The 144,179-nt window shown below is 38.3% G+C and overlaps 1 pseudogene; it reads left to right on the top strand.

The window, feature by feature from the left end:
• Positions 1-30,095: 30,095 nt before the first annotated feature.
• On the top strand, positions 30,096-117,099 carry LOC141421716 (vomeronasal type-1 receptor 48-like; annotated as a pseudogene).
• The last annotated feature ends 27,080 nt before the right edge of the window (positions 117,100-144,179 follow it).

Genomic DNA, 144,179 nt, shown 5'->3' with positions numbered 1-144,179 from the left:
AGATTGCCTTTTTTTCTATTAGATGGACTTTTTTTCTTAGTTTGTGGGAGCTCTTTGTTCACAAAATTAGCTTTGATTGTTATGTAAGTGGCAAATATTTCCCTTTATTTGTATTTGACCTTTCCTGTTATTTTCTTTTCTAGGCAATTATGCTTTTTGAGGGCCATGTATAAAATGGTATCAGTATTTTATTTCATTGCAATATGGACTTCTTTTAATGTAAAGGTTAAAAATTTGAGAAAAAGGACCTGTGCAAAATACACATTAAATTCATGGATTTTCTCCTGCTCTAATGTGTGATGTATTTTCCCCAAAGAAATTGATTTCTGCACAGTGTGTTTCTTGAAACTGCCAAGAAGGTTAATGCCCTAGGCCCTGGTTACAAAGTAGGATTTAAGCCTGTGGAGTTATATAGCTGAGGAATATTTATCATGGACTTTTGGAAGGTGCCCCCTCTCCCTGGGAGCCATTCTGCATTCTGGCTAAGCTATCAGCCAAATGTTCATTTTGGGAAGCAAGAGATGAAGGAGGAAAAAAAAATAGCTTTGAGAGGAATCTTCCAGCAGAAATTGAATCTTATCTTTTTCAACAAAAACCTTCATGAGTGGTTTCAAGTAGAATGGCTTCATTTTTTGAAAATCCAGGATTCATATCCAAATAATAATAATTGTAAAATTCTTTAAAATGTAATCCTTACAACTTTATGAAATAGGTTATCACTAGAATCTCATTCTGTAGACAATGTGAGGCTTGCAGATATTAAATAACTTACTCAAGATCACATTGCTAGTGAGGGACAATGTTGAGAGTCAAACTCACATCTCTTCTGATTCCTAGGACCAGGATCTTAATACAATGATAGCTATCTCTCCAATTGTGAAGGTGCTAACTTAATTTTGCAAAACCCAGTTGCCTCAAACAGATAATGTAGCTTTCAGGGGGAAGCATTAGTATTTCTGCATCCACAAGTGATGTTGAAATTTCTTGAGCTTTTGCTTCATTGGTTTTCGAATAGTAATAAAAGCATTGCTATGCAAGCATCATACCGAAATCTGAGTCACCACTGTGTGCTGCTGGAGAACAAGCCACGCCATTACTCATTTCTGCGTCCCTATGTACCGAGTGTGATGCCTGGCATATACAGTGCTCCACATCCTCAAGCTCTCACCTGCGGATTCAACCAGATGGAAAATACACATAAAGAATTGTTTTGTACTGAATAAGTACAGACTTTCTTTTTATTTTATTCCCTGGGTGATACAATATAACGACTATTTATATAACCTTTATATTGTATCAAGTATTTATTGCAAGTAATCTAGAAGTGATTGAAAGTACAGGAGGATGTGCACAGATTATATGAAAACACTACATTGTTTTACATAGCGGAACTTGGGCGTCCCTGGGTCTCGGTTGACATGGGATCCTGGAAGTAATGCTCAGTGGGTTACAGAGGCACCTGTGTAGCCAAGTAGGCCCGCTATAAATGAGATCTTGCTCATTATCTTCTGACTTAAGTAACTTACAGGGTTTTAAATTTAAGTTTTTTGATTAGGTAATACATTTACACAGTTTAACACTCAAGATAAAAGAGGGAATGGCATAAAAAGCAACTCTCTCCCCACCCCAAAAAGAAAAAAGTCACTCCTATTGTCCATTTATCTAGCTCCCCTCTCCATAGCAGTCGTATCATTGGTTTCTTACTTACCCTACATAAATTTAAAGCATAGTTAGATGAAAATCAATATCTATCCCCATAAAGACTATCTAGTTATTAAAAGCACATATACTCACTATAAAGGTGTAAATGCTTATTAATAAAAAATTGAACTCTGCAGAAAAATAGAAAGGGGAAAAAGCTCTCATATTGAAATAATTCATTAGACATATTTTGGGGTGTTTTCTTCCATCTGAAGGGACTATGAAGCAGACTTTAATTACATTTTTCACTTTGCTTTTTCTTTCCTCTAAGTCTAACACACATTTTAACAATGAATAGTTAAACAGAGCAGCCTGGCAGGTTTCAACAGGACTACTTCTTTTTTTTTTTTTTTTTTTTTTATTCATATGTCCATACAAGGCTTGGGTCATTTCTCCCCCCTGCCCCCACCCCCTCCCTTACCACCCACTCCGCCCCCTCCCTCTCCCCCCAACCACCTCAATACCCAGCAGAAACTATTTTGCCCTTATTTCTAATTTTGTTATAGAGAGAGTATAAGCCATAATAGGAAGTAACAAGGGTTTTTGCTGGTTGAGATAAGGATAGCTATACAGGAAGTTGACTCACATTAATTTCCTGTGCATGTGTGTTACCTTCTAGTTAATTCTTTTTGATCTAACCTTTTCTCTAGTTCCTGGTCCCCTTTTCCTATTGGCCTCAGCTGCTTTTAAGGTATCTGCTTTAGTTTCTCTGTGTTAAGGGCAACAAATGCTAACTAATTTTTTAGGTGTCTTACCTATCCTCACCCCTCCCTTGTGTGCTCTCGCTTTATCATGTGCTCAAAGTCCAATCCCATCAACAGGACTACTTCTAACTTGGCCACTCTAGTATAAGGGCCACCCTATGGTGGGACACACAGCCGGCTATAAAATGGCGACTTCCAGTGTCTGCAGATTCTCATTTCCTAATAAAAACTATGACAAGATGAGGACACAGATGACAGTGTTCAGTATTTATTTTTATTTTTAAATTTATCTTCTTAAGTATTTATCATTTCAAAGCCCTATCTTTTGAAATGTATAGTACATTATTATTATCCATAGTCACTCTACTGTGCCATAGCACACAGGAACTTCTTGCTTCTATTCAACTGTAACTTGATATCCATTGACCCACTATTCCCATCCCTCTCTCCCCCCGCTACTATCCCCAGTCACTCTCCTTTCAACTTATCTGATGTCAATGTTTTTAGATTCCACATATAAGTGAGATCATGTGGCACCTGTCTTTCTGTGCCTGGCTTATTTCACTTAACATAATGATCTCCAGTTCCACCCATGTTGTTGCAAATAACAGAATTTCATTCTTTTCTTAATGCCTGAATATTATTCCCTTGTGTATATATGTGACATTTTCTTTATCCATTTACCAATTAATAGACACATAGGCTGTTTGCATTTCTTGGTTATTGTGAATAGCAGTGCAATGAACATTGGAGTGCACATGTCTCTTAAACATTCTGATTTCACTTCCTTTGAATGTGTACTTAGTGGTGGGATTGCTGGATCGTGTAGTAGTTCTACATTTAATTTTTTAAGGAAACTTCATACTGTTTTCCATATAGCTGGGCTAATTTACATTTCTCCCTTTTCTCCACATCATCACCAGCACTTCCCATCTTTATACTCTTTTTTGTTTCATTTTGAAGTCAGCCATATCATTTTAAATTTATTAAATATTAGTTGTACAAATTAATGGGTTTCATTATGAGATTTCCATGTATGCAATATCTTGCTTTGATTATATCCATCCTCTCTCCTCCCTTCTCTTATGCCTCTCTTCCTTCCCTCCCCCTTGCAATATTTGTCTTTCTGTGTCTAGCTTATTATTACAGTTAACATGATGTCCTTTATTTCTATCTATATTGCAAATAACTGTATTGGTTTTTGACACATAAAAGTATTTTGGAAAAACTTTTTTGCTAATCAATTTTTGTTATTACTTATTGATTTATTTCCCTTAAGTTTTTTATGGTATCTCTAAAGAAAAGGTCAATAAGGGAGCTACATCTATGTTGGTCAGGTTTAATGTAAAGCCAGAGGATAAATAATTCAAAGTATCTTAAAATTCTGTGTTTCAAGAATCAAGAGGCATGATAATACCATAAAAATGATATTTATAATTATTAAAATCTTATTTTACTTCCTGTTGATAGTTTGGGACTATCAATTATGGCATCATTATTTTAGGATTGCATTCAATGTATGAAATAAAAATATGCCAGATTAACTTGCCAAATAAGGATTTATTTTCTCAGCAAGCTTACCAGAGACAGGCAGATGTCATACTCTTTTAGACTTCCTTCTTCAATATCCTAAAGGTGTGGTTTAGTCATTTTTTTTTCTTTATAAAATCCTGGTTTTATTGCTTCCTGAATTTTTTTCTTTTTAAGGGAGAAATACAAATAATCTGTTATAAGGATCTTAGTTTGACAGCTTAACTGAGGACATGCTAGGATTTGGTTATTGCTGGGCATGATATAAAAGCCAGTGCGATGGTCTGACAAGGGTCTCTTGGCAACAAAGATCAAGAAAGCCCTTGGAATGATCTTATCATAAGGAAGAAACAGTTGTTTGGGAACAATGGGCCAAGTTTGTGGGTCTGGTGTGAATTTTTTTTTTATTCGTATGTGCATACAATGTTTGGGTCATTTCTCCCCCCTTACCCAAACCCCTTCCCTCTACCCCCCACCCTCTTGATACCCAGCAGAAACTATTTTGCCCTTATCTCTAATTTTGTGGAAGAGAGCGTATAAGCAATAATAGGAAGGAACAAGGGTTTTTGCTAGTTGAGATAAGGATAGCTATACAGGGAGTTGACCTGCATTGATTTCCTGTGCATGTGTGTTACCGTCTAGGTTAATTCTTCTTGATCTAACTTTTTCTCTAGTTCCTGGTCCCCTTCTTCTATTGGACTCAGTTGCTTTAAGGTATCTGCTTTAGTTTCTCTGTGTTGAGGGCAACAAATGCTAATTAGTTTTTAGGTGTCTTACCTATCCTCATACCTCCCTTGTGTGCTCTTGCTTTATCATGTGATCAAAGTCCAATCCCCTTGTTGTGTTTGCCCTTGATCTAATTTCCGCATATGAGGGAGAACATATGATTTTTGGTCTTTTGGGCCAGGCTAACCTCACTCAGTATGATGTTCTCCAATTCCATCCACTTGCCAGTGAATGATAACATTTCGTTCTTCTTCATGGCTGCATAAAATTCTATTGTGTATAAATACCACATTTTCTTGAACCATTTGTCAGTAGTAAGGCATCTTGCCATAGCCAAGGCATCTTGGCTATTGTGAATAGTGCCACAATAAACATGGGTGTGCAGGTGCCTCTGGAGTAACCTGTGTCACAGTCTTTTGGGTATATCCCCAAGAGTGGTATTGCTGGATCACATGGTAGATCAATGTTTAGCTTTTTAAGTAGCCTCCACATTTTTTCCAGAGTGGTTACACTAGTTTACATTCCCACCAACAGTGTAAGAGGGTTTCTTTTTCCCTGCATCCTTGCCAACACCTGTTGTTGGTGGTGTTGCTAATGATGGCTATTCTAACAGGGGTGAGGTGGAATCTTAGTGTGGTTTTAATTTGCATTTCCTTTATTGCTAGAGATGGTGAGCATTTTTTCATGTGTTTTTTGGCCATTTGAATTTCTTCTTTTGAGAAAGTTCTGTTGAGTTCACTTGCCCATTTCTTTATTGGTTCATTAATTTTGGGAGAATTTAGTTTTTTAAGTTCCCTATATATTCTGGTTATCAGTCCTTTGTCTGATGTGTAGCTGGCAAATATTTTCTCCCACTCTGTGGGTGTTCTCTTCAGTTTAGAGACCATTTCTTTTGTTGAGCAGAAGCTTTTTAATTTTATGAAGTCCCATTTATCTATGCTATCTCTTAGTTGCTGAGCTGGTGGGGTTCCATTGAGAAAATTCTTACCTATACCTACTAATTCCAGAGTATTTCCTACTCTTTCCTGTACCAACTTTACAGTTTGGGGTCTGATATTAAGATCCATGATCCATTTTGAGTTAATATTGGTATAGGGTGATGTACATGGATCTAGTTTCAGTTTTTTGCAGACTGCTAACCAGTTTTCCCAGCAGTTTTTGTTGAACAGGTATTTTTTCACCATCGTTTATTTTTAGTACTTTTGTCAAAGACAAGTTGGTTATAGTTGTGCAGCTTCATATCTGGGTCCTCTATTCTGTTCCACTGGTCTTCAGGTCTGTTTTTGTGCCAGTACCATGCTGTTTTTTTTGCTATTGCTTTGTAATATAGTTTGAAGTCAGGTATCGTGATACCTCCTGCATTGTTCTTTTGACTGAGTATTGCCTTGGCTATTCGTGGCTTCCTGTGTTTCCATATAAATTTAACAGTAGATTTTTCAATGTCTTTAATGAATGTCATTGGAATTTTGATGGGAATTGCATTAAACATGTAGATTACTTTTGGCAATATAGACACTTTTACTATGTTGATTCTACCAATCCATGAGCATGGGAGATCTCTCCACTTTCTATGGTCTTCCTCAATCTCTTTCTTCAGAAGTGTATAGTTTTCCTTGTAGAGGTCTTTCACATCCTTTGTTAGGTTTACACCTAGGTATTTGATTTTTTTTGAAGCTATTATAAATGGAATTGTTTTCATATTTTCTTTCTCAGTTTGTTCATTATTAGTGTATAGAAATGCTAATGATTTTTCTATGTTGATTTTATATCCTGCTACCTTGCTGTAGCTATTGATGGTGTCTAGGAGTTTTTGAGTAGAGGTTTTTGGGTCTTTAAGGTATAGGATCATGTCATCTGCAAATAGGGATATTTTGACAGTTTCTTTACCTATTTGTATTCCTTTGATTCCTTCTTCTTGCCTAATTGCTCTGGCTAGGAATTCCAGTACTATGTTGAATAGGAGTGGAGGTAGCGGGCATCCTTGTCTGATTCCTGATTTTAGAGGGAATGGTTTCAATTTTTCTCCATTAAGTATAATGCTGGCTGTAGGTTTGTCATATATAGCTTTTATAATATTGAGGTACTTTCCTTCTATTCCTAGTTTTCTTAGAGCTTTTATCATGAAATGGTGTTGGATCTTATCAAAGCCTTTTTCTGCATCTATTGAGATGATCAAGTGGTTTTTGCCTTTGCTTCTGTTAATGTGGTTTATTACATTTATTGATTTTTGTATTTTGAACCACCCCTGCATTCCTGGGATGAAGCCTACTTGGTCGTGGTGAATGATCTATTTGATGTGTTGTTGAATTCGGTTTGCCATTATTTTGTTGAGGATTTTTGCGTCAATGTTCATTAAGGAGATTGGCCTATAGTTCTCCTTTTTTGGAGGTGTCTTTGCCTGGTTTTGGGATAAGTGTAATACTGGCTTCATAAAATATGTTAGGCAGTTTTCCTTCCCTTTCTATTTAGTGGAACAGCTTAAGGAGGGTTTGTATCAGTTCTTCTTTAAAGGTCTGATAGAATTCAGCAGAGAATTCATCAGGTCCTGGACTTTCTTTTTGGGGAGACTCCTGATTGCTGCTTCAATTTCATTTTGTGTTATAGATCTATTCAGGTGATTAATTTCCTCTTGGTTCAGTTTTGGATGATCATATGTATCTAGAAATCTATCCATTTCTTTAAGATTTTTTAAATATTTGAATATAGGTTCTCAAAGTAGTCTCTGATGATTTCCTGGACTTCCATGGTGTTTGTTGTTATTTCCCCTTTTGCATTCCTGATTCTACTAATTTGAGTTTTTTCTCTCCTCATTTTAGTCAGGTTTGCCAGAGGTTTGTTGATCTTGTTTATTTTTTCAAAGAACCAAGTTTTTGTTTCATTAATTCTTTGTATGGTTTTTTAGGTTTCTATTTCGTTGATTTCAGCTCTTATTTTTATTATTTCTCTCCTTCTATTTGTTTTGGGATTTGCTTGTTCTTGTTTTTCTAGGAGTTTGAGATGTATCATTAGATCATTGATTTGGGATCTTTCAGTCTTTTTCATATGTGCACTCATGGCTATGAAATTTCATCTCAGGGCTGCCTTTGCTGTGTCCCATAGGTTCTGGTATATTGTTTTTCATTTTCATTGACTTCCTGAAACTTTTTAATTTCCCCTTTTATTTCATCAGTGACCCATTGTTCATTAAGCAACAAGGCATTCAGCTTCCAGCTGCTTGCATGTTTTTTGTCTTTACTTTTGTTGTTGAGTTCTAGTTTTATTGCATTGTGATCAGATAGAATGCATGGTATAATTTCTATTTTCTTATATTTGCTGAGGCTTACTTTGTGCCCTAGGATATGATCTATTTTGGAGAGGGTTCCATGGGCTGCTGAGAAGAATGTATATTGTGTAGAATTTGGATGAAATGTTCTGTAGACATCAAGTAGGTCCATTTGATCGATTGTATATTTTAGATCTTGAATTTCTTTATTGATTTTTTTGTTTGGATGACCTATATTTGATGGTAATGGGGTGTTAAAGTCTCCCATGACCACTATGTTGGAGTTAATATCTGCTTTTAGGTCCTTCAGGATATGTTTGATGAAACTGGGTGCATTGACATTGGGTGCATATAGGTTGATAATTGTTATTTCCTTTTGGTCTATTTCCCCTTTTATTAGTATGGAATGTCCTTCTTTATCTCATTTGATCAATGTAGGTTTGAAGTCTACTTTGTCAGAAATAAGTATTTCTACTCCTGCCGGTTTTTGGGGGTCATTGGCTTGGTAAATCTTCCAGTCTTTCATCCTAAGGCTATGCTTATTTCTATAGTGAGATGGGTCTCCTTTAAGCAACAAATTGTTGGATCTTCCATTTTAATCCAGTTTTTCAATCAGTGCCTTTTGATGGGTGAATTAAGTCCGTTAACATTAAATTAGTACTGATAGGTGTGTGGTGATTCTTGTCATTTAGTTGCCTTAGTTGTTTGAAGGTTTGATTGTGTGAACCTAAATTGAGGTTACTCTCTACTTTCTTGTTGTTTCTTTTCCTGTAGTTTGGTGCTTCCTGTCCTTTCATGGTTATGTTGGGTTTCACTTTCTGTGTGCAGAGTCCCTTGAAGAATCTTTTGTAGTATGGCATTGTGGTCATGTATTGTTTTAGTTTCTGCTTATCATGGAAGCCTTTTATTGCTCCATCTATTTTGAATCATAGTTTTGCTGGGTAGAGCATCCTAGGGTTGAAGTTATTTTCATTCAGTGCCCGGAAGAGCTCACCCCAAGCTCTTCTTGCTTTTAATGTTCTGTGAATATCTATCTGGGGCTGTGGCTCATCTGCCCACTGCTGTCAGCCAGCTGTTGCTGTAGGCTTTTTGATTGCAGATCTCAGGAGTGAGCTTAACACTTACCTAGACCCTCAGGCTTTGTTTACTTAGAGTTCTCCTGGGCATGATCACCACTGCCTCAAGCTTTCCCCTTTCCAAGCACACTGGGGGAGGTGGCGCTACACCCACCTTCTCTGGCCAGCATGTTTATTTAAAGCTCACATGGGAAGTGTCCCTTCCCCCCCCTCTCCTGTGGAGCTTTCCTCCCACCACCACTTTTGTAAGCTTTCCTGCTCCTGGTTGCTGGGCGTGTGCTGCCTCTCCTGCCTTCTCCAGCCAGCTTGTTTATTTACAGTTCCATGAGGGATTTCCCCTCTCCCCCTTTGGTGCTCAGGGTGCCCTGCCCTTTTTGCTACATGTCTTTGTTGTTGTTGTTGTTTATTCAGTTATCTCTCTTTTTTTCCCTGGGGTGGGGGGCGGTCTGACCAGGGGGCTATGCTGATCTGGCCCAGGGTTGTCTGTGGGAGTACCACGTGCCATTTAGCTCATCTTGTGGTCTGTGTCTTCCCAAGTCATCTGGGCGCTGCCGTTTGCCAGTGGCATGGGAGCCCTCCTGGTTTCTCTGTTTAACGTGAAGTGGGGATGCTATGCATGGGCTGGGGGTGTGGAGGAGTCAAAGTTTTGCCTCTTCTCGGTGGTTTTTCCTGTAAGGTGTATCTCCAGCGTCTCTCCAAGATTTTACTTTAGGAAGCATGTTTTCTGCTTTCTCCCTCTAGTCATCATCTTGGAATCTCTCTATAGCTATAATTTTAAATTTTTTTAGTGTTCATAATACAGATATGAATGGCTTATACACCATTCTTATAATACTAGAACATTTTGAATTGTCTGTATAATTTCTCTTTTGGTGACTCTTATAGTCTCCCATGCTTTCTTCTTACTCATTAACATCCTTTTCTTTTAGTTTGAAGAACTTCCTTCAGGATTTTTCATAGAACAAATTTGGTAGAGATTGCTTCTGTCAGCTTTTGTTTGTATGGGAATGTCTCTCCTACTTTTCTAATAGATAGCTTTCCTGGGTATTGTATTCTCAGCTCAGTTTTTTTCCCTTTGGTACTGTGAAAGTTTCATGCCATTTTCTTCTGGTCTAAATAGCTTCTGCTGACCAGTCTGCTTGCTGTCAGGTGGGTTGGGGCATCCCTATATTATTTGTTTCTTTTCCCTTGCTGCCTTGAGAATAAGAGCCAGGCTCTTACATCAATCTGTGTCCACCAATGTCAACAAACTCCATCACACCCTCAGTCCACAGCCTGCCAAGACCAGCACCTTCAGAAACGCCTTCAAAATCTTGATCTACTTATGTACAAAAATGGAAAAATGTGACCTGTTGAAATTATTCTAAGAATGGGAGGGGGGATAAAAGAGAATGATGGAGGGAGTGAATTTAACAATGATATATTGTAAGAATTTTTGTAAATGTGACAATGTACCCCCTGTACAACAAGAATATAATAATAAAAAAACTTGATTATAAGATGTCTCGGGGTGGACTTAGTTGAGATACATTTGACTAATGACCTTTGACCTTTTTGTAATTTGATATTTGCGTCCTTCTCTAGGTTTGGGAAGTTTTCTTTGAATAATCTTTCATTTTTTTGAATAATCTTTCTATCCTTTTGGCATTCTCTAGCCCTTCTCAGAACCCTGTAACACAAATACTTGCTATTAATTAACCTCTATAATATTCAAATATTTGCTGTTAATACTATCCAAATAAGCTCTCTTTATTCCTCTTTATTCTTTTCCCTCTTCCAACTATATATTTTAAATAGTCTGCCTTTGAGACCACCAATTCTTTCCTCTGCTTGATTTATCCTGGTACTGATTCCTTCTGCTGTGGTTTAAATTTTGATAAGTGAATTTTCAGCTTGAGGATTTTTTTTATTGCTTTTCTCTTTGTTAAGTTTCTCTATTAGAGTATTGAAAACTTTCTCTTTTTTTTTCCAGCCAATTGAATTTCCTTAACATAGTTTTAAAAAATTCTTTGTCTGAGAGTTCTTCCATACTGATTACTGCTTGGTCAGTTTCTGGCACCAGATGAGGTCATGATTTTTTGGAAACTCCTGATGCTTGGTGTATGATACTGTCTGGGCATTAAAGGGTTAAGTTTTTTTTACAGTTTTTCTAATATGGGTCTGCTTATACTTGTCTTTTCAGAAACTCTAAGCAGGCTTCTTGTTTTCACTGAAACTTTGGTTAATTTTACTGTTTCAGCACTAGATGAATTTGCTGGGAGTCTACTGTTGGAATGATATCACTGTTTCAGTTGTAGAGGGCAATCCAAGCACAGGTTTGTCTCAAATACATTGTTGAAGTCTTGTTTAGAACAGCCAAGATAGTACCTGGAGGGAGTAGTCTGTCTCACAAGTCTGTCCCTGGTGCCAGAGAAGGCCCAGATGCCTCATCAGAAATTACTAGTGTGTGATCAGGCACTGAGGGATTGTTCCCAGGTCTGGCAGAGTCACCATAGATGCACTAGCTCCAGGATTTTATGTCACATTTATGGCCACCAATACCACCAAGCTGGGTGCTCAGAGCTCTGGGCTGGCAACCCATAGCTGCTGAGACCAGCACAACACCTGAACAAGACCAAGAATACAACTATGTGCTATCTGTTGCTGAGGTAGACTTGTGACTGAAGACCACTGCAACCAGTCTCAGGTGATGCTAGCTGAAATAGAAGTTCAATAGGCTGGGGTTGCCTATCTTCCCTGGTACTGGAGCTGTTCTAGAAGCTCTGACTGCAGGCAGGCCTGGGGATGGGGGCTGTTAGGGTCTGCCTAGTGTTAGGTCTCACTAGCCCAGCACTAAGTTCCAGGGCAAAGTCTTGTGTTTACTGCTCTGTCCTATTCACAGAGAATGGGGTATTTTAATGCTATCTGAGGTTGGGGTTGTGTTGTTGAAGGTGGTGTCTTGGCCATCTAGGCTGATGCCAAGATGGGTTGCAGCTGAGTCTCATAGCTGCAGGACCTGTATGGTCTCAGGGTTTACTGAGGCCCACAATGCAACTGGCAGTGATGTAGCTAAAACCTGAGTTTGTCTCCATGGGACTCAAGTCTCCATATGGTTCTGGGGAAGTTGTAGAGCTCTTTCTGTGAGCATTCACTTTCTGTGGCCTAGTGAGTTTTGCTGCCTGTAATTAGAGATGGGTGATAGAAATGGTCCCTTGGCTACCAAGATTGACACTAAAACTGGGTCATACCTGAATCTCATAGCTGCAAAGGTGTGCATAGACTTGGAAGACCAGGACCACTTTAAGGCTGGAAATGATGCAGGCTGAAACTCAAGTCTGTCCCATGGGCACACCAGTCTCTGCCTGATGCTGGGTTTGCCTAGAGACTCCATGTGTGAACTCTGGGTGGTGGGTGGGGCCTTTGGTTTCTACCAGGCTCTGGCTCTCACCACAGCAGTCCTGCTATTGGGCTCTGAACTAGAACTAGAACTCTTGTTCTAGGTTCCCTGCCCTGCTCCCCAGAAGGTGGAGTCTTTCTCTTTGCTCTGCAACTTGAGTTTGGAAGAAGGATGTTGGATGCCTGGACTAATGCAATTTTAGTGGTTCAGTCTGAGGGTAATGGCCTGGCAAAAGGGGTTATGGGGCTCTGCTCAGCAACCGAATTTTATTATGGTGGGCCGGTTCTGGCTTTCAGTTTGAAGGTCTGGACTTAATTCTATCTCTCTCTCCCCAAGAGAAAGCTATTTCTCTCTATTCTGTGTTGCACTGTTGGGGGAAGGCTGACATTGTGAATGTAGTTGGGTGTGTGAATAGCTGTTGAACTGGGTGTGTCTATGAGGAGATAATCACCATAGGATCTTATTCAGCCACCAGCTTGCTCAACCTTCAGCCTGTTAGTGTTTTTTTTTGTGTTTGCTTTTTGTTTGTGGTATGAAAGATCAAACCCGGGGATTAATGTATGCTAGGCAAACCACTGTATCACTGAGGTACCCTCCCCCCCAGCTCAGCTGGTCAGGTTTGACAAAAGAAATCCCAAGACTAGGTGGAACAGCATGTATCAGGAGGGTGACATGGTGGTGTGGAGTGGAGAAGTGGACCAGTAGTGAATTTTGCATAATGACAGAAACAGAGAATGGTGACCTAAGTGGCATCCTTAGCCTTTTTTTGTAAACTGAGGGCTGTACTCTAATCAGAGAATGGTTATTTACTCTTTGCCCCTGTGTAAATGTGTAAGGATATTGTATGCATTTACTGTGTGTGTGTGTGTGTATGTGTGTGTGTGTGTTTGTGTGTGTATAGACTTTGAGAATATGTGTGTCTCTGTATATATTTATACCCACACATTTTTGGTACATTTAATATTTCACATTACAAATTAGGGTACAATCAATTCTTAATCCATCATTGTTTTTGTTTAAGATTGAGATTAAAAGCCATTCATGTATGGTTCAGAAAAATGTCTGGATCATGGGAATTTAAGCATAATTATGATAACATAGGCCCAGAGTAGGTAGACTAGTTAAGCAGCAGTCCACATAAATCAGTGTCTGAGGCCAGTAGAGTCCTGTTTGGGCATGCCACAGACAACCCAGACACTCCCCAAGGTCTCCTCTGGTAAGTCTTCTCTCTTAACTTTCAGCTTCAATGAATTGAGACAAATATGTTCAGCATAGAGGAAGTCAAAGTGTGGAAAATACCCATGCAGTAAATTCACAAGAAGAATGGTACAAAGTAATTGCTTTCAATTTTGTAGCCATTTCTCCCACTCTCCTTGGCACATTGTGGTTGTTATTTATTCTCTGTCTGCCACACTAGCCTGTTAGCAGTATGAGGAAGGCTGGAATCCCAAGGTCTTACAAGTGCCTGCACACAGTAAGTGCTCACTAAATATTTGTTGAATGCATTTGCATGTTTTAAAGAAACAAGGCAGTGAAGATGAAGAACAACTATCTCTCCAGGGATGATGGCCATTCTAGTCCATTGTCACAACTCTTTATTACCTGCCCTTTGGTGCTTTGAAATGAGATCCTTTGGGGCTTCTGGATTACTGTCTTGAATTAATTCAAACTGTTCTAATTACCTCTGGCAGGTTAAAATTTCCAAGGGGCAGGTTTAACCACACTACCACCCGTGGCATTCAAGACTCTGCAATATGGCTGGCCACCGTCTCTGTTTTCCCATGGTGACAATTCCCATTGACCCATGGTTTCATTTTCTACAGCTTTAGTTACCCATGGCCAACTGTGGTCTGACAATGTTAATTAGAAAAATTCTAGAAATAATTGTTGTAAATAACTTTTATTACAGTATATTGCTGTCATTTCTCTATTTTATTATTTTTTATTCATCTCTCACTATGCTAGTTTATATATTAAACTTTTACAGAGATATACATGTATAGGAGAAGTATAGTTCATGTAGGGATCAGCGCTTTGTGTCATTTCAGACATCCACTGGGGTCTATGTCAAAATTGTTTTGTGTTGTCAAATTAGACTGGACATATCTGCATTTCCCAAGCCAATATCACACTTTCCTACATCTAGCTCTGTTGCTGCCTGTACACGCCTACTGAAATCCCATGGTTTCTGCCATGGGATGTGAACTCCATTAACCCATGTGTGATTTTCCTCACAGCTCCCCTTCACCCCTATCATGTGTGATGCTTTCTCCTCTGCTCATCATCACATGCTTGTCTCATTCTAATCACTCTGAAGTTACTGGACTGCAGGGCCAAGCCTGGCTCATCTCTCTATATTCTCCAAGTTTCCTGGAGAGAAAAATAATGTGGGCCCTTATTACCTGGAAATTCTGATTTAACAAGTTTAGAATGGGCCTCAAGAATTTATTTTTGAACAAGTGCTCTGGGAGGTTCTTAACATCATAGAAATTTGGAAAACCTCTACAGCACTGGGCAGAGTACCTTATTTATGTGAGTGCTGAAAAAATACCTGCTAAGCAAATTCAATTCAAGTGTAAAAATCAGTAGGTGGGCAGAGGAACCAGTAGTGCCATATGTATGAGAAAATATAGTCAGGTTTATACCTGATTTTGAACACACAATTATGTTGTGTTTTAATGAGTGGTTTAATGAGACTCTCAAGAAAGATGATAATTTGAATGTGGGCACAATGATTCAATTTTAGATAAACATCCTTTTAATTGTGTGTAGCATAAGGCACTGTGTAAGAAAAGTAGGTAAGTACAGTGCATCTTAGTTTTAATTTTAGCCATCTAGAAATTCTCAAGGAAAGTTGTGGTCTTTCCTTGTATGATTAACCATAGCAATGCAAACAACCAAACTATTCATTTCTAAAAGAATTTTTTCCAATGTTTTACACATATTTTAATTTTTCATGCCTCCTCTGGGGAACCAGAAATGAAAGAGAATTACTCATTCTTCTCTAAATACATAGCATGTACTTATATAAGGACAAAATTAAAGTGTAAAATTACAGAAATAAAATAGTAACCATCTCACAAGACATTTCAGATGAATGCTATGAAGATTAATCTTGTCATTATTAGTAATCTTGTCTCACTTGCACTTGACCTCATTTTTATATTTATCACATGTTAATCACACACAGAACTACTATTATCTTGTTATATGCATATATTATTTGTAGCTGCACACATCTCTATTTTGTTATTTACCTCTTTTATTGGCTCAGGCTGTTTAAACACCTCACTTTGTTTTTTTTTTTTTTTTTTACTTATCTTAGGGATTGTTCTAGGACAGCACAAATAGAGCTGCCATATTGTTTTTCTTTTTCTTTTCTTTCTTTCTTTCTTTTTTTTTTTCAGATTCATGTTTTATTTAATGAATGTTCTTCACAAGTTGTTTTTGGTAGGAATGCCCTAGACAAACATTTTCTTCTGTATTTTCCATTAATTCTGGAATATCTTATCGTGCCATATTGTTTTTCAATAACTGTGGAATGTTTGTCACATTGCTTAGATAGGTCATCGCTTACTTAATCAGGCTTTTATTGTTGGATATTTTGATTGTACAACGTTTTGCCATCCTAGCATTAGTTAATTTTGTATCCTTGCACACAAATCTTTGGGCATGTGTGTGAGTTTATAGAATCAGTTTTCAGAAATAGGATTCCTTGAGTAAATGACATATACATTTTAATATTATAGGATTTGCCAAATTGCCCTCCTAATGAGGATTTATTCAGTTACACCTCCTTAGAAATGTATAAGAACACACACCCTGACATCTTTTTCCCTGTCTTCTCTCTTTCTAAGCCATATATGGCTTTTTTCTCCTGTTTTTATTAGCATATATTAATTGCACAAAATAATGAGTTTCATTGTGACATTTTCATGCATGTTTATAATGTACTTTGATCATATTTCACCCTCTCCCTCACCTTTCTCCTTCCTCTTCTCAAATAGTCCTAAAGGGACTTTTTGAGCTGTCATCATTTATCTGGTATCTCTAAATATTTCAGTTCCTTACAATATGTAACTTAAAAGGCATAAGCAATTAATCACCCAGAATCACACTTCACGACTGGTGGGAAGGAAATGAAGACAAGCTAGAGAGAAGACCCACTGAATGCACAGCGATTTAGTTTTGATCCACTGACTTTACTCACCCTTTGCTTATCCACCTAACTGATTCTTTTCTTTGGATATCTTTTCCTTACAACAGGAGTCTGCACATTGATTCTGTTCTTGTGCAGTTTTAAAAAATTATTTATTTTATTATTGTACCAGCAGTACATTGTGACTTACAAAAGTTCTTGCAGTATTTCATAGTTGAATTCTTTGCCCCTACCAACTGTCAGATTTTCACTGTATAAATTAATGCAAACAATTGAAAGAGGGTCTCTGACTACTTTGTCTAACCTATAGTTTCTTTTCTTCTTTTTTTATTAATGGAGAATTTTCATACTATTCACCTTTCTTGAATGTGAAGAAATTTTAGACTATTTTCCCTGTATGCAGTGTTTTTGGTCCAAACATCTTTTTGTTTTATTTATTTTTATTTTTATTGTGCTGGGTGGGGGTACATTGTACCATTTACAAAGGTTCTTACAATGTATCAAATATATCATACTTAAATTCACCCCCTCCACTGCTCTCTTTCATCTCCCCTCCCCTGATTCATGGAAGTTTCAACAGGTATCATTTTTGCATTTACATACATGTGTATACATTATTTGCCTCTATTCATCCTCCTACCCTTCTCCCCTCCCACCTCCCCCCTCCCACCAGTGCCACCCCCCACTTTTCAGAACCTGTTCTGCCCTTCTATTCTCCGATTTTGTAGAAGAAAAAAACATATATGATAACTAAGAGAAACATGACATTTTTGTTAGTTTGAGATAAAGATACCTACACAGGGAGATTTCTTGTGTTGTTTCCATACATACATCTGTTATAACCCCAATTGGTCCATCGCTACCAGTCCTCTTTCTTCCTCCCTAGTCCTCTTCCCATGGTAGCCTCAGCCAGTTTAATATTTCTATATTCATTCTTGTACCATGAGCACATTAACCTCATTCAAGTTTTGGTTTCCTTCCCTTGCCCAATTCCTCCCATGTGCAGCCTCACCTTAGTGTGACCCCTGTCCCATAATACTGCTGCATTTGGGTTAGGTCTATAATTCCCATATGAGGGAAAACATGTGGCCTTTGGCTTTCTGAGCCTGACTAACTTAAGATGATGTTCTCCAGTTCCATCCATTTACCTGTGAATGACAAAATTTCATTATTTTTTGTGGCTGAGTAAAATTCCATTGTTTATACATACCACATTTTCTTAATCCATCCATCACTAGTGGGGCATCTTGGCTGTTTCAATAGCTTGGCTATTGTGAATAGTGCTGCAATAAACATGAGTGTGCAGGTGCCTCTGCTGTAACCTGACTCACATTCCTTCAGATCTATCCTTAGAAGTGGTATTGCTGGATCATATGGCAGATCTATGTTTTGTTTTTAAAGAAGCCTCCATATTGTTTTCCATAGTGGTTGTACTAACTTACATTCCCACCAGCAGTGTATGAGGGTTCTTTTTTCCCTGCATCCTCACCAACATTTGTTGTTTATATTCTTGATAGTAGCTATTCTAACAGGAGTGAGGTGGAATCTTAGTATGGTTTTGATTTGCATTTCCTTTATGGCCAGGGATGGTGAGCATTTTTTCATGTGTTTTTTGGCCATTTGGACTTCTTCATTTGAAAAAGTTCTGTTTAGTTCATTTGCCCATTTCTTCACTGGGTCAATGATTTTTTTAGTTTTTTGAGCTTCCTGTATATTCTGGTTATCAGTCCCTTGTCTGATGTACAGCTAGGAAAGATTTTCTCCCATTCTGTGGGTGCCTCTTCAATTTAGAGACCATTTCTTTTGTGGTGCAGAAACTTTAATTTCATGTTGTCCCATTCATCAATCCTTTCTCATTTGTTACTGAGCTGCTTGAGTTCTACTGAGGAAGTCCTTTCCTATGCCAATTGTTTCCAGTGTATTCTCTGCTCTTTCCTGCATTAGCTTCAAAGTTTCAAGACTGATATTAAGGTCCTTAATCCACTTGTACAAGATGACAAACATGGATCTACTTTCAGTTTTCTGTAGACAAATATCCAGTTTTCCTAGCAACATTTGTTGAAGAGGTTGTCTTTTCTCCATCATATGTTTTTGGCAACTTTGTCAAAAATTAGGTGGGCATAGTTGCATGGATTCATATCTTGTTCTTCAATTCTGTTCCACTGGTCTTCATACCTATTTTTGTGTCAATACCATGTTGTTTTTATTTCTATGGCTCTGTAGTACAGTTTGAAGTCAGGTATTGTGATACCTCTAGCGTGCTCTTTTTGTTCAGTCTTGCCTTGTCTATTTGTGGTCTTTTGTGTTGCCAAATGAAAATTAGGATAGATTGTTCAATCTCTGTGATGAATGTCATTGGGATTTTGATAGGAATTGCATTGAAGATCTGAATTGCTTTTGGTAATATAGCCATTTTTACTGTGTTGATTCTGCAAATACAATGAGCATGGGAGATCTTTCCACCTTCCGTAGTCTTCTTCAATTTCTTTCTTCAGTGGCTTATAGTTCTTCTTGTAGAGGTCATTCATGTCCTTTGTTAAGTTTATTCCTAGGTATTCTTTTTTAAGGCTATCATAAATGGAATTGTTTTCCTATATTCTTTCTCAGTCTGTTCATTATTGGTGTATAGAAAGGCTACTAATTTTTGTAAGTTGCTTTTGTATCCTGCTACATTGCTGAAGCTGTTTATAGTGTCTAAGAGTTTTTGTGTGGAATTTTTGGGATCTTTTAGGTATAAGATCATTTCTTCTGTGGATAGGGACAGTTGGACTACTTCTTACCTATTTGTATTTCTTTTATTTCCTTTTCCTGACTTTTTTGCTCTAAGAATTCCAAGACTATGTTGAATAGGAGTAGGGAGAGTGGGCATCCTTGTCTCATTCCTGACTTTAGGAGAAATGGTTTCAGTTTTTCCCCATTAAGAATGATATTGACTATAGGTTTTTCATAGATATCCTTTATTATGTTGAGATATATCCCTTCTGTTCCTAGTTTTCTTAGAGCTTTTATCATGAAATGGTGTTGTATCATCTTATCAAAGGCTTTTTCTGAGTCTACAGAGAGGATCAAGTGGTTTTTGTCTTTGCTTCTATTAATCTGCTGTATTACATATAATGATTTACATATGTTGAACCATCCCTTCATCCCTGGGATGAGGCCAACTTGGCCATGGTATAAGACCCTTCTGATATGTTATTGGATTCCATTTGCCATTATTATATTGAGATATTTACACCAATTTTCCTTAAGGATATTGGCCTGTAGTTTGCTTTTTTTGGATGTGTCCTTGTCCAATTTTGGGATGAGTGTAATTCTGGCTTATAAAAGGAGTTATGCAGTGTTCCTTCCCTTTCTATTTCATGGAAAAGTTTAAGGAGTGTTGGTATAAGTTCTTTTTTAAAGGTCTGATAGAATTCAGCAGAGAATCTGTCAGTACCTGGACTTTTCATTTTTGGGAGACTATATCTGCTTCAATTTCACCAGGTGTTATAGATCTGCTTAGGTAATTAATATCCTATTGGTTCAGTTTTGGATTGTCATATGTGTCTAGAAATTTGTCCATTTATTCAAGATTTTCCAATTTTTTTGAATATAGGTCTCAAAGTAGTTCCTGATGATTCCTTGGATTTCTGTGGTATTTGTTATCTCCCCATTTTCATTTCTGGTTTTATTAATTTGGGTCTTTTCCCTCCTCATTTTAGTGAAGGGGATTTGTCAATCTTGTTTATTTTTTTGAAGAAAACAGCTTTTTGTTTTGTTGAGTCTTTGTATGTTTTTTCAGTCTTTATTTCATTGATTTCAGTCCTTATTTTTATTATTTTTCTCCTCTTGCTTCTTTTGGGTTTAGCTTGTTCTTGGTTTTCTAGGAGTTTGAGATGGAGCATTAGGTTGTTTATTTGAGATCTTTCTGTCCTTTTAATATAGGAACTCATGGCTATAAACTTTCCTCTTAAGACTGCCTTTGCTGTGTCCCATTGGTTCTGATAGGTTGTGTTTTCATTTTCATTAACTTCCAGGAAATTTTGATTTCCTCACTTATTTCTTATATGACTCAATGATCCTTGAGCAATGTGTTGCTCAACCTCCAGTTGTCTGCATATTTTCTGCTGTTTCTTTTCTTGTTGAGTTCTAGTTTTATTGCATTATTATCAGTTAGTATGCCAGGTCATTTCAGTTTTCTTATATTTGTTGAGGCTTGCTTTGTACCCCAAGATATGGTCTATTTTGGAGACATTTTCATGGGCTGCTGAGAAGAATGTATACTGTGCTCTTGCTGAGTGGAATATTCTGTGGACGGACATCTGTCAGGTACATTTGATCTATGGTGTTATTTATTTCTAGGATTTCTTTGTTGATATTTTTGTCTGGATGACTTATCTATTGGTGATAGAGGGGTATTAAAGTCTCCCACTACCACTGTGTTGGCATCTACATGTGATTTTAATTCCTTTGATGTATGTTTAATGAAGTTGGGTGCACTGACATTGGGTGCATAGAAGTTCCTAATTGTTATTTCTTCTTGATGTATTGTTCTTTTTACTAGTACGAAGTGATCTTCTTTGTCTAGTTTGACCAATGAAAGTTTGAAGTCTATTTTGTCTGATATAAGTATTGCTACTCCTGCCTATTTTCAGGGGCCATTACCTTGGTAAATCTTCTTCCAGTCTTTTACCCTAAGCCGGTATTTATTTCTGTCGATGAGGTGGGTAAAGAACAGATTGTCAGATCTTCCTTTTTAATCCAGTTTGGCAAGCAGTGTCTTTTGATGGAGAAGTTGAGTTCATAAATATTTAGTGTTAATATTGATAGGTATGTGGTAATTCCTGCCATTTAAGTGGTTTTGTTGAAGGATTTGAGTGTGTGTAACCAAATCTCTGTTACTCTCAGATTGCTTGTCTTTTCATTTCCTGCTGTTTAATACTTCCCATATGTTGTGGTTTTGTTTGTTTTTATTTTCTGTGTGTAGATTTCCTTGCAGAATCTTCTGTAGTGGTGGCTTGGTGGTTATATATTGTTTTAGTTTCTGTTTATCATTGAAACTTTTATTCCTACATCAATTTTGAATGATAGTTTTGCTAGGTAGAGTATCCTAGGGCTGAAATTGTTTTCTTTCAGTGCTCAGAATACCTCATTCCATGTCCTTCTTGCTTTTATGGTTTCTGTTGAGAAATCAGCTGTTATTTTGATGGGTTTACATTTATATGTTATTTGGTTTTTCTCTTACATCCTTCAATATTTTTTCTCTGTTCTCTGTGCTAGGTGTTTTAACAAAACTATGCCACAGAGAGATTCTATTTTGGTCAAGTCTGTTTGGTGTACTGGAGGTTTCCTGTACCTGAATGGGCAACTCTTTCTCAAGATTTGGGAAATTTTCTATTATTATTTTGTTGACTATATTATGTATCCCTTGGCTTGCGCCTCTTCTCCTTCTTCAATGCCCATGATCTCAGATTTGATCTTTTGATGTAGTTGCTGAGTTCTTGCATATTCCTTTCATAGCTCTTGAGTTTTATCTAAAAGTTCTGCTTTTTCTTTAATATCTATTTTATCATCAAGCCTTGAGATTCTGTCTTCCACTTGTTCTAGTCTGCTGGAGTGGCCTTCTACTGTATTTTTTAATTTGATTTAAGGGAGTTTTTATTTCCAGGATTTCTGTTTGATTCATTTTTCTGTGGTTTTCCATATCTTTGTCCAATCCCTCTTTCATATCTGATGTTGTCTTCTTTTTTTTTTCCACATATCTCTTTTTTTGTACTCTCCTTTGCTTCACTTTGGTGTTTGTTGCAGTCCTCTCTGAGTTCATTTAATTTATTCTGTGTCTTCTCAAGGTTTTTTTTTTTTTTTTTTTTTCCAGTGCTTTGATATTGCTTGGGTTCATTCTGTTACACCATTTCTTGTAGCTTCTCCATGAGTATCTCAATGAACTCATTCATGATTTCCTCTTTGAGGGATTCTTCTTGTGGAAGTCATTGTACTCATTGGTGATATTTATCATCATTCTGTTGGATTCAGGAACTGAATATTCATTTTCTTCATTTCGCACTAAATCCTCTATTGAATTGTTGTTTTTTTGAGGAGTGGAATTTCCTTACCTTCTTCTTCTCCCCAGGCTTCTAATTAGTGCTTTGCTCCTATGTTATTGATTGGCTAGTTGGTGGTTTTAATTGTCTGTTTTCTTTCCCTTAATTCAATTATTGTATCATGACTGGCTTAGTCATTAGCTAGGTTGATGTGCTATTTTGTCCCTGGCCTGGAGATATAAATTAGCAATAGCAAATTCACTGGTTCAATGTCAGACCAGTTTTTTACATTTTATGCAGAGAACCCCTTGGTGATAGCATGTATAAACAGTGGGAGTTTGGGGGATAATGTTGTTTGGATATAGATAGAAACTTGGGTAATTTGAAAATGTGGCACTAAAAGGGGGGAGAAGGGGAAGATGTGATTAGTGGGGGAAGAGGTATGGGGGCTCCAGTGTCTTTGGGCCCTTATGGTTCATCTGTTGTAGTGGAGGGTGTTGTGTCAGAGATTGCAGAGAGATGGGGGTGTGTATGGTTGGTACAATAGGCTAATCAGCAGGTGGTAAGTATGAACGAGGGAGTAGTGAGGTGACAGGTAGGAGAAGGTGAGAAGGGGGAGGTGAAGTCATGGGGAGAAAGTGGATGAAAAAGGGCAGAAAGAATAGTTGGGAGGGAGAACAATGAATTATAATTCACAAGAAAAGGAGGGAAAGTGAAGGGGGGTAAGAATAGAGATAAGAAAATAGTAAAATTAAAAATAGTAAATAAAAAAGGGAAAAAAGTAAGGAAAGAAGAAAAGGAAAAAAAGTATAGTCAGTTTGGCAAAAGTTCTGGACTTACTTCTTAGGCGTCCAATCCAGGTATTAGTGCTTATGACTGGAGGTTTCTCCATGTCCCTGTCTCTTCTCAAGGTTGGAATTCTGGACTGTGTGGGGAAGGGTGCTGCCCACTTGTCAAGACAGCTTGAGGGCAAGTCAGCTGGAGGTTTTTTTCCTCTGCTTTCCTTGGTCTAATGGACTGTCTGTTATAAGCAGGAGCTCTGAAGTGGTCTCACCAAATGGCTGGCTTGTGAACAGTATTTGGTTCCTTCTGTCCACAGGGAAGGTCGCTATCAGTTTGTACAAGGTGGTCAGATCTGTTGTTTTTGCTGGGTGGAAGCTGTGTTGCTCTACAGTTGTAACTGTGGCTGGTCAGCTCCTCCCCCAGCAAGGTGGGGCAATTCAGTTTTGTGCATACCCACAGTCCTGTGAGATTAGCTCTGCCATCCACCTGGCCCTGCTCTGGGAGGTTGGCTTGTCGCTCCAGTCCTGCCCTCAGCCTTTGTTCCTCACTCCACCCCCACTCGCCAAGTTTGGCTCCTTGCCTTATCCTGGTTCTCTGAGGTTGGTTCACCATTCCACCTTGTCCCCGTTGTCCGTGGTAGATTACAATTCAACTGTCTATATTTTTTAGTTTTGTTTTTTGGGGGTGTGTGCAATCTGCCCACTAGCTGCACTGGATTATGTTGGTGGGGGGAGGGGAAACACTCGTGGTGCAGGGTGCTTACCTGTTGGGTTTGTAGATTTATTGCAGCAGCTTTGAAACTGGGTTCATGGGGAGAACTGGTAAGTGGCTTTTCTTAGGGCAGACACTTACTGGGACTGGGTTCGGCCTGGCAGGGCATAGTAGGGTTTGCACAGATTAGGGGTTCAGTACATCTCAGGGTTCAGTTCTGTTTAATGCTCTACCTTCTGCCAACTGTAGCTCCCATGTCTCCAAGCGGTTTCTGAAATCACAGAGCTTAGGAATTCTGATTCCCTCTCCTATGCATCATCTTGGATCCTCCTCTGGTCCAAACATCTTGATCTGACAAGGTTGAGTGGCTTAGAGCCATGTGGCTGAGGTGGCCAAGGGTCATTGTTCTTTTCAAGGCCAGTGGGAGGAATAGTTAGATGGGTATGGGCAAGGAGGTGGGGAGCATGGGGGGCCTTGGACACTTTGGGGTTTTTCTCTACTGTATTCCAGTAGTCTCCATTTCTTGGAAATCTGGCTCTGGCCCAAACCCAGTTCTACCAACTTTGTGAAGCCTGCCTGAGAGGCTTCTCAGGGTTTTGGCATAGTTCCGTGTGATCCTTTCTATGTCTCCTCACTCTTCCAGTATCCACATGTGCTGCCTCAGGCATTGCCATGTTAGTTTGGGTGAAGCGCTCAGTCCTTACATTTGTTTTCTTTTTCCAAAAACTTCCTAGCAGAGGCATTTCCTATGATTTCAAACACTGCATAAATTTAGTAACTTTTGAGAATATGGGACTGTGAGTGGGAATCAAATCAGGCAGTGCTTGACTCTCACTTCCCTCCCATCTTTGGTGGGACCAGGACCTTTCTCCTCTGGTCTTGCATATTCTCTTCACATAGCTTAGACTGTTTTGTGCTGCTATAACAGAATACCCAAGAGTGGGAATTTATGATGAATAGAAATGCATTTTCACACAATTTTAGAATCTGGGATCCAGACACATGCTGGTATATGATCAGGGCCATCCTGCTGCATCATGCAGTTTGAACGGTGGAAGGGCAAAAGAGGTGTGTGTGTCGGGGTGGGGGAGAGGCAAATGTTTCCTTTTATATAAAATCACAATAAGGGCTAAACCATTGATGGGGGCAGGAACCTCCTTGCCTAATCACCTCTTAAAGATCCCACCTTTTAATACAATTAAAATGGCAATTAAGTTTCACCATGAATTTGGGAGGGAACAAATATTCAAACTGCAGCATCATATTTAGATCTCTAAGAAATCTTCCAGGATGTCTCTTTGTGAGTTATGTATAGCCAATCTCACATTAGAAGTGGGTTTGAGATCAGTGTCAACCTTAAACGATTACTCAAAGCATTCCCTTCCTACCAAGTCATCTTTAATTAATATAAAAAAAAACCAAGAAAATGTTAATAGGGATGAGAAACCACAGGAATGATACAATGTAAAAAGGTATTGAAGGTAGAATGAAATGAGCAAATAAAGTGCAGACACCAATGACTCAAGCTATTAGGAGAAATATTTAATTGTAAAAAGAAATTGTTATTAATTTTATAGGGAGGGAGAGATATGGTTTTCATTTTATCATTCTCTCAATCAGTTCCACAGATTAACTTTGCTATCTTCTTATCTTTTCAGTCTTTTAGAAACCTGTCTCTTCATTCCCTTGTTAACATTGGGAGTTTTTTACATATAAAATCTAAATTTTATAAATAAAATAATTTCTTGTATTGTGGTATAGGTAGACATTTTATATTTCTAGGATAACAGAGAGTGAGTGGACATTTTGAAATGGTGGACAATTCAGGCATTAAAGAAGATTTGTTCTAGAAATGTAAGTTGAACAGCACTGGTAGCAGATGGCTCAGCACCAGTGAAAGGTATTAAATGCATCTTTAATTTGTATTAAATACCTCCCTCTTCTGCAGGGAGCAGGGGAGAACAGAGATTCACAAACATTGAAATGACTTGATTGTCTGAGCACAGCCATTGTGCATTTTTGTTTATCAAGATAGCATATGTTTTCCTCATCATTAAATGTCCATCTAATTGTGTTGAAACCTGAAAGAAGAGTATAAGCCAAAATCTGGGAATGTGTGGAAAGTAAGCTTGGTTTTCAGGTCCTAGCTCTGCTACAGATGGTGTGACCTTTGTTGAAACAGTAAACTAGTCTCTGGGAGGTCTGGGTTTTTCATCTGTAAATTGATAAAATCCCTGCCTCACTCTTGGGGGCAAATAAGAACTTGGGATAGTCAAATATTATGAGATCTTTATAAACTTTACCCTTAAAATATGACCAGTGAGTAATACAATTTTTGAAAAGCTGCAATGTAGTTGGCAAATTCAGCAACACAAACAGAGCCCAGATCTGTTGCTATAATTTAATATGAAAGAACATAGATTTTGAAATTTTGTTATAAAAATATTCAAAATGGCTTTTATCTCAAAATGAATTTGAGATAAAACAGAAAAGTTTTAAGAATAAAACTAGAATTTTAGATTATTGGTGAATGTTACAATCTTTCTCTTTATTTTACTTTTCAATTATCTCCCTATTCAATTTTCCCCTTTCAGCATGTAGCTTTCTGAGGCTACAAGCCCTCAAGATCTCCTTTCTCCCCTTTTAAAGGAACTAAGGGCAATTGACATGGGGGACTCTAGAGTCAATGGTTGGAAATAAAGTAGAATTTATTCCCCCCCACCTCTGGTAAAATGAAAAACTCAGGTTAAATATATTGAGTTACTATTATAATTACATTGAAATGTTAATGGTTGTTTTTTTTTAAATTCTGTTTAATCCAAACAAGGGCATAAATAAACAACAAAAAAAAAAAACTCAGTGATTTTAGAAGAAATTCTCAGTCCAGACATTTCCATTCTGTGGAAAAATAAACAGCAAAAATGACTAATTTATTTTTGATGACTGTATTCTGGCTCTTTTAAGATGATTACTGAGCAAGGAGTGGGATTTATTTTTGTTAAAGAAGAATAGACACAATCTACCTGTTATTATTTAAAGTTGTGCTTGGTAGTGTATAGGAAACAGTGTGTCACTGACCAGATGCTGGCAGGAAAGCAGTAATTCTACAAGTCAGCAAATAGTGAACCACAGATTAGGAAATGATCTGGAACATTATTTTTTCATAAAAATCATGTAAAGAAATAAATTAGCATCTAATTTAAATACACACCAAAGAGTTTTAGTAACATCTGCTGAGATGCAGGATTACAAAGGCAAGCACATATTAGGGTTTATTATTTGTTCTGTAGAAGCCAGTCTTGGGTTGCTGCCTACCACAGCTCAATCTGAGACTTTCTTTCAACCAAATCAAGTGAAACAGGAGGCACAGAGGATAGTTTATGAGAACCACCCAGAAGCAGTTAAGCAAATAACACTTTAGGTCCTATAGGAAGACAATGAAATGTTCTCACCAAAATAAAACCAAACATTTGGGCTCTGACTCAAGTTCAATCTTTTATTAACCTAACTCTTTATAGCAAGGGTAGCATTCACTTCATAAAGGCCTTCCGTTTCTATATAAATATACACAAAGAATAAACCATCAAATCACAGAACAGCAGATACAGATTCAGAACATCTTAATTAAGCTAAAAATGCTATGCACTTAAGTGGATATACCATAAATTTATTGAGTGAATATTATGTTTAGATTCTAGTTCTTAAAGTTTGGGGGCTTAATATAGCAATAGTTAGACAAGGAATTTAGGCCATGTAGGGGCAATTACTTTTTTCTGAAGAATATTTTCACTGAAGCTTAAAAATATATGACAAAATATATAAAGCAGCAAAATATATGAACAAAATACACCAGGAAAATAAATACCATATGTACTATGGAAGATACAATTATTGGCATGTAACACTGCTATAAAATTCAGAAAATACAAGGAAGTTACTTTGCCATTTTCTCAGCTCACTTGTAAAGGACCCATGTGCCCTCTTTAAAGGGATCTCACCTAATATAGTTGTCACTTAGAATTTGTATTTCTCTGGTACTTGTTTGAGAACTACAGGTGTATGTGGTGGTATTTCATGGGTGGAATTTCTGAGTCCTTGGCTGGAGAATAGTAGAATGCTAAGGCTCTCAGAAGCCAAGGGATTTCTAGGGCAACACGCTTTTCCCCATTCCTGTTCCTCACGTGGAGGATTTCTTGTGTTTTCTTTTTTTTTAAGATTGCAGAGGTTGAAGCTCAGAGCTGACCCTAGAACCAAGGTCGTCTCATTTTGAGTCCAGGCCCTTTTCTCTGCAGCTCTGCTCAGTAAAGTAGTCACAGAGCACACTCTCAGCAGGGTTTCTGCACGAACTGCACACATACATCGAGAGCATCCCCGAGTGTGCAGAGCATTTCTGGACAAGTTGTGTTTCCTTTTTTCATGGAATGTAGCTCAGATGTCAGAAGTCATGTGAAATCATTATGAGAGCCAGCCAGCTGTGCTCAGTGCCCGAGCCTTACTCCTCCCTTCTCTTCTTAACCAGTGCCTTCCAAACTATCTGTACAAGAGAACCAGTTGTTATTACTATTCTTTTTTTAATTCTAAAAATTTCAATGTTCTGGGCACATGAACATTGTGTGAGTTCTACATTTTGATTTAAGGAGAGAAGTTCCCTTACGTGCTTTGATACTGCACCAGTAGTAATTTTCTGTAAAACTCTTTAAATGTTTATTATCAATTTCATACATCATGGATTGGGGAAAGGCAGTAAGTTGTTTCAAATTAGCCCTGAAACCTGGTCCATAGACTACACTGAGTAGTCAGAATTAAGAGCTACGCTTGCAGGTAAGAGCTCTTCACTTAACATAGCAGTGACTCCAACAATTTCTGTTCCCTTCAGTTCCTCTTAACATCCCACCACTCCCAACTCAGCAGATAATATGAATTTCTCCCTGAAAAAGCAGGAGATTGCTGGCAGGGACAACTTCACTCTCACTAGCTCCACATTATCTGGACAAACTAGATAATCTTCTAGATCTACATCCCCACTAAGCTATAAAAAGGGAAATGTCCTTAAATGCCCAGGTGGCAGGGTAGTAAAGATCACTTTCTTTGGGAACAGGTGTCCTAGATTTCTGTGTACAGTTTTCACTTACAAGTAGTGCAATTCAACCATGTAATCATCTACCTTTTCCCCTTCATCTACAAATGACTGAAAATGGCACCCAGTGTGCAGTGAATACTCAATAAGATGTTTATCTATCCTATTATCCAACACTAACTTTGCCACCTGAGCTCTGGATCTGTGTCCCTCCCATTCCTCCGGGATCTCATGCCATTGGTACTAGCTTTTATCCCTAGGAACTTTAGTATGATGTGGCCGTGAACTTGTGTTTTTTATATTTGTTTTTAATGACCTCCATTTGTTTTATAGAAAAGAGAATCTAGACTTCATGTCTCTATTTCCTCACCTCCCTTTACTCTTTTTCTCCATCCATTTTATAATGCTGTATGTTAAGGGAGTAACAGTAGGCTGGCATCTAAACTGTATGAGAGGAGCGAGGAAGACTTCCTGGAGGAGGCAAAATCTCAGGCCAGGCGAAGAATGAGTCTTGCAGGTCAATGGAACAGGATGGAGGCTTTGTAGAGCTGAAAGACAATTCAGCACAGGTAAGACACAGAGGAGACTTTGTGGAGAGATCAAAGATAGGTCTGAAGGGCAAACAGGAGACCGTGTGACAAAAATTGTACTTCAACCTGGGGATCCTGGGAAGGCAAATACTAGGAGTGCCAGCATGATGTTCAATAAGATCACTCGCATTCACGTAGGAGCGCCATGCAAAGTTTTATAGCCAATACAATGATCAGATCTCCCTTTTAGAAAAACCACTAGATTAGAGGGGCAAAGGAGGTTGTGAAAGTATGGCCTTCAAGACTATTGCTCTAGAACGTCAGGGTCTTGAAGGGTTGAGAGATGTCAGTACTGGAGGAGCCAGAGGAGGCTTAGGACCAGGCTGAGAGTGAAGCACTGCCATGTCCTCACAGTCTGGCATGGCAGCACCTCAGCAGCCATGGAACCCATGGATTGGCTTCAAGATTTTGACTTTAGCATCCAAGGAGCTCCAGCTTTGCTGTTCAGTGCAGCCAAGGAGAAGCCAGAGAAGACCCTGGGAGACCACCCTGACTCCAAGGAGGTGTAAGTCTAGGGAGAAGCCAGATGCCCATAGGGTGGGGCCTCAGGACTGAAGATGAAGTGTGAGAATCTCTCAACAGCTCCACACATCATTGATTTTTTTCAGCCCCACTCCGAAGGTGATCGGTGACTGATTTCGTGCAAACCAAAGAGGTCTGCATCTTCCACTGTGTGAGGGATACGCTGATAGCCTTTGAGAGTGGCTAGACTCCCAGGTAGCTTCTTGTCACCAAAATGAGTGTAAGAGCTACAAGTGTCTTTTGGAAACAAGGAAGTAATGAATGGGTAGGAAAAGGAGACTCTGTGGATTGAGTTGAAGTGAGCTGATTCAGGAACTAACAAAAGCAGAAATAAACTAAAATAAATGGCCAGCAGTTCTGAGAAGGTAGAAGCTGGAACCAGGAGGAAAACCAATACTGTGAGGAATGGGGGAACTAAAACCACAGCATATCTGGATGCCAGGCTTCAGAATGAAGAAAACCAGCTACATTAGGCACAGATATAACTAAAAATGCTCAAGAGAACCAGTATCATTAGTGAGAAGTTTGGCACAGGCATCACCAGTAGCTTCACAGTGACCAGGTTGGAATCAGATTAATGGAATTTGGAGGGAGACAACTTTGTTGTTCACAATCTGTCTGATAAAATGGAACTGAAATTGCAGAGACATTAACTTATTCCCTATGGAAATAATACTTATTTGGAGTCTTTGATATAGAGCAGCCCTTGAATCATTCTTGAGACTTCAAATTTTTCTTGGATGACCATTTGAGTACCTGATGGATGCTTTCCTGCAGCACCCAGCAGCTCATGGTAGAGTTTGAGAACAATGTCACTACCTGTCCCATACAGCTGATGAAGACAGAGGCATGATCGAGAACCAAGGAAGAAGAGATGTGTTCCATTCCAACAAAACCCTGTTAAAACTGCTCATTGATTTTCATTGTTTCCTATATCCTTGATCTTTCACGGGGATCACTTTTAATGTGTCTTAAGAACATTCTTAATATTTTATTTAGTGCAGGTCTGCAGATTTTCTGGTCTCGTATATGTAAAATATTTTAATTTTACATTCATTAGTGGAAAGAATTTTTACAATATGTAGAGCTATAGTATTTAAGTACAATATTTCATTTCCTTCTGCTTTCTTTCCCCAGTTTTTATATTAAGAATGAAACTGTCAGTCTAATTGTGACCTTTTTGTTTTTTGAAGATAACTGTCTATTCCTCTGGCTGCTTTCAGGATTTTTCTTTTTCTGGTACTTTTTTTGTGATACGGTACAAATTATTTTTCATTTATTCTGTTTGGGTTTTATAGTACTCATTGAATCTCTGGTTTGGTGTTTTAATCAGCTTTAGAGCATTCCTCAGATACTGTTGTTAGCCCATCCCATCTTCTCTTTTTTGGGACTGTCTTTACATGTATGTTTGAACTTCTCACTGTATTCTGTATGTCCCTTCCCTCTTCTGAATTTTCATCATTTTTGAGTTTTCTCTGCTCATTCTGAATAATTTCTTCTTATTTATCAAATCTCTAATTCTTTCCTCAACCATGTTTGATCTGCTAATTCCATTCATTGCATTCTTTATTTTGAATTTTATATTTTGCAAATTAAAACTTCCATTTTACTATTTTAAAAAGTAGTTTCCAGAACTCCACAAAAATTCTTAGTATTTTTTTCTTTCTTATTGCCTTCCACATAGACTTTATTTATTTTAAAATTGTGGCTTGATAACAGAAATATTTAGAGCGTCTGTAGGTAGAAATAGTTTCCTTTTTCAGGGTTTTAATGATGTTGCTTTATCCCCTTACATACTTACTTTTTGTAGTTTTAAAAATTAATTAAAATTTATTAAAACATAATAATCAGAAAAGTTCACATATAAGTTTATAGCATGATACATTTCTGCAAACTAAACACAACCATGTAACTGTTATCTAAATCAATAAGCATATCATTACTGATATCCAGGAGCCCTAGTTGAACCTTTCTAGAAACTGTCTCTTTTCTCTCTCCTTCCACACACCCAGCGATAACCAGTGTTTGGTTACTTTATGTCATTAATGGGTTTTTGCCTGAATTTGGATTTTGTATGAATGAAATAACATGTATTTTATGTGTTTTTATTTTTAATTAAAAGCTATTATTATCATTCTTTAAAAGCAGGAGATATTTATTTTGGCTCCAGGTTTTGGCTCATGGTCTCCTGGCCCCATCAATTTTGGAGCTGTGATGAGTAAGCACCATTTTTGTGAGCTTTTGTCATACTATGTCATGTAATAATTGTGGTTTGTTCATTTCTACTCCTATTTAGTATTCCATTGTGTGACTGTGTCACAGTTTACTTGGCATTCTATTGAATATAGCTTTCATTTTGAGATTTAACAAGTAGGGAGTCTAATATTCCCATACAAGATCTTTTGGTGAATATGCCTAGATATTTTTGATTGAGTGCTAGGCACTCTGTTAGCAAAATTGTGAAAAAAAATTGACATTTAGTATGATGTTATCTTTCTCTAGAGAGCTTTGACATTTTCTTTGGCTTAAACAAAGTTGGTGTAAGTGATTATGAGGATTCTACATGAGTTGCAGTCCTTGTAAGGGGCTATGTCTGATTCACTCTTGTTCTGGGGTGTCAGCCTTTGGGGATCCTAACAAAGCTAGCCCTGACTACATGCACTCCCATCCTCATTTCCCTATCTTCTCATGGCTGTAAAAATCTCTGCTCAGGATCTCAGATTCTGAGCCACACCTCACCAGAAGTAGAAAATGTCCCTAGGAGAATAGTGCCTCTATGTACTGTTCTTAATTCCCCTAAGTTTGTTTTCCCCCAGATACTGACTCAATGACACTTCACTGTCTTGTTTATTTTTTAATGATTTAAGTAGATTTTTGGTATCCTTTGTTCAGTTATTCTGCTTGCAGTGATTAAACTCCTGGTCCTGCCATTTATTCTGTAATATTCTCTCTCTCTCTCTCTCCCTTCCTCTCTCTCTCTCTAGCAGAGTTGTTCTTGCCAAGATTACTGATAATCTTTCATCTTTCTTGTACAATGGGCAGTTTAAGTGTTTGGCTTCCTTGCTCGCTCATTTCTGGCTGACTTCTCCTTCTCTGGTTAGCTTGTTGCAGTGCTCTCTTTCACGCCTACCCCTTACAGATGTTGTCTCAGTCACAAACGCTTTCTGTGAACGAACCATGCCCATGACGTCAGCTGCCATGGTGATGTCTTTAAGACCATTTTCCTGAACGCCAAGGCATTTCCTTCTTCTTATATACCCCCACTGGATGTTCAATGGCATTTCAAACTTAATGTGTAAAGCATGACTTCCCATTTCTTCCACCTCCTCTGATTCTATCCTTATTTCAGGAAATGGCCCCGCTCTCTCCTTACCTGTCCCAACCCAGAAGACATCATAAACTCCTATTTCCTTCTCATTTCTCTCATTTCATCAGGTTCTAATCCTACAGATTTGTATTTTTAAAATATTTGAGATCAAACTTATGTTTGACTATGAAATTCACAAGACAATAAAACAAATGAGAAAATACTTGGGAAGTAATCAGCCTAGAGTGATGAGGCTTTTGAAGAGTTATGTACCCATGGAATTGCTCACACCATACTAAATCTCTCAGAATGCTGCTCAAATGACTGGACTCTTTCCATGTCCCATCCCACGTAATCTATTCAAGTATACCCACCCCTTAGGCAGACATTAGCATTCTGTCCACCCCATCTGACTCACTGACTCAATGCTATGTATATTTAAAGCATGAAGGTACCAATTTATGCATATCTTATAGTTCCACAGGCAGAAAGTTCTTCCTGTATTTCTCCTTTCCTTTCCTTTCCTAAATTCTTATACTATTTGTACCATAGAATTTAGCATACATTAAATGTTTTCTTATTTTTCTTGTGTGATCTCTCTCTCTCTCTCTCTGTCTCTGTTGGTACTTGAGTTCAAACTCAGGGCTTTGTGCTTTCTACCACTTGAACCGTGTCTCCAGTCCTTTTGCTCTTGTTATTTTTGAGATAGGGTCTCTATGCCCACCCGGCTTTGACTGCAATTCTCCTCTTTATGCTTCCTGCCCTTGCTAGGATGACACACACATGCCACCACACCCAGTTTTTTCTGTTGAGTTGGAGTCTTGCTTAGCTGGCTTCAAATATCTATCCTTTTGATCTCTGCCTCTCTAGAAGCTAGGATCACAGGCATGAGCCACTGGTGCCTGGCTTATTTTGCTCTCTAGTTGTGTCAAGTGCACTCATATTTTATCCACAGCTTGAGAATTAGCTTCCTGGGAGCAAGGCCTGTGCGTTGTCCTCCATTGTGACCCTTAGGGCCTAAGGGCTGAGCTGCAGCATGTGCCTGGTTACTATTAGTTGTTTGATAGAATCAATTAATGTAAGAGAAATTCAAATCATCCAACACATTTAGGATCATTGTCTTTGTTTCATGAAAGAAGAAAAAAACTTGCTCATTTGGAAATTATCTTCTCTGCTTCTTTAAAATAACCCCCAAGAACATATCCTAACATTCTAGCCAAAATAAATATTTTAGTTTTTGTTCCTTGAAAGATTTAAATGGGGGTGGAGGACAATTATAAATGAGAACAATTACTGATGTAGACTGGTGACTTCTAATGCATGGTGCTTATGAAATGTCTCAGAGCAGCCTGTAGATTTTACACTCTTTATCTTATGAAAATAGTCATGTCCAGTGTGACATCATCACGTGAGCCTCTAGTGATATGATTGCTTCTAAAAGACTCTTTTTGGAGTTCACAAAATATAAAATATATACCATTGATTACCTTAAAATAGAAAAGAAATGAAACTTCACTGGAAATGGATTCTCAGAAGGGATCCCATGAGGGTAGATAGGCCACCCATGGATTTGTGATCAGTCTATGGGGAACGCAGTGCAAAGGAAAGAACACCAGCTAGAATCAGAGCTCTTGGTTCCCATTCCACTGCTACCATTGCTGTTAGGATCTTCGGTGCATCACTGATGTGGCTGCACCTTAGTTTTCCCATCTGTACAGCAGGGATCTTAATACCATGCCCAGAAGATTTGTATCCTTATTTCATCTTATATGGCACATGTGAAAGATCTTCAAGATCAGTTAGGCACCTGGTAATGCAAAGGAGTTGCTGTTGGGGACAGGGGTTCAGCAGCAGGGAGGGGTTTGTGAGGAAGGACTCTGCAGTCAAGTGACCTGGATGCTGGTCTCAACTTATAAGAGGGTGACCTTAGGCAACCCTCTCATTTTCTCATCTGTGAAATGGGACTATAGTGATACCATCTACCTCGCAGCAGTGTTGTGAAGATCAAATAGTTAAAACACATAAAGCACTAATATTACCTGTCACACAGTAAGAACTATACTACCATTAGCTTTTATTAGTTTTCCTAATTTCATGCAGGATCTAAAAAGCAAATCGTTTTAGATGTTCTTTTTCTTGTCTTGTTTTTTGGTGTTTTGAGACCAGGGTCTCACTATGTAGCCCAAGATGGCCTTGAAATCTTGATCCTCCCGCCTTACTCTCTTGAGTATGGGATTATAGGCATATAAAACCACACTTGGCTCTGAAGTATTCTTGATATGATGAGAAATACCTGGCTAAAGAATATTATAACCCATTAAACAATTCCTGTTTTTATCTAAAAGTTTTGTTTTCTGGGATAGAGGGCATAACCCTGTCCTCTTAGACTTGTGTTTAAATAGGACATGGAGAGGCAATGAGTGGAGAGATTAATATACTGGGAAATGAAGAGGACAGCTGATTTGGAAGGTGCTATGAATGTAATAGCACCATGCCATGGTTGTGTGGTCAGGAAAGACTGCTTTGAGGGGGATATTCACACCAAAGCCTGAAGAAAAGGGTTGTCACTAGAAGAGTGCAGGAAGAGGGTGCTGAGGCAAAATCTGAGGTAAGGATGGGGCTCACAGAATTGAGAACAGAGAGGGTCAACACAGCTGGCATGGGAGCAGGCTTTGGATAAGTCTAGAGGGAAAGATCAGTTCGCAGGAGAGATTTTATGAGGAACTGGATTTTCTTTAATGACCACCATGAAACCCTTGGGGTATTTTGTTCAGGAAAGCGATCAAAGAAAACAATACAGAATACTTAATTTTATGTGTTAACGCCTTTTTAAAATTAAAAAGTAGATTAAGTGAGGAACAGAGATTTAGAATATATTATTCTTTCTGCTCAATTTGCAGATTTCATTGGCCTTAAGACCAGTTTCAAAGTAAATTTAACTGACTGAGATTAGGGTTTTAAGTAGCAGTAATATTTAAGACTGGTATGCTGGGTTCAGATGACATTTGGCTGTGGGGACCAATGGGGACCAATGCTCCCTAAACCCATGTTGTTTAGGCTATCACAGGACAACACTTAGTCTCATCCAATCCCCCAACCCCACACAGGGAATTTGGTGCCTTCTTGGGAAGACTAATAACTTCCCAGACTTAAAGGGAATGGTTGTATTTGGTTGTGAATAATAGAAAGCAAGCTAGTTTGTTTACTCTTTGCTTTATACAAGAAGTTCAGATTAGGCAAATGGTTCAGAGGCTGAATTATATCAGAGTCCACTTCTTTGCAATTCTCTTGGTCTAACACTCATGGACCCTGGAGTTGTGTGTAACACCTGTCAACACATCTATAATGCAAGCAAAGAGAAAAGGGAGGAATAGAAAATGGTGTTCCCCATAGCAGGAAATCAGAGAGCTTCCCAGACATCCACAGAAGTCTTCTTCTTCTACCTCACTGGCTTGAACTGTGTTGTAGGGCTACTTATTGTGTGTGTGTGTATCTGTGAAAACAGTTTGGGGTGAATTGTTAGCTTCATGGAAGAAAAGAAAAATAAGATTTAAGCGGGTTTGAATGAGCTCCCTCTGTCACTGTTTTGCAGCAGAGTTCATTTGGAACTTTAGTTCCCCAGAGCAGTGACAAGATCTATGGAAGATACCAACCTGCTACAAACTGTTGGCATGAAAAATTACACCTGGAAATGGTTATCATGGGAGACAGCTGAATAAGTTTTCCAGCTGACCATGAAATCTGAAAGTGAAGATAAACATCTGTCATCAGGTGGCAAGTAAAATTTAAAGATTGACTAATTTCCATAATTGATCCCCGATTTGGTGATTAGAGTAACACACACAGTCATCCATTTCAATGATCTTTGTACTTGGCTTCCGTTTGCTGCGTAATAAAGCATCCTGACACACAGCACTATTGCTTCTGAGTGAGTCGGGCTCTTCGGCTCGAGCTCGGCCTATGTATTTTCATGAAACTTCAGAGCCCCTGATTTGTTCTTGGATGGAAAAGGAGATATAGATGTCCAGATTTTATAGTATTTAGAATTGCCTTTAAAAGGGAAAAGAAAAGAAATTAAGTGTCTGGAACAACTATAACAATAGTAAACCCTAGACAATGTCTTCATGGAACAATGGAAATGATTTGACAGGAAGATGATAAATTTAGTAAATTAAAAAAAAATCAACCTTGATTAGTTGGTGATTGCAGTCAAAGTGGTATACAGTTGAGTTAGGTGAAAGAGTACTCACTTGGACTGCTTACTGTGGTCTCTTGGCAGGTTTCTCCAGTGTAAAACAAGGAACACAATAGATACTAAAATGAACATCCTTTAATTTAGGATTCCTAAGATGGATGGGAGGCACGGTTCCTTTTCCCCGTAAAAAAGAGAAAACATTTCCTCTTTTCATCTTGTGAAAGCCAGAACATTAGGCAGCAAATAGATTTTGCTGAAAATAATTGGGTTCCCAAGAGCACAGCTGATTCTCCAGGGAGAGGCTGGGGCATTGAAGTTGCCATTTCCAACCAGGTTGAGGTGCCATCAGTGTCCAGGTCCAGTATCAGCATTTAAGCAGATGGCCGGGTCTTGGTTGTGGCTTTCCCTGCTTGTCCCTCCTTTCTCTTGGTTTTCTGGGCTTCCTAGACATTCTTCCCAACATCTACTCGCTGTATCAGTTAGCCAGAGTGAGTTCCTGTATTTGAAAAAAGAGCAGATGCAGGCTGGCTATATGAACGTGCAGTGATGCCACCCAGTTCCTCCTTCCAGGGAGTGCTGGCGAATAGGTGTCTGCTCTTTCAGAGTTTGCCTGGTAGCAGAGAGCTGTGTGCACTGGGTGGTTGCCAAAGCTTGACTTCATTTAGTGCTATGCCCCATTCATGTGCCCTTAAATGCTTAAAAATCCATCCCTTTGGGGTGCTCATTTTTGTAAGCATTTAAAAATGCAGTTTGGGAATCTTTAGTTCTCCATTAAAAAACTCCTTCGGGGTATGCCTCAGTTGGCTGGGTTAACCAGTAGCAACAAACAATGGTTCTTCAGAGCACTTTTAACTGCCAGAAAGTTCACCCTTGCTGTGTGTAAAGCTGTTACTTCTTCAGGCAATAAACTAGCACACTTCTGAAAATGTCAAATATGAATGATGGTCTCCTTTCGGTTAGCCATCGCGAGGGAGAATACATCCCGTTTGTTTGTACTAAATTTGAATGAGAATGTAACTTGGATATTTTTGTAGCCAATACATATGTGGTGATGAAGGCAGTCCCATGTTTTTGGGGCAGGGAAGGCAGCATGTTTCAAACCTCCAACCCACCTGACACTGGGCCTAGCACCGCCATGGCTCTTCACCTAGTTTTCTTGGCCACCCTGAGACTTAAGTGGCATTATCTTTGCTTTATAGACAAGGGTCTGAGACTTAGGTTATTTAAGAAATGAAATTAGTTCAAGGTCACCTGCTTAAGAAATAGTAGAAAAGGATACCACACACGTTCGTCTAATTGTAAGACTCATGTTTTTCATTCATCTTGTCACCAAATATACAGAGTGCCTTATCTGACTGAGAAATATACAAGTAAGCATCTCTTTCCTTAAAGAGCTTTTTTTTTTTTTTTATTCTGGGGTTTGAACTCAGGACCTCATGCTTGCTAGGCAGGTTTTCTATCACTTGAGCCATACCCTCAGCCATTGTTTGCTTTAGTTATTTTTCAGATGGAATCTCACACATTAGGCCAGCCTTGGACTGCATTCTTTCTACCGGTGCCTCCCTTGTAGCTGGGACATGTACAACCATACCTGGCTTGTCTATTGAGATGTTGTCTCGCTAACTCTTTTTCCTGGGTTGACCTTGAACAGAGATCCTCCTGATCTCCATCTCCTGAGTAGCTGGGATTACAGGCATGCTCCACCATGCCAAACTTCAGAGTTTATTGACTAGAAGGGGAGATAGACCCAACAACCCGTAATAACATACACAGTGTGATTAATCCATGCTGGAGGCATATAGAGCACAAGAGAGGAACTCAGCTGGAATGGTGCTCAAGGAGAGCTTCACTAATGAGTGAGGCTGAGCTGAGGCCAGAGGGAAGGTTAAGGGTCAGCCAGGAGGAGAAGGGAGACAGATGGTTTGTCTGATTATCTATCTATCTATCTATCTATCTATCTATCTATCTATCTATCATCTATCTATATCTATTGATGTATCATTCATCTACTTATCTATTAACATCTATCATATCTATGTATCCATTTAATCATCTATCATCTATTAATTATCTATCTAATCAGTCATTGATCTGTGTATCATTCATATACTTATCTATTTAGCATGTATCTATCTAATTCATCCATCCATCCATCCGTCTGTCTGTAAGGATATTTGAGGAAATATGGTGGAATGATGGGTAAATGATGAGAACAGAAAGACAGGGGTCACCTGTTGTGAATTCATATGGATCTTGAGTTTAGCTTTCCTTCTCCAGGTGCTGGGAAGCAAAATATTAGACGTATTTTAGGAGAGCAATGAACTTAAATTTTAATTTCTAACATCTGGGACCAATTTCATGAGAATGAGACTTGTGCACTTGTATTGGATCCCACATCCAGAAGGGCCCCATCCAGGGTTAAAGGCTCTGTAGTCACTATCATGAAATCCTTACTAGCTTTTGAATGACCAGCCCCTCACTTTCATTTTGTACTGGATCTTGTAAATTATATGGTTAGTCCTGATAACATCTTTTCTGATGGCAATGAGAAGTGTAGATCAGTAGGGAACTGAAGAAAAGAATCAGGAGTTGGTGAAATAATTGAGATAAGAGGTGACAAGGGACGAGTGCATAACACTGATGGTGAGAACAGAGGGGCAAACAGGTGAAATAAATGTTAAGTATTTGAAAATAGAAGATTCAGTGAGAGGCTTGAGTGAGAAGGAGGGATTTAGGAATCCCTGAGTAAACAGTTTTGGAATCTTTAGAGCAATCTTTAGAGTTTGGGGGCCAATGTTCTCAATTAGAGTTTCAGTGGGCGTAGGGGAATATATGCAAGTAGGAATGCACATGCTACTTTCTGGGGACCTACCCTGGTATTCTCAGTGGCTCCCATCAAGAATGTCCTCTAAGTAGGGCCAGACACCCATGATGCAGTATATAACAATACAGGCTTGTGATGTTTTCCTTCACAGAAAGTGGATGGAGATAAGTGGGGGAGCCATTACTTCTATTATTTTCTGTTACAAAGAAAACTAGAACTTCCTGCCTCCCCCATGTAGTTTGTGTATCTGTAGAAAGAGAATTATGCAGTTATTGAGAGTCTTTGTGCAAACTTTCTTATAGTTGGAGAATCAAGCTGAAATTTGATATGGGTGGATTTATGGACAGGTATAGAGAGAAGGGTAAGAGGGAAGTCCACCACTGATTTCCTAAAGGGTGCTTGATTTCCATTCTGATGAAGGTGTAGTCATGGAGCTGCACTTACATGAGGCTTTAGGTCAAGTGTGTCTGTCTCATTCTAGTTTCTGGACCCAAGGTCAACCTGGGTCATATCTCACATGTTAACTACAGGGAAAAAGAAAATTAACATTCACATGAGCTCTGGTCATTTGGCGCCTGGTGGTTTTTGTTTTATTTTGATTTTGCAATAACTGTGGGTCTTGTGTCTAGTTAGCAGATTGTGAAGACAAGCTCTGAAACATTTCTGAGCCCAGGTTTTCCCAGCCTGTTCTGTTAGTCTCACAAGGTCATGGAGTGTATCAATTAAGAGTTTATGTGAAGGAATTTTTTACATTAGGAAGTGGCATACGAATGAAGGACAGTTTACCTGATTTCGATTTGTAGTGTTTGCAGAGCACTTTTTGTGGGGATATAAGGAACCGTGGAGAGGTGAGCCATGGGGGTTACTCCCAAATGAGTGAGTGGTGGAGTCATTAAAAATGGGTGGAAAGGCCTGGGGTAATGTCCGCTGCACATTTCTCCTCTGGATGAAGGAGACAGGAACATGAGTCTGGAGGTGACTCCTGATTTATTATCCATCTAGCTTTGCTTTTATGGTTGATGTTCTGACAAATTCAGACCCAGGAAGTAAATTCTATTCATTGCTCAAGACTCTAAGCAACTCCATGCACCAAGCAATGGTGGCGTTCATTGACATTTCCCCCAAAACTTCAAAAAAATCCTTTTGTATTGACACATCCTTTGCTATATTTCTATTCTTTCTCCTAGATTTTGTTACATTTCGATCTCTCTTTCAAAACTGTGCTGTGCAGCTCTTTCTGGGTAGGGGATGAGAGTTTCTCAAAGGGTTGTGTCTGAATGCTGCTGTTCTTAAATGAAAGTAGAGCAAAAAACCAGGTCACATTAGTTTAGATTTTGCTAATGTCTTTTTATGATTCCCCCAGTTCGTAGCTGAAATGGCCTCACAGATAAGGTAATTAAATGACCCCATTTTGTAGAAGAGGTCCATAAATGCTAAATGATTTATTAAGGGTGCTTGGTCGTTACCAGTTGAGACAGAATGAGAACCTGCACTTCTCTCACTCTGAGTCCATGCTTTCTGGATCACACTTGGTAGTCCTGGAAATAGGGCCTACAGTTCTTCTCTGGGCCACCTCTGCTTTTCCTGTATAATATGGTTTTACCTTCCTGCATTGCAGTGAGAAGAGACTCACTTCTTCTTTTCTTCTTGTTTTACTTATGTTTCAAATAGGGTCTCACATTTTTACCAATGCCAGCCTGGATGGTGATCCTCTTATTCATGCCTCTCATGTCGTAGGGACCACAGGCATGTGACGTCATGCCCAGTGTTATTGACTGAGATGAGTCCTTGGTACTTTTTTCCCAGGCTGGTCTCGAACTGTCATCCTCCCAAACTTAGGCTCTCAAATAGCTAAGATTACAGGTGTAAGTCACTACACCCAGCCACAGATTCATTTCTTGAAAGCTTAATAGAAAATGATATTCCTTATGCATGACACGCTTGTGTAATATGTATTTTTATGCTTCTGTGTTTGTTTCTGAATTTAAAATCAGAATATTTAAACAAGGTATATTGTTAGCTTTACTTGCAATCCTTCGGTATGTTTTCTTTGTAAGCATATTTTTAACTGGAAGCAGATTTTTTTTTAAAAGCTATTACTAACATATCTTATTTTTCTTAGCCTTGTATATTTGAACAGCAGGGTCTGATCTGGGAAAAATTTAATTATTAATTTGCATGCATATGGAGTGCCATTTTATGTTGAGTCAATTCTTTCAAAGTCTTACTTGACATCTCCTACTTCGATGTGGTATTTCCTGACTATCAAGAGAAGAAGAAATACATTAAGTTTGCCAGAAAATATGCTGAACTGACCACAGGCACTTTAAGATTTAAACCCTGTAGTCATAACCTCTCAATAAGGCCAATGATTAGTTTGGGGGAATTAAAAATGATAGGAGGAACTTACATTCTGAGTCTGTGACAACTTACTTGTGTTCAATTATTTCACTCCACCCAGCTGATGTCTGTGTGCCCTGAAAAGTCACATCCTTCTGACAATTACTACTTAATTTTAATGTGAAGAGGTACCTTGAGATTTTATTAGTGTTTGTAGGGACAGCTAAGTAAATAGACATTCACTAACTAAAAGCAAGTAAAACTAAAGATGGTAGTTTGGTAAGGAGGAAATTTGCCAAGTATTTCCAAGGAGAAAAGATTTGTATTTCAAAGAGATAAAGAATTTTCCCAGCCCCTACAGGACCTTTGGTTATGGCTCAACAAATGTGTCAAGCAGAGGAAAAGAGCAATTGGGAAAACTGAAGAGGAAAAATAAAGGGAATAAATCACCCTACCGTGGCCTTTCAGACTGGGCCTAGTTTGTGTTGAGCCCATGTGACCTGTGCTTTTTCCTAGCATCTACCACAGGCTAAAATCATTCCTTCAGGTCTGTCTTTCCCTGTCAGTGTCTCCGTCCTGACTCGGTCCCTTGCTAGCCACATGATCACGAACTTGACATTGCTTTGCCTCCTCACCTGTAATCTGGGGATAATAAGAGCACTTACCTCATAAAGTTAATATGTGTAAAAAGCATAGAACATTTCTTGGCCCAGGGTTAGTCCAGCAAGGACAGGGACTGGTTTGGGTCCCACTTGATTTTCAGTGACTTAGCACCAAGCCGAACCTTAGCATCATTACGAACCCTGGATAAATGTTATTTGCTGATAAGCTTAGGCCCAACAGCCTGCAGTCAGCTACCCCTACCATGTAACTCAGTAGATGGTGATTGCAGCGTACTTGTGTCACATCTCTGTTGTCAACTTGAAGACCTTCAAAGAGGATGGTGAGTTCAGGTTGAAAGTTCTCTGGGTGCTGTTCTCAGCCCTGGGCTACCTGGATTGTCTCCAAATGTCTTCCCCAGGTGTGCTCAGCCTGTCAGATGAAAGTGGTGGCTTGTGCCCACCTTGCTTGTAGAGGGTCCTTTGATTCTTCTGCACTGTGATGGCATTTTCTTTTTGCCTTATGAGTATCCCTCATATAGAGTACTTATTTAATTGAAAAAAAATACTGAAGTAAGTGCTACAATAAGTAGAATGAGAAGAATAAAGAAAAGAAGCTTTTGTTCCTACTACAATTCCATACCGATAGTGACTGTGTTTTTAGCTATTACTGTTTTAGTGTTTCAGCATATATCCCTATAATGGAGCACTAAGCATATGCCTCTCTTGATTTTTTTGTTTTTGACTTTAGAAAAAGTCTGTACCCCCTACACAGCTAAGGCTTTGCTTCACTTTATTCTCCCGTCTGCCTTCTGTCACCTCATTCCAGTGTCTGCTGTGCTGCTTTTTTAGGCCATCTTCTGTCTTCTCCATAACATTTCGTCCAGAGTCAGTTTTTCTGCTCATTTGCCTTGGTTTTTCTTTTTCATGTTGTAGCCAGGTGATCCTCACTGCTCAGGAGCCACCTGCTTCATGACATTGGTGAGTTGTTCCATGAACAGGACGTAGATCTGGGCATGCGGTGTGTACACGGATCATGAGCGGGGCATGGGGCCCACTGCTGAGCAATAACTGGCAGGAAGTTAACTGAAAACTTCAAGTTCTCCAAATGCCAGAGTAAGGATAGCTTTTCATAATATCCATGCTGAAACCGCCATCTTTCCTGGGATGATTCATTCAACTTCTTTAGAAAAGAGCCTTCCATTTTTGCTGGGATGGTGTCCTCTAGGGATATAGTGTCCTCACTTTGCTGTTAATGTTGGGTGGTGACAAGCAATAAAAGATGAGGATTAGTATGGGGACTCTATAGTGCATATCCATTCCTGCACAGGTTTCCTTCATTCCTTCCTTCCCTCCTCCCTCCCTTCCTTCCCTCCTCCCTCCCTTCCTTCCCTCCGTCCCTCCTCCCTCCCTCCCTCCCTCTCTCCCTTCCTCCCTTCCTCCCTTCCTCCCTCCCTCCCTTCCTTCCCTCTGTCCCTCCTCCCTCCCTCCCTCTCTCCCTTCCTTCCTTCCTCCCTTCCTCCTCCCTCCCTTCCTTCCTTCCATCCCTCCTCCCTTCCTTCCTTTAGCAATACTGGGCCTTAAAATCAGGGCCTTATGCTTGCTAGGCAGCTATGTAAATTCTCTATCACTCGAAAAATACCCCCAGCCCTTTTTTGCTTTAGTTATTTTTCAGATAGGGTTGTATTTTGACCACAGCCAGCCTCACACTGCAATCTGTTATGCCTCCTGCAGAGCTTTGATTACAGATGGGCACCACCATGCCCAGTTTTTTGATTGGGTTTTGCTAACTTTGTTTTTTTTTTGCTCTGGTTGTCCTTGCATTGTGCTCCTCCTGACCTCTGCATTCCAAGTAGCTGGAATTACAGACATGAGCCACCCTGGTCTGCTCCCTATGCAGACTTTTAATGAACTCACCCCCAACTTGTTTCAACTCCATTTCTCCTGTTGCACAGCAGTACAGAAGTGGTACATATTCAAAAGGTTGCATGTGGTGAAGAAGCTAATGTAAAGAACTGTTAGTGGCAGAGTGAATAACTGAGATAGAAATAACCTTGTGCTGGTGTGGAGTGTAGATTCAACAATGACAATCTGTGAACTATGTAGGAGTCTAACAACAATCCGAATTATGAGAGATGAATGTTTAGGCCAAGAAACAAGTAAATTTGAGTTGTTGAAAAGAGGAAACATTTCCTACTGTTAAGAAGAGGAAAATTTCAAATCATAAATGAAAGCTTAAAGACATAAGCATGAAAAGTTAACCACATTGAGGCCTGGGCTAACAAAATGAGATTGAGATGAACACAATCTTACATGGTTATACTGATCATCACCTTCAACTCAGGGGCTATAAAAAGCATACGGTCCACTTAGTCAGACCCTTTATTGCACAAAGAGAAAGATGAGACATAAAAAGCTTAGTGACGCCAACCTTTAAGCTACATCTTAAGCCCACCAAGCACATTAGACTGTAAATGAAGACAGTTTGGAGTCATTTTGTAACTCTGCACCAGTCTTCCTCATTACACATTTGATTCATTTCCAAGGATGAAAGTATAAATGTGCTTTTAAGATGTTGACTTCAATAATCTATGTGAGGCTGTAAACACTTTTCAGCACACTTAAGAAACAGATTTTCCTAAAACATTGTCTCTAAATAATTTCTGTTCAATTAAAATCCCTTGTGATCTCAATGGTCTTGTCATTTCCATCTTTTATAATTTTCAGAAGACTACCCTAAGATGTTCATCTACCCTCGAATCATGTCTAAGGATTAACTTCCTATTATTTTGTTCATATTTTAAACTCTGCCAAACTATTTCCTTTTGTCAATCAAGACAAAGACTTTTTCTTTCGGTTCTTGTGAAGGGCACCTTTATCATTTCAAAATCCATCTCTTTGAGGGAACATGCTTTTTAGTTTGTGTCATTAAACATTATAGCTTGTTATTTCTTTAACTAACTAGGAAGGAATCAAGTTGTTCCTTAGTAACTTCGTCTTCCACTCAGGCTTTTCTTTCCAGAGACCAGGGCAAAGACAGCTTCAAATTAGATCTTCCAAACATCACAACAGAAATCAAACAAATGTTTTGAAACTCAGGAATCCTTCATCTATTTAAGAACCTTGAAATAGTGGAGATATTTTGTCTTGAACATAAGCTATATGGGGTTGGGTATGTAGCTCAATAACAAAGTGTGTGCTTACATGCCTAAGGCCTCAGGTTCAATCCCTTAGCACCCCAAAACAACAGAAAGCAAAACAGAACAAAAACGTAAATTACAGGAGGTAAGCAGAGACACACAATGAGGAAAAAATAAAGAGAGAAACACTGTAAGCAAGCTGCCTTTTTTCCTGGTTTTTGCTTTGCTTTTTTGCTGAACTGCCTGTTTTCAACCACTACTTACCCTTGACTATGGAAGATGAAGCTCCTTTATATTCCTTCCTTTTATAAGTGCCGGCGAAATATGAACTCGCTTCTGTAGTCGGCATGCTTCCTCTGAATTTTTTTTTTCCAATGAAATATTCCTGTATTTGGAATGAGGGTTTGAGTCCTGGTTTAATTTACTGGGTGTATAAACTGGAGGAATTGCTCTCTGGAAGGTGAGGAAACTATCTCAGAGGAACTAACCATTAAAAAGCATACCAAAAAATTTTTTTTTGGCATAGTATCAAATAAAGAGCCTTTGTAAGATTTTCCTTACATTTCATGCCTAAGTTTCTACAAACATCACCTACAGATGCCTCATTTCACTGGTCATTTTGGCTATCAGCTCATAGTTAGAGTCTCATTTGTCTTCCCAATCAAGTTGAAAGGGTTCATGCGCAGATTATCTGCTCTTTTTAGTTTTCCCACAGGTAGAACAGAGTACTGTTTATATAGTAAGCACTCAATAATGGTTGATTTATTGTTGGAAATTACTGGCAATGATTACTCACTTCATAAATACAGAATGAAAACTGAGAAATTTTTAATATTCTTTCTATTTCTACACAGTGACCATAGAATGAAATTGAGAATACAAAGATATTCTCTGCACCCTGATTTTTACATTTTTCTATTTCATTCTGAAGGTCCCTTGGATATGACCAAATGGGGGCTCTTAGTGTACAGTTCCATATCCAGAAGGTTATTCGGGTATATGTTCAAATGTACTTGCACCCAGTGGAAAGTGAGAGCAGAAAAGTCACATGGGTTACTGAGGAATGGTAGATGTTCTTTGTCCTATGTTACAGTCTTTCCAGAGGACTTACTCCATTGCTTTTAAAAGGCAGGGGTATTGCCTGAAGAACCAAGCGGAATATGTATTTGCCATTTTTATTTCTCAGAAATGGCAATTCAAATTATGTTATTCTCAGGTGATATTTACCACGGTGAAAGCATGCATCTTAAAGCAGATAATTTCCTTCTACTCAAAGTGGCATTGATAGATAGTTTTAAAAATAGCTAAATCAGCCTATGGTGCATATCAAACTGTAAAAATAGAAGCTAGGTCTATGCTTGACAGATTCCAAAGATAGTCTTCAGTATGATTAGCTAATACGATAGTGCAGGTCTTTTTAATATTAATGAACCAATAATGTCAACGTGAGAAATTGCATAAAAAGCCTGGGAGCCTTTTAATATAACCTCCCAGCCAGCAATAAGATTTACATTTGGGATTTTGCAATAATTAGAGAAGTAATCATGAATAAGCATATGTTAAGATATATACATTTTACAGAATAGATGTTGTTTGCATGCTACAGGAGGAAATGTAGATGGTTATTACAAATCAAGAATCATTGCTTTCCTTAGAGTTGCTCCTTCTTTTATAGATGGGAAATGTATCCATCTAAGCTGTAAGGCATACAGTAATTCCTGTATGCCAAGTGCCCACATCTGGTGAAGCCGCTCCTTCTCTTCAGTGAACCAGAGATATCCTTCCCAGTCATGTGACAGGACAATGTATTCAGATTATAATGTGTGTTCATTGCTAATGAAGAGTCAAAAAGAGTGAGATTTGTGTTCAAAGTTCTCTTTGTTTCTCTCTTACTCCCACCATCATATACACACATCAGGATTGCTTGTAGGCCTTCATCAGAAGCTGCTCAAAGACTTTCTCTCTTTTTGATTTGAGTTTCTGACAGGAATTCCTGAGGAGAGAAAGGAGAAAGACCCAGGAAGGTACGTCAGGTACTTGCTAAGGAGCCCCTATGTGCTCCATTAGAACCACATTAGTGGTGATACTGACAACTTTCAGGAAAAGGGAAATAATATACATCTAAAATATTTACATGGTGTTCCTACAATAAATGAAATCCTAAAACTCAGTTAAGGACTTACTTTGGCTCATGCACCCCACTACACAGCATGTGGCTAGATGTGGACACATCAAGCTGCTTCTAATATTGTAATGACTTTTTTTACCGATTACAATTATATTTACTAGTTTTAAGAAAGGTATTGTATTAGTTAGTTTTTTTTTTGTCACTGTGAAAACTACCTGAGAGAAACTATTTAATAGGAGGAAAGATTTATTTTGGCTCCTCTTTCAGAGGTTTCAGTCCATGACTGGCTTGCTTCCTGGCTGTGGGCTTGAGGTGAGGCAGGACACCATGGCAGCGAGCCATGGCATTCCTTCATGGCCAGTGTGCTTGGCTCAATACTATGTGTGGGTTCATGGGTGGAACTGCCTATGTACAATAAGATTCTTCAATGAGTTTGAGGATTTCCCACCGGCCTGCCCAAACTTCCTGCAGCCTGTGATTCTTTCTCCCCATCCTCCTTCCGTCCTCAGGTTAGAGTCCTAATCCGTTAGGATCTGATGGCAATTTCAACCTGTATTAGTTTCCTAGAACTTCTGAGACAAATCACCACAAACCTACTGCTCAAAACAGCAGAAGTTTGTACTCTAACACTTCTGGAGGCCAGAAGTCCAAAATTAGGGTCAGCAGAGCTTTGTTTCTTCCGAAAGCTCTAGGGGAAAATTCTTTTCTTGCCTCATTCAATGTCTTATTGCCTTAAGAGTTCCTTAGTTTGTAGCTGTACAATTCTAATTTCTGCCTCTATTTCCACAGGGCCATTGTTTCCTTCTCTCGCACAAATTTCTCTGTGCCCTGTTCTAATGAGGCATTACCACTGAATTTAGGACCTACTTAGATAATACACAATTATGTCATATTGAGATCTCTAACTTAATTACATCTGCAAAGACCTTTTTCTTTTTTTAAAGCGAGGTCACATTTGTAGATTCTGTGGCACATACATATCTTTTTGGGGGACCAACAGTCAAGCCATCACTCAATGACCTTCTCTGGATCTTTCTCCTTTCTCCTTTACATGCAGCACCCCTCCCCCTGGCCCCACAGTAAATCTGTTGCATGTCAAATCCCATTTTGGCATTTACTTTTTTAAAGGACTTGAACCAACCACAATGAGCAGAACAAGCTAATTCTGCAACTAAGAAGGACACTCCCTTCCTGTGAGACATGGCCTTAGACTGTGATACAGTTTGGACCTTGTAAAGGAGAGGAAGAAGGAAACTGGATTGGGTAGGCAGAATCTTATACCAAGAAGCTACAAAGCCTGGGCCCACAAAACAGTGCTGAGCCTCCTAGGCAAAGCCTGCTGTCAGTCACCTACTATGCTTAGTTATCAGTGGAGAGTAGAAACCCAAGGCAAGTGTGGCCTGAGCAAGAAAGTAGCAGCTTTTGAGGCTGCTAATTAACTGTGCTTTCTGCAGCAGTTAATTGATATCCAATGTGCTGGTCCTTTTCATGGCCAGCACAGTCTACCCCTTGCACTGCACAAATTCTCTTTTTCTACCTTTGTTGGTAACAGGACCTCCATGATTCCAGCGGGCCTGTCTTTCTGAGGAGAAACTGAAAAGAAGCAGTTCTATCATCCAAATATTTGTGTCCTAAAATTCTTATGCTGAAAACTAACCTTGATCTGATGGTATTGATGAGTTGGACCTATTAGGTTAGGTGAGATTAGTGTCTTTGTAAAAGAGGTATGAGAGAGTTGTCTTCTCCCTTCTACACAACTAGAAAGAGCCATCTATCAGTGAATTCTCACCAGACACTGAAGCTGGAACTGACTTGACCTTGAACTCCCAGCCTTCACAATTGCGAGAAATAAGTTTCTGTTGTTTATAGTATTTTCTCATAGTGGTTTGAATGGACTGAGACAGGCATGTTACTTTCTTAATGACAAATTAAGCCCCTGTAACTGTGGTTGGTCTCAGAGCTACATCTGGTACTCTTTTCCTGCCTGTCTCACTACCCATTCTAAATTCCTATCGCCCTCAGTTAAATTTATGCCTCAGTAAGTCTTAATGGATTATATTTGGAAGATGTGACTGGAACCTTCAGGTGGAGGGTATGAGCCACTGGTAATCGTATCATCTCCATACTGGGATTGCTGCATGTGTGCATTTACCATACAATGGCACAAGAGGGAATTATTCTTTGGCTTCCAGACCCATGTGTTCTTCCTGTGTTGAGGTCTCTGATCTATTGTATATATTGCATCATGGAAAATGACACCCCAGCTTTCAGAGTCCTATCTCTGAGTTAGAACTTCAGTTTTTACCTTAGAGAGCCATTCTTGTACTCTAAAAGGCCAGTTGTTTCTGGTCCAGTATGTGATACAACCAGTGGTCTTGGGCCTACTCCTCCATCTTCCCTGTGGAGGAGGTGGTGGGATGTGCAGTAGTTTCTATTTACCTGCCCTTCAGGTCCAATTTCTATTTTTCCATATCTTTTCTCCGTATCTCAGGAGGCTAGCCCTTTCAGATGACATCACTAGGTTGAATCAAAGCAATGGAGGTGAGGTGGATGGTCAGGAGGAAGAACCACAAAATAGAAAGGGGAATGGATTGAAATTTAGGATTTTCCTCTGCTAGAGTTCTCCGCTTTGATTCAACAGTTATGAGTTATGCATGACTGTGTCTCTTTATGTACTTTCATAGTTCTCATTCCCATTTGACTCCAGATTTAGTATGTCCTAGGGATGGTGACAACTTTGCTCAACATTTCCCTTAAGCTTGCCCCCAGTTATATACTATATCACATGGATCCCAAGCCTGAAGAGCAGGCATCATATAAGATCTTGAGATTCGGAGGATAGGAATAGCAATATCACCCATGGAACAGCTCGCTATCCCTGTGAGGGGAATACTGGCCCTTTCAGGATGAAAGAGTTCCAAAGTAGTCAACTTACTGCCAACGGTCAGTTGGCCACTTTGAGGAATAAATTGTACTGGGGACTAGCACTGGTCTTTGTTGCAAGCAGGTTAGGTGTTCAGAGGTAGCAATAGCTTTGGCTAGTTTTGTTACACTGTTGCTTCCACATCCATTGGTGTCACCTGCCACCACTCCATTGGTGCATCCTTTGTGCCCATTTTGGGGTAGCTGATGATGAAGGCAGACAAAAGGTGACTGACTGGCTTTTTGTCTTGTTTTTTTCCTGCCTCTTCTCTGAGGGATGCTCTCTAGCAGATGTTACCATGTGACACAGAATTCTCTACACTTTGTTCCACTGCCATATTGCCATCCCTATGTCTCTTTCCCAGGCCATCTTGCCTGAGGGAAGTAGTAAATTAAGTCCTTTTGCATGAGCAAATGTGAAAAAGAAAATTCAAGTCTTACACAAAGCTGAATAGTGCAAGAGATTATTATAAGTATGATAATATAAGTTGGTAAATTTAATAAAGTTGTGTGTACTTAAGATTTAGAAACCTCATATCTTTTTATTCTTAGGAAGTGTTGCTGATCTGATGTCAAAGGGAGAATGACGCCAAAAGAGAGAAGAAAGATTGAGAGAGTTTTCCTGGGTGGCTACTAGTCCTGAGTCCTTGCTGAACTGCCAGCACAGGCACAGGAGTGAACAAGACAAACTAGGGAATGAACCCATGATAGGTGTATGAAGCTGGAGAGGATATGACATACCTGAGTTTAAGGCAAAGAACTCTCAGTAGCACCTGCCATTGAAAGCAATAACGATTAGTCTCCTGTTTTAAACCTCTCTCTTCCTACCAGCAAGAATCAGAGCCTTTTGGACTTTTGGAGTAAGAAAGCTTGTGGTTTGAGGAATGTGCCATATGGGACCCCGCGAAGGGCCTTATGAAAAGGCACAGTTGGAGCAAACAGCCTGCTGACGGTTGAGATTTGAATTTCAAATGCAGGGACCTCTGAAAGAAAAATGGTCTCAGTGCAACATAAATTGCTTCCAAATACTCAAAGACACAGCAGAAAGGGCAACAGAAAACCACATGAGGCAAAACAATTTTGATAAACTCTTATGAAATCTGTTCTCTTTTTCTGCATCACTCCCTTTCTTTCCATCCCAAGTAACCAAAAGGAGCACTAAAATTAATTAAGACGGTGCAGGAAGTTCCAAGAAACTCAGAGGAGGGAAGCATATTGAAAACTAATAGGCGTGACTGAAATACCATCTCCATTGGGGAAATTTCCCCTAGAGAGAGGGAGAAATCTGTGATTGAGTGTGAAGTCAGGCAGTCACATGGTACATAGTTAACTTGTAAAGTTAACTATGTAGCCATTAATGCCCCCATTTTGTCAGAAAGCAGTTGAGATGGATTTCAGACTCCTCAACTGAAAGAACCTCCACTTTATGCCTGGAGAAAAGAACTCATTGAGGCAGCCACCACCGTGTAGCTGAGGCATGAGCGATGCCACCTGTATATATGGCACATGCCCAGAAACCACCAGAAGGTTAATTCTTTTCATTGAAAGGAAAATACAATTTTGTGAGCCATATCTGAGCTGCTGGTACAATGAACTCGAGAACGGGCTTTAGAATAAAATTGAAATGCCCAAGCAGATTGCTGTTTTTTCCATGCCTGTTTTCTTTGCATTCAATGCATCACTGCTGGTGACCCAGTCAAAGAGTGAATGTTGGATTCCTGATTTCAGGCTGCAGACATATTATTCTATCAGTGGGAAATAAGGTTCTCACAGACCTATTATGGAGAGCCAAATTGCTTCATCCTCAGAAGCCAGTAGATTTCACTAGCTATCAGTGGGGAGCCCATACAAAGTTATAATTTGCAATCTGAATCTACCTTCAAATCCCATCTAAAAAAAGGAAAATTAATACATTGAGGGAACTCCCTGCACTATCAGCTAGGGTCTCAAATTTTCTAGAATTTATTGGTGATCAGTTTCTTGAAGAAAATGTGTTATGGTTTAATGATAGTTTCGCATGTTCTTTTATTTTGCATAGACTAACTACAGTAAATTCCATTATTTGAAAGAATGAGTACTTTTCAAATATTAGCAGCTTACAAAAACAATTTTGCTTTTTAATAAAAGTGAAAATTTCTGTGAATTCAGTCTTAAAATAGACAGGTAGGAAAGTGCTCTACCAAAGTTAAATTGAATTTAGGGGCTGTCACTCCTGTAGATGGAAAGAACAATGGGCATGAGGAAGGTCACACAGATCTAAGCTTGGGCTCTGCTCACCCACGCCCACCCCTTTCTGAAGCTGAATTAATGAGCAGTCTACCGTCTCCGGTTTCCTGACCATAACAAGCTCACTGTGGAGTCAAGGCAAAGAGCAAAGGAGATTCACAGCAGAGAAACATATTCCCCATCACTTGAAAGGCACTCTGGAGCCAAGACAAGGCTATTATTATCAAGTAAACACACCACCCTGCAGTAGTGGAGGCTGGGAATGAAGGTACAGGATTACCTTTCTCAAAGGCAAGTTGCAAACAACACTGAATCCCAGTCTCTTATCTATACCATGTCTTGCTTGATCCCTGGAACTCTTAGCAAATGACAGAAATCAGCCAAGTTGTGTTTTTCCAACTTCTGGTTTCTCCAAAGCCTCTGCTGAAAGTAAAAACTGAAAAGCTGAGAAATGATCACAAGTTGGACAGAAGGGAAGGAATTGAGTCTGAGTAATTTGCCAGCTGTTGTTCAGTTCTGGATAACTAAAGTCTGAAGAACACTTAACCATGGTGGAGGTTTTGTGAGGCTTGAAGCTCAAATAATTTGGGTGACTTTCTTTAGGAAAAAGAAGACCTTTTAATGAAATCAAGGTTACAGATAAAGTATTTGGAATGAGAAATCACAAATAATTACAAATTATAAAAGCTGAGAAATACTTCCACATCCAGGACTTGCCGTTTTGTGCGCCAACTCTTTGTTGGTTCCTTTAGTTCTCATCCCCACTGGCGAAGCTTGTTGCAGGGCCCAGGGTAAGATAAAGCTGTAGATTCTCTTATCAAGGAGTCTTATCACCTTCATCAAGGTGACAGCAGAGCCTTCACCCAGGCTCAGGGCCCTTCTGAGTGTGCAGCCTTTTACAATGGCACACGTTGCATACTCATGAAGCTGAGTCATCACAAAATTCAGAAAATAGTATAAATAGCATGATGCTTTTATTAACTGATGGACTCACCTCTATGATATATTTTCTTTTTTATGGTTTTGGATGCATACTTTTTTTTTTCTTGGCAGTACTGGGGATTGAACTCAGGGCCTTGTGCTTGTTAGGCAAGTGCTCTACCATTTGAGCCATGCCTCCAGTCCCCCTCTTTTAAAAAAACATTTTTATTAGCATATAATTGTTGTGCAGGGAGTTTCATTGTGACATTTGCACACTTGCTTATAATAGGTTCATCCCTACCAGCAATCTACCCAATTCCCTTCCTGTGTAGCCCTCCATTTTCTTTTTGGATAGGGTCTCACGCTTTTTCCTGGGTTAATCTTGGAGCACAGTCTTCCCACCTCAGCCTGCAAAGTAGCTAAGATTACAGAATTAAGCCACCATTATTGGCTGGATGCATACTTTTTGATTGGTACTTCATATCATGAGTATTTTGTGGTATCTTTTTCAAAAGGGAGACTAGAAAGATGATTCAGTCTTTTTTTTAGCGTATCTGATTGAAATTTGCCTTTTCCTTGTTTTAATCATTGGCAATCTAGAAAACTTTCTTTTAGCATCAAACTCTTTATTGTTGATGTCATGTAAGCTTTGGAGAGCACTGTCAAAATTTTTCTTTTCTTATGGTAGCTAAGAGACTTGTTTTGCAGGCCTTGTGCTACCTGCATGCTTTAGGAGACAGGCTCTCTATGACTCATTCATCTCACCGGGAGTCCTTTGGTTATATTTCCTGTTGTGAGGCTGTGGTTGGCACAAAAGTGGGTGGTGGTAGTATTCCTTGAAACCATTCCTCACCAGAACCTCTGGCAATGCCATGGTAGTGGTATCTCAAACTAAATGATTCTCAAACATAAGTTCCACTTAGCTGGACTCCAAAGATGCCCAGGGCCTCCATGACAACAGATAGGAGGGAAAGCATGGTTAGAGTTGGGTGAGAATTAAGAAGGCAAAGTGGAAAGAGACAGAGCCCGTACAATACTGCGCTTGTGAAAATTTTAAAATAGCACGTGACATGGAAAGGACCATAGAAGCCTAAGTCCCGTCATCCTCATTATAAATTCATTTCTGGTAAAGTACACCCTATTGGCACCTGGAAGTTTACCTATTTCAAGCAAAATTTTTTGCCAACCACAAAGTAGAGTCATGGAGTTGGCTCAAAAAATAAGCAGGTCATTTCCTTTGTTAGAGGGTGGGTGTCTTAAATTCCATGTGGCAAAGGCTGCTGGCTGCCCTTCTGTGTTTTTTAGCTGTATGTTTCCAGGCCAGTAATCAATCAGGCAGCAATGGCCTGATGGACGATGATACTTACTGTATATTAAGATAAATGAAAAGAGACTACTCACTTACTTGAAGTAAAAGCACTTCTGAACTTAGCACCTGGCATTTATTCCTAGAAAAGTACTCACACATTTATGATAGTGTTTTCCAGAAAACCAAAGTTCACTTCTGAAAAGAAATATCTTACTCATTCTCTCTGTAGTACTGGAATTATAAAAACCTAGGATTTCACCCTAGAAAAGACTTAATTTTGCAATGACTATTTCATGTCTTTTAGATACCATGTACCCAGCATTAAACAGACCTTAAGAGTAAATGTGGTTCTCAGACACTGGTTTTACAATCCAAGTTCAAGAGACAAGTGAGAAAATAAGCTATAAAACAAAGGGAAGAGGCCATGATGATACCCAGGAGTGTTGAGTGTGTCCTCAGAGTTAGCTCCCAATTCCTGTGCCAAAGAGAGAAGCAGACACACAGAAAATTGAAAATTGGGTAGTCTATCCAGCTGGGATCAGGGCTGCACCTTTGTTTTTTGGGGACAATCCAGTGGTCTCTTCTTTATCCTCATCCTTCTTTCCCCCTCACTATCTTTGAGGCTGCCAAACTTACCTCTTTTTGAACTCTTTTCTTTGGCTTCGACCTCTCTACACTCACCTTCACTTCCTGTTTCCTCCTCTACCCTCTGCTTTCCTCTGTGTTCTCTCCTTTCATTCCTTGACCTTTGGTGGTAGATTCTCTCACTCTAGACTCCCTTGCCTCCCCTTTCTAGTCTCACCTAATTGTTCTACTGGCTTTAAAGTCTCAGTAGGCCTTTGGTCTTCCTCCTGTGTTTGCAACCTCAGTCCTCCCGGCCACTTATTCAAATATTTGGGATCATCTCTGAATCTTCTAATAATCACACTTGAAATCTCTCTGTAATCTGTCTTCAGCGCCCATCAACATTACTTTAGTTTGTTTCTTCATCACTGCTTCACTGATTAAAATAACCTAGGTTTCCTTCTCTGCTTTGTTCCCCATCATTTTTGTTTATTCCAAGTATGTTTTCTGAGTAAAATTAAATACTATACTACACTAACTCAAACTCCTTCCATAGCTCCGTTGCCATCCTTCATCAATGCATAATTCCTTAGTGCAACATCTGGGGCTTTCCATAATCTGATTTTTACACACTTCCAGCATATTATACAAGTCTTCCTCACTTATCCTTTGATTTAGTGTAGAAGGAGGAAGGACTGCACATCACAGAGTATTCATGTAGATAACTGAGATCTGATCGAGCTTTGTATTTCTTCCAAAGCACCAACATATGTTTAGGTGAGAAATTCAGTGAGGAAGCATGGGTAACCAGGTTAATGGCTAAGAAAATGAGCAGAGGGACTGGGAAGTAATGAGCATGGATGCTCTTACGCAGAAGTCACTGGGGACACAGGCTGTCCTCATATGTGGAATGTATAAAGCCCCTGGAAAAAACAACTCTTCAGTGAGCAAAGGCAGACTTTGCAAATGTCCCTCAGCACCAGTCCTAGACACCAAAACCATGAAAATCATTAGTGGACTGACAATTTCTGCCTGTCTTTATGAAAAAGATAAGGAAATGCCTAGAGTAACTGGTCTGACATGCTTTCTTTAGGTCTCTTTTTATCTCTTTCTTTGCACTCATGTTTTGTGTCGTCTCTTGAAGTTAGCTAATTTTAAGGCAGTTTTCTCCACATTACCCCTTTTCCAGAACGAGAGCGGATCATCTGGGGACATAAAATGAAGGGAGGGAGGCAAAGAGAAGGCTGGGATGTTAGGAAAAAGTGGTCCTGTGATAAAACACAAAGATCACTGTTCCTAAGTTAATTTTTTCTATCATTGAAAGAAGAGATATAAGAATATGTGTTCTTATTGTGAAATGCCCAAGTGCTGGTTTCCCTTATTTTCATCTATTAACATCAATTACACATTGGTAATGAAGTTTACCTTCAATGCCAGTACCTCACCCACACACCCTACCACACACAAAGACACACACCCACACTTATTCACACTAAGGAGTGAGATGAATAAGACCAGCTTCAGATATCATGTAAATACTTATCTATCTATCTATCTATCTATCTATCTATCTATCTATCTATATTTATCTATCTAGCTATCACCTATCTATCATGAATACTCTTTATTCAATCATATTTGCTTTCAGTTAAATTAAAAGATAAAACAATGAATACATATAAGAATGATGAACTAAGAGTTTTACATTTCGGAGCAACTGTTTGGTTTAGTCTAACTTTAATTAAATGGGAGAGATTTTATTATTTTATGAAACCACATATATATATTTTGAAAGTTAAAATATGCTGTGATTAAGTAATTTAATATGAAGGCCATTGAAAAGTTTGCAGGTTTAATCATTTAAATATCTTAAAATACTTTCAAAATTAGGAACAGTAAAGTAATGCCAATTATCTAGTCTTTTTACCAAAGAATATTAGTTTACTGACATTAATTAAGACTCCTACTGACATTAGAAATAAATTAAGAATATTATTAAATTGGTTTATAAATGGATAAATTGAGACAGAAATATCAAGTAAATTTCCCAGGGTTATAGTCAAATTGGTGAGAATTGAAACCTGTGGATTTTAATTTATTTCTGTGAGGCTCTAATGATTATTAAAGTGTGTCTCCTCCCAAGTATACCAGTTAATAGCATTAGTTGCATGAAAAAATTTTAAAATCTCTCACTCTTTTAAGAATTATGCTCCTTCCAATTAACTCATAAAATATTAAGGTGGGAACAAGTCAATACATTTCTCATGCAAAGTGATAAAATAAATATTAAAAAAATTCATGTGCATAAAAATTTAAAAATGTCTTTAGTGGTGAGAATAGAAAATATTGAGCAGTCTGAAGATAGGTAAAATTTAAGACAAATATTGGGAAAATCTTGAACCATTTTCTTTTAATCCTTCCACTTCAGCAGCTCATGTTTTCCATCCTGATTATGAGTTCATTTATGTTTTCTGGCCAGTTGGGGATTTCTGTTTTTCTGCCTTTTTCATGTGACATTATATTATTTTTATGATAATTATTAGTGTATATGAACTGTACGTATCAATAGGTTTCACTGATATTCCCTACATGCGCATATGGGCTTTGCTTGTACCCACCTTCCATAATACCTACTACTCTCTCTTTTTCTCCCCACTTCCCCAGGTCCACTTACCCTTCCCTAGCAACCCCTGTAACTACCTTTAGTTGCCTTTAAAAAATTCTAGTTTCCATATATGAGAGAGAAAAAAAGCATGTGATTCTCGTCTTTCTGCATCTTATTTTGCTTAAAGTGATCTCTAGTTCCCAAAATTTCCTGCATATGACATGATTTCATTCTTTGTTGTGGCTGAATAATACTCCATTTTCATACATACACCATACTTTACCTATTCATCTGCTGATGGACACCTAGGCTGACTTTTAGCTTTTATACTGTGAATAGTATGTGTGCATACAGAATTTTCTTATGTATGCTGACTTTAATTCCTTTGGATATGTACCTAGGAGTGGTATAGCTGAATGGTATACTAGTTCTATCCTTAGTTTTTATTTTGAGGACCCACCATACTATTTTCCATAATGGCTGTGCTAATTTACATTTCATTAATGATGTATAAGGGTTCCTCTTACCTATCCAGCATTTGTTATTTTGGGGGCTTTTGATAATAGTCATTCTATGTGGGTGAGATGAAATCTCAATGTGATTTGCATCTCTCTGATAGATAAAGATGTTGAGCACTTCTCCATACATTTATTGGGTATCTGTAGTTCTTTTGAGAAGTGACTGCTCAGATAATTTTCCATTTATTGATTAGATTCTTTGTTCTTTTGCTATTTTTTGAGTTCTTAGCATATTTTGGATGTTATTCCTCTTTGATGAATGGCAGACACATTTTTCCCGTTTTGGAGGTTGTCTCTTTACTTTGTTGATTGTTTCACCCTGTGCAGAAGCTTTGTAATCTGTCATATGTCAATTCTTGCTTGAAATTCCTGAATTATTTGAAGTCCTATTCCGAAAGTCATGCTGTGTCATTGTCTTCTCTTTTATTTTCTTCTAGTAGTTTTTAAGGTTTTGCGTCTTAATTAAGGGCTTCAGTCCATGTACAGGTTCAGAGACAGGGATGTAGTTTCAGTGTTGTGCAGGTAGAGATCCAGTTTGCCCAGCAATATGTTAAAGAGGCTATCTTTTCATCAACATGTTTTCGGTAATTTTGTTGAGAATCTGTTGGCTGTAAATACATGGATTTATTTCTGGGTACTGAATTCTATGCTATCGGGCTACATGCCTGTTTTTTTATGCCAACACCATGCTGTTTTTGTTACTATACCTCTGTATTATGACTTGAATTCAGGTATTGTGATGCCTCCAACATCTTTCTTTTTGCTTAACATTGCTTTGGCTATTCAAGGTCTTTTGTGCTTCCATATGAAATGTAGGATTTTCTTTCCTAGTTCTGTGAATAATGTTATTGTTGTTTTGATGGGGATTGCATCGAATCTGGGCATCACTTCTCCCCATCCATGAATACAGGAGGTCTTTCCATCTCCTACGGTCTTCTTTAACTTCTTTCATCAATGTCTTATAATTTTCATTGCAGAGGTCTTTTACCCCCATAAGTAGGTTTATTCCTAGACATTTTATATTCTTGTTTTGAGCCTACTATGAATGGGAATTTTTCAGATTTCTTTCTCATCACATTTGTTATTGGCAAACAGAAAAGCTGCTGATTTTTGTGTGTTGATTTTGTATCCTGATACTTTGCTGCATTTATCACAGATCTAAGAGTTATCTGGTGGAGTCATTGGGGTTGTCTAAGTATAGAATCATGTCATCTTCAAGCAGGCAAACAGGGATAATTTGACTTTCTCCTTTCCTATTTCTATCCCTTTAATGTTTTTCTTTTGCCTGATGGCTTACATTTCAAGTACTGTATTGAATAAGAGTAGTGAGACTGGGCTCCCATGTCTTGCTCCTGTTTTAGAAGAAAGGCTTTCAGTTTTCACCCATTTGGTATGGTATTGGCAAAGGGTTTTTCATGTATAGCCTTTACTGTATTGAGTTATGATCCTTCTATAGCTAGTTTCTTCAGGGATTTTATCACGAAGTGATGAGTTTTGTCAAAGGCATCTATTAAGATGATCATGCAACTTTTATCTTTGATTCTATTTGTGTGCTATATTGCTTATTGATTTGTGTATTTTGCATCCCTAGAATGAAACCAACTTGGTCATGGTGTATAATCTTTTAAATGTGTTGTTGGATTCAATTTGCAAGTATTTTATTGAGGATTTTTGTGTCTATGTTCATCACAGATATTGGCCTATACTCTTTTGTTGTGTTCTTGCCAGATTTTGATAACTACATAATACCAGCTTCATAGTATGAATTTGGAGCTCTTCCTTCCCCTTCTGTTTTATGGAGTAATGTGAGGAGTATTAAAAACTAGTTCATCTTTATTAAAAGTTTGGTAGAATTCTGTTCTGCATCTGTCTAATTCTGGCCTTTTATTTTTTATGAGACTTTTCAAAATTCATTTATTCATGTATGCATACATTGTTTGAGCCATTTCTCCCCCCTGCCCCCTGTCCCCTCACTCTCCCCTGCTAACCCCCCTAGGAGACATTTTAAAATAATTGTTACACTCTTATTGCTTGTTATTGCTTGATGTAGATTTAAAAATATTCTTTAATTTTGAGAGGACTTATGTGTCTAGAAAATTTTTCATTTTTTCTAGATTTTCTAATTTATTGAAAATCTTTGCTAATTTTTAAAGATATTCCCAAATGATCCTCTGGATTTTGGTGGTCTGTTTTAATATCCCCCTTTTCATTTCATTATTTGGGTCTTCTCTGTGCTTTGGTTAGTTTTGCTAAGGGTTTACCAATTTTGTTTATCTTTCTGAAGAACCAACTCTTTGTTTCATTGATCATATTGTTCTTTTAGTCTATTTTGTTTATTTCTGCTCTGATCTTTGTTATATCTTTCCTTGTGCCAATTTTAGGTTTGTTTTATTCTTGTTTTTCTAAGACCTTGAGATGTAACATTGCTTTTTTTTATTTGAGGCCTCTCTGTTTTTTTGTGTAGGCACTCATAGCTATCAACTTCCTTCTTAGATTTGCCGTGTATCTTACAGGCTCTGGTATGTTGTGTTTCCATTTTCATTTGGTTTTAGGAATTTAAAAAATTTCCTTGCTCTTCTAAAAACCCAGTGTTAACTTAAAATATATTGCTCAGTTTCCATGTGTTTTCATAATTTCTGTAGTTTCTCATGCCTTTGATTTCTATTTCATTCCTTTATTATCTAATAAGATTCAAGCAACTCTTATTTGTTAAGAGTTTTTCATGGCCTTAAATATGATCAGTTTTGGGAAAAAGATCCATGTGCTGGTGAAGAGAATATGTATTCTCCTGCTATTGGATGTATTATTCTTTAGATGTCTGTTAAGTCCATTTCATCTACAATGTGAATAACTGATGTTTCTTTATTGATTTTTTTGTCTGGGTGATCAGTCTGTTGGTGTGAGTGGGATATTAAAGTCACACACCATGATTGTGTTGGAGCATAATTCTACCTTTATATCCTAGAGTATTTATTTTTATAAAATTGAGTGCTCCCATGTTTGGTATATATGCAGTTATAATTATTATACTTTGCTGATAGATTGATCCCTTTATCAGTAAGTAGTGAACTTCTTTGTTTCTTCTGACCAATTTTGGCTTTAATTCTGTTTTCTGATATATGAGTCTAACTACTCCCAATTGCTTTCAGATTCCATTTGCTTGGAATATCATTTTTCATCCTTTTACTTTTGATCTGTATATATCTTTGTTGGGAGGTGAACTTCTTGCAGTCAGGAGTTGTTGGGTCTTGTTTTTTAAACCCAATTAGCTAGTCTTTATCTTTTAATTGGCAAATTAACACCATTTGCATTGAAGGTTATTATTGAAAGGTATGTGCTAGTTCCTGTCATTTTGTTCTTTTATTTCTGGTTGTTTTTGAATAATCTTTATGTGTTTCTTTCTCACTTTTTTATTTTAGATGTTTGATAGTTTACTGAATTAATCATGTTTTATTCTTTGCTAATTCTCATTTGTTTGTCTACTCTTCTACTGAAATTTATTCATTCCTGTACTCTTATGATTAAGTTTGTCTTGTTTCCTCTTTTATGTATAGGTTTCCTATAAGTATCTTCTGTAAGGCTGGTAACACGGTCATGAATTTCTTTAGTTCATGCTTATCTTGGATGGTCTTTATTATATCCTTGATTTTGAAGGGTGGTTTTGCTGGATATAGTAGTCCAGGCTGGCAGGATATGAAATTCCACATGATTCTGCACTGTCCTGGCCTTTGGAGTTTTTTTGCTGAGAAGTCTGCTGCTAACTCAGATGGGTTTGCCTTTATAAGTGACTTGGTGCTTCTCTTTTGTAGCTTTCATTGTTCTATACTTTTGGCAATTTAAGTATAATATAATTTGGAGAGATTCTTTTCTGATCATTCCTATTTGGGATTCTAAATACCTCTTGCATCTGGATGTTCATATCTTTCCCAAAATTTGTAAACTTTTTTGCAATTATTTTACCGAATATGATTTCTATGCCTTTACCTTGTACTTTGACTACTTTGCCTAAATCTATTATTCATAAGTTTGCTCTCTTAATCATGTCTCATCTTTTGTACATGTTTTCTTGATAATTTCTTTTAAATTACTGTTTGAACATGATAATTTATCAATTTTGTCTTCAATACCTGATAGTATTCCTTACACTTGATCTAGTCTATTGGTGAGATTTTCAACTGAGTTTTTAATTTGATTTATTGAGCTTTTAATTTCAAAGATTTCTGGTTGTTCTTTTATGGAATCTCTGTCTCTTTATTGAATTGGTTTTTCATATCCTTAAATCATTCAGTGTTTTAATCCTCTTTGAAATCATTGGCTATTGTTTGACATTTCATCCTCTTTGATATCTTTAGATTCAGTTAGTAAAAGAAGAGAACTTTTGAAGGAGTCAAGTTGCCTTATATTTTCAGATTTCTTGGGTTTCTATGTTATATATCTTTTAGGATGGATATCTTTTCAAATCTATGTGAAGGCCTTCTTAGTGAGCAACCTTCTCATGAAGGTTCAATTCCCAAGTACTGCTTCAAGTGGAGAAAACAAATTGCAGTAACAATACACACACAATCTTGCCTTTCACAGGTACAGAAATATAGCAAAAACCAATTGTGTTAGTTATCTTTCTGTTGCTATGACAAAATATTTGAGAAAATAACTCAAGGAGAGGAATTATTTATTTTGGCTCATGGTTTCAGAGGTTTTTGTCCGTAGTCCTTGGCTCAGTTGATTCTGGACCTATGGTGAGGCAAAACATCATGGCAATGTAAGCATGTGATAGAGATTACTTACCTGGTGGAGGACAGAAAGAAAGAGAGAGACTGGAGCCTGGGATAAGATACATTCCCTAGGTACACCCTCAATGACTACATGCTTCAACTAGGCTTTACCTTCTAAAATTTCCTGAAACTTCTAAAATAGTGTTACCAGTTGGTGACCAAATATTCAACACATCAGTCTGTGGAGGTCATTTTATATTTAAACGAATTGAAAAAAACTAGATCCACCAGTAATGGTAGAAAAACAGGTGGGGGGATGGAATAAACTAAAAGTCCAAAAATCATAAAGATAAGAGTAGGTGGAATAGGAAGAGGAAAAAGGAAGATGTAAGAAAGAGGAAAAGAAAGAGAGAAAAAATTCCAATTAAGGAGTAAAAAGATAAGTAAATAAAATTAGATAAAAGTAAAAAAGAAAAGAACAAGTCAAAAAATTCCTCCTAGCTGGGCATGGTGGCAATGCCTATCATCCTAGTTACTTAGGGGGTGGAGGTAGGAGGATCACAGTTCGAAGCCAGTCTGGGCAAAAAGTTAGTGAAACCATATCTCAAAAACAGGCTGGCTATGGTGGTGCATACCTCTAATTCTAGCTACTTAGGAAGCAGAGGTAGGAGGATTGCAGTTCCAGGCAAGCCTCAGAAAAAGCAGGTGATCCTATCTAAAAACAAACTAAAAGCCAAAAGGACTGGGGATGTGGTTCAAGTGGAAGAATGCTTGCCTAGCAAGCTCAAGCTCAAGCTCAAGGCCCTGAGTTCAATCCAGACATCACCACCACCACCACCACCACCAAATTCCACTTAGCCATGGAAGTTGGATTCAGGAATCTTCTATCCTGGCCTTCTAATTCTGGAAGGGATATGGTGTGGAACACCTGCTGAGGCCTGCAGTAATTCCTCTCTTCTCCACCAGGTGGGTTGGTGCTGTATGTAGGCTGAGCCCTGCCTGGCCTTTCCTGCTGGCCCATTAAGGGTGTGCTGGCCTGTGTTCATTCCAGAGGCTTTTGCTTTTGATGGGTGCCTGCTGCCAGTTCCAATAAGCTTCACAGCATGTGGGCTATGCACTTGCTCCAGTGGCCCCCAGTCTGTGCACCTGGGGGCGTGGCAAATGTCCAAACCTGAATACATCAGGGAGTGGGGAAACCAAACACACCATTGAGTTCTGTGCTGGAGGGGGCTAGCTATGGGAACTGAGAAATGCCAGCCCCACACAGGACAGGTCTGGCTCCTCACCATAGCAGGCATGGCCACTGGCCACCTTGACCTCCACAGTCAGAACTCCTCAATGGGTCTGTGGCAGACTCTTCCCTATTCCATGACTGTTTTTAGTGGCTGTCTTCCACACAAACACTGCTGCTGGGTGTCCCTAGAGACTCTGAATTGTTTCAAATTTTCTGATTCCCAGAGTAGGTCAGTCCCAAATAACAGGCTCCCTCTCAAGATGGCTCCTGGTTTTAGCACTCAAGAGAAATGGTATGATGGCCTGCCATGCAGGAAGAATCACTGTCACACCAAATCCTTGCACTGAATTTAAAACTTGTAAGAACCTGATTTCTTCTGCAACTAGGACAGCTGGTCTGCTAGTACCATTAGGATTCCCTGTACTTTCCAGCTGTGGTTGGTGTTGAGGACTGCTTTGTACCTTTCTCTGAGTTGCCTTTCTGCTTCTCAGTGCTTTTAAACTTTCAAGTCATTTCCTTCTTTATTCCTGGAGCTCTTGCTCTCTTTCTTTTCTCAGAATATAGTTTCTACTTTGGTACCTGACTCTTCTCACTCTGAGCTGCACAAAGGGATACTTTTATTTCTTCTTACCCTGGCTCCACCATAATTGATACACTCTTCATCCCATTGGTACCTTTTTCAAAGCCTCAAAACTTAGAAGCTCATTATCGTTATCTAAAACTTAGATGACTTGATTTCTTACTCAGTTTTTCCTTTCAAATAAAGTATGATTTCTTTAACAGGAAAGGAGGCTGATAATACCTGTCTTAGCCTAAAGGTGAATCCATGCTTACAGTTCATTAATAGGCAAAGTGGGCAAAGACTCAAACAAAAAAAAAAAAAAAGAAAGAAAGAAAGAGGAATAAGGAAACAAAGAAACTGATGACTCCCTCCAGTGTAGACCATCCTGGCAAAACCATGCTGCACTGAACATACAGGAGGCTGTGAGGGTCCACCCAATGTGCTTAATAACAAATCCAAGGAATATAGTAAGGAAGGAAGTTGAATACATCTTATCCATTCTTGATTTCTGATACATTTAAACTCCTAAATTCACACAGTTCAATTCAAAAGGCAGAAAATTTCCGGGAGAAATAGCATTCTATATTTTCACGAAGTTGATCTTCTCTTTACAATTCACAGAGATTATCTTTAAACTTCTAAATTGTGTTGAGCAGAACTGGAAAGCTTTTTTAAAGAACTTTGGCATATAGATCTATGACAAAAGATGCCATCCTTTGATGGGTAACATTAATAATGCTGTTTCTGCGACGTGTAAATTTGTGCTATGAATTCTGTCTCTCTTTGATGCATTTCCTCAAGATAAGATTATTTATCATAATAAGCATTTTATTTTACAGAACAGGAGGTGATTTTACAATATCCACTTTCCTCATTCTGTTTAGCCCTATTGTATAATGTCAAAGGCATTTTAAAAATAGGAACTTTTGGAAAAGAGTCTCCAGGAAGAGATCTTTACCTTGACTATTTGCTTAAAGGCCTAATTTTGCAAAGAGGTCAAGGGAGCACTTTGATTTAATTTTTTTTCATTCCCCAGGAGGCAGCATATATAATATTAAGTCAAACAAGCTAAATCTGCCAGGATGTCAGACCTTTAAAAAAACAAATAAAACAAGCCACTAAAACTTTATTTGATTTCCTTCTCTTGATCTCCCTGGAAACCCAGAAGACAACCAGCCCATGTCCACTCTCTCACTTTAGGTCAAGTCCCTGTGGACACATCTTCATAATACCCTAGACCTCACCTCTTGGCAGTTAGGCACAGTTGCATATTTGAGATTAACATCTACTTGTACCTATTGGCTAAAGACCCAGGAGGACAACATTGGTGGTCTGTTTTGCCTTCAGATGTATCTCTACATCTAGCTCAACTTTTGTGTTGGAGGCTTTTGTAGGAGGCATCTCAAAAACTGGGGCTAGTCAGTGGGAGTCACAGCAGACTGCCCACCCTGCGGCTTTGTCACTGGCTTGTCCCTTTGAGAATTTGCTTGGCAGGTCTTAAAGAGATCTGAGGTTTACATAAACCTGAAGTTTACCATCATTTCACTACTAAAGATAGGCAGAATTAGAGGGTGGCTTGGAGCCTGGGTAAACTGGTTATGTAAATGAGGGATTATAATTTGTATTCCTGTGGGGTTGCTAAACTACCCCCAAATCTCTCCATAGGAAACAAGGTTGGTTTCAGAGATACAGAGATACAGAGAGAGAGAGAGGTTCTCCGTATGGGTTCTCTTAGGCCATGGAACAACAGGGGAATTTGTAACATGACAACTGTGTTAAATGTTAAAGGGGTATTTGTTGGGTCAAGGAAATTCTCTGTTTTATAGATTTTTTTTTATAAAGGCAGTTGTATAATTTCTCCATATTTGTCCCAGGGTAGGCTGATTCCAACTCCACACTTTGTGGACATGCTTTGAAAGGCATCCAATGTGTAAGATGTCCAGTTGAAAGATTTTTAAAGTTGCTATTAATGGCTAATATTTTACTTAATAATAGAATTTTAATAGGTTTTAGAAGGAAAACCTGTTATAGTGTTTGATAAAATAGAGATGGAAATATATTTCCTGGATTAGGTCTTTTGACTTTGAAAATGATCAGAAAAATAGTGAAAATGATATCATCATGTATCTTATTATTTTATACAAAGGAAAAGTGAGTAAGAAAATAATAGTGGCAGAGGTGCTTGCATCCCCAAGGTCCCTTCGTTCTAGTCAAACAGCTGAACTTCCATTCACCAACAGGCTTTGGACTACAGATGTGTTTATTATGGATCTAATTAAAGAGGACAGGGCTTTGAAAAGTTCAATTGAGGTGTCTTAGATTTCATTAATTAAGGTAAACATTTACTGAATGCTCATCGTGTGCTGGCATTTTGATAGCAGCTGAGAATTCCAGCGAGTATGAAGTGGTCTTTGCTGGAGAGTGGCAATTCACTATGAAAAAGCTCAAAGAAAGAATATGTGCTGTCCAGTAAATATGTGAGGTGAAACATTTACTTTTAAATGCTAAAAGAGAAATGAATGCTCCTTTACAAAGACAATGTTTTCCCTCTAAAGTCTACTGTAGAATAACAATAGGTCTTACACAAGAAGGCATGGATGAGGAAGGTTCTAGAAGAACCATGCTGTGGGAGGGAGAGCAACAGGAATGTGCAGCTTCCAGGTGTTGGTAGGCACAGCTGTCTTAACACGTATTAAAGGCTGCCAGGAGAACTGCAGAGCTGTGAAGCTGGAGCAAGCACATGATTTTCCAAGTAACTGTTGGGGCTTCCAACCCTGAGACAGGCTTTCTCCTGTCCTGGGAGTTTTTGTGGAACCTAAGTACCCACATTTCAGGGTAGAAATATAGACAGATTTCCACATGGGGAGAAAGACATTGTCCTTGATAAGCTCTAAGATCCCTTCTTCCTTCAGTAGTTGTCCTTCTAGATCTTTGGGTCAGGATGAGCATTGTGCATCATGAAGCCAAAGTGTTCTGAGGAGCCTTCTGAGCATGGGAAAAGTTAATTAGCTGTCAAATACATATGGCAGTAAGTATGGTTAATCTAATTTTTTTCCAGATACCCCATTTCCCTGGATACCTCGCAAAATTAGATTAGTCAAAGAAATGAAATAATAACATGATTTGTTGGAAGAAGCCATTAAAGTTTTTTTTTTAAATCATGGACCAGAAAGATAAAAATTCATACCTTCTTTCTAATTTAAGAGTAGGAAAAGGAATTCCTAGAGGATGAGGATGCCTAGGCAGTGACACATTCTTATAATGGAAATCGAACCACCATCATAGTGAGTTGTAAACCTCTTAGGAAGTCCTAGGGAAGCTGTGATAAAATGAACCATTACAGCCTGACCAATAACCATAATATTAAGATTTTTTTTTTAGCCAGAGATTTCAAAATACTTTAAAGGACCCACAAACCATACAATGCCTTCCAGCTACAAAATGAGTTGTTGAATCTAGATAAGAACTCAGAACACATTTATTTTGTGCAAAATTAAATATTCATGTGTGTGGTTTTAAGAAGCCTGTAATAGAGGCATGACTTGGAAGTATGGTTCCCTTCATAACTACAGTGAAAAGACTGAAGAGAGGAGTTCTAAAGGAGTTTTCCCCTCACATACGTTGTCATCTTGTCCCCACCCTACACCACAGCCCTCAGAAAGGAAACACGGATAACAAATGACAACATTTGTTCTATCCATACATACGGTTTTCATCCAGTCTCCTGGGAAAGTATGAATTCTTTCTAGATCTTGTGAGAGATTGGGAGGATCATGGTTGAAGGCCAGCCTGTTGAAATGTAGTTTGTGAGACTACATTTCAACAGAAAAAAGCCGGAGATGGTGGCATGTGCCTGTCAGCTCAGTTGTGGTGTGATTCTATGTGTAAAATAAAATCACAGTCTAGGATGACCTGGGAAAAAAGTGAGACTCCATCTACAAAATAACCAGAGCAAAAAAAAAAAAAAAAAAAGTCTGTAGATGTCCACAGAGCACCTGCCTAGCAAGTTCAAAGCCCTGAGTTCAAGACTCTAGTACCACAAAAAGTCATTGCAAGCACTCTCTATTTTCATACTTATTGAAGTGACAATTTTATGGTACCTTGCAGATAACTTTCTATTAGGCTTTGCAAGTGTGTTAATAAGGGAAGGATGAAATACTTGCATTAAAATGAGAACTAAAGAGATATGAAAATCCTTTAATAACTAAGAACTGATAAGCAGTCTTACATTCATAGCAAATTTCCAGTTGTGCTTTCCTGGGAACAGGAAGCTGTTCTTATCTCTGTCCATGTGGCTAATGGTGATTCACCCTGTAACTTATTCACTCACTCATCTGATCACTCAGCAGCTGCTTATTGAGCTCTAGACACCAAGCACAGGCCAGGGTGCAAGGCTCGGGCTCCTGGGCTGGTGGAGGTGGCTGTCACATGACCAGGCTATGGCAAGAGCAGTGAGAGAGGTGCACAGCCAGGTGTGTGGCGTGCAATTGACCTTAGGCTCATGTAATTGTGTGTGTTTTGGGTTTTATAACAATGAGATCCTTCACACACAGGCTTTCTCAGCATTTACTGTGGAAATTCTTCCTTATCAAGGGTAAAGCATCACCCTAAATGAGCACTATATAGTTCTCCACATTGTGGATATGACATGGTTTTCAACCTTTCTCCTAATTTAGGCATTCAGCTTATTTCTGGTTGTTTGGCCACTGTGAAAAGTTCTCCATGATATATCCTGGTACTGGTACCTCTTGTTTCCACATGCCTCTTGGGCCTTCTGTGGGAACTTCAGCTGCAGGCAGTGTTGCTGACTGACAGTGTCCTGCTGCTATCCCTTTGCATTCATCATAAGGTCATACTGAGGACGACTGCACCTTCCAAATGGCCACATTCTTTCCTTGGCCGTGCAGGACTCCTCCATGGGCAGCCTCTGCCTGAGGACTCCCCATCAGCACAGCTGAGCTGGTCTCTTCCTGTCCCAGCCTTCCCGCCTGCTCCCCTCTCACAGGCCTCAGCCCTGCACCATGGTCCCTAGGCTCTCCATCTACTCCCCTTCCTCTGCCTTACCACAGCTGTTTCTCCAATCAGTCTTTTGCACATCTAATCTCTTCTTGTCATCTGCTTCTTGGATGACCTGAACTGGCACATTGATTTTATTTCCATGTATATTTTTAATTTTAACAGATGTTGTCAGATTGCTTTCCAAAAAGGCAATACAAATTTACATTTCCACGGGCGGTGTGTGAGAGAACCCTTTCTCTCACCCCCACCAGTGATTGTACGATCACTGAGACCTTTCTCAGTCTGGCAGGCACAAAGTGAATCTCACTATTCATACATTTCAGTGTTTTCTCTTTTTTATTTTTGCCACGAAGATGTTCTTTTCTGTGAACAGTCTATTCATATCCTTCGCTCAATTTTCTTTTGAGTTGTCTCTTTTTAAAAATCACTTTAAGTTGTTTTCTGTGTATTACTTATGACAAAGGATGTTAAAGTGTAAGTTGTAAGGAAGGCACCGAGATACCACAAATCTGGCACACAAATGTGTAGTCAGGCCAAGGGATGACTTGTGAAAAGAACGGTAATAACTCAGTTCTTCAAGTTTAGTTCTCTCAGTCACATCGAGGATCTGAAGGTCAAGCTTGGAGGAAAGAATGTTCTAGAAAGAGCATTTCTTCAGGGGGTGGGGGAGCTCTGGGGCTCTCCATCATAGTTTGAAAAGGACTTTAGTAGGGATATGTGTAAGTTGTCATTGTGACTAGGGAAATGTGCTGGTGCCTGGCTCTCCTGTGAATAGTACGAGGCCCACACACGTGGTGGGAAGATGTTGTTTGTCTTGGATTGTCTGTCCTTCCACAGGTGTCAAAGCAGGGCATGTGGGAGTGTTTCTGGTGGACCTGATGAAGAGAGACAGAGCTGACCCAGAGCTGCTTGAAGTCCTTTCCCAGAGGCATTGCAGGTGAGACTGGACATCAATGTAGAGTTTGAGTTGAATGAGGGCTGCAGGAAAAGTGACCTAAGGTTGTAACTGGTGCACATTTGTTCTTCTGTTCAGGAACATGCAGCAGAATATTCCTCAGAGGGGCCTTTGAAGAACCTTTGAAAACACCCAATATTATTCAAGTATATTTGTATGCATTGATTTTTTTAAATTAAACTTTTAATTTTGAGATAATTATAGATTTGCATGCAGCTGTAAGAAATAGGGATTTATTATATATTTACTTAGCTTCTTCTAAGGCTAACATTGTAAAAACCACAGGATAATATCACAACATTGAGACAATCAGGGTGCCGAATATTTCATCAACCAAAGGATTTCCTCATGGTATCCTTTCACACGCATCCCTATTGCCTCCTGCCTTAATTCCCGGTAACTACTATTTGTTTTTCTATTTTGTAATATTGTCATTTCAAGAATTTACATAGATGTAATAAAATGGTATTGATATTAGCTTTCTTCATTTATCATAATTCTCCAGAGATTTGTCTAGGCCACTACTTTTTATTGCTGAGTAGTATTCCATATGGATGGATGTACCATAATTTGTTTTGCTGTTCACCTGTTGAAGAGTACCTGAATTGTTTCCATTGTTAGGTATTATGAATAAGGCTGCTATAAAGTGTCATGTATGGATTGTTATGTGAACACAAGTTTTTGTTACTCTGGAATAACTACTCAGAAGTCATGTGGTCATATAGTTAACTACGTAATTCTTTTAAAGCAAGTTGTCTGTTTTTGAGAATGCGTAATGCATTCCCACCAGTAATATGCCAGTGATCCTATTTCTCCACATCCTTGCCAGCTTGTTTGTCGCCATTTTTTATTTCAGCCATTCTGATAGTCATTCCAATTAGTGGTAACCCGATGGCCAATAATGAGGCAAAGGTTTTTGTGTTTATTTTCCATCTGTATCTCTTCTTTGGTGAAATGTCTGCTTGGGTTGTGTGCATTCCTGTCACTGAGTCTGAGAGCTTCAGTAATGTGCAGGACTGGTCCTTTGGTACATATCTGATATGTACATGTGATCTAGTGGGTGCTTGTTGTTTCATCCTTTTTATGGTTCTTTCACAAAACAAAAAAAATTTTTTTGATCAAGTCCAAATTATCAGTTTTTTCTGTCATGAATTTTGTCTTTGGTATTATATGTAACACTCTTTTCCTAGTTAAAAGTTCAGGAGACTTTTTTTTCTTCTCTTATAAAAGTTGTATACCTTTGTGTTTTGACATACAAGCCCATGACTCATTTTGAATTAGTTTTCATATAAGGTATGAGAATTAGGTTGAGGGGTTTTTTTCTGTGAATATCTTATTGTTTCAGCACTACTTGTTTTCTTATTTATTTTTATTTTTTGTGCTGAGTGGGGTAACATTGTGGCATTTCATTTACAAAAGTTCTTAGAATATATCAAATATATCATAGTTGAATTCACCTCCTCCATCATTCATCTTTAGCCTGCCTCCACCCATTCCTGGAATAGTCTCAACAGGTCTCATTTTTCCATTTTCATACATGTCTACACAGTATTTGTACCATATTCACCCTCCTACACTTTCTCTCACATCCTCCCTCCACCCACTGGTATCAACGCCCCAGACAGGACTTTTTCTGCCCTCCTGTTCTTTAATTTTTTTTTTTAAAAAGGAGATGGGGGCATTTTTGTTTATTTAAGATAACTATACAGGGAGTTTCCTTGTGATAGTTCCATGTATATATGTATTATAACCTGAATTGGTTCATTTTCTCTATTTTTCTCCTTTCTACCTTAGTCTCCTTCTTATGGTAATTTCAACAGGTTTAAAAATTCTATATTCATTCTTGTATAGGTATGGAAAATACGTCAAGCATATCCACCTTCTTAACTTCCTTCTTTTATCTTCCCTCTCTTGTATGTGACCTACCCTTAGCATGACCTGTTTTTTCATATTACTTGTAGGTGTATATTCCACATATGAGCGAAAACATGAGGCTTTTGGCTTTCTGAGCCTGGCTATCTTCACTTAAAATGATGTTCTCCATTTCCATCCATTTACCTACAAATGACAAAATTTCATTCTTCTTTATGGCTGAATAAAATTCCATTTATAAGTCTCATAATTTCTTAATCCATTCATCAGTAATGAGGCATCTTGGCTGTTTCCATAGCTTAGCTATTGTAAATAGAGCTGCAATAAACATGGGTGTGCAGTTGCCTTTGTTGTAACCTGACTTACATTCCTTCAGGTATATCCCTAGGAGTGGCATTTCTGGATCATGCGGCAGTTCTATTTTTAGTTTTTTGAGCAGCTTCCTTACTGTTTTCCATAGTGGTTGTACTAATTTACATTCCCACCAGCAGCATATGAGGGTTCCTTTTTCCCACATCCTCACCAACATTTGTTGTTGTTTGTGTTCTTGATGGCAGCCATTCTAACAGGAGTGAGGTGGAATCTTAATGTGGCTTTGATTTGCATTTCCTTTATAACTAGGGATGGTAAGCATTTCTTCATATGTGTGTGGGTTTTTTTTTCCTTTTCTTTTGCCATTTTGACTTCTTTCTTTGAAAAAGCTCTTTCAGTTCATTTGCCCATTTCTTCACTGGGTCATTGATATTTTGGGAATTTAGTTTTTTGAGCTCTCTGTATATTCTTTTTATCAGTCCTTGTCTGATGTATAGCTGGCAAAGATTTTCTCCTATTCTGTGGGCAGTCTCTTCAATTTAGAGACAATTTTTTTTTGTTGTGCAAAAGCTTTTTTATTTGATGTAATCCCATTTGTCAATCCTTTTTCTTAGTTTCTGAGCCAATTGAACTCTACTGAGGAAGGCCTTGCCTGTGGCTATAGCTTCCAGTGTATTCCCTGCTCTTTCCTGTACTAACTCAAAGTTTCAGGTCTTACATTAAGGTCCTCAATCCACTTAGAGTTGATGCTTTTACAGGGTGAAAGGTACGGATCTAGTTTCAGTTTTCTGCAGGCAGATATCCAGTTTTCCCAGTAACATTTGTTGAAGAGGCTGTCTTTTCTCCATCATATGTTTTTGGTGCCTTTGTCAAAAATCAGGTGGGCCTAGCTGTGTGGCTTTATATCCGAGTTTTCTATTCTGTTCCACTGGTCTTCATGCCTGTTTTTGTGCCAGTACCATGCTGTTTTTATTGCTGTGACTCTGTAGTGTAATTGAAGTCAGGTATTGTGATACCTCCATTGTTGCTCTTTTTGCTTAGCATTGCCTAGGCTATTTGCCTTCTTTTGTGCTTTCAAATGACCTTTAGGGTAGATTTTTCAATCTCTGATGAATGTCATTGGGATTTTGATGGGGATTACATTGAACATGTAGATTGTTTTTGGTAATATAACCATTTCCACAATATTGATTCTACCAATACATGAGCATGGGAGATATTTCCATCTTCTGTATTCTTCAATTTCTTTTTTCAATGGTTTATAGTTTTCATTGTAGAGGTCATTCATGTCCTTTGTTTATTCTTAAGTATTTTATTTTTTTGAGGCTATCGGAAATGGAATTGTTTTCCTATCTCTTTCTGAGTCTGTTCATTGTTGGTGCATAGAAAGGCTACTAATTTTTGTAAATTGATTTTGTGTTCTGCTACTTTGCTGAAGGTGTTTATGATGTCTAGGAGCTTTTTGGTGGAGTTTTTCAGGTCTTTTAGGTAATTATAATCATCTGCAAATAGGGATAGTTGACTTCTTCCTTTCCTGTTTGTATTCCTTTTATTTCTGCTTCCTTTCTTTTTGTTCTGGCTTGGAATTCCAAGACTATGTTCAATAAGAATGGAGAGTAGGCACCCTTTTCTTGTTCCTGACTTTAGAGGAAATGTTTTCAGTTTTTCCCTATTCAGTATGTTGTCAACACTGCTTTTGAAAAAGGCTATTTTCTCCACTGAATTGCTCTGGCATCTCTGTCAAAAATCAGTGGCACAGATTTGGATGGATTTCCTTCTAGGTTCTTTGTGTTTTGTCAATCTGTCTGTCAGTCTATAAATATAACAATTTCAATAGCTTCACTCTATAGTAAATCATTTTAATTGGAATTATGTTAAATTTGTACCAATTTGAGGAGAATTGACAGGTTTACTATGTTGAGACTTTCATTTCATAAGTATATGTTTCTACTTATTAAACCTTTGATTTTTTTCATCAGCTATATATATATAATCTTGACCATGCATGTTGAGTTAGATTTATACCTAAGTACTTTAGTTTTTTGAGTGATCATCACTGGTATTATATTTTAAATTTTGGTATCCATGTGTTACTTGCTAATATATAGAAATATGATTAATTTTGTAAATTTATCTTATATCACATGGCCTTGTTGAGCTAATTTGTTACTTCTAAGGGTTTTGTAAAAGTTCCTCTAGATTTTCTCATGACATCTGTAAACAAGAACAGTTTACTTATTTCTTCTTGATCTGTATGTCTTTTATTTCATTTTCTTGCCCTATTGCACTCTTTACAACTTACAGCACTATGTTGAAAAAGTGTGAGAGTAGATACTTGTTTAGATCCTAATCTTATGGAAAAAAAATTCATTCTGTCATTACTTAGTATAATTTTTCCTTTAGCCTTTTCCCTTTATCAAATTGAGAAAGATATCTACTATTCCATAGGATACTAAACGTAGCTGAGTAAATGCAAAATAATTTCTCCCTTAACTTTTCTATAAGTCATATAATTTTTTGATTTTGTTGGTGGTGACAGGGTTTGAAAAAGCAAGGCTTTTTGCTTGCTAAGCAGGTGCTCTATCACTTGATCTACATTTCCAGCCCTGTCATATAAATTATTAAAGAAAAATGAGAATATCAGTATGGAGCTTATAGCTTATGTAGATGTAATTCACTGTCAATTTAATATCATACCTAGAGGATATTGAATTTTATAGTTGCAAGATTTCTACATTTTACACAAAATGATAAAATATTAACTCTTAAGTAGACTATGGGATGTTAAGGAAGTATAATAATGAATCAAAGCTAAACACATAAATAACTATACTAAATGTTAATTGACTAGTTACTCCAATTAATAGATACTGTCAGAATGGCTAAAAACCGAGATCCATTTTTGCTTTAATGTAAAGACAGAGAGGCTAAACATAAATGGAGAAAGTTGTACCAGGTAAAAAGTAAATATTAAAAGGCTGGAATGGTCATATTAATATCAAATAAAATACATTTCAAGACAAAAAGTATTACTGGAGATAATTAATTTGCATATAATTAAAGAATCACTGAATTAGGGAAGTGTACCAACCATAAATGTGAATAAGTTTACTACATGAGCTTCAAAATACATGAAACCAAAATGTATAGAAATAGGAATGTATATATAGTTAGAGATATTAGCATCTCTATCCCCACAATTAACAGAATGACTAGGCAAAAAAACCAGCAGGGGCATAGAGAATGTGCATATTGTTCACCACTGCTGAATAATGGTTCACAGAACACTGTAGCCAATAGTGGAGGCATATTCATGTCAAGAGTAGATAATGGATGATTCCACCTGTTTAATGTTCTTGAAATGACAGGAATGGAAAAGAATTAGTGTTTTGTAGCAGTCAAGGAGGGAATATGGCAGTGGTCATGAGGGATCCTTCTGGTGTTGGAAATATTTCACCTTTTGCTAATGTCAATGTCAATATTCTGGTTGTAAAATTATAAGCTTTACAAGATTTCAGTATTAGGGAAACTGGCTAAAGTATTTAGAAGATCTATTATTTATTTCAATAGCATATGTCTCTATAATTATCTCAAGATTAAAAAGCTTAATAAAAAACCAACACGCAAAAGGGCATATGCTGACCATTAAAACAAATCTCAACACAGTTTAAGAAATGGACAGCCAACTGTGATGGCACCATTTATTACATTAACTCCCACTGCTTCATCTATTTGAAATACCATCTTTACTACATGTGAAATTCTCATGTATTTTGGACCTACCTCTGGAGTTCTATCCTGTCCCAGGGATATATTTGTCCAGTCCTCTGGCAGCACTGATTTATTGCTGTGTGTTTTGATTTCAGAATACACTTGTGTTCCCTCACTTATCTTCATTTGGCTGTTCTTAACATTTACTCTTCCATATGGATTTTGGGGTTACTTCCTGGTCTTGCTGCTTTATTTAGTTCCCCTAAAGCCCTTCTTCTATTTGGAAATCATGTATTTGTAAATGGAGTTATGGGGAAAATATTACATGACAATGAAGAGAATGGAGCCTGCAAATCTTATTTCTGTCTTTCAGTAACATTTCATATTTTTTTCACCTAGGACTTTTATTGTTAAATTGATTTTATAATTTCTGATGCTTCTGAAACTAAGGAACACTAGAAATGGAGGAATGAAGTATTTCTTTCCATTTCCTTTTCTGGTTATTTATTACAAATATAAAGAAAAACTATTATTGTTTATATAGACATATTACATGTTTTTCTGAATTTCATTTTTAGTTTTTGAAAATAATCTTATGTCTTCTAAGTCTGTAGTCATATCATTGGCAAAATAAATCCTATATTTATATTAATTTTAAGTGTTTTAGATTTAGTGCATTTACCAGAATCAATAATTATTGAATAGTAATGATAATAATACCATATCTAATGCTTAATTTTAATTTAAATGAGTTCAGTATTATATGGTTTTCTATGATATTAAAGTATATTTGAATATTTTTAGTTATGCTTTTATGGGATCATTTTTATAAATAGCTGATAAATTTCACCAAAGATAACTTTTCTGCATCTGTTATGCATTTTTTCCTTAATTTATGAATGTAAGTAATTATGTTCATAGAGTACTATATTGATTCACCCTAATATTCCGGAAATAAGCTGTGTGAGTAAGCACTATTTACTAGTCTCCCTCTCTTTGTCAATCTTTTCTATTCTGTGGTCTGGATTCTTACACATTTGCTTTTTGGTTAAAAGCATTCTTGGAGACCCCACGACCACCCTGAGGATGTGACTGGCCAGGACTCATCCTCCCGATCGCCCTCACTCACATGCAACACCGGACATTCTTTGGGAGATTCCAAGATGGCGGCTAGAGGGAGGAAGCAGAAAGCGAGCCTCCTATAGTGAAATCTTGGAGAGATACTGGAGACACACTTTGCAGGCATAATCGCTGAGAAGAGGCAAAACTTTGACCCCTCCACACCTCCAACCGGCACAGAGAATCTCCACTTCACATTAAACGGAGAAACCAGGAGGGCCCCCAGGCTGCCAGTCGCCGGCACCCAGACGGCTTGGGAAGACACGGACCAGGTAAGCTTTGTGGTACTGCGGTACTCCCACAGACAAGCCTGGGCCAGAGCAGCATAGGCCCCTGGACAGACTGACCTCCACCCGGGGAAAAAAGAGAAACTGAGTAATAAGCAATAAGAACAAATAAGACACGCAGGAAAGAGGGTGGGGCGCACTGAGCGCCGAAGATTGGGGGAAGGGAATCCTTCCCGGGACTGTAAATAAACAAGCTGGGCAGGCCGGAGAGCCTCTGGTGGGAGCGGAGGTGTGCGCCCAGCAGCCAGGAGCAGGAAAGCTTGTGATAGTGGCAGAGGGAGGAAAACTCCATAGGAGAGGAGGGAAGACCCACTTCCCACGTGAGCTGTAAACAAACATGGCGGCTGGCAGGAGCAGCAGCACCGCCCAGTAATCAGGAGCAGGAAAGCTTGTGAAAGCAGAGGTGGGAGGAGAACTGCACCGGAGAGGGGGGAAGACCAACCTCCCACATGAACTGTAAATAAATATGCAGGCCTGAGAACGTGGGTGCAGTGTCACCTTTCCCAGTGCTTGGAAAGGGGAAAGCTTGTAGCAGAGGCTCACGCACAGGAGAAATCTGAGCAAACAAAGCCTGCAGGGCCAGGTGACTGCTAAGCTCACCTCAGAGATCTGCATAAATAATGCCTCCAACAACAGCAGGCTGACAGCAGCAGGCAGGCAAGCCACAGTTGCAGATACCATTCTCAGAACTGTCTCCAGACTCTTTTTTTTTTTCTTTGTCTCCCTACCTTTGATGAGAGAACAACCAAATTACACCTGCAAGCTGAAAAACTTACTGAAACTGTATTGCATTTGAACTTGGGACACTTGGTGGGGTTTTTTTGTGCATGTGTGTGTAGTTTTGTTCTACTTTATGCGTTCCCTTTGATGAGACAACTACAGAACAACATCTGAGGCACGATCTCCAAGATTGGAGACTGAGACGGACACCCAAATTATTAAGACTGAAACTTTGTTGCATTTGAACTTGGAGGTTTTTTGGTTTTTTTAAAATTTTCTATTTTTTCATTTTATTTTAATACATTTTTATAAATAGATTTTTCTTTCATTTACTTATTTTTTATTTTTATTCTTTATTTTTTTATTTTTTATTTTCAATCCTCTCTCTCTCTCTAATATCTGTTCAGCTTACTGTCGATTAGTACACTAAAGCTCCCTGTTCATACCTTTGAAATCTTCTTGTCTGATACCTTGTTCTGTTTTCTCCCTCCAGTCTGTGTATTTGTTTTTCCCATTTCTTTAACTTCTTGCTTTCCATCTCAGCTCACCCTTCCATTCCAAATATTACCATTGTTATTATTACAAGCTAGAAAATACTTAATTGCACACAGTACAGGGACAGTAACAACACCAAAGACAATGACAGGAAGACAGAAAAAACAGGGAAACCAGTTTCCCCACAGCAAAAAGTTAGTACAGGAAACAGAGGGGAATGAAGAAAACGGGTACTCAGATCCAGACTCCAACAAAATGAAGATAAACTATGCCAAAGGACCCAATGAAGCCCACAAGAATAATTTAAAAGAAGACATACTACAGGTACTCAATGAGAATTTTATAGAGATGATACTGGATAGGGTCAACCAAAATGTACAGGAGACACTCAAGAAATTCTAAGACAACAAAAATAGAGAATTTGAAAAAACAAAAGAAGAAATTAAGGAAACCATAGAAGCACTGTATAAACACCAAAGTGAAAGAGAGAACACGATGAATAAACAGATAAATGAACTCAGGACAAAAATAGACAACATTAAAGAGGAAACCACCCAGGATGTGGAAAACCTCAGAAAAAAGAACGAAACAGAACTGCAAAACAAAATGGAAGGCCAATCCAGCAGAACAGAACAAACAGAAGACAGAATCTCAGAACTTGAAGATGAAATGGTAATTAAAGAAAAAACTGAAGAACTATTAAACAACTCAAGACCTGTGAAAAGAAAATGCAAGAACTCACCGACTCCATCAAAAGACCAAACTTGAGAATCATGGGCATCGAAGAAGGAGAAGAGGTGCAAGTGAAGGGAATGTGTAATATATTCAACAAAATAATAACGGAAAATTTCCCAAATCTAAAGAAAGATATACCCATACAGATGCAAGAGGCCTCCAGGACACCAAACGGACCAGATCAAAATAGAACTACCGCATGACATATCATCATTAAAACAACAAGTTCAGAAACTAAGGAAAGAATATTGAAGGCTGTAAGAGAGAAAAAACAAGTAACATACAAAGGTAAACCCATCAACAGAAACATTAAAAGCAAGAAGACTTCTCAACAGAAACATTAAAAGCAAGAAGAGCATGGAGTGAGATCTTCTGGGCACTGAATGAAAATAACTTCAACCCCAGGATACTCTACCCAGCAAACTATCATTCAAAATAGATGGAGCAATAAAAGTCTTCCATGATAAGCAGAAACTAAACAATATGTGACCACAAAGCCACCACTACAAAGGATTCTTCAAGGGATTCTGCACACAGAAAGTGAAACCCAACTTAACCATGAAAAGACAGGCAGCACTAAACCACAGGAAAAGAAAAAGCAAGACAGTAGAGAGTAACCTCAACTTAGGTACACACAATCAAACCTTCAAACAACTAAGACAACTAAATGACAGGAATCACCACATACCTATCAGTACTAACGCTTAATGTTAACGGACTTAATTCACCCATCAAAAGGCACTGCTTGACGAAATGTATTAAAAAGGAAGATCAACCAATTTGTTGCTTACAGGAGACCCATTTCACTGACAGAAATAAGCAGAGGCTAAAGGTGAAAAGCTGGAAAAAGATTTACCAAGCCAATGGCCCCCCAAAACAGGCAGGAGTAGCAATACTTATCTCTGACAAAGTAGACTTCAAACCTACATTGATCAAACAAGATAAAGAAGGACATTCCATACTAATAAAAGGGGAAATAGACCAAAAGAAAATACTAATCATCAACCTGTATGCACCCAATGTCAACGCACCCAATTTCATCAAACATACCCTGAAAGACCTAAAAGCATACATTAACGCCAACACAGTGGTTGTGGGAGACTTTAACACCCCATTATCATCAATAGATAGGTCATCCAAACAAAAAAATCAATAAAGAAATCCAAGATCTAAAATATACAATAGATCAAATGGACCTAGTTGATGTCTACAGAACATTTCATCCAACTTCTACACAATATAAATTCTTCTCAGCAGCCCATGGAACCTTCTCCAAAATAGACCATATCCTAGGGCACAAAGCAAGTCTCAGCAAATATAAGAAAATAGAAATTATACCGTGCATACTATCTGATCACAATGCAGTAAAAGTAGAACTCAACAACAAAAGTAAAGACAAAAAACATGCAAACAGCTGGAAACTAAATAACTCATTACTTAATGAAGAATGGATCATCGATGAAATAAAAGAGGAAATTAAAAAGTTCCTGGAAGTCAATGAAAATGAAAACACAACCTACCGGAACCTATGGGACACAGCTAAGGCAGTCCTGAGAGGAAAGTTGATAGCCATGAGTGCATATATTAAAAAGACTGAAAGATCCCAAATCAATGACCTAATGATACATCTCAAACTCCTAGAAAAACAAGAACAAGCAAATCCCAAAACAAATAGGAGAGAAATAATAAAAATAAGAGCTGAAATCAACAAAATAGAAACCAAAAAAACCATACAAAGAATTAATGAAACAAAAAGTTGGTTCTTTGAAAAAATAAACAAGATCGATAGCCCCATGGCAAACCTGACTAAAATGGGGAGAGAAAAAACCCAAATTAGTAGAATCAGGAATGCATTAGGGGAGATAACAACAAACACCACGAAAGTCCAGTAAATCATCAGAGACTACTTTGAGAACCTATATTCAAATAAATTTGAAAATCTTAAAGAAATGGACAGATTTCTAGATACATATGACCATCCAAAACTGAACCAAGAGGAAATTAATCACCTGAATAGATCTATAACACAAAATGAAATTGAAGCAGCAATCAAGAGTCTCCCCAAAAAGAAAAGTCCAGGACCTGATGGATTCTCTGCTGAATTCTATCAGACCTTTAAAGAAGAACTGATACCAACCCTCCTTAAACAGTTCCATGAAATAGAAAGGGAAGGAAAACTGCCAAACACATTTTATGAAGCCAGTGTTATACTTATCCCAAAACCAGGCAAAGACACCTCCAAAAAGGAGAACTATAGGCCAATCTCCTTAATGAACATTGATGCAAAAATCCTCAACAAAATAATGGCAAACCGAATTCAACAACACATCAAAAAGATTATTCACCATGACCAAGTAGGCTTCATCCCAGGGATGCAGAGGTGGTTCAACATATAAAAATCAATAAATGTAATAAACCACATTAACAGAAGCAAAGACAAAAACCACTTGATCATCTCAATAGATGCAGAAAAAGCCTTTGATAAGATCCAACACCATTTCATGATAAAACTCTAAGAAAACTAGAAATAGAAGGAAAGTAACTCAACATTATAAAAGCTATATATGACAAACCTACAGCCAGCATTATACTTAATGGAGAAAAACTGAAACCATTCCCTCTAAAATCAGAAACCAGACAAGGATGCCCACTATCTCCACTCCTATTCAACATAGTACTGGAATTCCTAGCCAGAGCAATTAGGCAAGAAGAAGGAATAAAAGGAATACAAATAGGTAAAGAAACTGTCAAAATATCCCTATTTGCAGATGACATGATCCTATACCTTAAAGGCCCAAAAAACTCTACTCAGAAGCTTCTAGACATCATCAATAGCTATAGCAAGGTAGCAGGATATAAAATCAACATAGAAAAACCATTAGCATTTCTATACACTAACAATGAGCAAACTGAAAAAGAATGTATGAAAACAATTCCATTTACAATAGCCTCAAAAAAAATCAAATACTTAGGTGTAAACCTAACAAAAGATGTGAAAGACCTCTACAAGGAAAACTATACACTTTTGAAGAAAGAGCTTGAGGAAGACTATAGAAAGTGGAGAGATCTCCCATGCTCATGGATTGGTAGAATCAACATAGCAAAAATGTCAATACTCCCTAAAGTAATCTACATGTTTAATGCAATTCCCATCAAAATTCCAATGACATTCATTAAAGAGATCGAAAAATCTACTGTGAAATTTATATGGAAACACAGGAAGCCATGAATAGCCAAGGCAATACTCAGTCAAAAGAACAATGCTGGAGGTATCACAATACCTGACTTCAAACTATATTACAAAGCAATAACAATAAAAGCAGCATGGTACTGACACAAAAACAGACATGAAGACCAGTGGAACAGAATAGAGGACCCAGATAAGAAGCCACACAACTATAACCAACTTGTCTTTGACAAAGGTGATAAAAATATACGATGGAGAAATAGCAGCCTCTTCAACAAAAACTGCTGGGAAAACTGGTTAGCAGTCTGCAAAAAACTGAAACTAGATCCATGTATATCACTCTATACCAAGATTAACTCAAAATGGATCAAGGATCTTAATATCAAACCACAAACTCTAAAGTTGATACAGGAAAGAGTAGGAAATACTCTGGAGTTAGTAGGTATAGGTAAGAACTTTCTCAACGAAACCCCAGCAGCACAGCAACTAAGAGATAGCATAGATAAATGGGACCTCATAAAACTAAAAAGTTTCTGTTCATCAAAGGAAATGATCTCTAAACTGAAGAGAACACCCACAGAGTGGGAGAAAATATTTGCCAGCTATACATCAGACAAAGGACTGATAACCAGAATATATAGGGAACTTAAAAAACTAAATTCTCCCAAAACTAATGAACCAATAAAGAAATGGGCAAGTGAACTAAACAGAACTTTCTCAAAAGAAGAAATTCAAATGGCCAAAAAACACATGAAAAAATGCTCACCATCTCTAGCATTAAAAGAAATGCAAATTAAAACCACACTAAGATTCCACCTCACCCCTGTTAGAATGGCCATCATCAGCAACACCACCAACACATTCCAACACTGTTGGGAATGTAAACTAGTACAACCACTCTGGAAAAAAATTTGGAGGCTACTTAAAAAGCTAGACATTGATCTACCATTTGATCTAGCAATACCACTCTTGGGGATATACCCAAAAGACTGTGACACAGGTTACTCCAGAGGCACCCACACACCCATGTTTATTGCGGCACTATTCACAATAGCCAAGTTATGGAAACAGCCAAGATGCCCCACCACTGACGAATGGATTAAGAAAATGTGGTATCTATACACAATGGAATTTTATGCAGCCATGAAGAAGAATGAAATGTTATCATTCACTGGTAAATGGATGGAATTGGAGAACATCATTCTGAGTGAGGTTAGCCTGGCCCAAAAGACCAAAAATCGTATGTTCTCCCTCATATGTGGACATTAGATCAAGGGCAAACACAACAATGGGATTGGACTTTGAGCACATGATAAAAGTGAGAGCACACAAGGGAGGGGTGAGGATAGGTAAGACACCTAAAAAATTAGCTAGCATTTGTTGCCCTTAACACAGAGAAACTAAAGCAGATACCTTAAAAGCAACTGAGGCCAATAGGAAAAGGGGACCAGGAACTAGAGAAAAGGTTAGTTCAAGAAGAATTAACCTAGAAGGTAACACCCACGCACAGGAAATCAATGTGAGTCAATGCCCTGTATAGCTATCCTTATCTTGACCAGCAAAAACCCTTGTTCCTTCCTATTATTGCTATACTGTCTCTACAACAAAATTAGAAATAAGGGCAAAATAGTTTCTGCTTGGTATTGAGGGGGTTCGGGGGGGGGGAGAGGGAGGGGGTGGAGTGGGTGGTAAGGGAGGGGGTGGGGGCAGGGGGGAGAAATGACCCAAGCCTTGTATGCACATATGAATAATAAAAGAAAAAAAAAGCATTCTTGGAGTACCTTCTTCTGATGAGCTATGTTTTCTTCAGATAGGATATGAAGACTAGCAAATACACAATCTTTCTGATTCCTGGATGGAGGAATGACATCTTGGCTGTGCATAGAATCTTTGGGGGTTATGAATTTTATTCTTTTATTCTACCATTGTTGAGTTTCCATGCTGCAGATGAGGAGACCAATGTCAGTAGGATTTTGCCATTTGAAAATATTTTGTTCTTTCTCTATGAAGGTTTGTAAGAAGGTGTCTTTTATTCATTTAAAGCATTTATTTGGTGCCTACTGTGTGGAATGTGCTATTTTTTAAAAGTCCCAGTCTTTTTCTTACGTTCAAATTTACCCTGAGCATATATGGGACATGATGTACCCTTGCAATCTGAAGGCCAATTTAATCCTTCAGATCAAGAAATTTTCTTTGATTATTTTTCCATTTGTTCTTATTCTTGCCTCTCTTCTAGTTGGAACATTTTATTTGTCTGATATTATTGTCATTAGGTCTCTTGTATTTATCTTCCAAGTCACTTGTTCTCTTATTATTTCTATGTTCTTGTATGTTTGTTTGCTTGAGCTGTGAGATGTTTCTTCCTCTTGGTTTTGCAGTTTGCTAGCTTGGTTTTCCACAGGAATTTTTATTGTCATTTCAAAAATTTGCTATTTCATTTTGGGGAGAATTATACTTTGGGGGATATTTCTGAAAAGCATATTCTCCACTCCTGCTCCCTTACTTCTGGCTTTCATGGGTATGTCATCATTTTCCATTGTCTGCCCAGTGGGGCTTACATCCAGCTGCTGTGGTATCTCAAGTGGGGAGTGCTCCATGAGCTGTCAAGATTGCTGGTCTCTTCCACAAGCTGGCAGAGGAGCTGCAGGCAGGTCCCAGTCTCTCATAGGGGAGAAAGTTCTGCAGTCAAGTTTTTCAGGCTGTGGGGCTAGAAAGGACACAGCCCACTGGTCTAGTTGCTCTCTACCTCTGCCACACACACACATGGGTTGTGTAGATCATGGGGCACAGAAGGAAAATAGGAAGTTCTGTGGGTCAAGCTGCCCTTACTCTGATCATCTTCCCAGGGAGAGTAAAGGGACTCACCCTCACTCTCCCACAGGCCTTGGCAGCTGGTTGATTTAGAAGAGGAGTATGGGTTAGAACAGGAGGTAGTAGAAGCTAAAATGTGCTAGCTTTCTAGAAGCCTATCCTTTTTGCTCTACTAAAGGATTATGGTGAAGCTTCAGAATTTAGTCTTCTGTCAGTCTTGGATAAGAAATGTAATTGATGTGTGTAAGAAAGACATGAGGCTATAAGACAGTAAAAAGACCCTCTGGCTGGGAATATCTAAGTTCTATGTTCTTCAGAAGTCGGCTTGTGTGTGAAGTCTCCTCCCACCTCTTTATAACCCTAGTCTTTATTTGCATTGGGACTTATTAAAGATGCTGTCTTTCCTGAGCTCGGTAGTGCTGACCATGCATAATAATCACTTGACCAATAATAGCATCAAACAGTAATGAAAGTTGACACCTAGGAGAATGGCTGAAGATGAGCTGAGTGCTTACTCTACCTTTTCCCACGTGTATCCTGAGCCGTGCAGTGAATCTCCTTTCTCTGCCTTCATCATGCCTCTTTATTTGGCGTTTAGGGGCAGGTGCCTGGACTTGGCATGAAGACTCTTGGGAGTTTGGGTCATGGGTTCAAAACTCCAGTTTCAGTTTTGCCAAGCTGTTCCAGGAGCAAATGCATCCTTTAGGTGCTAGCCACTTATAGCTAGTGGACCCTAAAGATAGAATCAATTCCTGGCAGCTGCTGGAATTGCTTTCATTGCACGGACTTCTTTTCTTATCTCCCCACTTTGACCAGCGTCCACTGCTTTGTACCATCATCTGGTGAGACAGAGTCTGACCTGGGTCAGTTCTTACCAATCGGTGCACCTCAGGCCTTTGTCTTCCTTTTCCTTGTTGTCTGGAGACTCTTCTGGGTCATTTGGGGTTTGTTTGAACCATTTGGGCTTTTTCCTGTTTGACAAAGAATTTTGGGCCCCTTGTTCAGAGGTTTCTCTGAGCATTTGGGATCACTTGAGAATTTTGTGCTGGCAGTTGACAGGGGAGGGATGTAAAGTAGCAGAGAACTCAGGGTGTTTGTATCGGAGATTTCTTTTGTCCTTTTTATTGGGACCCCCACCACGGCCTCACCAGCAGTGCACAATTGGACCTTGCTTTTCTTGTCATTTGTACAGACTGTTTGTTTTGAAAAGAAGTTTGCAATTTTGTGGTATTTGTTTTGTTCTTCTGTTGTTTGAACTCCTTTGGGCTATTTGAGGCTTAGGCTATTTGTGTCTGAAGACAGAGAAACTTGCAGAACCAAGTAGTAAAGGAGCGATGAAAGGTATAAGGACCAGGGTGTGTGGGAGATCTCTTTTGTAATTTGTTCAACCATGGGAAATATTAAGTCTATAACAGCTTAAGAATGAAAAGCTTTAAGTCCATCTTGCCCCCTATGGAGAATTCTAGCTGACTAGTCTGCTGAATGTCTAAAAGTGCATGAGGAATTAAAGTGTTTTTGTACGTCATTATGTGGATTTTGTGTTTATGTGTCTATGATGATTGGCTTATTAGAAACTAAAATTTGGGTAGCTGTGGCAGCAGTCTTACTGGAGACTGAGACTTACTCAAAATACTTTTCTATCGTTGATGCTTAAGCTATCAAGCCTCCTAAAATGAATCCTAAAAGAATAATGTTGGGCACATCTCAATCTTCTCCTGGAATTTCAGGAAATAACTAATCAACAAACTTGTGGCCTATGAATTAATTTTTGCATGTTCTTGAGCTCTTGAAACTATGTGTGCTTAAATTTACATTTATGTCATGCCTAATTTAGAACTTTTTTGCATAGGCCTGTATATAAACATCTTTAGGATGATTCTTATTACAGAATCGACATAAAGGAACAGTTGCTTCTGTTCTCTCTCCTGCACCTCTTCTGCTGCCATTTTAAGAAAACCAGTTTTTTTTTCAAAGTTCTTATTTCAATCAGATCTAATTAGAATGCAGTAATTCAAGAATTATCCTCTGCCTTAGGACTAAAGAGAAGGATTCTATGGACAGTAACCTTAATCTGTTTCATTTTGTTATAAGTATGATTTGCATTCTACTCTCTTTTTTTTTTAAACAAATGTGTTTTTTTTAAATTGTTTGTTGTATAGAAGAACAATTTAAGATTCTATTTCTTCCTGGGTCCACATATTAAAATATAAAGCCAGTAGAGTATTTTATTGTTGGAAAAAGAAACATTTTTGTCTAAATTCAAAATTTTGTGAAAGTTATTTCAACATAGAAATTAAAAAGTTCTTAAAGCAAGCTTATAAGTTTTTATGTGTGTGATCAAGTTGGCTATAATTTTAAAAATGCCTGAAGAGTTTTCTAAGGTCAAAATTTAGTGTGCTGAGTAAAACTAGGGCCTAATTTCCTATGTCTAGAGTAACAAGACTGTCTTAGTATTGTTCTACTCTTGGTAACATTTACAGAAACTCACTTGAAAAAAAGTTTTTATGACAAAAATTGCTTATGCGTTCTGTTGATTTTGTCAAGCTTTTGACTACATAGGCAATAAAACCTTAACTAAAATCAGAGTTCATTTAAGTATTTGTTCATATAAAAGTCTCTACAGTGACCACCTTATATTGTGTGGTGATACAAGTATTATTCTAAACAATTCTAATTGCTTAGAATATTGTTTCTGTGACTAAAAGTATGTAAACCTGTGTGTCTAGAATTAAATATTGTGCAAGCATATGCAGAGATAAAAATGTGTGAGTTTAGTACATGTAAAATGATCAAATAATGCTCTCTTTTATCAAAATGCATTACATCTAAACCTGATCAACAGAACCTTCAGCATTTCTGCTGTTTGTAATCATTAACCTTCAAAAAACCTGCGATCTGGGCAACCCTGCTATCTAAAATCTGGCCTATAATTATTTGTCTTAACAAAATGAATGTTATGTATCTATGAGATGCACTTGCACTTTAGAAGGTGTGGCTATTTGGGACCATGAGCACTGTACACCCAACTTGTAAGAAATTTAAAATTTTGACTTTTGTCAGTGCTATACACTTGTGATCTTACTAGCCAAAAATTGTGAATTTTACTTCAGAGAAAAAAAAGAGCTAAATTAACATGTACATCTGACATCTATGTAGCTTTGTTGATAATTGTTCTTGGCTCCTTTGTAATGTATTTATAGTCCCCGAATATATAAGCCTTCAGAAATGCAAAGCTTAGGAAGAAACTTTACCATAGGTGTTCTCCAAATTAAAATTTTAGTGATGCTAGATTTTCAGGCTTTTGTCCACGTGTTCCTAATTGTAACAAGGAGCACTTAGTGTTGCTGTTGTAGTGCTGCCAGTCATAACTTATTATTTTCCAAAAATGCTGTCTGCAATGAAAATAACTAGATGTTCTGACGATGGCTAAACTGCTTTTCAGTTTATTCTAATAACCATGTTTATTCTAAGTTTCGTCATTAGCAGTCTGGGTCCTTCTCTGGAACATTTGCAATCAAACCCATGGAAATGACTCTTAACAAGTACTTATTTGTCAGAAATATTTGCTTTTGTTGGCTTTTTGTATTTTTCTTGTAAAACTGTTGTCTGTTGACATTCTGTAGCATTTTTAAGATGTCAGGACAGCATCTGTAGGACAGAAAAAATTAAAAAATGGACACCAGCATTAGGGCCACTTCTTCTAAACCTCTCGATTGCTTAAGATTTAGCCAAACAGGTCTTAGGGTACTGACTCCCTCTAACTGCCTGTTGCTTCCCCTCTGACCTGGTATCACATCAGGACAAAGCTATTCCTGGCAATAAGGAATGCCATCAAATAACCAGAACTGTTAACTGATGAAATTTCCAGAGGAGACTGTTCAGAGACAGTTTGGAGATGAGAAGGAAAGCTGTCACAATCCAAATGCAGTCACCTGTGCTACACCTTACGAAATTTACTAAAGTCAAGAGGTTTTAAAGAAGTGTCCTTATGTGTGGCTACTGGACATTCAAACCCTTCTGGGCACCTCTAACAGAAGGCAAATTCATATTTTTGACCAATGCCTTCTATTTAAATAGAGACAAAAATGACTATGTCTGCTAACTCCAAACGTATCTCCAGTAGTCATAAAATTATTTTAAAATATGTTCCCCTACACAGTTTCTTTAACTGGATGTTTTCTAACTCTTACTCCCTATGTATTCTGCTTTATAACGCTATTTCTAATTTTTGGCTTATACTAGAGTTATTATCTGTGCTCTTCTGTACCAATTTATCACTGGCCACGGAGGCCTACTTCCCTCAAGACTGTGGAATGTTGAAACATTAGGGGAGAATTGTAAAAGGTGCTTAAACTGCTTTTTGCTGAAAAGCATGTGCTCATTCCTTGGGCTCATGAATTAACTAAAAGCAGGAGAAAAGCCTGGCATCTTTCCATTTTGTATGTGTCTTTGCTCTAAGCCATTCTTTCTGCCATCACCATGTAACCACCTTGGAATCAAGGAAGGACAGGAAAGACAAAGCATTTTCATGACAAGGGACCAAAACAAAACCCAACAGCAGACCCTCCTTTAGATGGACCACCTGCCTCACTCCAGAAAACAACTCCAGAACCTCTCCCACTACAAAGCCTGAGATAATGGCCAACAAGATCACATCTGTGACTGAAGTATTTAACTATGCATAACTTTTGTCATCTGCCCCCTCTTTGTCTAGTTAAACCTATAGCTCATGTCTATATTCCAAAGATGGCTGAGGATGAGTTCAATACATACTCTGCCTCTTCCCCCAGCATGTTCTGAGCCATGTAATAATCTCCTTTCCCTGCCTTCAAAAAAAAAAAGAAAGAAAGAAAGTTGACACGTATTATTTTAATAATTATTTATTTAGTAAGACAAATTAGCTTAGTACTATGATGTGTGTATCTCACTTATCCTATGAGGATGATAGTATTATTATTATTTTATTTTGGTGGCAGTGGGGTTTGAACTCAGGGTCTTGTGCTTACTAGGCATGCTTTACCACTTGAGCCATGCCTCTAGCTCTTTTTGCTTTAGTTACTTTTCAGATGGAGTTTGGTTTATGTCCAGAGGCAAGGGGAATCCTCCTACCTAGTTTCCTGCATTGCTGACATTACAGGAGTGAGCCACGGTGTCTGCCCTTAGTATTATTCTTTTAAAAATATACTTTCTTTTTTTAAAAAAAATCATCTGTCTGTTCTTTCATATCAGAATCTCCATTTGGGCAATTTTTAATTTCTTCATATCATTAGTACCTGCTTCAATGTACAAAATAAATATTTAGTAAATATTGCTTTAAATATTTATTAAATAAATATCGCTTCAACCAAGCAGTGAATATATTTCCTCCTCTAGTAGTGGATGCACTGCAGCCTTAATACTGCTTTTTGCTGGGGGTGGGGGTTAGAGCCAGGGAGATATAGATCATAACCTCTGTAGTCTCTCACCTCTTCTCTTACTCTTCAATAAACGCAACTATTTTGGGGAAGTTCCTATGAACAAAAGGAAAGTTATAGTATCTTAGTTATAGAAAAATATTGTTTAAACTTCTGTTTACTATGCAAATAATGTCTTCTATTTAGAAATGTTGTTTATAAAATTGCACGTGGTACCACCAAAAAACCTCCACAAAATACTGTTTTAAAAGCACCACAAAAGGTAAAGGAAGTTGCAAATGACACTAATATTTCAGTACAGTTTTACAAATTAAGTCTTTATGCATATAAGCTTAGAAAATGAAAATGCAATTCGTAATGTTGCAATTTTTAAAGTCCTTATAAATTACACGATTAGTAATTTGACGATTTGTAATTGCCTAAACAACATAGACATTTTGGACAGATACCAGAACAATATCAGACTATTTAAAACTGTTAATTGAATGGGTCTTTGAAAAAAGAAGTTGTGACTCTATCTCCAACATTTACTGTAAAAATCATAGAATAGACGTCCTTGATAGGTCATTGCACACGCTGTTTATTGCTACTCAGTCCCACACTTGCCTTCTTAGTTTTATTTATTTTTTTCAGTGACCTTGGACTACAAGTCTGAGAACTCTGTTTCCAAGACTTATCTGCCCACTGGATTTTGGTTAGGATCTGCTAGTAAGAGACATTCAGCATGAAGACAGCAGAGCCAGTGGACATGCATTCCCTGCAGGCTCAGAAAGAGTGACAATTTCTGAGCCCTGGGACCGCCTTCATCCCATTTTCTTCCTTTAGCCTTTTCAATGCTTTGCAGCCAATTTCCTGTTGAAATTCCATTCCAGCACTTGTGTTACCAATCACTGGGTTTGAAATAACCAGAACATTTCTGCTTTCCTGGCTGGAAACTAACATTCAGGTAATAAGCCTTTCAGAGAAGAGGCATGGCTATAATGAGGTTGGTAGCATTAAGTTAGAAAAACAGAAGCATCTTTTCATAAGTTTGGCAAATACAACTGTGGGTCTTTAATGACCTGCTTGTCAAAAACTCCTTCCAAGAGCAGGGTCTTTGTATGCTGGCCCAATCTAAGGTAAACTTGTCCCATGAAGGCAGCATTTTGCAGTTTCTTCATGGTGCATCTCTGCTTTCTGCTCTGTTTTTTACATTTGGTACCTGCGCTCCCTCCCACAGAGGCCGTTCAGGGTGACACCTTTGGTCAGCTGACAGCTTGCACCCCCCCAAAAAAAGTAGTGAAATGGAGGAAAAAAAATATTTTATCAGTCACTTATACTCATGATGTGACTGACTAACATAGCAATGATTTTCACAGCATGCTTATCTCCAGTAGAACTTGCTTTTTAAGCATTTTATCTCTGCTTTGGAATTAAAATCCTTTCCCCACAAAGGAATTTTAGGCAGAAGTAGATATTTTTCGTTCTGTGTATGCTTACAGGGATGTAATGGTGCTGTATGAGCAGAAGTAGCTTTGAGGTTAAGCTGGATGAGCTAACAGCAATCAAAGTATTTTTGGGGCAGGTGGCCCTCTGAGGAAGCCGGGGAAAACTGGAAAGGTGCTCACAGTATCCTTCTCTTAATCATTTTATCATTCTAAGCAAATATTTATTGATTATCATATATAATGGGTACTGTGCTAGGGATTATAGAGATAGCTGTGATTAAAACAAAAGAAATAATAGCAAACATTAGTCAAGAACTCAGCTGCTTTGCTACTTGAAGCTCTGGGAGATTGAACAGGTTATTAAGGTAACTTAATGACTTAATCATAATAATAATGTAATTTAAGCCTCAGTCTTGTCACCTTCAGTATGGGGAAAATTGCTGTATATACCACAGTTAGTTGTGCCCAGTTCGCAACACTCACACCTCCAGTAAACTGCTGAAGACAGAATTTACGCCCTTTTGTCTCCTGCTTCGCCTCACCATGGAACAGCTAAGTAGCTCACAGACGTCATACGATCCCTTCCCTCCTCTCCTTTCGATCAAGAGTTTCCAGATGTTTTGCAGAGCTTCCAGATGCAGTTGTATTTCAGGATGATATGCATTCCTCTTTAATAATATTTTTCTAGCCCAAAGATTATTTTCACCATATCTTGGTTCTAACTCATATGTCTTCAGTGTTATTTCTGTCTGTGGAAATGCTGTTTCTTACAAAGCTCTGTTGAATGCACTCTCTTTATTAATAAAGATATTCTATATGAAAATCAGTTTGCCAAGGTAATAAGGACCTGTTTAATATCAGGGAATCTTTATTAATAATCATCTTTGACATGTCCTAATTTAAAACAAAGCCAGAATTGCCATAATCTCTGGTATAAATTCACTTCTGTCTTATCACCCAATTTAACACATTCTTAGATTTAATGAAGGATTGCAAAACAGGATCTGGGTGAATGTCTGTGGCAGTGACAAAATGCTGTATATATTCAAAGCTTAAAATTTTAAAATTATCATATTATTATTGTACTGAGGGTACACTGTGACATTTTCAAAAGTGACTACAATATATCTTAGTCAAATTTGCCCCTCCATCATTCTCCTTTATCTTTTCCCTCCATTCTTACAATAGTTTCAACAAGTCTTATTTTTCCATTTTCATGAGTTCATTATATTTCCACCATATTCAAAACTTCCCCAAATAGTCTTTAAAATAATAAAAATAAATAAATTCAAACTTCCACTAGGAATATTTATATAACATTACTTATTTTCTAAATTAAAATAAGTGTCCCTTTGGTAGGAAAAATTATGGATTTTTTTAGATATTTGACATCACTTTAATTTGTTCTTTAAAACGACTCTTTTCTGGGGTTTGGATTGTGCTTTGGGGCTGCTGGAGCTAAAGTGCCCCTAAAAGCAGAGCGTGAGAAAAGGCTGAGGTCAGTGAGTTTATATGGGAAGGGAGCTTGGGTGTGAAATGGGAAAGGGAAGTCCACGTAGCAAGGATGAGTTAATGTCAGCCCTACTGTGGGTGGCTGAGTCTTGAGGCCACTGAGATCTTTTTGTCAGCAGGTATACTGCTTATCAGAACGGTCTGCCTCAGTCAGGATTGGGAGAAGCATCTGTTCCTTCCTGCCTCCATTTGTTGAGGGTGATCCCAGGGGGGATACCTCTCCTGCATTATCCTTGAGCTTGTGTTGGGAGCAAGCGGGCAGAGCCTCTGAGGAGCTGACCCCTGGCTGTGGCTGGACTCAGAGATGAGGCTGGGAGTCTGGGAGGCTGGGAGGTCTGCACCTATGTGTTCAGTACAAGTGACTAGTATTTCTCTGAAAAAAATTGAAATCAAATTGGACAAAAATTATTCATAAAGAAAATGATCCTATTTGAAGATGGTATGCTCCTCTTGCCTGCTTATATCTGCATTTCCACACTAGGTATAAAGACTGCTGCTTATCAGAGTTGGAGAGATCATTGAGTTACTTAATTAAATATAATAAATCTGATATTTGAACACTAGGTGGGATGATTAATTTGGTATTTCTGAATCTAGCCTCATTTGGAACATAGCCCCAGGACTCTTTATTCTTACATTTATAGATTATGAGCTCAATGAATCTAATATTTTGCTGGTAATGAGCATATAATGCATCCAGGCTTGCTTTGTTGTGGTCTATTCTTCATCTTATTTCCTTCTTATTATTTAGATTAGTGATTATAAGGTTATTAAAATATTATGAATGTAAAATTTTCACAAATTTAAATAGACAATTCTAAAAATGAAAAGATGAGTAAAAGCTGAAATTGAAATGAAAAGATACAGTAGGTGAGGGCCATAGTGTCTTTTAAGACATCAAAGAGTGGTCTCTGCAGCTTCCTGTTGTCTTGTAGGATCAAGCCCTACAGACAGATCTGAACCCATATCTGGCTCCTGAGTCACATCCCTGGCTACCTGACTGCCTTACAAAGATTACTCTAGCCCAGTGTGGTTTTTCCTCACAGAATCTGTGCCTCCCTCCTTCCCAATTCTTTAAATCCCACTGGCTCATTAAGTCTTGACCCTCTTTCCCAAAGTCTTCCATGGCTACACCAATCTCCAGTCATCTCTTCTTCTTTGGGGCTGTAGGGTACCATTAGTTAGTAGAATTCATTTGGCGCCTGTCACTTACGGCTTTCACTGAAAATGATCTGTGCACATTTTTTCCCTATCTAAATGCATCTTCAGTGAAGACAGGTTGGTCTTCTGTTTTTCTTTTAGATATATATAGCTTTTACTTTAGGGCAGAGTTTAAAATCAGAACAGTATTCTCATGCAGGACCCCAGAAGACACCATGACTTGCTTGGTCAACTCTTTGGATCTCCTGTATCACCTAACACCGCCAAATCTTTGTGTGCAATTAGAGCTCAGTATTCACTGGTTTGAATTAAAGTTGGAAACTGTAATGGTTCTGGCTGCCACAGTTTCATTTCTATTATTTATTAAAATGAAAATTTAATATACAGTCCATATTCAAAATAAATGCAGGTTGGCAATTTTAATACCAGCTATGACAGGTAATTTAAAAAGTGCTAAGAATTACAGTGCAGTACTGAAAATGTTTCTCTATTCTCTTTTTACATGTAGAAGATTGTGTTTTAATAGCAGGTTTCCAGGAGACACCATAATAGTATTAATTATAAGTATATGGTTATAAATAAAAGTAAAATATGCCATTCTTGCACACTAACTTCCAATGGTTTTTCAGAGGCAAAAGCGGAGGATGGTTGGAATAACAAAGTCATTTCTTTTCTATTTCCTTCTGGATACTCTTTGTTTAAAAGTCCAAATCTGTCTGAGTCTGTCCAAAGTCTGGTAGGTGGGTGGATGCAGTTTGCCTCTCTGCTCTAGACATCAGCACTTCAAAGGTAGTAGGCTACCGGTTCTTTGAGAAAGTCACAGTGGATTTGGAAAATGCTTTCCTCACATTGAGTCCCATTTGTTGAGATTAACAATGGACTTAATAGCAAAGGTTCTTCCTTGCCTGGGAGACACAGGGCATCACAATGCTGTGCTCCTTCCTGATCCCGGTGCTGGACCTGAACTCGGGGGCACATGCATGTTTGGCACTCTACCACTGTGTTACATCCTGGTCCTCCTGTCTTTTGACTTGGACTTGCATTTCCTTTATTCTTCCCTGCTCTGTGGGTAAAGGCCTGCTCAGGCTACTCAGTTGGGCCTAACCAGTTCACAAGAACATGTGTAAGAACACAGTGAAAAATCATCTTGCTAAGAAGTTGCTCTCCCAGTGGTAGTTTCTAGAACTCAGAAAAATGTGGAAAAGACTCCTTTCCTTTAAAAATCTTTATTATATCCTTTTCTTTACCTCTGCACATAAACATTTCACAACCTTGTGATTAAATGAGTATCAGAGTCTGAGCTTCCAGACTTCCCCCAAGCATCCTTTATAGGTGAGACTCTCTCAGAGGGAGAACAGCCTTGCTGATGTGTAAGACAGAACATGTGTAATTCCCACTGAATTTCAAGAACCATTAACCTAGTAGGAGGATTTATTTAGTAGCTTTCCACACACTTCATAACTCGTAGGACATTAAGTTATCTTGAAAGTTATCATTTATTTATCTTTTACTTTCCTGTGAGTGATTTTTTTTTTGTGGTCAAAATTGTTACATCTTAGGAAAGAGTGCTGTTCAGCCATTCTCTCAAAAGAGGGTGTGATTAGGAAGACTTTTTCTATTTGTTACAAGGCATGGTTTGTTAGCTCCCAGTTCTTGAGGACAGTGCTTAAGGTATGAAAGAATTCACAGAAAAATAGGAATTGAGGCAGAAGCAAAGCTTTATTCACTTTCAAAGGGAGGAAAAGGGCCAATACTAAGAGTTATCATCCTGGAATGAGGTTAGGGTCGGGGTTTATAAGCATTTAAGATGCAGAGGGAATGTACCGCTGACATTTTGTTTTTTTTGGTTCAGCTAGCTGTTCCAGGAAGTGGCTGGCATGGTCAGTTTCTCAATGTTTTGCCAAGGTTCTGCTTGTTAACTTTACAACCTTTTCTATGACATTGTGTGGTCACAATATGTTGTCAACAATATGCAAGTGTGGTTCTACTTGAGTTCAAAAAAGAGCATCTGCAAAACAAAGTGAAATAGCCTCCGTGCCAAACACAATGGAGCCCATTACAAAATGTAGTAGGTCAGGCTACTTTGTGTTGGGGCCATGGGTGTGTATAGATTAATTTCATTGTTTTAATTTGTTACAGAAAATTATAAATTTTAATCTTATATAAAATTTAATTGCACAGAAAGAAAATATCTAGCTAATGATAGGGACACCTATTCAAAAATGGAGACTAATCCTTTATTCCAGTGCTTCTCAAACTTTAATATGCATGTGAATCACCTGAAATCTTATTAAAATGCAGATTGGGTCCAACCTGAAGCCTGAGAGTCTTCCTTCCTAACAAGCTCCCAGATGAGGCTGATGCTGCTGGCCATAGGATCTACACCTGGAGTACTATGAAGAAGTCGTACAGCCAGACCAATAAAAAAACCCAAAAAACCTGTATCATTAACATTTTTGCCTTTTTTTTTCCAGTCCATCTACAGTGAGCTTTGTGCAAATAATTATGGTCTGCCTTCCTAGGTGAAGATTCAATGATACCAACCTTTGCTACTCAAGTCTGACTTGCAAAGCAGGAGCAGCAGAAACAGCAGAATCACCTGGGAACTTGCTAGAAATATTGTGCCTCAGTCTCCACCCCAGATCTACCGACTTAGATACAATGCCTCTGTGATTTGTGTGCACATTAAAGGTTGAGAAGAACTGATATCATCCAGATATGCATGTGGGATATAGCAGGTGCTCAGTAGATACTAGCCATTACCTGTTGAGTCCTTAAAACTGTATGACTTGCTCATGTGTGTCATATTGTGCAGGTGAGAAGATGGTTATACAGTTTGTAAGTGACAGGACAATGGTTCTAACCTAGGTCTTTTGATTCAAAGCCTGTTCTCTTATTACTGTACATCCTTTCCCCTAAAGAGATAAATGAGTTCCTTGGAGAGTGAAGGCTTGAGTGCCTGCCAGGTGCTCTGGAACATGACTGTGAAGGTCTAGAGGTGCTCACTGAGGTACTCCCAGCAGGTTCCCTTGGTCAGCTCATTTCCCTTTCCCCAGTCAGAGCACTAACTCTTTCTTGTACCCTACTCATACTTCTATGAAAGGAAAATTGTGTCTTATGTTAATCTTCTCCCCACCCCCATCCTGAGGTATTTGCCTTCCCCAGGGATTTCGAATGTAATCATTTTGCTCTGGGGAAAATTCTAGACTTTGTGGGATTGGTGAGGTTGTATTTCAGGAGAGGTTGGGGAGAGAGAAAGGAAGAGCAGGAAAGGCACTGTGGATGATGCCTCTCCTGGCATTCCTGAATCCCAGCTTTTGATGGATAGCTGCTTCACTCACAAGTAAGCCTAGCTTTAGGTGAGACTGACAGAAATCTAGACATTTGGAAGAATGTTTCTATCAAGAAAACTTAAAACAAAAATGAAAATGAAAGAGCAAGGGCAAGAAGGGGAGTTAGAATGTCAGGATTGAGGTTCTGAAGTACAACCAGCATGGGAGAAGCATGATTTTGGGTCAAGGCTTAGGGGAACAGTTATATTATGAAGACCATTTCCCCTGCCATGATAATGCCACTTTTTAATTAAGTTGGACCTTTGTTTCTGCTTTGCTTTTACATTTTTAGACAAAGCTAATAGGATTTAAGCCTACTACCATAGATACAGTATTGTTGCTTTATCTCTATAGCTTTACATCTAAACTTGAGGTGCTTTTCCATTTTCTCCTGTTTCTTAACTCCTGGGCACTGATAGATTTGTTTCTTTTTGCTAATGGGAGTTGAATAGGCTGGCTGACTCTCATTAGGTCTGTTTGATTTGAATAGCTTCCTTTGAAATTGGGGTCTGAATTTTTTGTTTGTCCCAGGGTTTTGCGTTTCGAATTAAAACCACTCCCACTTGTAATGAATTCACAAGCCTGGAAGAAAGCAGGTTAAATCTCCATTGTTCTCATTCTTTTTGTTATTGTTCTTAATTAATTTTTGATTTGTCTATTTAGAATTTCCAAGTGTGTTTTGGTTTTGAGGATAGTGTGTGGAGGAAGATGATACGTTTGTAGGTATATCTGGCTGGGTACAAAGTAAATGAAAAAAAGTTTGCTATATCTAGTCTGGATCACCCTGGGAAGCCATCTCTTTGGGAGTAAAATATAAAAGAGAAAGCTATCACTGGCAAATGTGAGAGACTCAAACATATCTGGCAGGGAAAGCAAATTATTCTGACTATAGTGATAGTCTATGAATAAGAGTTTCCTAGGCCACCATAATGAAAAAGTGGAGAGAACAATTTCTTATTTGGAGTGCACCCAGATCCTGAATTCAATAAGTCAAGGGTTGATCTGTTTTCCCCTGACATCTCTCTTCCCTAGCACCAATCCATACCTAAACCATATATGCACTTATACATATAGTGCTTTACCCTTAATACAAATCATTTTAAGGATGGTATAAATTTGGAAATCTACAGAAATTAGTGTCATAGCACATTATATTTATTGTATAATGAAAGGTAGATAGTAATGATCTAGCACCAATTTAATATACACTCTGTGTGTATTATTTGTGCTGTGGTGAATACCAGTCCATAAATCCAGATAGGCAAGAAATGTTCTATTCAATGATTGATTTTTTGATTTAAAGTTTCTATCTGCTGGAAGTGAGCAGAGAGGCTTTACACTAGCTCCCTTTTGGGATTTCACCCCCACAGGACCATATAAGTATTGTTCCATTATACCAGATCCTACCTAGTTTCAAGAAGTTGAGGCAGAGGAGGGAGAATGGTCACTGGCCTCCATATTGCCACTGAGGTGTTCATAATCCTGGAGCCCATACATTCTTCAGGTCCCACTTTCTGCTGCTTGGTGTCATTTTTTAAGCATGGGAATCTTTTCCTGGTCTGTCTGTGATACTGTCTTACTAGACATACAAAGTAGCCGATCTTTCTGAGTCTGATCATCTGAACATCTCTTCTTTTGTTCTTGGGGATCCTGCTGTCTATTTTCTTTTTTCCTCCTTTCCACTTTGAGGAACCTCTCTTAGCCTGAGAAAAATCCATCTTTCTTCATACATGTGCCTGCTCAACCATCTCCCCTTAGGCTTTTTCGACTAAAACTGGGATTTCTGCTGGAGAGCTTACTCCTGCCTTTCTCTGATGTCTAAGCATCTACCTGATGGGGTGGAGGGTGTCAGGAAAGAGATAAATACTGATTCCCACCTTCACAGAGGGATAATGCCTCAAAGTGTCATCTCTCACTCGTTCCAGGATTCAGTCACGTTTATTTCATTGTGTAAAAACTACTCTGGAGTATAGGACCAATGGCCTTTCCTTCAAGTTGCAATCTGTAAGCAGTGTGACACCAACAAGAGTTCATCCACTCTGACACTTATCAAATAAGCTCTTTAGGAGAAGAGACACAAATTATCCATTGTGCTGAGAACTTACCTTTCTAAGTTTCTATGGACAATGAATTTTAGATGGCTGGTGAAAAGCTGCAAACTGTTAAGTAGTATACGAGGCCAGCTTTTTTTTCCTCTAAATAAAATACTTTAAACCTTACTTTTAAAATATGTTCCTTGATTAATGTGAGTTATATATGCAGCATCACAAATATTTTTCAGAAACAAAGAAATTTCATGGAGGGAAATCAAATCAGAAATAAATGGATGGGTGTGAAGTCTTTTCATTGCCTGAAATAATAGGATGATTTATGTAATACTTCAAGCATCCAAATCTTTTAATGGTAAAAAATCAGTTAAGCCTGTTCTCTCTTTCACTGAGTGTTTATTTGAAAAACTCCTTGTTCGGTTAATGTTCTCTCAAAAAATAATAGCAGTCCTATCTGGAATGGAAAGAGGAATTGAATTCTTACTTTTCTTCTCAGAAGTTTCCATGGTACATTGTGGGGGAAATGTTTTCCCAGTGATAAAGTTAATCTTTTTTCTTCACATTTTTAACACTTCTTCAAATCAGGTGCCCAAACTGCATCTGATTTTCATTTTTCTTTCTTAGATGTTCCAGGCCCTCCTTCCCTTGCCCCTGCATGTCCATTGTAGAGCAGGACTGCTTAAAGTACCTGTGAAGAAAAACTAAGTTTCCAACTTTGTACTCTCAATTCCTGGACTAATCCCTCTACCCACAGGAAACAAGCAAGGGGTACATTGGCACTGGCAGCCACTTTGGGGTGGTCTGGGGTCTCGTTCTAGGGTCCACTATCTTTGCCCCTCCTCTATTGCCATCCAGGATACCTTTCCAAAATAACTCTTTCTTAAATGAAGTTCAAGACCCTGCAGAATCTGACAACACTCTGCCTATGTCCCATGCACACGCTTTGCCTTCTCTGTTGCTCTTTTCTTTTCCTGAAAAGTTAATTCTTCAGCACCCAGTCAGAAAGAAACCTTTGCACACCAGACTTGATCACATTGATTTCTAGATTGCTTGATTGATACAACACGCCAAACCACAATTCTGCTAATTGTCTTATTTTTTTCAAGCAGATTTCTTTTTAAATTAATAAGTAAGTAATGAATTTTGTGGGCAAGAAACACAGACTGTTCCTAGTCAAGAGTAGAAGGAACAGGGACAGGTTTGACCACGATGTCTACAGGGACTGTGGTGGTAATTGTGTAAAGAGAGACAGGATTTCTTTGCCTTGGGTCTTCAAGTTGTCCAACTGACCATCTGGGGAGAGCTTACCCTAATCTGAAGATATGTGTGTGTGTGTGTTTGTGTGTGCTCATGCAGAAGGGGCATTTGTGGAGGGGAAGACCACAACTTGTGTATAATCATGTTTAGGTTGATATTTTTTGAGATAATTATAGTCATCTCCAGTTGTAAGCCATATCTAGAAAAATTCCACATGACTTGGTGCCATTCCCACTACTGGCAGAATTATGCTCCAGCACCACAATGAGGCTACTGAGAGTGACTCAATTCATCACTTTGATTCAGATTTACCCAGTGTTCCATGTACTCATTTTTGTGTGTTTGTGTGTATTTGGTTTTAGTCAAGTTTATCATAAATGTAGGCTTTTGTAGCCTCTGTGATAGTTAAAATGCAGAAGAGTTCCTTCCCCACAGGACCTATGCTCTGGGTCGTTAGTGACCATACTTACTCCCCTCTGCCAGCCTGCCCTGCTTCCAACCGTGGCAACTGCTAGCACGTCCTCCATTTTTAATTTTGTCATTTCAAAGTGTTCCATAAGTGGAAATATATAGTCTTTAATCTTTTGGGATTGACTTTTTTTTCTCAGCATAATTCTGGAGATTTATCCTACCGGTTATATCTATCACTAGTTTGTTCCTTTTTTTTGGTAAGTAGTGTACCATTGTGTGGGGCTGTATCAGAGTTTGTTTAACAGTGCACCTAAATACATCTGGGCTGGTTCCAATTTCAAGCTATTACAAATAAAGCTATGATGTATATTTGTGAACAGGTTTTTGTGTGAGCACACATTTTTATTTCTCTGGGAGAAATACACAAGGGTGCAATTTCTAGGCCTTATGGTAGTTCCATGTTTTACTTACTCTTTTAAATTCATCATTTAAAGTTATTTTTCTATTCTACATTTCTGTATTATGATACAAAATCCAATTCCGAGAGCAGTTATGGGCCTCATAATAATCCTTGAATAAAACATTACTTTTCTTACGTTTTTTGCCCCCTTCACAATAATCCTAAAACGTGTGTCTCATTTTACACTTTCAGCAGTCTATAATCTCGGTGGCATTTTATAGGAAACAGACACAGAGAAGGTAAGTAATCTGGGTCACATAGAGAATTAATGGCTGGTTCTGAAGAAAATCCCAAGATCCACTAAGTAGAATTTTAAAAACTATACGTGGTGACACAATAATGGACATAAAATTAACCAAGTCAATCATAGCAGAAATTTTTTTATAAAAAAGAGAGACTCAATTAGAATACAAAATTTCATGGTTCATTGCATGTATTAAGAGTATATTTTGTGTAATTTTTGTTACATTTATGTGTTTATATAAAATTGGATTATGGTAAAAAGTATAAGAAAACTTTACCCTTAGAGCTTCTTTCAGTTAATATCCCCTTTTAATTATCTTATAATCTTACCGTGCCTATTAAGGACTTATAATATTCTAACTAGAATAGTGGCTCGATAATTCTTTGTTAATATTGATAAAAAGATAGGTTAGAGAGGGATATTCTCTTATCTGTTAGAAGTCTGTAAAATGTTATTTATCACTTTATGGAACTTTACTTGCTACTTGAGACATACTTCATATACGAACCTTTCCAGATTATAGAAGGAAAAGCATATTAAGCATATGAAGCAGTCCCTGAAAAGCTCATGTGTTGACATCTTAATTCCCTGCTGGTGGTGCTGTTGAGAGGTGATTGGGCCACGAAGTTACTAACCTCATCCATGAATTAATCCATGTCAAGAATTCATAGCTCGATGGGCTGTTAGGAGGAGAATTTAGTTGGAGGAAGTGGGTCACTGGTGTGAATCTCTGAATGTGTATTTGTCCCTGGATTCTTTCTCTCTTTCCCTGCTTCTTGGTTGCCATGAGGTGAGTAACCTTCCTCCGTAATCTTTTTTCATGATAATATTTCTGCCTTGCCACAGGTCTAAAAGTAATGGAACTAGCTGACTATGGACTAAAACCTTTGAAATCATGAGCCAAAAAACCTCTTTCCTCCTTCAAGTTGATTTACTCAAGTATTTTGTCATGGTGATGAAAAGTGACATATTACCCAACTTCTTTGGCAAAATTGGTATAATGTTGATAACAAACCATCCAAGGGCAATATAAGAAGTTAGAAGTTAAAGGAATTCTCCAGGGTCACACATTTAGAAACTGCTAGAATTAAGACCCACCTTCAAATTTTCTGACAGTCAATAATATGCTTTTCCTAAAATCATATGCTGCTCTCTGTGGGCTGCTTTAAAGCAGCACCCAATGGTTCAGTCTACTTTATGATGAACAGACTGAGCATGGCAAGAATTTCACATAGGAGTTGTTGAACCTGTGCTTGAGAAAGCTAAGGAAGATAGACCAGTTGTCTGCCAACTCTGGACAAACTTTTGGTAAGAAAAGAAATTGTTTCTATCTTACAACACCAGGCAGAATTAGGATCAAAGTTTGGCAGTTAGAAGGAAAACTGGGTCACCCTGAAGAAGACATTTCAAAAAGCTACCCAGGAAAGAAAAAACTGCCAAAAATGCCTGGAACTAATCAAATGAAGTATTCATTACCATCCCTAAACCACCCATTCTGGCTGCTGCAAATTCTTTTTATTGGACCAAATGTTCTTTACAGTCTTTTTCAAATCCTCATTCCTAGGACTCTTCTACTAAATGATCTTTTCCTATTAGTCATTTATCTGCACTTTATCCCACATACCACATTTCTTTGCCATCTGTTTAAAGAAATGATTTTGAATTGAAACCTTTACTACCATGATTTTATTTTAAGTGGACATAATTTGTCAATCATTGAGATAGAGAAATATGCATTTCTTTCTCATGGTATTTTGAATTGGAGCATAAACCAATGAATTCATGTTGTAGCATGGACTAGAAAGAGATTGAAATGCATAATTCAGTATTATCGGTGTGAAATAGAGATCTGCTTGGGCACAGCCTTCAAGAAGTAGGAAAGGCAGGTAATTGTCATTTGGGAATTTAAGCTGGGAGGGAAAAAGTGATTTGCTCAAAGACATGAAGCTAATATGTGGCTACACAGATAATTAGACTCAGACCTAGTCATGCTCTTTAGTAACTCCTTGAATAAATATTAAACTTTCCACAGTACAATAAGCATGAAGAAGAACTGCAAACCCCTGATGAGTACATTTAAGGGGCTCTAAGTCCAAATATGAGCTACTTATTATTTCTGTAATAAAACTCACTGTCTCCTTACTTTGCTTAGTATGTTGTTGAAATGTGACAAAAAATAAAAGATGCTCCTTCCATTGTCTTTTCTTTAGGAACAAAAAGGAGTTTTATTTCTAGATAGACACTTCTATTCTGAAAACAAAACATTCTAAACTATAAGACTTATATTTCAATCCCTTTTCCCTTGGATATTGATGTGTGCTTCATGGGCTGTCAGGAACATGGCGTATAGCTAAGGCATTTGTGAAATTCAGTCCCTTTTCGTGTGATAGCATCAGCGAAGCAACAACCTTCATATGTGTGTGTTCTCACATGACGTCCATTTGTCCAGCTGTACTTGGGACCAAATTCCTGTCTGCTGCCCTAGAGGAGCGTGAATGTTGGCATCAACGCATGCCTGGTGTCATTTATAACGTCAGATCTTGATTGACTCTAATTTAGAAAATTCTAGAGATTTGACTTGAAAAGACAAAGGAAGGCAAGATGATGGAGTTGGTGTTGTGAACGAGACTGGTTTCTGTACACGAAGGAAATGTTCTAATAGAGAAGTTTGACCATGATGTGGTGAGAGCTGTTTTTCCCCTAGGATTTCCCATCTCTGATCTCTGATTAACGGCTCTTAGATATTCAGTGTACAAGTGAAGAAGAAGCCTGAAAATCGAGCCTTGCTGCTCTGTTTGAATTTTTCTTCCTAATAAATGAACTCTACTGGTCATAGCATGGTAGGTCTGGGCCTCTGAGGTCACTTTGAATCCTACAGAGCACGTTGAGGAATTTTTAGAAATTATTCTTTGGGGTTTCAGACAGTGAGGAGTGCAAAAATTCCCACATATGGCATTGCTAGCAACTTCCAGAAGCAACTTAATTTTCAGTGGACATAATTTATGGAAAACTGAGTTTGAAAGATAAATACTGAGGGGACCAGTAGAAGCTTTTTGTTTTAAGTTTGTAGCAAGGGTTTTAGTACAACTGTAAGGAGGACAGCCAGTTCTGTGCATTTGGGTGCATTTACCCTCCAGGTAAACCTAGAGCAGCCAGTTTTGCATCTCACTCCTTAGAGAGGAATTTTGGTGATGAAAAGGGAGCAAAATGATACTGAAAGTTGCACTTAATGTTTAAACTTTTCTGAACATTTGAAAAATAATCTCTCCTTTATTTCATTCTTTTATTTCCTTGTCTTAGATGGTTAGTTAGATGGTAACTGTAAGATAATTATAGACTCATATGCAGTTATAAGAGATAATACAAGCTATTACATAATGGTGACATCTTGCAGAACTATGGGACAATACGGCATGCAGGATGCTGGCATTGATACAAGCTCAAGCAGAGCAGTAGAGTCTTGGCTTTCAGGTTGGCCTCTCCTGGACATTTTCGTCACCATAAGGATCCCTCACGTGGTTCTTGTAGATAATCGCTTCCCTTCCACCTCATCCCTCTCCTCGGCCCCCAGAAATCACTAATTTTTGTCATTTTTAAGAATGTTATATAAATGGAATGTGTTATACAACATTCAGGACTGCCCTTTTCACTTGATAATTCTCTGGAGACTCATCCCTGGTTGCTTCATGCATCAAAAGTTCATTCTTTTTCTTTGCTCTTTAGTATTCAGTGATGCAGATGTACCACCGTTTGTTTAGTCATTCATCTGTTGGAGGACGTTGGAACTGACTCCAGGTTTGGTAATCAGGAATAAGTCTACCAGTAATATGTAGGCACAGGTGTTTATATTTGCATCTTCTCTCATTCTCTTTTTAAAATTTGTCAGTTTTGCTAAAAGTTTGTGAATTTCATCAATTTTTCTAAGGAACTAACTTTTTGATTCATTTATCTTCTTGTTTGCTTTTCTGGTTTTGACTTTGGCAATTTATTTTTATTATCTCCTTCCTTCTCACTTTTTTTTTGTTTTCTGTTTTTTTAAGTTTTGGAGTTGGGGTTTGCTTAAATTATTGAATTTGAGACTTTTCTTCTTTTTTAATCTGTGCATTTAGTGCAATAAATTTCCTTTTCACCACTGCTTTAACCATGCCTCACAAATTTTGATATAGTATTTTAATTTTTATTCAGCTCAATGTGTAATTTAAAAATTTCATCGAGGCTACCTCTTTGACCTGTGGATATTTACAAATGTGTTGTTTGGTTTATACATGTCTGCCAATCTTCTTATTGTCTTTCTGACATCGATTTCTAGCTTGATTTTGTTGTGGTTGGAGAACACACTCTGAGATTTCAATTATTTTAAAGGTTTTGAGTTCTCTTTATGGCCCATGGGTGGGCTATCTTAGTACATGTTCTGTAGATGCTGAAAAACATTGTGTATTTTGCTGGGTGGAATGTCTGTTAGAGGTCTGTGGGGTGTGGCTCAATGGCAGAGTGAACACTGAGCATGTGGAAGACCCAGGGTTTTATCCCCAGAGAAAATATTTTCTCCCCAAAGAAAATAGTCAGTTAGACAGTGTTGGCTGATGTTGTTGAATTCTTCTATGCCCTTGCTACTTTCTGTGTAGTCATTCTATTGACTTGAGCGGGCTGTTGAAGCTTCCTATTCTAATTGTGGATTATCTGTTCCTTTAGTGCTAGCTATCTGTTTTTGTTTCATCACGTATAGTGTTCCTCTCTGTCTTTGGGAATTTTCATTACTGTGAAGTCTACTTTGATGTAATATAGCTTTCTTTGATTGTTTTCATGAGATATCTTTTTCCTTTTAGGGGATTTTCAACATACCTATATTATTACATTTGAAGTGATTTTCTTACACATGGTTGGGCTGAGTTTCAAGTAATTAATTCTGTAAATCTCTATTTTGATGAACATATTTAGATTATTTACATCTCATGCAACTGTTGACACTTGTAGACTTAAGTTTGTCATTTTAGCTTTTGTTTTCTTTGCTTTCAGCTTCTCTTCTTTCTCTTTCCCACCTGCCTGTGCATCATTTGAGTGTTATTTAGGATTCCATTTTGGTGTGTCTATAGTATTTTTGAGTGAGATAAGCTATTTTAGTTGTTCTAACTATTCATTTCATAAGCAAAACATTAACAATCTACCACTATCATCATTTTATTAGTTAAGGTGAAATATAGATTTTTTTTTTTTTTTACTGATACTGGGGTTTGAACTCAGGACCTCACACTTGCTAGGCAGGCATTCTACCACTTGAGCCACTCTGCCAGCCCTAAATATAGAAATCTTACTTTCTTTTATGATCCTTTTCTATTTATATTATAATTGTCTTAAATATATTCTGTAAATATATTTAGAATCACCATTTATTTTACCTTTTGCTAAAACTGTCAAGTATAATTTAAAACTCTTAAGAGGAGAAGGAAAAGATATGGTGTTTTCCATATTGTTGCCTATTGTATCCTTCCTTCCTTTTTGATATTTCAAGGTTACTTCTCTCTCACTCGCTGATATTTCAGGGTTTCTTCTTTGATCATTCTCTTTCTGTTTGAAGACTTTCCATTAGCTTTTCTTTTGTGGGACATTGAATCCAAAGCCTGACACATACTAAGCTCACATTCTACCCTAAGCCACATTCCCAACCCCCATTAGCCTTTCTTATAAGGAAGGTCTGCTGGTGACAACTCTTAGTGTTCCTTTACTGCCTTCATTAGAGAATGTATTGATTTCTTTTCATTAGTGAAAAAAAATGTATATATATATATAAATCTATCTATCTATCTATCTTTGCTGTGTATAGGAGGCAAGGTTGACAGTTCCTTGAAAGAATATTATGTCACTTTCCTTTGGTTCTTGTGACATCTAGTGAGAAATCTGCTGTCATCCTAACTGTTTCTCCCATACAGGTAAGAAGTGATTTTTAGCTCTCTGGCTACTTTCAAGAGTTTTTTTCTTTTTTGGTACTGGGGTTTGAATTCAGGGCCTTTGCTTTCTAGACAGGTACCCTACAACTTGAGCTTCATCTCCAGCACCTCCCCTCTTTTTTTTAACTTTAATTATTTTTCAGATAGGGTCTCTTGCTTTTTCCCAAGGCCAGCCTTGGACAGCAATCTACCTTCCTCCCCTGTGGCTGGAATTATAGATGTGTATCACCATGTCCAGCTTGTTTGTTGAGTAAGGGGTTCTTATAAGCTTTTTCACTGGGGCTGGCCATGAACTGTGATCCTCCTGAAGTTCACCTCTCAAATAGCCAGGCATGTGCCACTATGCCCGGTCCTGTGTTTGGTTTCTAAATGTTTATTTTATTTTTTTTCTTTTATTCATATGTGCATACAATGTTTGGGTCATTTCTCCCCCCTTCCCCCTGCCCCCTCCCTTACCTCCCTGCTCCCTCCCTCTCCCTGCTCCTAAAAGTTTAATTAAGATGTTTCTTCTTGTAAATTTCTTTGGGGTTTATTTTGTTTGATTGCAGGTTTCTGTGTCTTGCCAAATTTGTGAAATTTTTTAGTCATTTTTTCTTTGTGTGCTTTTTCAGCCTCACCCCCTGTCTCTTCTTAGTCTCAAACTCTGAGACATAAATATTAGACTATATATATAGAGAGAGACTATATACATATAAGTATATTTATATATATATAAAATGGTCAAAGTTTTAAATTGTAATTAATGGAAAGAATAGAAAAAAAGCATGTCTACTCCATCACCCTAGAAGTGAAAGTTCAGTCTTTAATGTTTTCTAAAAAATGTTATTTATGCAATTATTTCATCATTTTCATAAAATTATTACACAATTATTTCATAAAAATTCATAATTTTTATCTTATGATTGTTGTAATTGAAATTCCTGGCAGCTTAAATCTTCCTTTTTCCTTGCTGACTTGTACTCATTTTTATTTGTTTTCTTATTGCGGTGATGTTGATGTAAGCACAGATTGATCTGTTCAAATCTGTGCTGAATCTAAGGCTTATGTTAAATTCTCCTTAGAGAATTTCTCTTTGTTTCTGCTAGATGCCAGGATCTGCTACCTGTGATCATTTCAGCATCTTAATCAGGTCTGTAATTTAATTCAGTCTCAGACTCAGCTTGTCCTCATCACCTGTGCCTCAAGGCTCAGTCTCCTGATTGCAGCACTGAAATGGACAGGTCTCCCGAAGGCATCCCTCCTTCCTTCTTCCTGTGCATGCAGGTGTGTGTGTGTGTGTGTGTGTGTGTGTGTGTGTACATGTGTGTGCCGTGCTCAGGTTTTAGCTCCTGGGTTCTTTTTGGAAGTTGGAGATTACTCCCTTTAAGTGTTTTCTTGCTTTCTAAGAGCCTAAGAATTCAATGAAATTGTATTCTAGTTCTTTTGTAGAGAGTTGTACTGCCAGAAGCTGAAGCTATTTCCTTTTCTTTCCCTTTTTCAAACATTAAAAAAGTCACTCAAAATTCCATTGAGAACATCTCATAATATTAGAGCTGCGTTTTCCCAACTTTATACTGTGGAAATTTAATACCATGTGACAGTAATGGTAATAGGTTTTCCTCAAAAAAAGGTTTCATGGTAAAAAGTTTAAGGAAATCATATACAATGTAGCAGTGGCTTTGAGAAATACATAGTGTATATTATCATGTTAAAGGCTCTGAGAACTTGTGCAGTAAAAGCTTTCAAAATTGTTAATGTTGCATTTCCCAAACTTACTTGCATATAGAACTTCACATCTCATTATTTGCTTGCTTGATTCATTGATAGGAGTATCTATTTACATTTCTGAAGACAGTGGAGCTCTGTGGAGCAGTCTGGTTAATGCTGAATTAGAGTCTGTGCAAGAAAGCAGTGCATTTAGAGTCAGGGAATGGATGCCAGTTCTACGCCTGGCTCTGTTGAGCTCTAGGACATTGAAAGAGGCAGAACATGTTTGAGCTTCAGTATCGTCCTTTATAAAGAGGTTGAAGGACATGATTTCTAGGATATTCTACAGCTCTAGCATTCTTTTCTCTGACCTTTTCTTATGCTATAAGGACACATGTCTTGGAGTAGTAGGAGTAGTATCAAAAGTGTGTTGCTTACATGATTTCCAGGCTTACAATGCCTCTCACCTCTCCAGCACTCCCTGCTCATCTTCCTAGTGCAGAAGACCTGTGCTATGTGGGTGAGTGCCCCCCACAAAGGCCCCTGGGTTAAAGGCTTGGTCCTTACAGTGATGCTATTGGGAGATGGTAGAATCCCAGGAGGTGTGGTCTCATGGGAGGTCTTTAGGTCATTGGGGCATGTCTTCTAAGGAGATGGTAGGCCCTTACCATTTCTCTCAGTCTCTCTCTCCTGCTTCCTGGCTCATTGTGCAAGCCCGCTGTGGTGTGCAGCTCTGCCAGAGGTCCAGAGCAATGAGTCACCCAATCTTGAAGTAGAATCTTCAGCAAAAGTAACCCTCTTCTCATATAAGTTTAACATCTCAGATATTTTATTACAGTAACACAAAAATGACTAATGCAACCTGCCTTTCCTAGAATTTGTACAAGCACCACCCCTTTGTACCCAGGTTGAATGTTTTTCTTCAGAGGTAGTGTTGTTTATCCAATCACTACCACAACTTCCAGGCAGGTAATGTAGTTATTGTAAGAGCTCCAGTGACTGGGTCTCCCCCTGAGTCCACAGAAAGGATAGGCTGACCTTCTGTGACAAGGATTAGCTCAGTTGCTATTCTGTTTCCCTAAATGTATTGACTCAGAGTGAAAAAGAGCATTGAATAAGGAGTCAGAAGAATGGGGTGAAGGCCAGTTATATGGTGGTCTTGGATCACCATTGTAATCCTCTCTGAGACTTATTTTTCCCTCTCTAAAACAGAGGTGATGACTGGTAGAGTGGCTCAAGTAGTAGAGTATCTGCCTAGCAAGCATGAGGCCCTGAATTCAAACCCCAGTACTGCAAAAAACAAACAAAAAAACCCCAAATAAACAACAACAACAACAACAAAAAAACAGAGGTGAAGTTAATTGTTTTGTCTACATTTCAGTGCTCTTATGTGGATCGAGGGCAAGAATAAATAGGACACTATTGTGTATACCACAAAGGCTTAGCAGACAGAAGGTATGAAAGGCCAGTAAGATTTATGGTTTTAGGTTCCTTGTGGTTTCTAGAACAGTAGGATGAAACAATAACTAGAAATGTACATGCTTGCTTTTTATGAAATCAGTTTTTTCCAGAATATGATGAACTTTAAATGACCAATCTCAGGCTTTATCCCTGTCTTCTCTCCCTTTTGTCATTTTTATATAAAAAGGAAGAACATAGAAAGCTAACAAAAAAGTAGTAATGGGTCTTCCAAGTAAATAAATATTAAGGAAAAGATAGGGCCAATTTTGTTTAAGATGTACTCATATGCCAAGTTTATTTTCAGTAAAAATTCCCTTCATCTTACTCAACTCAGAAAAATGAAAACTGACGACCTCAGAAATAAAAATTCATATATTTTCCTAGTTAGTCTCATAAGTCATTCAGTTCTAATTCCTGTTTGAATTCGTATAATCCTTTGCCAATGAATTAATGAATAATATTCTTCTAAATGTGTTCCTTTGAGAATGATTTTTTGTGTGTACAGCTTATTAAATCCTTGTTAATATCTATGATTTTACCATATTGATGAAAGCTCCAAACTTATGCCCTTGAAATGTGGTAGAAAAGTCATAAGATTATTATTTCAATATACAATACTGATTCTACAACATCCTTTCTTATAAAAATAATGAGTGATATGACTGCACTCCATGAAGCTGTTAAGAACTTGGCATGGTGGGCAAAGAAGCCTTTGATATTTTCATAATTGTCACTGCTTTCTGACACTCTCTCATTGCCTAAGAAATGAGACTGAAGAGAAATACAGAGAACTACCCCACAAGGACTGGGTCATAGCCTGTAATATTTCACGTGATGTGATACAAAATGATAGTTGAAAAATCTCTGCTTAGTGGGCTGCATGGTAAGTGCATGTGTAGACCTTGCACTGTGGGACAACAGCTAGCATTGCCTCAGCACAGGGCAGTTCCTCACTGCATGCCATGATCCATGTCCATGCTGGGTTCCCAAGTATTCTGGCGTAATATTTCATGTTCTTTGAGGATACAACTTAAGTACTGATTTTTTGATCTGAAAGAGTCCTGTTAGAAAATAGTTAAGAAATGTCTTTCCTCTGCAAAGACACTCATTCCCTCTCTTTGCCTGCCTAATTTTCACTTACCATTCAGGATCTTTGCTTTGGTACCACCTGTACTGGAAAGAATTTCTATGTCTGTGGTCTCAAGTTAGGCCCCTTTCCTGTGCTCCTGGGGCAACTTGTCATTCTGTGTAGCACTGGTACAAGGCTATTGAAATTCCCCCTCACAAATACAACCCGCATTGTTTCTAGAACTTTCAGCAATGATGTGCTGTTTAATATGCAGCCACTAGTCACACATGATTGTAAGCACTCACAATACAGCTGGGAGAGGAAAGAGCAGTGGAAGGGGTGAATTTGATTAAGGTGATTCATATGCATGTATGGAAGTCTCACAGTGCATCCACTTTGTACAATTAATATATGCCAGTAAATAAAAAGGGAGAGAAAAATATATAGCCAGGACAATTGAAAAACTGAATTTTAAAATTTATTTAATTTAAATAATATGTATTTAAATTACTAAAATAATATGCATTTAAATTATAAATCATATAATAAATTATGAATAAATTCATTGAAATGTTATGTTAAATTATTAAAATAAAAAATTATTATCATATTATTATTGTACTGGGGGTCCATTGTGATGTTTACCAAAGTTCTTATAATATATCATCATTGAATTCACCCCCTCCATCATTCTCCTTTATCCCCCTTCCCCCATTCCTGGAATAGTTTCAACAGGTCTCATTTTTCCATTTTCATGTATGAGTACCATAATATATTTCCACCATATTCACCATCCTTTGTCTTTTCCTTATATCTTCCCTCCTCCCACTGGTGCCAACCCCCAGGCAGGACCTGTTTTACCTTCCTGTCCCCTCCGTTTTTTTTTTAAAGACATATTTGTTTGTTTAAGATACTATACCGGGAATTTCATTGTGATATTTCCATGTATATATGTATCATATCCCAAACTGGTTCATCCCCTCCATTTTTTTCTTTGTTCTTTTCTTACAGTGATTTTAATGGGTTTAAAAATTCTATGGCTGTGACATTAGGCAGTGCAACATAGACTTATTTGCTTCTTCTTCTTTTTATTTTTTTTACTAGTATAAGAAACATTCTTTATTCTGAAGTAGGCACTTGGCTCTTGGCCAATACCATCCTTCTTCTCTTCCACATCCTCATATTCGTTCTCCAGCACAAGCTCAAACTCACCCACCTGCTCATTGGCCTCTTGGCCCTAACCTACCTAGTGATGCTGCTAATGGCAGGATTCATAGCCACAGACATTTTTGTGTTTCAGGGGGGTTAGGATGTCATCACATGTAAATCCCTTATCTATGTACACAGGGTGGTGAGGGGCCTGTCCAATTGTACCACCTGTCTGCCAAGAATCATCCAGGTCACTAACATCAGCCCCAGAAACTCCCGTATAGCAAAGTTCAAACATAAATCCTTCTACTCCAACTGTGTTCTCTTCTTTTCCTGTGGGTCTTCTATGCATCCATTAGCAGTCACCTCTTAATCTCTCTTACTGCCATCCCCAATTTGACCTCAGACAATATTACCTATGTAACTGAATCTTGTTCTCTTTTATCCCAGAGTTACTACATAAGGCACACATTTTCCATCCTGTTGACCTTCAGGGAAACCTTCTTTATGGGTATCATGGTCTTTTCGGGTGGATACATGATCACTCTCTTGTGCAGACATAGGAAGCAGTCTCAGCATCTTCACAGCATCAGCCTTTCTGCAAAAGCCTCCCTAGAACCACGAGCTACCCAGACCAGTCTGCTGCTCATGAATTTCTTTATGGTAATATCCATTTTGGAGACCATTATCACCTACTCAAGGATTATGTTGAATGATGATCCAATACTTTACAATATCCAGATTCTTGTGAGCCATAGCTATGGAACAGTCAGTTCTTTGGTGTTTATCAGTGCTTTGACAATCAAGGGCCAGCATTCATGGGGTTGGAACACATCCAGAGCCCTATCTAGAGAACTATCATTATTCAGTCTGTCTGGAACCTTCTTAGAAAACTCCAAAGGGCTTCTTTTTATTCTGCCTTACTCACATTTCACCCAGTGTCTCTTTTCTCCATGACAGAACCCATCAGTCAGGGATACCAAGCGCCAGGAGACAAATGAGTCCTGTTCTCTGGCCTTGAGCAGCTCCATCTGTCCATCTCTTCCCTGAGGGCCACTGTACGAGGAACTGTGCTACATTCACAAGCTCATGGACTGAAGATGGGCTTGTCCAAGGATCAAGGTGGCCCACTCTCTGGGTTTGAGTTTCATCATCTCTGTTAAAGCTCTCACTTCTTGCAGCCTGGCTCTGCCTCCCACTTCTCACTACTTGCTTCTTCCCAGCCCCACCACCTCCTGAGTGACTATTTGCTTCTTGAGACTGGGGATTATATCTTATCTGCTTTCATATTTTCAGCACATTCAAGAAGTACTTTTTGATATTTGAATAAATATCAGTGTCCTATCTTTATTTCAACTATAATCATAATGTGTTCAGTAGCCAAGACTCAGAGGCCTGATATCTGGAGTTAAATTCTGGCTCCATCATTTAACATTTATGTCAAGGGTGACACAATTTCTCTATGCCTCAGTTCCCTCAGCTTTAAAATGGGGTATCAATAGTACCTACCTCATAGGGCTGCAGTGAGCATTAATTGCATTCATGTATTTATTAATTCATTAATATGTTGAAAATATTTATCTGTGCTGGATTCCATGGTTGGTACATAGTAAGTTCTACTATATACTGCTTATCATTATAGTATTTTTTTGGTTTGTCTTTCATTGAGAGGATAAGTGAAAGAAAGAGAAAGTAGAAAATGACAGAAAAGACACCAGTCTTTGTAGAAAGTGTTATATTTTGGGCAAGATCATTTAAACTAAAATATTCAGGGTCTTTAAGCATACATAAATACATTTATTTGTGCTTCTCAACCATCAGAAAGACTACTGCTCTGATGTTCCCCACATGGGATGAACTAGAATGCAGGGCTGAGATGGCACATAAACAAATAACAGCAATGATACGAAGTAGTTCTAAAGTACAGATGGAGTGACTAATTTTAAGACGGCAACCTTCCCTTCATTTATAACATAAATTAAATTGAATGCAATTGTGGAAAGATGTGTTTTATGAAGACTGACAGAAGGCTGCTGGCAAGAATGACTTACCAAGGGCAGGATTCCACTGTGTAGGCTTGGAGCCAGCACCACTGGCAACCAGGCTGGTCTCCTGTGCAACGACAAAATGGATCACATCGTTTCCTTTCCTGATTTGACATCTTTCAATACGCAGTTGCAGAATGAAGTTTTCAAATGTCTTAGCTATTAAAAAGATTTCTTCTTTTATCTTCAGATTGTTATCTTGATTTATTTCAATAGCTATCTCCTTTCAGGGGAGAGGAATGAGATGCTTTTTTGAAAGTCGGGCTATGCCTTTCTCAGTTTGGAGGAACCTCAGGGTATTGCTGTCTATATTTTAGTATAGAAAAGTAAAGCTCAGAGAGATGCTATTCCTCCAAATCCACATGATGTAGTAATAGAATTGAGGCAGAGCCCAGGTCTTACGAATTCTAGTTCAATGCACTTTCCAATGAATTTGGAAGATACTAAAAGAAGTGAAAGAAAGGATAGAAAGAGGAATACCCATAAGCAAGTGCTGCTTATTTTAGTGGAATTTAGCCTTTTATTAATCTCAGAGAGAATCTAATATAAACTATCAATCCTCTCCCCCTGAAAAAATACACATGATTTTTTTTCCTGACAATTTGGGATTTAATTATTACTTAATTTCACTGATAGACCCTTATTTTAAAATGGTGAGTGCAGATAGACCCTACTTTCATTTTAAGGAATTATAAATAGTATCTCAATCTCACTGCACACAGTAATTGACACTTCAGAATGTCAATTGTCTGTTAGAATAGGGCACACTCTCACAGAATGAGGACAAATTTGGACAGGTTTGTTACCTTCTATTATCAGAAACAGTAATTATAGGTTGTATATCTTTTATTACCTTTTATTTTATGTAGGAATGATGGCAAGTTATGAGGTTAGGACTTAATGCAGTTTTGTTTTGCTTTAAAATAAAGAAACACTATGTGTTCTTCCCTAATGCTGACCTTTAAAGCCAGATAATATTACCAATTATTTCAGAATGCATATATTTCAAAGCCATTTAAGTCATAGGAATTAAAATAATATAATTTCAAGAAGTAAAGATGGAATATATATTAGCTGTTTGGTGATTTCAAGTTTATAAAATTGAAGTAGGAAAAAAAGCAAGACAAAGGAAGATTTAAGATGCTTTTTATAAAAATTGTTTTTTGTCAATGCAGGGATTTAAATTCAGGGCTTCACTCTTGAAAGGCAGACACTCTACCTCTTGAACCACATGCCAAACCCTTTTGCTCTGGTTATTTTGGAGATAGGGTCTCACTTTTTGCCCAGGCCAGCCTGGACCACAGTCCTCCTATTTTACACTTCCTGCCATTGCTGGAAGGAAAGGCATGTGCCCCCATACCCACCTTTCTTTCCATTAAGATGAGATCTTGAGAAAATTTTTGCTTGAGCTGGCCTGGAATTGCAGTCCTCCCAATCTCAGCCTCCCAAATAGCTAGGATTACAAGCACGAGCCACCAGCACCTGGCTTTGAGATGCTTTTAATAATACTGGTAGTTTAGGAATTGAACTAAGTTGCTAAAAGGAATAAAGAAATTGTGTAAGGTAGCCAGGGATCTCTTTAAACATGGATATTAATGTTACAGCCTAGAATTCCCATATTGCTGGTGGGGATGGTTTAAAAATTTAAAAAGACATTATGATCTAAGAAGTGGGGGAAGAAGGATAAAAGAGAATGAAGGAGTAAATTCAACTAAGATATGTTGTAAGCACTTTTATAAATGTCACAATGTACCCCCAGTACAACAATAATATAATAAAGAGACATTATTAAAGTTTTATTCCTGATTTAGATCACATTTTTATTTCTCATTGGGTAAATATGAAACCACTTCCCAGAACAGTAATTTTAAATTGTGCAATGGACAAATAAAACAGATATAGGGAAGTCTTTTTATTATAAAATTTTTTGTTTGGTTATATTCATTATACAGGGGAGATTCCTAGTGAGAGTTCCAATTAGGCTTATATTGTACACTGGGTAGATCATCCCCATCCTCTCTCCTCCTCAACCCCCTCTCTACTCCACTTAAAGCAATTGTAGTGGGTTTCTTTGTTCTATTCCATATAGGTATATGAAGTCTATCAACCATATACCCTCACCTTCATCTTCATTTAATTTTCCTTTCCCACTAGTTATCACCCACCCCCCCAGACATACACTGTACCTATTTTACCATACTGTCTTTCATTAATAACATTTAATGATGTTCAAAAGGGTTTCTCTGTGTCCCCACTGTGGAAATACTTATTTTGGTCTGTTCAACCCCTTCCTTCCATTACTCTCCTATGGGGAAGTCTTGCTAAAAAAATACGTTTCTTCAGTATCTTTTTTGGAAATACAGTAAGCCATGTACTTATTTCATTTCCTCCAAAATTTATAAGAGATAGCTCTGGGCAGTTTCGATAAAATTGATCTTTTCTGTCATTGGCATACTCTATATTCAATCAAAGGTGTTGTTAGGATCCTGATGAGGAATTTCATTTTCATTAGCAAACTTGGTCTATTCTTCTATGAAGGACAAGCTATGTTTGTGCTAAGAGGGGAAGACTGGGCATTCCTGTATATTCTCACCCATACATTCCTGGGGCAGTACAGTACAGCACTAATGTTAGACTTAAAAACAAAATCTATAAGCAGAGATGATCAAATGTAAAAAATGACCCTATTGTGGCTACCCTGATTATGATCAAACTTTCTACAGACTTATGGTTCTAAGCAAATAACTTCCAAAGTGTATTCATAAGGTAGATGAACTCACATGAGCAAATATTTGGTAGGGCTTTATTCATGGTTGTTTTATTCCTGCAAAGAACCAGAGGAAACTGTGCCTTTCATTGTTTTTCTTGAAGCTTAGTATAGTCATTGCAATTGCCTTTCAGTTCAACATCTGTTGAGCACTGTTTATGTGGCAGGCCTTGTGCCTGGTGCCGAGGATGGCAAGATGAGTAAGACCAAGTATCTCATTGGCCCCAAAAAGCCTCCCAGAAGAGGAACAAGAACTGATTCACAATGATATGAATTCAATTCAGTACCATTAGTGCTTTGGGAGATGGGAGCACAGAATACAGTGAAAAGGGAAGCCCAGCCTAGAGAGACAAAGGAAGGACTATAGGGATGGAGAGAGTACTGTTAGCATACAGACCAGCATGAGCAAGAGCATAGAGTCATGGCAGAGGAGATATGATCAAAGTACATTATGTACATATATGAAAATAGAATAGCGAAGCCCATTACATTTTGTTTTACAGACAGGAGGCAGGATTAGAAAAAAAATCATAAGTTTGAGAATTGTTGGAGTAAGAAGGAGGTGTGAGGCTGGATGGACAAGCAGGGTCCATATTCCTCTACTAGGGAGGACTTTGTACATCAGACTAGCTAAAGGTCTGGACTTGATTCCATGTCTTTATCTGTGTATGAGAAAGAGACGTATTTTCCATGCAGGAGATACAATAGCAACAACAATAACAAGAAAACAGAGGAAGTTCCTACTGACATGGTGATTTTAATCATGGGTGTGTATATATGAGAGGAGGAGATCAACAATAAATAAAATCATTGAATTATGCAATATGATATATCAGAGTTCTTGAAATATGCAGCAGGCATGAGTTGTGGGAGGGTCGGAAGATGATGTACAGATGGTCAAGGAGAGCTCCTAAGACGGAGTGCGGGAGAAAGCCCTGGGGTCATCTGATGGCAGACTGGTCCATTGAGTGACGGGCAGTGAGTCAAAAGACCCTGCAGGGGAACATAATGAGAAACTAAGGGAAGAAGTTGGAGAGAGATGGAGGTCATAGAAATAACCAGAGGCAATGTCTGGTACTGCTTTGTAGACTGAATTTTTTCCTAATTTTCAATGTTTTACTTGAAAATGGTGCTCTGGTATAAATGCAGCACTCCAGAGGTTCTTGTTAAAATGCACATTCTGATTCAGTAGGTCTCCGTACTTGAAAATCTGTATAGCACTCACTCCCTTATCCATGGGGGGTTCATTCCAAATCCCCTAATGGATGCCTGAAAACTTCAGACTGTACAAAATTCTGTATATACTGTGTTTTTCCTACACATACACATATTATTAGGTCCAGGAAGAGATCAACAACTAACCATAGATCTTAGCAACCTCAGAATATGACTGTTTTCTTTTCTTATAAAATTAAAAACTTTCACTTAATGGAAGCACTTTGTGGTTTCCTTTACTGTATCTGAATTGCCAGCAAAACTAATCTGCATTGGGACCATTTAAAATAAGGGTTACTTGGATATAGGCATTGCAATAGCAGGACAATGGATCTGATTGTCAAGGCAGCCACTGAGTGACAAAGGGCGACTGGCACTTGTATAGCATGGTCTTTCTGGATGATTCACATTCTCAGTGGAGCAGAGCAGGAAGCATGAGATGGCACCAGGCACTCAGAACCATATGCAGTTTAACAGCTTTCAAATGTTTAGTTCTGGACTTTTCCATTGGGTATTTACAAACTGCAGCTAATTGAGCAACTGAATGGTGGGGTTACTCTATTTCTATCACGCTCTCAGGAGACTTGGCTCTTGTTGGTGAGGGAACAAATAGCTACCACACGAGAGGCCAGGCTACAAAACAGTGGCAGCTTTCAGCCGAAGTCAGAAGGTGCAAGACATCCTGAGCAGAAGCTGGTCATGCAGGTGTTTTTGGTAACGCATGGCTGAGTTCTCAAGAGGGCATTGAAAGTGCCCCTCACGGTGGGTAAGAGCATGTGACTAATGAGGGGTCTGATGGGGGGGACAGAGATTGTGGAAAGGTAGGCAAATACTAATGAGAATGACCTGAAACCTTGAACGCTGGGATGACTAAGAAAAACAATGGTGAGGTTTGTGCCTGGTGTTCTCTAAGGGGAAATGTGCCATTGGTTCTGATTTCAACTTTTGAAGTATCTTGAGAAGACTGTTGTTATGAGCTGGCAGTGTTGTGCTTTGGGAGGTGGGGTTTTCCCAGGATCAGGAGGAGGTCTTAGGGCCTCTTTTGCAATTCCTCAAGTGACAGATCCAGGCTTTGGGAGATGAAGTGTCATCTGGAATGTACCAAGCTCTGCATTCTTCCATGGCTGCCTGGTTCCCTTGTACAAAGCAACCAACACTGCTGGTTTTCTGCCTATCCTTTCAGAGCTGTTTTATGCAAACAAAACACTAAAAGAGGATATAAAATGTTTCAAAATCACAATTCAGAAGTGTTAGAACACATAAGGATAATACTATATCTGATACGTGCAAGATACATATTTCACTACTTTCAAGGGCCCATGGAACAAACAAATCCATACTGAGCCGTGAAGCAAGTCTCAGCGCATTTCAAAGGATTAGTATCAGAGACTGTATTCTTTGATCAGATTACGATTATATTAGAATTCGATAATAGAGATAATATGTATTTGTGTGTTGAAAATTATGGAACACAATTCTAAGTGACTTTTTTAGTCAAAAAGATACCATAACAAAACAGGAAATGTTCGTAATTAAATGAAAAGAAAAATTATTTTCTTAAAACTTGTTGGATACAGCTAAAGGCAGTGCTGAGAGGGAAATTTTTAGCTTCAAGTACTTGTATTAAATAAGACACAAAGATGGAAATCAATAAATTAATAATCTGTGTTAAAAGGTTAAAAAAACCAACCAAATTAACAGAGAAAATAAAGGTGGAAATAATAAAGAACGTGTAAGTTAATGAGCTAGAACACCAAATGCAACAGAGCCCATCAAAACCACAAGTGGGTTATGTGGAAAGAGAACGTTTGATAAACTGCTGGTGAGCCCAGGAGACTAAAAAAGGAGAAGGTAGACATTAGGACTGGAAAGAGAGATACAGCGTTAGAAGCAGCAAACCAAGGACAGTAAGAGGAGATTTCAAAAAAGCATTGTTTATGACAAAATTAGACAAATTCCTAGAAAAATATAATTTACCAAAGTGGACTTAAAAAGAAATAGAAAATGTTAACATTCTTTCAGCCAGTAAATTCATTCTGTAGCTTAAAATCTTCCTACCTGAGACACAGACATAGGTTATTTTATCATGTATCCTAGCAAGTATTCAAAAATAAATAAATACAATCTGACATAAACTATTCCAGAAAAAGTCTTATAGAAAAAAATGGAGCACTTGACAAATCGTCATAAGACTTCAGCATAATCTTGATACCAAACTTAATGAAAATAATTTGAGAAAGGAAAATCTAATTAGTGAATTTAGAAGAAAAAGTGCCTTAAACAAACATTATCAAAATGATTCCTATGATCTATGACTAGGTAGGGAAAGGTAGGAGGGGAAAGTGCTTCAAGAAGAAAAAGACAAGTAAGGAGAGAGTTGTCAGGACAGGATGAGAAAGCTTTCAGGAAAGTTGGTGGGTAGATACTAATTATAAACTTTATGTCTTTTATAATGTTGACACTTTTTGTTCTGATGCTACACAGTATGTGGAGGAAATAATAACTCAAGCTCCTGAATTTGTTCAATTAAATAGTTATTGAACCTCTTCTATGGACAAGTATACTGAGCTTGGAAACTAAAAAGGTGTATCTGAGATTTGGTGAAGAAGGTAATGTTGTCTCCTCATAAAACACACAGAACTACTAGGACAGAAAAGCTATGGGTTACAGACAGCTGCCACAAAACTAGGAGACAGAAAGTCCCACAAATCTCAAGTTATAAGCCAATGATGACAAATCACCCACAGCACAGGACCTACTAGGCATCAGCCTCTAAGAGGAAGCAGAGAGAAGCAAGTGATGTCTGAATAACCTGATGTCTGAATAACCTGATGTCTTCAAAATAGCAAACATAGAACTAAGCTGAAAAAAAAAAAGAATCAACGGTTACATGTTTTCTCTCATATGTGGAAGCTATACCTATAACTTGAATGTATATACAGAAACATATATGATTATATATGTTTGTATAGTGACAGAGAAAACAAAATTGTATTAATGCATCTGTCTGAGGGGGCTATGGGAGGTAGGAGAGAGAAAGAAAATGTTAGAGAAGAAAAATAGTGAAACTACCCATCTATATATACATATGATATAATGTACTGTATGGTAAGCTATTGAAAATTAGGGGAGCATGGTGCTAGAGCATGAGTAAGTAACAGAAGGGAGGGGATTGGTTTGATAAAAGCACAACATATACAGACCTGAAGTACAAGGCAAAACCCCCTTGTACTATCAACATATACTTAATGACAGAACAGGTCCTGTCAGGGGGATTGGTGCCAGTGAGGGGGGAGGGGAGGGAGGTGGGGAAAGGATGTGGGAGAATGACTATCATGTGTACACATGTTTGTAAATGGAGAAATGATACCTGTTGAAATTATTCCAGGATCTGGGGAAGAGGAGGCGAATTCAAGTATGACATATTTGGTATATTGTAAGGACTTTTGTAATTGCCACAATGTACCCCCAGCACAACAAAAAAAAATTAAAAAAAGAATTACCTATTAAAAACTATTAAAAATGAAGGATAGGAGGGAAAAGTAAATCTTTTCTGGGGGTGGGTATCAGTGGCAGGGAATGGGCCCAAGGAAAGGGGGAGTGAGGGTGAATATGGTGAATGTGTTTTGTATCCATATATGAAAATAGAAGAATGAAACCTGTTGAAACTGTTCTAAGAAAGGGGGAGGTGGAACAGGGAGAATGATGGAGGGGATAAATCAAACTAAGATATTTTGTAAGCACATATGTAAATGTCACAATGTATCCCCCTGTAGAACTATTATATGCTAATAAATGCATTAAAAATAGCAAACACAGGGGATGAGACATAGCTCAGTGATGGAGCTTGGGTTGTACTCCCAATACACCAAAACAAACAAACAAACAAAAAAGCAAAACAGAATTTACCTCAAAAACTTGGAAAATCATGTTGAGAATAGCTACTAAAACTGGGAGGGGTTCTCATGCTCTAAAAACATCTGTGTTATCACAGAGATTGTGAAAAGACTGTAGAAGCTTGAATATGGTTACCAAACCGAGGTCCAGAAGCACGTCCCCTGGAAGAACAATGTCCAAGAGACAGTATTGGGGCACAAAGAAAGGCTTTATTCAGATGGGCATGGTGGCACATACCTGTAATCCCAGACCTTGAGAGTCTGATGCAGAAGGACTACAACTTCCAAGCCAGCTTGTGCATGTTGATCATTTGATAAGATCCGAAAGTTACAGCAACAAAGGAGACAGACACAATATAGGAGCAGAGATGCCAAATGTTTTCATCTCATTTCAGTCACCCATCAGATATCTGCAGGCCCAAGTGAAGAGTCAGTGTTTTCAGCATATTCACCTTTGAGTCCTTCCAAAATAACTTAGGCAACTGTTATCATAGTCCATAGTCAGCTGTGTTATCTACAGCAAAGATGGTGGGAAGTACACAGTGTAATTAGCTGTGTGGCCTCCAAAATGATTGGTCTTTAAGTTAAGTAAGAGCTAGTGAAGCTAGAGGGTCTGCTCTTCCCTTTGTAACTTTTTGAGGTCTTTTCACTCTCAAAGATGCACAACAAAGTCCACTCCAGACAAAGCTGTGGCCCTAATCCAAACTGAGAGTAAACTGCTGAGAAGAGAATCTAAATCAATCAGGTCAATGATGACAGGGAACAAGAGACCGAGGAAACATAAAGTCCAGATAACAGTGGTAAGGGAGGCTAGAACCAGAAAAGCTTAGAATTTAAATATTTATCTTTTCAGCAATTTACAAAAACAATCAGAAGAGGGTGGTCTAGGGATGTTAAATTAAAAACAGCAAAAACAAAACCCATCCTTCGTAAAAGTTTAGAAAATCTGATTATAGGTAAAAATGAGCAACAGAAAGGAATGGTGTTCAAATCATATTCAAATTGATTTCGGAATGAAAAGGGAGGAGTAGGACCCTTGGAGACAATGAAGGCATGCCAGAAAGATAATCTTGCAACACAAAAAACCCTCTAACTTAATATTTCAAAATGGACCAAAAAATAGAAGATATGAAATGTAAATCAGAATAAAGAAAAATTGGAAATTAAGAGGCAGAAATTAAGAAAGAGTTAGACACATGGGAATGAGTTTAGGATTAGGAATTGACCATCTAGAAGTATAGCAGAAGAACAAATACTGACTGATAGTGCCTTCCAATAAAACAGACGATGGAAGTGCTATTTAGAGTATCTAAAAACATGAAAACATTACAAGAATAGTCTAGAAGAAGGTGTATATATATATATATATATATATATATATATATATATATATACACCTTTGGGCTGTACTGGGGTTTGAACGCTTGCTATGCTGGCATTCTACCACTTGAGCCATGCCCCACTGACATTCTTTTATTTAAGATCAGGAGCTGTGTCTGCATGTCATTTATTAATTCAGTGCTTCTCAGCTCCTAACTGCCTTCCTCCTTTCCCCGCCGCTTTGTGATGTTGGAGCTGGGCCCTGCTAATTTCTCCTTCGTTTTAAGGCTAAACTCTGTCAGTAGAAGATGAAAATGGTAAAGAGAGATTGCAAGACAGTAAGAGCTTTCTTGCTTCATAGGAAGACTATTTCTGAGCCAAAATAAGCTGACTGGTGTGCAAGGGTGGAGACTTTCTTGTGGTGTCCCCACTGCAAAGGATCCTCCATTTCAGTGCTGGCAATTCCCCAACAAAGCCCCGCCCCCATAAAGTTTCTTCATTCCCACAGCAGCTGGAGAACGGCTCTGTGCAGATCCCCCTCTCATCACAGGTCTGAATCTTCTTGAGTTTTATAAACCCCCTTCTTCTAAGTTTCTAGGATCCTTCCTCATACACTTTCCTTCAGCCCGAGGGACACAACTGCTTTCGGAATTTGCCTCCTGTGAGTTTGATAGAGTTCTCTTTTATTCCTTTCCGTAGTTACCTGGTTTACATTCTTTGTATTAAATTCTACCAGCTCAAATTACTGGGGTGTTTTCTGTTGTGGACTGGGCCTTAGTACCCAGGAAGAAAATTATGTTCTTTTGTTAAAGAAACATTGCTTTTTAACTGTAAATTGGCAAATTATAGCTGTATATATTTTGAAATGATGTTCTTAAAACATTGTGTCACAAAGTTAAATGTGTCTGACTTGAAGAGGGGAAGCCAGGGGTTTAAGAAATGCCCAGTGAGAAGGACTGATAGTGATTCAGAATACTGACAGAGGAGATGAAAAGGAGAAAGACAGGGTTTAGGACTTCCCAGACATAGAAGCAAAGGCGGTATGGTAATATACAGCCATATAATTTCAATATCATAGGGAATGTTGATCATTTTAAGCCAAAGATGCTAATAAGGGTGTCAGGAGAAGGAACTGGTATTGGGAAAAGAGAATTATTTGGGTCTCAGACATGTTGACCATTAAATAAAAATGGCATAGTTGCGTAAAAATTTCTGGGAGGAGTTGAGTACAAAGGCTTGGAGTGATGAGGGGGAGGCCATGAGTCTGACTGTAAGTGAAGAATCATTATTCATTTGCTCTTTAGAGGGACATCCAGTGTCTCCTGTGTTCTGGTTTTAGGACATAAGCTGACTCAGCACACACACATCTCTGTCTTAGAGAGCTCACATCCACAGGGGTGGAGCAGTAGGCAAACACACTTAGAAGGTGTCCTATAAATCACCCACTCTAACATCCTTACTGTACATCCACACTGCAGTCTCCATGGCTTAATTGGCTGAACGATGTTCTGTGGATTTAGTAACAAGGGTAGAAGCTAAATCCAGACATTGTGATTCTCAGCCCAGTGCCTCCTTTCTACATCCCAAACGGCCACTGTAGACACATGAGGCACTAATGCTGTCTCTCCTCCTCGATTAATTGAAATAAAATCTCAGCTTTTATTGAGATGACTTCTGGAACAGGCAAAGGGCTTCCTTTTCCTTGGGAATTTTAGTTTTAGTAGACATCAAAACCTTACCATAAAGGATGCAGCCTTGGCAGTGGAATTTCAGACTCCAGCCAATCAAGTTTACATCTGACATGAGCCCACCCTTCCTGACCCATAAGAGTGGTCTGCTTCAAGCACCTCTCTGATTGTCCATCCAGAGCGCTCTTGGTTTCAAACCAACTAAGAGCCAACGAAAGGCTAAAATTCTACAGACAAGAAAAATGAGAGACACCTAGTATATTTGTGGTTATCGCATCAATTTATTTTATCAGATATCAAAAATGTACTGAATGGAAATAGAAAGTGTATTTGCTTGTTTGAGACAGTCCAAAAAGTCTTTCTTTGGTTGTTAGAATCAGACAGCCTGGTTCAAATATTGACCTCATTACCTCCTGGCTTTGTGACTTTGAGAAAATCCTTTAACCTCTCTGTGCCTTCTGTTTCCTCACAAGTGAAACAGACACATTCTACTACTTTCAGTGGTTGTTGTCAATATTTCTAAATATTGCAGAGTCTGACCTCACATACATGACTCATTTGGTTATTCCTGATTTTCTAGTTTGAGCCCCTATGCTAGAGTTTGCGGAACAGATGGCTCTACCCTCAAGAAATCTCGCTTTATTTAGAAAGACAAGATTTTTCTCTAGAAGAGATAACCAACAGTGAGCGTAAGTAAAAATGCCAGCTGCATAATCAAGTCAACAGGTGTGGACGTGAGGGTCAGTTAGTTGTGCATCTGTCATTGATTCAGTTGATCTGACTGGCCAGGCAGGTGTGCCCTTCCTTCCCGTCTGCTCCATGTGCATCTCTCCCAAGCTGAGTGCTAGGTAGAAGAGGATGATTTTTCCCAATAGAGGAGGACTGTTTTTAGGACAAGGGTAGTTGTGTGCCCTGCTAGACCCCCAAACAAGCTCTCAAATCAGCAGCTGTTGGGGAGGAGATGGACATCACTGGTGACTGGGATTACCCAGGACCAGATCAGTCAGAAAATTCTGTGTGTATGTGGGAGGAGCAGATTTGGGATATAGGGAGAAGGTGAACAGGGAGGATGGAGCTTGGAGGTACATTTTAATGCACCATAAGTGTTTTGATGAGTGGAAAAAGAATGGTTAGTGGTGAATGTGCAGAAATGGTAAGCAAGGGAAAGTAAGTGAAAAGAGTTGAGTGCAATGGCTCACACCTGTAATTCCAGCTACTTGGGAGGCAGAGGTTGGGAAGATCATGGACTGAGGCGAGTTTGGGCAAAAAAGTTAGCAAGACCCCATCTCAAGAACAACCAAAAAAACCAAAGCAAAAACTGGATACAGTGATGCATGCCTAGCATCCCAGCTGTGTTGGAAGCATAAGTAGGAGGATCAAAGATCAAGAGCCCAGGCAAAAACATGAGACCCTACTCAAAACATAACCAAAACAAAAAGGGCTATGGGTATATCTCAAGCTATAAAACACCTGCCTAGCAACAGCAAGGCCCTGAGTTCAAACCCTAGTCCCCCCCCAAAAAGGGAAAAAAGTAAAAGGTAAAGGAAAAAGAAATGAAAAGACGTATGTGAGAGAGACCATGAACAAGAAGCTAAGTCTCTGAATCTCTTTTGATAGGAGGCCTTCATCTGGAAAAGACAGCTGTTCTCAGGCTTAGGAAGCTGGAAGACTGATGGTACTTAGAATGCATCAAAATGACAGAACCAGGAGCCAGCAGCGGCCATGGAAGAGGAGCACATTTAACTCTTCACAGATGCAGTGGTGAGGAGGGCCGGCTGAGCCACTATATCTAAATCACTTGGCGCAGTGCCTGCCACAGAGTCAGGGCGCGATGTACGTCAACTGTTATTGTCTGTTCACCCCAGAGGCTGTGTTGCACTAAGTGCAATGCTAAGAAATGCTCGCCATGTTTTCCCTCTTCATCCTTCTTCCCCCTCCCACCGTGCGCTCTCCTTAAAATGACCTGTTTTACATTCCTGACCTTCGTTGTTCAGGTGTGGATCTGTGGTTCAGTGGGAATTTTGCCTTGGTATTTTACTTGTAAATTATTGTTCTTAAGTCAGTCTAGCACCCTTCCACTGCTCTTCCTCACCCTTTCCCACATCCTATGTTGTTAAACTGTTTTCAGTGTGTTTCATTGTATCTTGTTCCTATGTAGATGTGATATATTTCATTATTTTTTAGTGCAATGAAACCCCTTGTATAACTATCATAAGCTAACAAGAATGTCTTTTTTCCAAAATGAAGGACAGGAAGGTAAAAGAGGTCCTAGCCAGGACTGGGTAGCAGTGGGAGGGGGGGAAGGCATAAGGAAAGGGTGAATAAGGGTGAGTATGATGGATGTATTTTATATTCAAGTATGAAAATAGAGCAATGAAACCTGTTGAAATTGTTCTAAGATGGGGGAGTGGAGATAAAGGTGAAAGATGGAATGGGTGACTCTAATTAATATGCATTGTAAGTGTTTATACAAATGTCACAATATACTCCTGTACAACTATAATATGTTGATAACAACAACAAAAAATGCTGGCCATGAGTGAATATGGAAATGTGTGTATTTCTGAACTTTTGTTTGTATCTTGGGTACTTTTTCCTGTGGTAAACAAAACGTATTTTTATAGCTGCACAATTTAACTTGAATTCTCACCATGACGTTAGCTGGGATTAGAAGAGCCAGGATAACAAAACAAAGCGAGACCATAGGCAGACTTCTGCGAGGCGTAGGAAAGCAACTACACCAACCTTGTCACTTTCTCCTTTGATTACCAGTCTCCCTGATAGTCTCTTTTTCCTCCTAGAATAATAGAAAATGACAACCTTTGGTTCAGCAAGGGTTGATGGCATTATTAGAACGAGCACATTCATTATGCACTATAAAGCTCACCAGAAGCCCTAATAGCATTTAGAGAGCCATGTGGGCGAACTGTCCAAGGAGATTCTGTGTCCACAATGCAACGTGTTTAATTTGTGAAAAATAGAGTTAATAATTTGTTGACTTTTGTCTACTTCCTAGACTCTCTACTTTCCTCCACATTTTACTTGAAAAAGCATTTACTTGAACTCTGCATGAGCATTGAAAGCAAGCATTGTGCCTAGTTTTATACCACAGACTCTGCAAAATTACAAAGCATGGCAGGGAGGAAGAGGTGTAAAAAAGCAGGCGATTAGTGCTGTTTGTTTTCACATGCTTCACTGGGAGCTGGTAACCTTTTAAAAACAGCACATCACTGTGTGCTTGTCTTTTTGCACTGTCAACCCAAAACGAGATCCTGGGTTCAAAGAATTCTAGAGCGAAGAGGCAGCTTGAGGATGGTCTGGTGCAATGCCATACTTTACAGACGAGGATGCTGAGGCCTGCATGATTCCTTCAAGGCCACAGCAGGGTCTGGAGTTAGGACAAGAACCTGGATCCCATGGCTTGCTTTCCTGCTGCCTCCTGTTTCCTGCTCTGATGCTACTGGATGTTCATTAATGAAAACTGGGCTAGGATGGTTGAAAGCAGGATGTCAGAATTGGAAGAAGCTTGGGGAATATCACCTCAGACCTGTGGAGCTTGGGGATTTGCCCAAGGTCGGGGATAAGGATGAGAGAGGAAGAACTGATTCTTGATCCCATGACCTGAATCCTGGGCCATTTGCATGGTTTTAAATCACTCAAGAGCCAGTGGATGGATGATATGGAGAATTCCTGTCACAGTAATGGTGACAGGGCCACCCTTGCTAAGATCTGCGTGTTTCATATTTCTACTCACTCCACTTCTTTGGGCCTGGAGGGACCAAGGCAGAGAGGTCTACATGTTCTTCTAGCTCAAACATGGACTCTGGATAAGGGCATGGAACAATTCTATAGATTCCTTCTGTTAAGCCTTTTGCTGCAACCAGGTTAATCATTTCTCTTTCAGATAACCCATGACATTTTCTGTCTTTGTCCTTTGCAAAGCCATTCCTTTTCCTAGAACTCTTTTGCCTCATGTTAATTTATTTAACTATATTCCATCTGGAATTTAAGTGCCAGGAGAGAGAGACCTGCCTGTCTCATTGGCTGCTGTGCAGTCCTGGTGTATAGTAGGCACTCAACAAATACTTGCTAAAAAATGAACAAAATAATTATACGTGCTGCTTTGTTCCCATCTCCTGAAGCTGTATCAAATCATCTCTGAGGGTTCTTGACCCTTACTTGTATCCTTAATCTCATCTTGGATGTTTTGCTCAATTCTGACCTAGACATCAAGATTTGCCAGGAAAGATATGATGTCAGTTGGGCTCTGTCTTTGCCCCTAGCTCTAGACTTTGGTGTCCGTCTTTGATATGTCCTACAGAGTGCGTCTGACTGATGACAAGTCCACTGCCCTTTTCCTACTTGACAGCAGCTTGGTGCATGTGGTTTATGTTAAAAGGATGGTGCCATGACCTCTAGATACAAAGTTCTGCCTAAAGGCTGACCTTCTATCTGGCAGCTGCTGCAGACTCTTTGACCATAATTCTGGTCCCCTGTGGGGGTGGGTTACTGCAGACCCTCATCCATCCTGTCCTGCTCTAGTTCAGTCAGTTGCTTCATGATTTGTGCCATACCTGAATGAGTCTCACTTTCTTGGTTCCCTGGTTTCCTAGTGTGTTAAGATATTTGTCTTGCTGGGCCTGTGTGCTGTGTGATTATTTTGTTGTTGTTTGTTTCAATTTTATTTTATTTTTATTATCATATTGTTGTACTGGGGGTACACTGTGATATTTACAAAAGTGATTACAATATATCTTAATTAAATTCACCAGTCCATCATTCTCCTTTCCCCCTCCCCCCTTCGTAGAATAGTTTCAACTGGTCTCATTTTTCCATTTGCATACATGTATATGTAATATTTCCACCATATTTAACATCTTTCACCCTTTCCTTATGTCCTCCCCCCTCCACTGGTACTAATCCCCAGACAGGACCTGTTTTAGCTTCCTGTCCTTCATTTTTGAAAAAAGACATTTTTGTTTGTTTTAGAGTTATACAGGGAGTTTCTTTATGACATAGCTATGTATATATGTATTATATCCCAAATTTATTCATTCCCTCCATTTTTCTCCTTTCTACCTTTCTGATTTCAACAGGTTTAAGTATTCTATATTCGTTCTTGGATGGAAAGTACATCAACCATATGCATCTTCTTTACTTCCTTCATGTATCCTCCCCCTCCTTAGTGTGACCTATTTTTCATTCTTGGCCTTCATTGCTTAGGTGTCTGTTCATTGGTCAGTGGGAATTTTGCCTTGGTTTTATACCTGCACATGCATTGTGCTTAAGTCAATGTAACTCGCTCCACTGCACTTCCTCACCCTTTCCTCCCCCCATCTTGTGTTGTTTAATAGTTTCCAGCGTGTTTCCTTGTGTTTTGTTCCTACACAGATGTGATGTACTTCACTATATTTCTTTCCTTCTTTTCCTCCTCCTTGGTCTCCTCTACCAGTCCCACTTTTGGGTACATGATGGTAAGTCCTGGAGGACACATGCCTGCTCCATTTATTGATGTTGTCATCCCAAGATTCCTTTCCAGTGCTGTTTCTCCATTTGAGCCACTACTGTTCCCTAGAGTCGGACTGGCAGAGCCAACCCACAGCCAAGATGGCCTCTGCAGTGTTTCATCATACATTCTAGTTTGCCAAGTCTATTGGCTATGCTGGTCTTTGTCCCTGAGGTTTTTTTGGATGAGTCCCTTTCCCAGTCCTCTCCATGTCCAGGGAAGGGTGGTGTTTTCCTCCTCTAGGATCATGATTAAGAGGTAGTAGTCTTGTGTCAGGGGGATGGGACACCAAGTATGTGACTTACACAAGTTAAGTACATCTAGGTCTCAATTTCTTCACCTGAAAAATGAAGGAAGAATGCAGGCAAAAATGGCATTTTGTCTCATATTATCATAGGGAGGACTGAATGAGAAATAATGTCGCCAGTAAGTTCCATGGGAGACCCAGAGTTAGTGGGCTACCCTTCCTTCTTCAGCTCTCTAAACTGTTCCATTTTATGCACTCCTATGCCACTCACTTTGGAGTTAAAAGTATTGTATTACACTTTTACTCTCCATTTTAAAATCCATATCTTGCATCTCCAGCTACATTGTTGGTACTTTCAGGTAAAAAATTATCTGTGTTTGGTATTATACCTGCAAAGCCTTGGCTTTGCATATATTAGATTCACAGTAACACTTTTTCATTGCTGGTTTGAGTAGTGATCTCATCTATTCTAAAAAATCAAACACCATCTTCCAGAAATTTGGATGAGTTTGCTCGCCCTGGAGAGCATTTCCCTTGCCAATGTACTATTGGCAAGGACAAATGTCAAGGCAGACAAAAACATTCACTTATAAACCATCCTAGGGATTACGCAAATGGCAGCTGTCCTGAAATGATGGTGCTTATTAATGCTGATCTTAGACTTACTTGCAACAGTGGTGAGAATTAGCAGTGGTCATACTGAAAACCTTCAGGAGAAGGGATGGCCTCTGCGAGTCAGTCAGCTTGGAAGGTGGGGCTGGGAGACTTTGCGGTCTTTCGGAAGAACACTGCCTTGCTCTTAATGGAAAACTTCCCACCAGATAGATTCATATGAGCCCATTTGATTGACTGATGAATTTCCTGAAACTCTACTTTTGGCTTTACTTACTATTGACAGGAAATAGAAAGAAAGCTGCCACAAAGGTCATCACTCACTTCAACAAAGTCACATCAACTTCCTTGGAGAAAGGAATTTAACACAATTAGCTTGATGCTGAGGACGTGGGTCTTTTTTATTTGGATTCTGAAATGCAGCTGGCACTTACACTCTGATGCCACAACATACACATATACAATGAGAGACTAACGGGAGAGGAGAGGGTGGGGTCGGATGTCTCAGGATTAGGACTGAGCGACAGGGGTAGGTCAGGAGAGAGGATCTGGACTTGGAAAAGGGAGCTGGAGTCTAGTTCTCAGTTTCTTTCTATAAAATGGGAGGAAAAAGTGTTTTACTTTCTTGCCTTTCTCAGAAGGTTGATGTAACCATTACTCATGATAATGTTTGTGAAGACATTTTATAAGCTTAAAAGCACTGAATATGTGAAAGGTAAAGAAAGTGGCTTTGTTGACCATAATCCTTTCTCAACTGTTGATGGTTCTGGTGCCCAGCACAGTAAACAAGACAGAACAGGTGATGGGGACAGGGTGTTACACAGGCAACATGTGCTGGTGGCTGTGGTCATTTGGCCAGAGTCCATTTGATTTGTAGGACACAGGTCATTCTTATGGCTAAGCCTTGCTTTTCCCTTAGACTGGATTTGCAAATTCTGATACAGGAAAACAGAAGCTTTTTTCTTGATCTTAGAAAAAGGGTCCAAAGGAAAAATGATCTTATCTCTCTCTCTCTCTGTAAATCTCTAGACACATCAAGAAACAGAGGCTTGCTTTTCTCTGGGTCAGCCTTACTTTGGAAAAAGAGGACTAGGAAAAATGGACTTAAATTACACAGAGGATGTTGTTTGGCAAAGAGGGGAGAAAGGGAATTTTTCAAGGAGAGAATGTGACAGTAGAAAAGCCGGAGAATTTTCTGTGTGCTGGAAGGTTGCAGATAACATAGCCTATTACTAGCAGAGGTTTGGGAAGGTGTCTGGATGTTTTTAAGGAAATAGAAAGGTAATTACCTTCCTGAGATGACTTAAGGCATTTCTTTTCAAGGCCTCTTCAATTTCTTTGCTCAGTCTATAAACTTTGTGCTAGAAAAATAGAAACATATATCCACTTAGAGAACAATGTGAAAAAATATCATTTACAGTGAAGCTTTGACTTTTAGGATTGTATAGGTTTTAGTAGAGAGGCTTCTAAGAAATGGAGGGAAATATTGAAATTTGAAAGCAAGATGCACATTTATAACTAATTTGTTAAGCATATAATATAGTTTCCCATCAGTTGTCTTGGGTGTTAACTATTAGAAATGTAGCCCTCCCCCGCTGATGCTATCTCTAAAAGGAGGTTGATGAAAAATCAAAAGCCAAATGTAGGTAATTTCAAAACTGAAGTATCCTTTGTCCAAATTCCCAGAAGCTCAGAAAGAAATTGCCAATATCAGATTGTCCATCTTTCTTCAGGATAATAACAAAATAGTAATAGAGTGAAAGAATGTAAAAGTAGCTGACCCAAGGTAAAAGCTTTTGGCATTCTTTAAAATAGGCTCAAGGGACATTAGGTAATAAATTGTACTTTATTTGGAATTCTGGCTAAATGAGTAGAATTGAGCTGCTCTTGCCGGAAAAACAAAAACAGAAAGGGACAACTGAGTGACATGATGGCTACATTAACTTGCTTCAGTAAAGTTACATTTACTATCTATAGGTATCCCATATCATGAAATAAAAATGTTTTTTAAAATTTAATAAAAAGACCATCCTGAGAAAGTCTCCAAAGATGCTTCCTTAAGGAGAGATGCCTATACATTTTTTCATAAAAATTCTGTGTTAATAACATTAAAGTTTTAAGAAATATTTTCTATTAAATTTTGAGAGAAAAACACTTATCTGAAGACAAGGAAAAGTTTATGCTAGACGATCCATTAATCCCTGAACTAGGCCTATAAATGGTTTACGGAGAAAAGAATTAAAGAATTTACAATCTTTGTCAAAAACTCAAAATAACTCCTTTTATTTCTCTGTTTCAAATAAAGATTCATAGGCAGATCTGGAGACTAATGATCTTTAAATTAAAACATTTTATATGGTTTTCACATAGAAGAATAAAGCAAGAGGTCAGGTCTTTCTCTGAGAGAAGAAAAGACACTGCAGGAAGGGGCATAAAAGTAAAGAAGAGGAAAGCAACCTTTTGAGGACAGCCTACTTAAAAATATTTACAGTAAAACTACTTAATCCCAGGTCTATTAGTAAGAGAATGGTTCCCTAAGCAAATTAATAGCATAAAGAGATTTGGGGCGGGGTCTAGCACTCAACTACGGAATAAGTCAAGCTTGATCCTTAGGTGTTTACAACAGAAGGGCCATGAACAACTGTGGTTGCTTCGCATTGTAAACCACCAGGTTGGCCTGATGTTTATAACAATAACCATAGACTTTTAGAGTGTGAAGGACATTAGAGCAAATCTAAGCCGATTTATCCTCTCACTGTGTACATGAGAAAACGGAATCCCCGTGGAGACTGACCTTTGGTTAAAGGTCACACCTGGTGGGTGAAAAGCTGAGACTAAGATCATGTTTTAAAATTTCCCATCCAGATTTCCTTTCTCTACTTAAAACAGCCATAGAATCATAAATTCATTCAGGTTGGGAAGAGGCCTTAAAATTCATCAAAAATTTTTGGTAACCTTTTCACTGAAGTATAACATACATACTTAAAAGTGCACAAGCCATAAGTATACTGCTTCATGATTTCTCTCCAATTAACAGCATCTGCAGGTGAAGAACGAACAGTCCTATAATTACAGAGATGGATACCATGTGCCCTATTCAAGTCACTACCACCCTACCCTTTTAGGGTCAAATATTCACTACCACCCTACCCTTTTAGGGTCAAATATTCATGTGCCCACTTGAGAAGTGAATGAATTAGAGTTCCACACTAGATAAAGGTCCACATTTGCAAATCCATTGTGAGAACTAGGTCTTGTGAGGACTACTTCAGGGTTTCCCACTAACTAAATTAATTAATTAGCTAATTGAAATTTATTTAATTCCATGTAATTTAACAATTCAAACCCAGAACAAAATGGTAGTAATATCCCCTAAAATGTTTCATTGATTAAATTAATGAAGTTATTCCTGCTGAATGATTGTCTAAGTTCTTGAATATGACGACTGTACGCAGCCTTTCTCGTTTTGGGTTAGACATGAATCCTAGTTTTGAGTTTCCTCCTGATTCACATATTAGCTCTATGTCCTATGTGTGTTTTCTCTGCTCTCAGCACACCTTGCCCTCAGTAGGCTGACTGTAAGTACTGAGTGCAGTTTTTGAAGTACTGAGTGCTGAGAATCTGCGCACATGGGTTGCATGCTGAATCATGAACCTTTTTTATCCTCCCCATCCATGCCCAGCTTCTCCTGTTGAGACGGGGTCTTGCTAGCTCTGTGCCTGGCTTGGCCTCTAGCTACAATCCCCTGGATGTCAGCCTTCTGAGTAGCTAGGGTTACAGGTGGGAGCCTGTATTTCGAAGAATGACAGTTTTTAATTTTGATGAAATATGTTTTTTTCAGTTTCTTTTCTTTTATAAATCTTGCTTATTGGGCATTGTTTAAGAAAATCTTTGCCTTACCCCAGGTCACAAAGATTGTGTTCTGAGTTTTCTTCTAAAAGTTTTTATCGTTTTAGTTCTTACATTTAAGTCTGTAATCTATTTCAAGTTAATTTTATGTAAGCTGTGATGAATAGATTGAGGTTCATGTCTTGTTTAAGTATCCAGTTGTTCCAGGGTTTAGAAACCTTTTCCCCCTTGAATTACCTTTGGCTTACTACAGAAATAGAAAGGGGGTCAAAGTGGCCTGAGCACAGTGAGAGGAGAGGGGAGCTGTGTGCCGATGTTGGAATGAAAGGTAGGATCAAATCTTGTCAGGTGTTATGGGCATTGATAAGAAATTTGGATTCTCCACCATTTTAAGGACTTGAAGCAGGGAATTTCATGATCTGATTGAAAAGATAATTCTTTATTTGTTTGAACCAGTTCAGTGAACTCATTCTGACGAACGTCACTACCAACCATGCAATAGTAAACTAAGCTTGATGGAGTTTTACTGTTTATTTAGTGAGGAAAATGTTTACTGACAGCTCCGCAGTTTCAAATTGGCAGCTGCACATTTACCAGCCCTCCCCTCTTGTAAGAGACTGCATAAAATCAGAGCTAATAAGCTTTTTTGGATGTTATCTTATATGCTATTACTACCGGAAACTTTGCCAGGGATATTAAAACCACTCCCTGGTGCTTTACGTCCTTTTGGCTTCTCTCCCTTTCTCTATTTCTTTATTGCCACAGGAAACACTATGCTAGTGCCAACAGGAAAAAGCTAGAGAATACTCCACAGTTAGGAGAGATTGCATCTTCCTGGTGACATTTGCCAGCTTAATTTGAAGTATATGAAATAAGCTAATCATGAGAACTCCGGAGGAACATTTTTATACTAAAGAAAAAGGTATTTGGTTCTCCAGGCCTTGTTTATTATGCTTACCATAATGTTCTCCAGGTTTATCTACAATGTTGCAAATGACAGAATTTTCTTTTTGTTTAAGGCTGTATAGTATTCCATTGTGTATATATGTACAACATTTAAAAAATCTGTTTATCTATTAATAGACATTTAAGTTGTTTCTATATCTTAGCTATTGTCAGCAATACTGCAATGAACTTGGTAGTGTAGTTATCTTTTCACGTTACTGATTTTAATTCTTTTGGGATATGTCCATAAGTGAGACTTCTAGAACATATAGAAATTCTATTTTTGTTTTTTTTGAGGAAACTTCCACACTGCTTTATAAAATGGCAATATTAATTTATAATACCACCAATAGTATTTTGTTAGTTCCCTTTTCTCTACGTTCTTACCAAAATTTGCTATCTTTCCGTGTTAGCCTTTTGGTGTTAGCCAATCTAAGAGTAGTCTAGCAGTATGAGATGGACTCTATTGTATTTCTCTGATGACCAAAGATGCTAAGCATTTTTTCATATCCTTGTGGCCATTTGTATAAATTCTTTGGAGAACTGTCTATTTGAGTCCTTTGTTTATTTTAAAGTGGGGTTATTTGTTTTCTTGTTACTGAAGTGGTTTGAGAGCCTTATATATTTTGTAGACTAGCCCCTTATCTGATGTATGATTTGCAGTATTTTCTCCCACTCTGTAGTTGTTTGTTTTCACTCTGTGATTGTCTCCTTTGTTGTGCAGTAGCTCTTTAGTTTAGTACAATACCATTTATCTGTTTTTGCTTTTGATGCCTGTGCTTTTGGAATGATAGCCAGGGAATCACTGCCTGGACTAGTGCTATAGAGCCTTTCCCTATGTTTTTCAATTGACCTACAGATGTGTAGGTTTATTTCTGGACTTTCTATCCAATTCTATTGCTTGGTGTGTGTTTTTATGCCAGTTTTGATTACTATAGCTTTGTAATAGATTTTATAATCTGGGACTGTGACAAGGCTAAGTTTATTCTTTTTGCTCAAAAAAAAATTTTTTTTTGCTCTTTAGGGGCCTTTTTGGCTCCTTATAAGTTTTAGGATTCATTAATGTTTCTGTGAAAAATTATTGTAGAATTTTGATTAGGATTACATTGAATCTGTAGATCACGTTGAGTGCTATAGGCATTTTAGCAACACTAATTCTTTCAATCCATGGACACAGGCTATCTTTCCATTTGTTTTTGTCATCTTCGATTTCTTTCAGTGATGTTTTATAGTTTTCTATGTACAGATTTTTCACTCTCTCAGATTTGCTAATTTTTGTGGTATTATAAATGGGATTGTTTGCCTACCTGCTTTTTCATAAAGCTCGTTGTTAGTGAACATAAATGCTAAAGATTCACAGAAGTGAAGAGTAGAATAGCAATTAATAGAGTGATTAATGGGGCTGTGTGTGGATGGGTGGAGGGAGACAGTGGTCAGTGGACACGAAGTTTCAGACAGGAGGACTATGTTCTAGTCATCTATTGTACAATATGGTGGCTATAATTAATAATAATAATACTTTGTGTATTTCACAAGAGAAGGTTTTATTTATTCATTTTGGTGGTACTGGGGTTTGAACTCAGGGCCTCACTAGGCAGGTAATCTACTACTTGAGCAGCTCACTAACCCTAAAAGGATTTTAAATGTTCTTATCACAAAGAAGTGATAAACGTTTGAGGTGTTAGATTTATTAATTAGCCTGATTTGATCATTACTCAATGTATACATGTAGCTATTAATTAGCCTGATTTGATCATTACTCAATGTATACATGTAGCTATTAATTAGCCTGATTTGATCATTACTCAATGTATACATGTAGCAGAATGTCACGTTATACGCCATAAGTTACTACTTGTCAACTGAAAATAAAATAAAGCTTAAAACAAAGAAAAGGAGGAAAAGAATAGTTGTTGAGGAGGGAAGTTATAGGAGGAAAGCATTTTTTTCATTATCTACTTGAAGAATGAGATAGAAATACGTGAAGGGGAGCATAGATAAAGAAATGCAGCATGCAGCATTGATTACCTTTATATACCTAAGTTTTATGCTTGAGGCCAACAAAAATGTGTCCACAAATAGCAAATAGCTAATCTATAGACAGTATGTGTGGTTACAGCATGTCACAGTAAGACTGTACTGGACATGGGGAAGCCTCGGAGGCCATGAGCAGGTTTGAGGAATGTTTATAACGGTCATGTCTGGTTTAAAGGGGCACAAAAGAAACTTCAGAGTGATTGGAGATATTTCATATCTTGTCTGGAATGGTGATTATATGAGTGCATACAATTGCCAGTGCTCTTCATGTCAAACTCTTTAAGATCTCTGTGCATTTTATTAAACATAAGTTATACCTCTATTTAAAAATTATTTAGTAACAGGGTTTTTCTGATTGTAAAGAGAGAATTATAATGCATTGTGATTATCCACTGAACATGAAAACAAACTAGCTTAAATAAGATTTTGAGACAGAAAACTTCTGTGTTAGAGAATGTTATAGGAGAAATTGTAGAGATTTCTAATAACAGAATGGGTTCACTTTGGCTAGTTTCATTGACGGGCCATTATTTGGTTAAGTTAGAGCTAGATTATCTTCCCAACTTAATGGCAAAAGGCTCATTATTTATGTATATATTTACATTTGACTCTAGTAGTTTACTAGATGCTTGCTTTGAGACCATTGAACATATTGAATTTAGATGAGGAAATGAAAGTCAAACCAAGTTATTGACAATAAGTTGTAAGCTGTGTAGGGTGATGTGTACCTGAAATACCAGCACTCTGGAAGCTGAGTCAGGAAAATTGAACGTTTGAGACCAGCAGAGGCTATATAACAAGACTCTGTCTCAAGAAATGTCCCTCAAAAATAAACAAAACATAGGCTATAATTTTTCTTTCAAAATTGGCACCTTACTTCATAATTTTTCCAACATTGGGACAACATTGACTAGGAGGTTAGATACCTTATTAAATAAAATGCTACTAGTATTAACAATTTTTGCATGCCTTAATTTTGCTTTCTTGATATTAACTTGACATTCATCCAAATTTTATTTAAATGTTATTTTTAGGCTTTTAAATATATACTTTAATTTTAATCTTCCAAAGTTATAGGACTTATTGAAATAGCCTTGCTAGAATGGCAGTAGGAAATTTTTTATTTAAAGAGAGGTAAAGAAGCTTTCATTTCTGTTGAATTAGATATTGTGCAAAAGCTCAAATCAACTAGGGATTATGAGAGGCGTGTCTTCAAAACAAGGAGAAAACTGAGGCTGGAGTGATAGGAGTGATCAGCTAACACTGTGCCCTGACTTCCAACATCAGCAGTGTGTGAGGGTTCCTTTTTCCCTGCATCCTTGCCAACATTTGTTGTTCCTCTTTTTGCTGAGTATTGCCTTGGCTATTCATGGTCTTTTGTGTTTCCAAATGAACTTTAGTGTAGATTTTTCAATTTTGGTGATGAATGTCATTAGGATTTTGATGGGAGTTGCATTAAACATGCAGATTGCTTTTGGTAGTATAGCCTTTTTTACTATGTTGATTCTGCCAATCCATGAGCATGGAAGATCTTTCTACCTTCTGTAGTCTTCTTTTGCTTGACTAAAAGGAACTTTTTATTTCCAGGATTTCTGTTTGGTTCTTTTTTCTGAGGTTTTTCATATCTTTGTTCGACTCCTCTTTTATATTTTGTGTTGTCTTCTTTATTTCATATATCTCTCTTTTTATAATGTCCTTTGTTTCACTTTGGTGTTTGTTAAAGTCCTCTCTGAGCTCATTTAGTTGTTTTCTCATGTTCTTTATTGTGATGTCTTTCTCAAGATTTGGGAATTTTTCTGTTGTCATTTTGTTGAATATATTACATATCCCTTTGGCTTGCATCTCTTCTCCTCCTTCAATGCCTGTGATTCTCAGGTTTAGTCTTTTGATGGAGTCGCTGAGCTCTTGCA

This window comes from Castor canadensis, chromosome 1 (genome assembly GCF_047511655.1).
Source record: "Castor canadensis chromosome 1, mCasCan1.hap1v2, whole genome shotgun sequence".
Lineage (NCBI taxonomy): Eukaryota > Metazoa > Chordata > Mammalia > Rodentia > Castoridae > Castor > Castor canadensis.
This window is presented reverse-complemented; position numbering and strand designations above follow the sequence as displayed.